We start from the raw sequence: 121896 nt of genomic DNA on the forward strand, positions 1-121896 counted from the left end.
TGAAAAATTGGGCCTTAGGCACTGGTGCTGGTGCCACAACACTGCAACCCCTCACAGAAACTCTAGTTGGAACGCAGAAACGAGCCCTGCTGCAAAGTATTGCATCAAAAATTGTAATTACACGCCCCTGTTAAACAGGGGGTGAAAAATTGGGCCTTAGGCACTGGTGGCGGCGCCCAGAACCAAAAATGTTTTTACAAGCTATCAGCGTGATCATTGAGGAGGAAGAGGATAATTACTCAGGATGGTCACTCAGCATCAGCATAGGCAGTCTTTGAAGGGATCTGAGATTTCAAAAAAAAATTATTCGGTTTCATCAGCATCAGGTGCTTGGTAGCTGGTGGTGATCCAAGACTGATTCATCTTTATGAAGGTCAGTCGATTGACCGAGTCGGTGGACAGATGCACCCTGTGATCGATTACAAAGCCTCCAGCAGCACTGAATGTGCGTTTGAAAGAACGCTGGATGCAGAACAGGCCAGTAGCTCAATTGCATACTGTGCAAGCTCTGGCCAGTGATCCATCCTCAAGACCCAGTAACCCAGAGGATTTTCGGTGGGAAAGGTGTCCAAATCAGATCTTTCCCCTAGGTATTCCTGCACCATGTAAAATAGACGCTGGCGATGGTTGCTGGAACCAATCATACCTTGGGGCTGCGGACTAAAAAATTGTCTGAACGCATCGGTCAGACGGCCACCTTCTCCACCGCTCTTTCTTTGACTGACCGAAGCCTCAGCAACACGTTGTCCAGAAACAGGAGTTTGTAACCTCCCAGTCTCTGGGAACGCGTTGCACAGACCTTTCTGCAAGGCCTCCTGAAGATGTTTCATCCTCTGTTCCCTCCGCGACGGCAAGATAAGGTCCGCAACCTTACCCTTGTAACATGGATCAAGGAGGGTTGCCAGCCAGTATTGGTCCTTCTTCTCCTTGATACCACGAATACGAGGATCCTTACGCAGGCTTTGCAGGATCAGGGAGGCCATGCAGCGTAGGTTTGCTGAGGCATTCAGTCCGGAGTCCTCTGGGTCACTAAGGAGGACATGGTCCACAGCCACCTCCTCCCAGCCACGTACAAGTCCATGTGTTTCTTGGGATTGATCCCTTAAAGACTGCTGCTGATGCTGAGTGCCAGGCTCCACCTCCATACTGACACAATCCTCCTCCTCCTCCTCCTCTTCCTGTGTGATCGCGGGCACGCAGGAACACTGTCTGGATAAAGGGGGCCTTGAGAGCTAAGGAAGTCCTCCTCTTCCTGCCTCTGTTCTGCCTCAAGTGCCCTGTCCATTATTCCATGCAGCGTGTGCTCCAACAGGTGGACAAGGGGGACAGTGATGCATGCACTGTCACTGCTCATCATCCTCGTGGCCTCCTCAAATGGTGACAGGACAGTGCATGCATCCCTGATCATGGCCCACTGATGTGGGGAAAAAAAAACAAGCTCCCCTGACCCTGTCCTGGTGCCATAGTCGCACAGGTACTCATTGATGGCCCCCTGCTGCGTGTGCAGCCGCTGCAGCATGGCCAACGTTGAGTTCCACCTGGTGGGCATGTCACAGATTAGTCGGTTCTTGGGCAGGTTAAACTCCTTTTGGAGGTCCGCCAGCCGAGCACTGGCATTATATGACCGGTGGAAATGCACACAGACTTCCCTGGCCTGCCTCAGGACATCCTGTAAGCCCGGGTACCTGCCCAAGAATCGCTGCACCACCAAGTTAAGGACGTGAGCCAAACAGGGTACATGGGTCATTTGTCCCTGTCGGAGGGCAGAGAGGAGGTTTGTGCCATTGTCGCAAACCACCATTCCTGCCTTAAATTGGCTTGGCGTCAACCACCTCTGAACCTGCCCCTGCAGAGCTGACAGAACCTCTGCCCCAGTGTGGCTCCTGTCCCCCAAGCACACCAGCTCAAGCACCGCATGGCATCTTTTGGCCTGCGTACTTACGTAGCCCCTTGAACGCCTACGGAGCACCGCTGGTTCCGAGGACAAATCACAGGAAGAAGCCATGGAGGAAGAAGAAGAGGAGGGGGTGGAGGAGAGAGGTGTGTCACAATCATTAGTAGTGGCATTTTGGAGGCGTGGTGGCGGAACAACCTCCAACACTACTGCACCTTGTCCTGCATCCTTCCAGGCTGCTAGCAGAGTCACCCAATGCACAGTGAAACTTAGGTAATGTCCCTGTTCATGCCTGCTGGACCATGAGTCAGTGGTAATATACACCTTACCCAGGGGCGGACTGACAACTCATGGGGCCCCCGGGCAATAGGAGATCCTGGGGCCCCCTGTCCCAGCTCATGTGTTCCCACCCACACTCAAGCCACACCCACACAAATCCCCACCTACATTTTGCACTGCCCACACTACATGCGTTCGTCACAGAATTACATTAAAGAAAGTGCAACAACGGTAACTTTCCAAAACTAAAGTGATTGTAAAGGCTAGTTTTTTTTTTTTTTTTTAAATAACAAACATGTCATACTTACCTTCACTGTGCAGCTCGTTTCGCACAGAGTGGCCACCAATGTAAGGAACATTCTTCCCACTGACCACCAATGTAAGGAACATTCTTCCCACTGACCACCAATGTAAGGAACATTCTTCCCACTGACCACCAATGTAAGGAACATTCTTCTCACTGACCACCAATGTAAGGAACATTCTTCTCACTGACCACCAATGTAAGGAACATTCTTCCCACTGACCACCAATGTAAGGAACATTCTTCTCACTGACCACCAATGTAAGGAACATTCTTCTCACTGACCACCAATGTAAGGAGCATTCTTCTCACTGACCACCAAAGTAAGGAACATTCTTCCCACTGATCACCAATGTAAGGAACATTCTTTTCACTGATCACTAATGTAAGGAACATTCTTCTCACTGACCACCAATGTAAGGAACATTCTTCTCACTGACCACCAATGTAAGGAACATTCTTCCCACTGATCACCAATGTAAGGAACATTCTTCCCACTGACCACCAATGTAAGGAACATTCTTCCCACTGACCACCAATGTAAGGAACATTCTTTTCACTGATCAATAATGTAAGGAACATTCTTCTCACTGACCACAAGTGTATAGAAACATTCTTCTCACTGACCACCAATGTAAGGAACATTCTTCTCACTGACCACCAATGTAAGGGGCATTCTTCCCACTATTTATTTAATCCATATTGTGCACTATATTTGGCTGCTTCTGCTTGGCACACACGCACAATCACAATCACGCACATGATGATGAAGTCATCATCATGTGCGATTGTGCGTGTTTGCCAGGCCTAAGTAGAAGCAAACAGCCAATCAAATATAGTGCTTAATATGGATTCAATAAATATGCATAGCCATAGATATCATAAATGACTACAGGAGATGACCAAAGACTGCAAATGCAACTACAGGAAATAACCAGAGACTGCGAATGCGACTACAGGAAATAACCAGAGACTGCGAATGCGACTACAGGAGATAACCAGAGACTGGGGATGCGACTACAGGAAATAACCAGACTGCGAATGCGACTACAGGAAATAACCAGAGACTGGGGATGCGACTACAGGAAATAACCAGACTGCGAATGCGACTACAGGAAATAACCAGACTGCGAATGCGACTACAGGAGACAACCAGAGACTGGGGATGCGACTACTGGAGATAACCAGAGACTGCGAATGCGACTACAGGAAATAACCAGACTGCGAATGCGACTACAGGAGATGACCAGACTGCGAATGCAACTACAGGAAATAACCAGAGACTGCGAATGCGACTACAGGAAATAACCAGACTGTGAATGCGACTACAGGAAATAACCAGACTGCAAATGCGACTACAGGAAATAACCAGAGACTGCGAATGCGACTACAGGAAATAACCAGACTGCGAATGCGACTACAGGAAATAACCAGAGACTGGGGATGTGACTACAGGAGATAACCAGACACTGCAAATGCGACTACAGGAAATGACCAGAGACTGGGGATGCGACTACAGGAGATAACCAGACTGCGAATGCGACTACAGGAAATAACCAGAGACTGTGAATGCAACTACAGGAAATAACCAGACTGCGAATGTGACTACAGGAAATAACCAGACTGCGAATGCGACTATAGGAGATGACCAGAGACTGGGGATGCGACTACAGGAGATAACCAGACTGCGAATGCGACTACAGGAGATAACCAGAGACTGCGAATGCGACTACAGGAAATAACCAGACTGCGAATGCGACTACAGGAAATAACCAGACTGCGAATGTGACTACAGGAGATAACCAGAGACTGCGAATGCGACTACAGGAGATGACCAGAGACTGGGAATGCGACTACAGGAAATGACCAGACTGCGAATGCGACTACAGGAAATAACCAGAGACTGGGGATGCGACTACAGGAAATGACCAGACTGCGAATGCGACTACAGGAAATGACCAGACTGCGAATGCGACTACAGGAGATAACCAGAGACTGGGGATGCGACTATACGAGATAACCAGGTAGCCAGTTTTAAAATTTAAACTTTCAGCAATGCACAGCTATACAGGGGGCTAAACAACATTTCCAGGGATGGTTTAGGGAAAAAAAGGGGTCTACAGGCCGTGTATATACAGTAGGCAGAAGGACCTACCTGACCAGTCGGGCTCACCTCCCGCTCTCAGAGGTCCAGGGGCGGAGCTCTCGTCGGTAGGGGGCGGAGCTCTCGTCGGTAGGGGGCGGAGCTCTCGTCGGTAGGGGCGGAGCTCTCGTCGGTAGGGGCGGTGATCTTTGTGGTCCAGAGCGGAGCTCTCAGAAGTGCAGGAGAGACGCTCTAATTAGGAACAGACTCAGACTACATGAGGAGGGGAGGGGCAGGGCAGGGTCAGAGGGTCAGTGGAGCTCCCTGCCCCGCCCTGCTGACAGAGCCTCTCTTTCTCTCCCTAAGCCGAGGTCTGCTCGGGCAGCGGGCTGGCTGCGGCGCCGGGAGCTGTTATAATCCGGGAGGACGGGTTTTCGTGCGGTGCGGCGGGCGGCTTTTTTCCGCTGCTGACTGAGCCGCTCATGGGGCCCCTCCTGACGTCGGGCCCTCGGTCGGCGACCGAGTGACCGAATGGTCAGTCCGCCCCTGGCCTTACCGCTGACCGCCCTGTCCAGCGAGGCATGGACATTGCCTTCCACATGCCGGTAGAGAGCCAGAATCGCCTTCCGTGAGAAAAAGTGGCGTTTGGGTACCTGCCACTGAGGAACCGCACATTCCACAAACTCATGGAAGGGGGCAGAGTCTACCAACTGAAAAGGCAGCAGTTGAAGTGCTAGCAATTTTGCCAAGCTAGCATTCAACCTCTGGGCATGTGGATGGCTAGGAGCAAACTTCTTTCGGTGGTGCAGCAGCTGGAGCAGGGAAATTTGCCTGGTACAATCTGACGTCGGTGTACCGAAAGCAGATTGCCCACAAGTACTTGGCTGTGACACTCCTAATTCTACACCTTCATTCCTCTCAATGCAGGTCTCAGAGAGGACTGAAGGTATAGTGGGGTTGGAGATCTCAGCTGATTTGGAGCAAGGAGAGGTCCTCTTTGTTCTTTGGTGTGGGTCTTTTAGATACGCTTGCCAACGAACTGCATGGCAGGTCAACATATGTCTGGTCAAGCATGTGGTGCCCAATATATATATATATATATATATATATATATATATATATATATATATATATATATATATATATATATATGTACTGATACTGCAGCTAGCAAAATCAACTGCCTGCCTGTAGTATGAGAACACCACCAACCTTCTACAGGTAGCTTTAGCTGAACACTGTGCAGAGCTCGCCAAAAAATAACTTGTAGCTTATTTAGCTGCCTGCGGTAGTGATAGAATCAGGAAAACACCACCAACCTTCTACAGGTAGCTTTAGGTGAACACTGTGCAGAGCTCGCACTACACTAACTTGTAGCTTATTTAGCTGCCTGCGGTAGTGATAGGATCAGGAAAACATCACCAACCTTCTACAGGTACAATGTGCAGAGGTCTCACTACACTAACTTGTAGTTTTCGCTGAACACTGTGAGGAGGACACACTACACCAACTTGTAGCTTTAGCTGAACACTATGAGGAGGACGCACTACACTAACTTGTAGCTTTAGCTGAACACTGTGCAGATGTCAGACTAAACTAACTTGTAGCTTTAGCTGAACACTGTGAGGAGGACGCACTACACTAACTTGTAGCTTTAGCTGAACACTGTGCAGAGGTCTCACTACACTAACTTGTAGTTTTAGCTGAACACTGTGAGGAGGACGCACTACACTAACTTGTAGCTTTAGCTGAACACTGTGCAGAGGTCTCACTACACCAACTTGTAGTTTTAACTGAACACTGTGAGGAGGACGCACTACACTAACTTGTAGCTTTAGCTGAACACTGTGCAGAGGTCTCACTACACTAACTTGTAGTTTTAGCTGAACACTGTAAGGAGGACGCACTACACTAACTTGTAGCTTTAGCTGAACACTGTGAGGAGGACGCACTACCCTAACTTGTAGCTTTAGCTGAACACTGTGCAGAGGTCACACTAAACTAACTTGTAGCTTTAACTGAACACCGTGAGGAGGGCGCACTACACTAACTGTAAATAGTCTAGCTGCCTGACTGTGGTACTAATAGGATCAAAAGAACACCAGCAATTTTCTTCAGGTAGCTGTAAATACTGTAACAAGACAAGCCTGCCTGTCAGTAGGAAGATAACAGGAACGGATCTAGCTAAACTGAATACAGTGTATATATATATATATATATATATATATATATATATATATATATATATATATATATATATATATATATATATATATATATATATATATATATGCATGCAACACCTGGGATGCATATATATACACAATACACTGTAAGTGCAGCTAACTCACTGACTGTCCTGCCTAATCTAGCTAACTCAAATTAAATGACACTGTCTCTCTCTCTCTCTAAGCACGCCGGAACACACTACACAGGGCCGCCGTGCAGGCGGCCTTATATAGTGTGGGGCGTGTTCTAAACCCCCTGAGCCATAATTGGCCAAAGCCACCCTGGCTTTGGCCAATTACAGCTCTCTCTACCGACGGCGCTGTGATTGGCCAAGCATGCGGGTCATTGTGCACGCTTGGCCAATCATCAGCCAGCAATGCACTGCGATGCCGCAGTGAATTATGGGCCGTGACGCGCCACACGAATTTGGCGCGAACGGCCCATATCGTTCGCAATTCGATGATTCCATGAGAGAAAGTCCCCCCACCCGTCTGACTGATTCCCGGCTCCCGCTGCCGCCTCCCGCACACTTGCAGCCCACGGCGGCCGGCTTTCTGTAGCGGCGCCGCGGTGTATTGGCGTGCTTGGCAGAGGATGGGGCGTGTATCTCACGCCCCCTACTCTCTGACAAGCACGCCCATACACCGCGGCGCCACTACAGAAAGCCGGCCGCCGTGGGCTGCAGGTGTGCAGGAGGAGGCAGCGGGAGCCGGGAATCAGTCAGACGGGTGGGGGGGCTTTCTCTCATGCGGGGGGGGGCGGCGTGTGTCACTCGCGCCCCCCATATGCAACAGGTGACAGGTGGAGCCTTAAGCTCCACCTACTCTCCCCTGCACTGCTTTCCTGCAGTGAATCTTCTCCTCGGCCCTGGGGCTGTGACGTCAGGAGGAGAGAGAGGAGCACAAGGGAAACCCCCAGGACAGCAGGTACAATGATTTAATAAAGTATATCAATGTTATGGGCACTGGCAGAATTTGATGGGCACAGTGGCAGCGTTCGATGGGCACAGTGGCAGCGTTCGATGGGCACAGTGGCTGCGTTTGAGGGCACAGTGGCTGCGTTTGAGGGCACAGTGGCTGCGTTTGAGGGCACAGTGGCTGCGTTTGATGGGCACAGTGGCTGCGTTTGATGGGCACAGTGGCTGCGTTTGATGGGCACAGTGGCTGCTTTTGATGGCACAATGGCTGCGTTTGATGGCACAGTGGCTGCGTTTGATGGCACAGTGGCTGCGTTTGATGGGGCACAGTGGCTGCAATTGATGGGCACAGTGGCTGCAATTGATGGGCACAGTGGCTGCGTTTGATGGGCACAATGGCTATGTTTGATGGCACAATGGCTACATTTGATGGGGCACAGTGGCTGCGTTTGATGGGGCACAGTGGCTGCGTTTGATGGGGCACAGTGGCTGCGTTTGATGGGCACAGTGGCTGCATTTGATAGCACAGTGGCTGCATTTGATGGGCACAGTGGCTGCGTTTGATGGCACAATGGCTGCGTTTGATGGCACAATGGCTGCGTTTGATGGCACAGTGGCTGCGTTTGATGGCACAATGGCTGCGTTTGATGGCACAATGGCTGCGTTTGATGGCACAGTGGCTGCGTTTGATGGCACAGTGGCTGCGTTTGATGGGGCACAGTGGCTGCAATTGATGGGCACAGTGGCTGCAATTGATGGGCACAGTGGCTGCGTTTGATGGGCACAATGGCTATGTTTGATGGCACAATGGCTACGTTTGATGGGGCACAGTGGCTGCGTTTGATGGGGCACAGTGGCTGCGTTTGATGGGGCACAGTGGCTGCGTTTGATGGGGCACAGTGGCTGCATTTGATAGCACAGTGGCTGCATTTGATGGGCACAGTGGCTGCGTTTGATGGGCACAGTGACTGCGTTTGATGGGCACAGTGGCTGCGTTTGATGGGCACAGTGGCTGCATTTGATGGGGCACAGTGGCTGCATTTGATGGGGCACAGTGGCTGCATTTGATGGGGCACAGTGGCTGCATTTGATGGCACAGTGGCTGCGTTTGATGGCACAGTGGCTGCGTTTGAGGGCACAGTGGCTGCGTTTGATGGGCACAGTGGCTGCATTTGATGGGCACAGTGGCTGCATTTGATGGGCACAGTGACTGCGTTTGATGGGCACAGTGACTGCGTTTGATGGGCACAGTGACTGCGTTTGATGGGGCACAGTGAGACCCCCCCCCGTGATAGCATTAAAACTCAGCAGCTAAAAATACTGTAGCTGCTGACTTTTAATATTAGGACACTTACCTGTCCAGGGATCCAGCGATGTCGACACCTCAGCCGATTTTCGGATTGGCTCTCGGGTTTTGCCACTATCATTCATGGTAAGGGAAACCGACCGGTTCCCTACTGCACATGTGCGAAGCGCGTTGCACTTTCTGAATGGCCCAGCGGAGGAAGGAGGAGGGGGGCAAACTTCAGAGGGGACAGCGCAGTCTCCCGGAAGTGGGGAAGGGTACCTGTCAGAAACAGGTACCCGTTCCCCTCTGAAAGGTGCCAAATGAGCCTAAAGAGGAAGGGGTGTTGTTTACAGATGATAGGGTGGGTCTTAAACAGGAAGGGGTGTGGCCTCGGCAGGATGGGGTGGGTCGTATTTAAATTAGGGGGGTGCATGCGTTTAGTCAGGCCTAGGGCAGCACAAAACCTAAATACACCACTGCCCCCAGCAAACTGCCCTCCACATTTTTGACTCATCAGTCCAGAGCACCTGTTGCCATTTTTTTGCACCCCAGTTCCATTGTTTTCCTGCATAGTTGAGATGCTTAGCCTTGTTTCCATGTTGGAGGTATGTTTTTTTTTTTTTTGCTGCAATTCTTCCATAAAGACCACTTCTGGCCAGACTTCTCCAGACAGTAGATGGTTGTACCTGGGTCTCACTGGTTTCTGCCAGTTCAGCTGATGGCACTGCTGGACATCTTCTGATGTGGAAGGGAAGTAAGCATGATGTGTCTTTCACCTGCTACATCAAGTTTCCTTGGCTGACCACTGCGTCTACAGTCCTCAACATTACCCGACCACTGCATCTAAGCTCCTCAACGTTACCCAACCACTGCGTCAGCGCTCCTCAATGTTGCCCATTTTTTTGTGCTTCTTCAAAAGAGATTGAACAGCACATCTTGAAACCCCAGCCTGTTTTGAAATCTTTGCCTGGGAGAGACTTTGCCTATGCAGTATAACTACCTCGTGTCTTGTTGCTGTGCTCAGCCTTGCCATGGTGTATGGCCTGTGACATGAAATTGTCTTCCACAACCTCACCTTAGTAGAGTTTGGCTGTTCCTCACCCCGGTTTAAGACTTCCTACACAGCTGTTTCTGTTTCAGTTTCAGTTAAGGACTGTGTTTCAACCTGCCTATGAAATGAATGATCATGATCACCTGTTTGGTATAATTGGTTAATCATCCACAAGACTCTAATCCTACAAAATTCCTGACTTTGTGCAAGTGTACAAAGTGTACAAGTGTAAGAAATTATGCCAAAGGGTAGTCACACCAAATATTGATTGGATTTAGCTTTTTTCTTCTGTTCATTCACTTTGCATTTTGTAAATTGATAAAAATAAACTATTAAAATATATATTTTTGAATGCATTCTTACTTTGCAGCATTTCTTCACACCTGCCTAAAACTTTTGCACAGTACAGTATATGTAGTATATATAAAAAAAAGAAAGAATTATACAAAGTTGTATGCCAGGAGTTGTACAAGCCGGACACAATGTCTAGGAAAGGCCAATGATGTATAGATAATACCTAGATAATACAGATCTGACTTAGGAATGAGTCAGACAGACTGTTATCGTCATGACCGCTGTTTCACCCATCTCTGACATTTGTCACGTTCGTTCTTTTATTTTTCTTCCGCCCTCACAGATCGTGTTTTCTAGCCAAGCTTTCTTTCCTATTTACTTTCTAAAGGAGGAGAGAAAATTTGGCATAAAAACCCCAAACAGAGCTTGGCCTTGTCACGTAGGACAGATCAGAGTGTTATTTGTAGTTACGTTTGTTGGAATCCCCATGTGGTCACTCAGGATGTGGACAGTGAGAAGAATGTCCTGCAAGAACCCACCGATACAAAGATAGAGATACACCAACAGATATAGGAATGATTCTATACGTACATCAAATAATTCTGCACGTACAGTGTAATATATACAGTACATGGATGCCTCTGTACAAATATAGAGATAATCCTATCTATACATCAATATTATATATAAAGCGGGATAAGTTTTAAACGCGTCACCATTTTTCTAGATACAGTAAATTCTATGAGTTTTTTTTGTATTTAGTGCGACCTGGGTGAACACGTTACATCCGGCACCTCATCCCATAAGAGCAAAAATAGTAAGAAAGTTTGGGGTGGGATTATAACGGTGCCAACAAATAATAATGGAAACAGAAAATATTTAAAACATGAAATTTATTTTAAACATGATTAAAACTGGATCAAATAAGACCATTATCCTTATACATCTCCATTTATGGTGATCACACTGAAAGGATTCCAATGAATCGGTAGTTAGAAGATAGTATTTTTCAATTGACCGGTGGTTACAAGATGGTGTGTGATCCCAACATGTTTCGTCAACATTGGCTTCTTCAGGGGCTTACAAGCCACCAAAAGGGTATGTAGAACCCAGCAGATCCCAGGGGGATCACCACTGAAGTCAACACCACTGCAGAGAGGGAGCACCATGTGGCCTCAGAGGACACATAACGACTGAGTTGGAAATAAATTGCAAAATATACACAGGAGGACGTCTGCAGGTAAAGTAGCTTGTTTCCAGAAAGGTGGATAAATATTGCTCACAAGCATAACAAAACGTTCCCAGGTTGCCCTCGATCTCTGGCTCTGCCTGGTGCTCCCTCTCCACAGTGGTGTTGACTTCAGTGCTGATCCCCCTGGGATCTGCTGGTTTCTACATAACCTTTTGGTGGCGTGTAATCCCCTGAAGAAGCCAATGTTAGCGAAACATGTTGGGAAAACACACCATCTTGCAACCACCGGTCAAAATACCATCTTGTCACTACCGATTAATTGGAATCGCCCCTTTTTAACAAATGAAACCACCAAGCTCCTCATTCACTTCCTTGTTATCTCTCGCCTTGACTATTGCAACTCCCTTCTCATTGGCCTGCCTCTCCATAGGCTATCCCCTCTTCATGAATGCTGCTGCCAGACTTATCCACCTTACCAACCGCTCAGCGTCTGCCAACCCTCTCCTCCAATCCCTACACTGGCTCCCAATCACCCAGCGAATTAAATTCAAAATACTAACCACAACATACAAAGCCATTCACAACTCTGCCCCGAGCTACATCACCAATCTTGTCTTCAAATATCACCCAAATCGTCCTCTCCGCTCTTCTCAAGACCTCCTACTCTCAAGCTCTCTTGTCTCCTCCTCCCATGCTCGTCTCCAGGATTTCTCCAGAGCCTCTCCCATCCTCTGGAACTCGCTACCTCCACCGGTCCGGCTATCCCCTACTCTTGCTACCTTCAGGCGATCCCTGAAAACTCATCTCTTCAGGGAAGCCTATCATGTCTCCAACTAATCTCCTACCACTTCGATCAGCTCATTCCCCACAGTTACAACCTTTTGTACCACCTGCCCCACCCTAATAGATTGTAAGCTCTTATGAGCAGGGCCCTCTTAATCCTCTTGTATGTTATTGTATTGTAACTGTATTTTCTCCCTTTTATATTGTAAAGCGCTGCCTAAACTGTTGGCGCTATATAAATCCTGTATTATAATAATAATCCTTTCAGTGTGATCACCATAAATGGAGATGTATAAGGATACATAATGGTTTTATTTGTTCCAATTTTAATCATGTTTAAAATAAATTTCACGCTTTAAATATTTTCTGTTTCTATTATTATTTGTTGGCACCGTTATAATCCCACCCCAAACTTTCTTCCTATTTTTATTTCTAGAGGTGCTTGTGACATGAAATGTTCACCACATGTCGGTAACAACCCATGCAATCCATACATACAAAAACACCAAAACAAATAAGTTCAGAAATTAAGTTATGTGTAATAAAATGGAATGACACAATGAAAAAGTATTGAACACACTAACTGAAATATATTTAATACTTGGTACAAAATCCTTTGTTGGTAATGACAGCTTCAAGACGCAGGCTTCTGTATGGAGAAACTAGCCGCATGCGTTGCTCAGGTGTGAATTTGGCCAATTCTTCCACACAAAAAGTCTTCAAATTTTGAAGGTTTCGTGGGCCTCTTCTATGAACTCTGATCTTTAGTTCTTTCCATAGATTTTCTTTTGGATTCAAAGCAGGTGATTGGCTGGGCTATTCTAGCAGCTTTATTTTCTTTCTTTGAAACCAATGGAGAGTTTCCTTGGCTTTGTGTTTGGGATCATTGTCTTGCTGGAATTTCCACCCTCGTTTCATCTTCATCATCCTGGTAGATGGCGGCAGATTTTTTCAACAATTGTCTTGGTACATTTTTCCATTCATCTGTCTTTCAGTGATACGAAGTTAGCCAGAACCGTATGCTGAAAAACAGCCCCATCCACACCATGATGTTCCCACCTCCAAGCTTCACTGTTGGTATGGGGGTGTTTTTGGGGTGATGTGCCATTTGACCTCCAAACATGGTGTGTGTTAAGGCATCCAAAGAGTTCAATTTTGGTCTCATCTGAGCAGACTATATTCTCCCAGTATTTCACAGGCTTGTCTAAATGTTGTGCAGCAAACGCTTAATTTTAAACAAAAGAATGCACAAGGATGGAAGTTACCATTAGAAGTATGTTGCATCAATGCAGTTCCTATCCCAATCTCAGAGGCGTCAACCTCCAGCAAAGGCCTAGAGCCTAGACTTGTGACTCTTAATTAAAGTGCTTCAACCCTGAGAGCAAATGGGTAGACAAGAGGCTAGACAGATGGACCCGACCCACTGCCTAGCAATGAGGACAGCACCCGAGGAAAGTACTTCCACCAGCCAGTGGAGGAGTGGGTATTGCACTACAGGGATGCTCTGGACAGGGAAGGGAGAGCAACCAGTCCCATGTACACCTGAGATCTGCTTCTCAGGTTTACTAAATGAAGGATGTTGGCATCACTACAATAGAATCTTCATTAGGGAAACATTGCTCCCAGCCTGTAAGACTATGGCCATGAAGTGAATTAACCCCTACCTTCCTTTTTCAGGAATGTATCTTTCACATGAGCTCACCAGACTAGCTTGGAATAAGAGTTTTTTTATATTTAGTACTGTAGATTTCACTTTTTTTTTTGTAGTGCAGTACATACGGACAGAAATGACACACTTCTTCCAGCTCTGGGCCAGAGAGCCTGGAAATGAAAACATTTACCAAGGTCCGTCAGTTGATTCTGATAAGGGTTGTTTGCTGTTGTAGGTGGCTCCACTGGGATTTTGGTGATCTGGAATTTATTGGGCCCCTGAAATTTAGGCAATGTGGCTGGATGGTGGATGGTAGGGTCAGAGTCCTAGCAGGTATTGCAGAGACGCACGAGAGGTAAAAAGTTCTCAAGGGCACATAGTGAGGTGTAATGGTTTCATCATCTGGGCTCAGTTCCAATTTACTGTCCATATATTCAAGTAAATGTTCAGTATGGATGGAGATCTGCTTAGTAGGGATAAAAAAAAGTTGAGTTTACACTTCCTGAAAATGTGAATTTTTTTGACAAAATTTTGGCATTTCAACTAGAAGACTTGGATCCAAAGGTAAAGACGAAATGAAGCTGTTTTGGAGGTTATTAAGAGTCCAATGGATTTTAATTGCCCCCCAAGGGTTACAAAAGCCTCAAAATGTGAAAAAAATTACATTTTCATATTTTCCATATACTTTTGCAAAAGCGGTAACTAGCAAAATAATTTTTAATACAGGCTGCATTCATTAACTTTAACCCCTCATCTCCTGCCAGCTTGGTCATTCTGCTGGGAGTACTCATTGAGTGCACTCTCATTACTAAAACATTGGCCGCCCAGTGATGCATATGTGTGATTAAAGCCCACCCTTTTGCTGCTGCACAGAGCATTATGGATTTTCTAAACAAGGAGAACAACACAAGCAGTCTATCCCTCTCCAGGTGGAAGTCTGTATGGCCATTATCTAAGCACAGAAGACAAGCAGAGTGTGCAGTCACTCATTCAGCTGTGTGTGTATATTTCAGCTAGAACTGTTGAGGGTTTTTTCCAGCAGAATAGCTGAAAATGAACCAGTAAACATGTAAAAAAGCCTTAAAGGGTAATTTCATCTTTTCACAAAAAGTGAAAAGGTGAACTAACTCCAAATATCCTGGCCACCCCTCTAGGATTTTGCTACATGTAGCAACCATGATCCCGCATGCTGTTGATGTAGTGGTCCATACACTAGAATACACAGCCCGCAATGGCAAGAGTTCATTGGTTAGCCCAGCCACGCAACCATGATGATCAATGAGAAGAGCATCTGAAGCTTCTTCTTTCATTACGGTGTCCCAGAAGATGCAGTCACGATGTGTTGCTGAGCTTGCCATTGCAAGCATTAGGATGGGATGCTCACTCCGGGGCTGTGTATTGTGGTGTATGGAATGCTACACTGGCAGCATGGGACTTTTCGACCGCTATGTGCAGCAGGGTCTGGAGGGGTGGCCAGGATATTTGGAGTTACCGGTAGTTCACGTTATAATTTTTCATGAAAAGGTGAACTTAGCCTTTAAAGTGGAAGTTCTGTCCAGTTAAATAGTTTTTGGACCGAACTAGCTACTTACAGTAAGCGTCACCATGTTCCTGTATTACTATGGGCATCTTCCTGTCTACCGCCAGAATTAAATCGAGCTGTCCTGAATGCTTCCCCACCATTCACAGAAGTCTTGTATATTTATCAATGAATATAAGGCTTCCTCTCCTTGGCCAAGGAGAAATTGTTGATGTCATCCACCCACCTCCTGGCCAATCAGAGGAAGTCTTTTAGTCATTGGTAAAAATACAAGTGTCAGGGTGTAAACCAGAAGAGAAATGTGCAAAGACCTAGCATATTTGCCAATATCCAATAAGGCTGTGTTTACTTGCGCAGGAATGCACGCAAATGTACAGTAAAGAACTGGACCGTGCTCGTGCACGTTGGTGCACGCTTGTATGCACTGGCACATGTCACGTGCAATAGTTCCTGGTGCCTTTTGGCCTTTATAAGGATGCTAGATGCACTTTGCTGATTGGTCCTCACCTCCCTGTATCCCATGTTCCTGTGTGCTCGGTATCTTTGGATTTCCTGTTACCGACCCAGCTGGCTTCTGGACTTGTCCTTGCTTCTCTCCATGCTCTGACCTCGGCTTGCTCCACGGACTTACTCTTATCTGTTTCTTGTGTATGACCCTGGCCTGCTCCCGACTACGCTCCTGTTTATGCTTCTGCCTGATTGACCATGGCTCTTGCTCCTGACTACATTTCCTGTCTAGCCCTGCCTCCTCTGATCTGCCTGCATGTTCCAGTGTGCCACCTGTACCCTTTGCTATCTCTGCCTGGCTCTGTCTCCTGAAGGGGCTTTGCCACCGTAGATCCATCCAGCCTCAGCACAGCAGGCAACCCATGCTTCTTTGAGCTCAGCATCACCTGTCGTCATCTCCAGGGGTGTTGTGCACTCAACCACAAGGGAAGCCCTCTCCTCACTTCGGCCTCAAGACCAGGTATGTGACAACAAGGCTTCCCTTGAATGGTGTAGGAGCACTCAGGCTTCATTCCGGCAGCAGACGGGAAGTCACCCATACTGCTGCCGAAACACAGCACCACTTAATGTATGTAGCAGTACATTGCAGGACACACAGTAGACTCATCAATGTGTAATAGAAATAGATCAATTGGGCCACTCTGGTCCAAACGATTCATTTGAAGTTACCCAAAAGCTGGAATTCTACTTTAAAAATATGTAATCTAGTAGTAGGTGAGGTTGAAAAAAGACACAAGTCCATCAAGTCCAACCTATAAGAGTGAGAGGCTTCAAAGTGCCTGTACTGAGCAGAGAAAACTGGGTATTCGATTTTCTCTTTATGTTATGTAATTTCCAGATCAGGTCCTTGAGTCAAAATGTTTAAAAGAGTCTTAGATGGGACAATTGATAGAAAAAAAGCCAAGGATAAATCCAAGGAAAACTCCAAGCTCACTTTCTGACCAGCCCGCGGACAACCAAAAGGCACCCTGGTATCTGTAGCCTTATCACTAGCTTGTGAGTGACTCCACAATAGAAGCAAATGCATTCTGATGGATAGAATAATAAATAATAAATAATAATAAAGGTACACTGAACACCCAGCACATAGCACAATGGCTACAAAGGTGTCAGTTGGTTGTCCGCAGGCTGGTCGGTAAGAGAGCTTGTAGTTTTCCTTGGATTTATCCTTGGACTTTTTTCTATCATATGTTGCCTTCCAATGCTGCTTGCTGCAATGACCAGTTTCTAGGTGGGGGCAGTGGATTCCTTTTTTGTAATAATGTTATATTGGTCAGGCAACCCACTGACACCTTTGCAGCCACCTTTGCACCCCTGTTTTTAACACATACTGTTAGACAGGCTAATTTGGTTGTCCGCGAGCTGGTCGGTAAGTGAGCTTGGAGTTTTTCTTGGATTTATCCTTGGCTTTTTTTCTGTCATGTGTTGACTTTCAATGCTGCTTGCTGCAATGGCCAGTTATAGGTGGGGGCAGTGGATTCCTTTTTAGAAAGATGGGACGAAGCCTTTAACCCAGAGTCCAGGTCTTGCTTGAGACCTGCAAAGTTTGGGTGCCGGTTTGCACAGCCCTTTTAACGAAAGACCTGGTCATTAGGAGACAGGTGTGGTCCACCCAAGAGACAGGTTTGCTCTGTTGAGGGTACAGGTGTGCTCCACCAAAAAGCCAGAAGGTCTCAGGGTAGGAGACAGAAGGGCTTGCCAGGAGATTTCCCTATCAAGAGGCCAGGTCATGGACCTCTGCAGCAGGGAGCTGTGGAGTGATATGCAGAGGACAGATGCAAGAGGTGCATGGACTGCATTTGATCACAGTAGGTACTGTAAACCGGTCTGAGGGATCAACCCTAAAGTTGAGGCCAGAGCAGCAGTGCAGCTAGAGAAAGGCAGAATATCATTTAATTTTCTGTTATGGTGGCAACATCTTTGTGGGCAAGTGTTCTGTGCTAAACTTTTTCTTTTGTTTAAATAAAAGTGGTCTGCAAACAGACTAAAACAGACTTCATGACTAGCATGGACTCACTGAAAACACTCAACACCACTGAGTTATTACCCCCAGAATATCACAATACGTTCCTTTTCAATGTAATTGGCTTTTTGACTTATATACATTTTCATTAATGAAAATGTTGCTTTTTTTCCTTTTTAAAAAAAAGAATGCATCTTCTAAAAATTTGTCTTGTCCAAAATTGACCACTGTTTATGTTTTTTTGCCCAGGTGCACGTAAGAACATATGAGAAATCCTGAACCGTGTTGGGAACCTGCATTGTTTTCGTCTCCCGTATGTCTCACCACAACATCATTGTTTCAAGGAGATGCAAATCCAGCAGAAAATTCCAGCTTATCTGCAGGGAGAATGGAAGCATCACGTAGAAAAGACGCAGGTCTCATTTCATCTCCGCTGCTCTCCCGGCCTGTCTGTCTCCAGCAGCTTGGACCAGGTTCTCAGTAGCCTCTGCCAACATCGAGCTGTTATTAACTAATTGCTATTACTTCCTGCAGGAAACATATTATTCGGAAGAAGAAGCATTCCGAATTGGAAGCAAGCCACGGTGCATAGACGCCACTATTGTCTGGAGGCGGACGGGACCATCATCCATGGTAGCTGCAAACAATGACAGAGGGGACAGAAATTCAAAAGGAGAGGGATACTGTGTTCTCTGTAAACATGGCTGGGCAGATCAACCCCCATGTACTGTAAATACACCATTTAAAGAAAATGATAGCGTTTCTGAAGATTAACTATTTCAAACTTTACACACATGATATTTTTTTAGTCAGATATATAGGAATTATTACATGTGGAAGAACAGGCAGGCTAAGCTCTGGAGCACATGTGTCAAACACAAGGCCCATGGGCTGAATCTGGCCCTCCAGGCCATTTCATGTGGCCCTTGCTCCCGGGGCTTTTTTTCAGCCGGAATGTGGAACTCTGTTCTACCACCTCTGGCTCTTGCCCTCCACTCACAACTGTCACTTTTAAACATGAAGGCCTTCTGTTTTTTTCAAGGACAGCTTTCCTGCACTCATGGCGGGGACATGTAGGTGCAGTGTGGGATGGGGCATCACGCGGTAAGCTGCACTGCAATCCCTATGTGTGCAGAACCAATGATCTCCCTACTGATAAGAGAGAGAGGTGAAGCCACCTACACTGCTGGGAGATACTGGAGCTGGGCCGGGTAGGTGACAGGAGAGGAAGCTTTTTTAGGAAGCGGGGGGTGGTACTGATGAGACCTTGGGAAGGGGGCAGAGGTCAGAGCCAAGGAGGGGTGGACATGAGATGTGGACAGTGTGCGAAAAAGAGCTGAACCCTGCACACTGTGCATAGCACACCCCTAAACCCGGCACCCTGTATGTAGTGCACTCCTCAACCCTGCATTCTCTACACAGCTCACTGGCTCTTCCAAGTAGTATTGGCCCTGGGAAGAAACAGTATAGGGAAAAGAGGCCAAAAGACATATGACCATTAGCATATCAAAGAGGTGCAGAGTGACATATGCCCCAGGAATCTATCCCGGGTGACCAGATTTTGTAGCATTACCTGGGACAGTTATGACTTTCGTAGGTCAAATTATATAAAGGCAATGCTGCATTTAATGCTGCACGCCAGGAGGATACAGTAGGGGAGACTTCCACTTGAGCAGAATCTCCCTAAGGGCATAATAGAAAGCAAAAACCACAAAAAGTTTAATGTACCAAACCAGTTCTGCACCATCCAGCACCCCTAGCAGCAGCACCTTGGGGTCCAAATTCACAGCTAGAATTATCATTAATAGCAACCAGGACAGAGGCCCAGAAGAGCTGGAGCTCAAGGTACGTCCAGACCAAAGCAAAGCTTAGGATATGATTTGTCTTTAAACCAACTATCCCCTGAGTGGCCCACAATTGAGGATCAGGCAGCATATTCAGATGAGGCAATGTAGGGTTAGCCCAAGGGGGTGTATGAGGAGAGAATGTGTTAGGCTCACAGTATTGTGCCCTCGCCTGCATCCAAATGGCAATGAAGGTCCTCACCAGACAAGTGAGTGCGGGTTGGGCACGAAGGCACCAGAAAATCAAGTTATTTAGAGATGTGTAGGAGCCCACAATAGCTGCCTCCAACGTGACCACAGGGTTATCCTTTGGCTGCGAGAGCCACCATTGTATTTTAATGGACGCTGCCACCCAGTAATACAACAAAAGTCTGGTGGGGAGAGACCACCTTGACAGAGGGAAAGTTTTACAGTCGATTTTGCCAACCGAGGGGTCTTCCCTGCCGAGACAAACAAACCAACAATGGCACTGGCACTTTAGTCAACTTGGAGGTCAACCAGTCACAACTGATGGAACCCTCAGCAACCTCTGGAGGAACCCATTGGGTGCCATAGAACCCTGGTTGAGAATGGCAGCTGTAAATGTTGCAAAAAAAAAAAAAACACTGAGCAAAAGCCATTATAATTTTTGCTCTTTTTTTAGCATGATGCTGTCATATAAAAGGGAAAGAGTGACGAGTTAGGGTTCCAATGTGGCCATAGACATGCATGCATGTTCCACCTGCTCTTAGGCACCGCCAGTGCCCCATGGGAGCATAGACAACACAGCTTGGCTTAGAAGAGTGTTTATGTCTATTAGAAAAGGGAGGTGGAAAGAGATGAGTGGCGCTGGCTGATGCGGTCGGCACCGCTGATTACCGGAGGGAACAATAGCAATCATTATGAGTTTCCTATCTGCTTGATTAATTGTTCTGCTAGTGAATGGCGGTTGGGTGCAAAAACAGGAGATTGAGAGACTGCCATGCCACGTTTATCTGCAGTTTCATTCAAAAAAGATGCAAACTCAACTAGACTGAACCTGATGATGGTTTTTGCAGCTATTTATTAGGAATAAACAAGAAAGAACATAAAAATAGATTGGAAAAAATGTTCATGAATTTGAAAACATGACAGAGGAATAAGCAAATATTATCAGTCCTTTCAATGTAGAACAGGAATGTAAATGTATATTAAAGAGTCAATTTATTAAAATAAGTAAGGATACTGTAAGTGCATTTGTACTAACTCTTAGTACAGCTACAATAACTATCACAAAATAAATATTTATTGAATATGTATTTATTTTACCCAATAATATAACTAATGTATGTTATTTACTATGAATATTAAGTTTAACATTAACTGTATATGTTAAAAAATAAAAAATACACAAAAAATAATTATTAATACAATAGTACTTGGCTTCAAGTTCCCAGTTCTTGGTCCCTGGCTCCTGGTCCCTGGATGGTTGGCCTCCCTCGCTGTTTTGTGCCTGCCTGCTTGCTGCAATAGAGCTGCAGGATAGAGACCACAGCTGTTGGATACTGTCTGCTGCTTACTACTGTGGAGCAACTATACCCCCTTTTTTTTTTTTTTTTGGCCAAATGGTCAGATTGGTTAAAGTTCCAGAACTGTTGAAGTAAGTAGCGGTGCGAAAAGTGTTACATCCTGAGGTATGTCTATGAATTCTATAAATAGTATAATATAACATTCTGGACTATTAATAAAGCACTGCAATTGAATACCAGCTATTGGAAAATTATTGGAATATTTTTGAACAGTTTTGAATAGTATTGAATTAAATATCCTACAGTTATAGTTGAAGACACAAGTGGGCAGCTACACTTGTTGTGCTGTGGCCCTTGATTAAGCCCAGATTTGGCCTAGAGCATGCGTTGCAGCCATTTTGCTACATACAGTGCCTTGCAAAAGTATTCACCCCCTTGGCATTTTTCGTGTTTTGTTGCCTCACAACCTGGAATTAACATGGATTGTTTGAAGATTTGCATCATTTAATTTACAAAACATGCCCACAACTTTGAAGATTTTTTTTTTTTATTGTGAAGCAAACAACAAATAGGACAAAATAACAGAAAAAGTCAACGTGCATAACTATTCACCCCCCTAAAACCAATACTTTGTAGAGCCACCTTTTGCGGCTATCACAGCTTCAAGTCACTTTCGATAAGTCTCTATGAGCTTGCCACATCTTACCACTGGGGTTTTTGCCAATTCCTCCTTGCAAAATTGCTCCAGCTCCTTCAAGTTGGATGGTTTGCGCTTGTGAACAGCAATCTTTAAGTCTGACCACAGATTTTCTATTGGATTGAGGTATTGGCTTTGACTAGGCCATCCTAACACATTTACATGTTTCCACTTAAACCACTCAAGTGTTGCTTTAGCAGTGTGTTTGGGGGCATTGTCCTGCTGGAAGGTAAACCTCCGTCCTAGCCTCAAATCACACACAGAGTGGTACAGGTTTTGCTCAAGAATATCCCTGTATTTAGCACCATCCATCTTTCCCTCAACCCCGACCAGTTTCCCAGTCCCGACTGCTGAAAAACATCCCCACAGCATGATGCTGCCACCATCATGTTCTTTGGGTGATGTGATGTGTTGGGTTTGCGCCATACATAGCATTTTCTTTGATGGCCAAAAAGTTAAATTTTAGTCTCATCAGACCAGAGCACCTTCCTCCATACATTTTGGGAGTCTCCCACATGCCTTTTCACCAAACTCAAAACGTGCCATTTTTGTTTTTTTGCTGAAAGTAATGGCCTTCTTTTGGCCACTCTGCCATAAAGCCCAACTCTATGGAGCGTACGGCTTATTGTGGTCCTATGTACAGATACTCCAGTCTCTGCTGTGGAAATCTGCAGCTCCTCCAGGGTTACCTTAGGTCTCTGTGCTGCCTCTCTGATTAATGACCTCCTTGCCCGGTCCGTGAGTTTTGGTGTGCGGCCGTCTCTTGGCAGGTTTGTTGTTGTGCCATGTTCCTTCCATTTGGTTATGATAGATTTGATGGTGCTCCTAGGGATCATCAAAGATTTGGATTTTTTTTATAACCTAACCCTGACTTGTACTTCTCAACAACATTGTCCCTTACTTGTTTGGAGAGTTCCTTGGTCTTCTTGGCAGTGTTTAGTTAGTGGTGCCTCTTGCTTAGGTATTGCAGCCTCTGGGGCCTTTCAAAAAGGTGTGTATATGTAATGACAGATCATGTGACACTTAGATTGCACACAGGTGGACATCATTTCACTAATTATGTGACTTCTGAAGGTAATTGGTTGCACAAGAGCTTTTTATGGGCTTCATAACAAAGGGGGGGAAACATACGCACATGCCAATTATCATTTTTTCTATTTCTGAAAAATAGTTTTATGTATATATTTTTCTAATTTAACTTCACCAACTTAGACTATTGTGTTCTGATCCATCACATATCATTCAGATTAAAAAACATTGAACTAAAGGCTGTAATGTAACAAAATAGGTAAAAAGCCAAGGGGGTGAATACTTTTGCAAGGTATTGTATATTTGGTAAACATTTGCCAGATACGTGTTTGGGTCCAGATCTCTTAGAAATCCTTTTTGCCAACCGGAGTTGAGTTATAGGGCTTTAGGGGAAGGAAAATTAAAAAAAAGAGAAAGAAAAACTGTCTATTGTATCTATTTTTTTTTCTTTTTGGGGCTGGGCATAGATGTCTCAACCTCCAGACTTGTTCAGTGACATCAAGTAAATCGATATTAGAGTCAACCTCTGCAGGAGTCATTTTTCCTACGAACAAAACAAAGAAAGCAAAGATAGCAAAAACAAAAGCAGGTATGGCTGCTATTTCTCAATCGTCTAATGACGTGTCAGCTACCTCTGTGGAGGATTCTTTTTCAGCTGCAGCCATTATGGAATGTAAAGAGACTCTTAAGGGGCAAATGAATCTTATAGCTTTGGATGTTTCTCAGATCCGCCAGGACCTGGATGGATTTAAAGATGGGGTCTCCAAGGTGGAAAATAGGGTCTCCACATTGGAAGACTCTACTAAATTGGACTCTAGAGAACTGCAGGCTCTACAGCTACAGGTCAAACGGTTGCAGGAGTGAGCCAACGATACTGAAAATCGTCTTAGAAGAAATAATGTCCGTATCTTGGGTTTACCGGAAAGGGCTGAAGGGACTAAACCTACTGAATTTTCTGAGCAATTATTAATCTCAGTTCTGGGCCTGGGCAGTGTACCACCCACCCTTGTGGTGGAGCGGGCACATAGGGTCCCACCAAAACCATCTAAACCTGGGGCCCCCCTTAGGCCTTTTCTGCTACGATTATTGAACTATCAAGATAGAGACAGGATTCTGGCAGCTGCCAGGGCTAAACAAGAAAAACCTTTTGAAAATACTAAGCTATTATTTTTTCCAGATTATTCTCAAGAAGTTCAGCAACGTCATAAATTTTGAGGTGAGGTATGTCTATGAATTCTATAAATAGTATAATATAACATTCTGGACTATTAATAAAGCACTGCAATTGAATACCAGCTATTGGAAAATTATTGGAATATTTTTGAACAGTTTTGAATAGTATTGAATTAAATATCCTACAGTTATAGTTGAAGACACAAGTGGGCAGCTACACTTGTTGTGCTGTGGCCCTTGATTAAGCCTAGATTAGGCCTAGAGCATGCGTTGCAGCCATTTTGCTACATACAGTGCCTTGCAAAAGTATTCACCCCCTTGGCATTTTTCGTGTTTTGTTGCCTCACAACCTGGAATTAACATGGATTGTTTGAAGATTTGCATCATTTAATTTACAAAACATGCCCACAACTTTGAAGATTTTTTTTTTTTATTGTGAAGCAAACAACAAATAGGACAAAATAACAGAAAAAGTCAACGTGCATAACTATTCACCCCCCTAAAACCAATACTTTGTAGAGCCACCTTTTGCGGCTATCACAGCTTCAAGTCACTTTCGATAAGTCTCTATGAGCTTGCCACATCTTACCACTGGGGTTTTTGCCAATTCCTCCTTGCAAAATTGCTCCAGCTCCTTCAAGTTGGATGGTTTGCGCTTGTGAACAGCAATCTTTAAGTCTGACCACAGATTTTCTATTGGATTGAGGTATTGGCTTTGACTAGGCCATCCTAACACATTTACATGTTTCCACTTAAACCACTCAAGTGTTGCTTTAGCAGTGTGTTTGGGGGCATTGTCCTGCTGGAAGGTAAACCTCCGTCCTAGCCTCAAATCACACACAGAGTGGTACAGGTTTTGCTCAAGAATATCCCTGTATTTAGCACCATCCATCTTTCCCTCAACCCCGACCAGTTTCCCAGTCCCGACTGCTGAAAAACATCCCCACAGCATGATGCTGCCACCATCATGTTCTTTGGGTGATGTGATGTGTTGGGTTTGCGCCATACATAGCATTTTCTTTGATGGCCAAAAAGTTAAATTTTAGTCTCATCAGACCAGAGCACCTTCCTCCATACATTTTGGGAGTCTCCCACATGCCTTTTCACCAAACTCAAAACGTGCCATTTTTGTTTTTTTGCTGAAAGTAATGGCCTTCTTTTGGCCACTCTGCCATAAAGCCCAACTCTATGGAGCGTACGGCTTATTGTGGTCCTATGTACAGATACTCCAGTCTCTGCTGTGGAAATCTGCAGCTCCTCCAGGGTTACCTTAGGTCTCTGTGCTGCCTCTCTGATTAATGACCTCCTTGCCCGGTCCGTGAGTTTTGGTGTGCGGCCGTCTCTTGGCAGGTTTGTTGTTGTGCCATGTTCCTTCCATTTGGTTATGATAGATTTGATGGTGCTCCTAGGGATCATCAAAGATTTGGATTTTTTTTATAACCTAACCCTGACTTGTACTTCTCAACAACATTGTCCCTTACTTGTTTGGAGAGTTCCTTGGTCTTCTTGGCAGTGTTTAGTTAGTGGTGCCTCTTGCTTAGGTATTGCAGCCTCTGGGGCCTTTCAAAAAGGTGTGTATATGTAATGACAGATCATGTGACACTTAGATTGCACACAGGTGGACATCATTTCACTAATTATGTGACTTCTGAAGGTAATTGGTTGCACAAGAGCTTTTTATGGGCTTCATAACAAAGGGGGGGAAACATACGCACATGCCAATTATCATTTTTTCTATTTCTGAAAAATAGTTTTATGTATATATTTTTCTAATTTAACTTCACCAACTTAGACTATTGTGTTCTGATCCATCACATATCATTCAGATTAAAAAACATTGAACTAAAGGCTGTAATGTAACAAAATAGGTAAAAAGCCAAGGGGGTGAATACTTTTGCAAGGTATTGTATATTTGGTAAACATTTGCTAGATACGTGTTTGGGTCCAGATCTCTTAGAAATCCTTTTTGCCAACCGGAGTTGAGTTATAGGGCTTTAGGGGAAGGAAAATTAAAAAAAAGAGAAAGAAAAACTGTCTATTGTATCTATTTTTTTTTCTTTTTGGGGCTGGGCATAGATGTCTCAACCTCCAGACTTGTTCAGTGACATCAAGTAAATCGATATTAGAGTCAACCTCTGCAGGAGTCATTTTTCCTACGAACAAAACAAAGAAAGCAAAGATAGCAAAAACAAAAGCAGGTATGGCTGCTATTTCTCAATCGTCTAATGACGTGTCAGCTACCTCTGTGGAGGATTCTTTTTCAGCTGCAGCCATTATGGAATGTAAAGAGACTCTTAAGGGGCAAATGAATTTTATAGCTTTGGATGTTTCTCAGATCCGCCAGGACCTGGATGGATTTAAAGATGGGGTCTCCAAGGTGGAAAATAGGGTCTCCACATTGGAAGACTCTACTAAATTGGACTCTAGAGAACTGCAGGCTCTACAGCTACAGGTCAAACGGTTGCAGGAGTGAGCCAACGATACTGAAAATCGTCTTAGAAGAAATAATGTCCGTATCTTGGGTTTACCGGAAAGGGCTGAAGGGACTAAACCTACTGAATTTTCTGAGCAATTATTAATCTCAGTTCTGGGCCTGGGCAGTGTACCACCCACCCTTGTGGTGGAGCGGGCACATAGGGTCCCACCAAAACCATCTAAACCTGGGGCCCCCCTTAGGCCTTTTCTGCTACGATTATTGAACTATCAAGATAGAGACAGGATTCTGGCAGCTGCCAGGGCTAAACAAGAAAAACCTTTTGAAAATACTAAGCTATTATTTTTTCCAGATTATTCTCAAGAAGTTCAGCAACGTCATAAATCTTACACGGAGATCCGTAAGATACTGCAAGAGAAGAGTATACAGTTCAGCCTTTTGTTTCCCCGCAGATTGCGTATTATAGATAGTGGACAAACGTTTTTCTTTGATACTCCGGCTGCTGCCTCCACTTGGTTGGATAGACGTTAAGTGATCTATTATCCTGTATTAGGAGCTAATACAGGATAATAGATCAAGAATATGTACTTCCTCGGACTTCTCCCTGTCACTCTTAGTACCAACTACAGCCCACCCCCCCCCCTTTTTTTTGTGTGTGTGTTTGTTATACATTTATGTGTGTTTTGTTTTTAGCATATAGGATAAGTAGATATATTTGCCTATTTTTGATAGTTTCTGGGATAAGGCCTTCTCCACGCCACCTTGCTTTTTTAGGGATGGCGTTGGAGAAAGGCAGGAAGGGCGTATTATTATTTTTGTTAATTGTTCATACACATTGTGTCTTTTTTTTATTTTTTGAAATTTTTTTTTCTAAATGCTTGCTGTCCTTAGAATTCCTTAGAATTCACCACTCTGCAATGTATTTTGCAATGTAATTCATTATTTAAGTATTATATTTCTTTACCTTTTTAGATGTCACGTGAACAAGAGGTGTTTTTCTATTCTTTCATGGAATGTTCATGGTCTTAACTCAAAATTTAAAAGAGCATTGTTATTTAGGTATTTGAAAAGTTATTTTCCACATATAGTACTACTTCAAGAAACTCATTTAACAGGGAGTAAGTTTTTGGCCCTTAAGAAGCCTTGGGTACAGAAGGCATATCATGCCGCATATTCCACATTTTCTAGGGTGGTTTCAATATTGATTAGGAGATCATTGCCATGTATAGTGAAGGATATATTTTCTGACCCCCGGGGTAAATATGTTTTAGCTGTGTTTCTTCTGTGTGTCAGAGATATGTAGTTGTTAGTGTGTATATACCACCCCCCTTTATGGGGACTCTTTATATAGTCTCATAGAAAAGATCTCTTTGTATGGTCCAGCTAAGTTATTGATAATGGCAGACTTTAGTGCTATACTCGATTCTGTTTTGGATAAACTACCCCCCCCCCCCCAAATATTTTTTGGGAGAACTCATTAATTGGGCCAAGATGGTAAATCTGGTAGAAGCCTGGCGATGGAAACATCCATCAACTAGAGCATACCCCTGTTTTTCAACTTCCTGTAAGACCGCCTCTCGCATAGATCTAGCGTTTGTTAATTTGGCGATATTAGCGGATATGGTAGATGTTAAATACTTGCTGAGTGGGTTATCTGACCATGCACTGCTTATGCTTACACTTCTCATGCATCATTTTCGCGATGCAGCACAATGGAGATTAGAAACTTACTGGATTTCACATCCAGATGTGGCTAATAAAATTACGTCCCTTTTAACAGAGTATTGGGAAATGAATACAGGGTTGTCTACTTCAGCAATAACATGGGATGCCTTTAAGGCTTACACAAGGGGGCAGTATATATCAGCTATTAAAGCGGTTAATAAGGCTCGGCAAGTAAGGAGTGATGCTTTGAAACTTATAGTGGAGGAAAAATCATGCCAATATGTTGCAGGTCCTTCAGTTAAATTTTAATGCTTTACTCAATGGCAAACAGGCACTACATTTGCATATGGCAGAGGTCACAAGGTTGGATTTATACCAAAATAAACAGAAGCTTTTTGAGCAGGGAGATGGTAACGGTAGTTTTTTAGCCATGATGGCTAAACATGAACAACCTAGTATTCCGATATCGGAAATAAGCACCGCTTCTGGGGATATGGTCTGTACACAGCCTAGAATTCTGGAGACTTTTCGGCAATTTTATCAGACACTGTATACATCTCAGTTGTCTTCTGATTTCCATCCAACAGAATTGGCAGCTTGGCTGGATTCAGTTGCACTGGCCTGGTTAACAGATAATGAGAGGGAGATGCTAGTACACTCAATAACATCGGAGGAGGTCCTTTCGGTCATCTGTTCCTTTCCATCGGGGAAGTCACTGGGGCCGGACGGCCTTCCTATTGAATTTTATAAGGCTCATGGAGAGCTTTTAGCCCCTGTACTGGCTTCTCTTTACCCTGATTGTCTAAGGGAAGGAGCTTTACCGGAATCAATAAATCATGCTCATATAGTTTTAATTCACAAGCACCCAAAAGATCCATCTTCTTGTGCTTCATATAGGCCCATTGCTCTTTTGATTGTAGATTTTAAGATTTTGACAAAGCTCATTTCCAGGTGATTACAACCTTTGTTGTCTAATATTATTGATTCAGATCAGACAGGGTTTATGTCTGGTAGGGCTGCTGATGTGAATTTAAGGAGATTATATACCAATATTCATGCCTCTCATCTTAATATAGGTTCTAGGGTTATTGTCTCCCTAGATATAGAGAAGACTTTTGATACTTTGGAGTGGCCCTTTTTGTGGGAGGTACTCCGCAGAATGGTCTTTCCAATAGTATTTATAAAATGGTTGCAGGTCTTATATAGAAATCCAACAGCTGCAGTGAAGATGGGGAGAGGATTGTCAACGGCTTTTTCACTGTTTAGAGGAACTCGGCAGGGCTGCCCTCTCTCTCCGACCCTCTTTACTATTGCTATGGAGCCTGTGGCAGAGGCTTTACGCACCTCCCCTAATATTAGGGGGTTGCGGATTGGTTGGTTGGAGGAGATGGTAGCCTTGTAGATGACCTTTTACTATTTTTAAATGATGCTGGACTCTCTCTCCAAGGGGCTTTGAAGATATTGGACTCTTTTTCAACAGTCACAGGGCTGAATGTAAATTGGAGCAAGTCCTTGCTGTTTCCAATAGATAGGAAGGCCCGTAGTACGGCTTCCAATGATATTCCATTGCAGTGGATGGAGAATTCAAGTACTTAGGAGTTGCAATTTCCCGTCAAGCTTCCGAATTTATTTATTTACACCTTTCAGTGGGCCTCCTACAACCCATACCCAATGGAGAGAGGCCCTGGACCCACCTATCTATGGATTTCATTGTGGAGTTACCCAACTCCCAGGGCAGCACAGTTATCCTTATGGTGGTTGACCAGTTCTCAAAAATGTGTCATTGTATTCCACTTAAGAAGTTGCCCACTTCTAAGGAAATGGCTTCCATTTTTGCTCTGGAGATCTTTCGTTTACATGGGCTACCCAAGGTGATTGTCTCGGACAGGGGTAGTCAGTTTGTGTCCCAGTTCTGGTGAGCTTTTTGTGCACAGTTGGGAATTCAGCTTGCTTTCTCCTCTGCATATCACCCGCAGACTAATGGGGCCGCAGAACGAGCTAATCAGTCCTTGGAGCAATTCCTAAGTTGCTATATTTCTGGCCATCATAACAACTGGTCAGACCTATTACCGTGGGCAGAGTTTGCTCACAATAGTGCCTTGAATTCTGCTTTCCGATTGTCTCTGTTTATGGCGAACTATGGTTTCCAACCTTCCATGTTGCCTGGCTCATTTGTTCTGCAGAGTATTCCTGCATTGGAGGAGCATCTCCGTGGTCTTCATTCTACTTGGGCACAAGTCCAGGAGGCTTTGCGACATGCTAATGATAGTTACAGACTCCATGCTGACCGCAGACACTTGCCTGCGCCTTCCTTCCAGGTTGGGGACAGGGTCTGGCTGTCATCTCGCAACCTCCGACTTACGGCCTTTCCGTATTTTTCTCAGGATTAACCGAGTGGCTTACGGGTTAGACCTTCCTTCTAATATGCATATCTCAAATGTATTTCATGTCTCCTTATTAAAACCTTTGGTCTGCAACCGCTTTACCACCTTGGTGCCTCGTCCTCACCCTGTACAGGTTGAGAAACATGAGGATTATGAAGTACAGTCCATTTTTTGACTCCCGTAGGTTCTGTGGGCGCATACAGTACCTAGTGCATTGGAAGGGGTACGGTCCAGAGGAACGCTCTTGGGTCTCATCCTCAGACGTACATGCCCCTGTCCTCCCCCGTGATTTCCATAGAAGTTTTCCCCTCAAGCCTGGTGGTTCTCTGAGGGGGGGAGGATCGTTGAGGAGGGGGTACTGTCAGGGCTGAGCTCAGCACTTCCTTCTCTGAGCTGGCCGCTCAGCTTTTGGCTAATTGCCAGCTCCTATCTCTCCACAGTTACTCACCTGTTGATGATATCCTGCTCATCAGTCCTGCCTTCTTAAGCTGTCCAGCCCAGAGGATCTCTGCCTTCGCCTTGGTCAACATCACAGAGACTATCTCCTGTGTTCCTGTTAAAGACTTGCTTGGCTGACATCCCTTCTGGCTCCAGATCCTGCTTGCTGTTCCACTACACTGATCCCTGACTTTCTGGCTTGGCTGACTATCCGTTCCGGTTACCGAACTTTGGCTATGTTTTGACTACATTTGTTCTATTTACTTTTATTATTAAACAAGTGTGATTTAACTGTACTTCTGTTTCCGTCTGATTCATGGTTTCGTATTCGTACTCTGTCTTACGAATACTGCTTGCAGGTTACCTGATGGAGTTAACCCCTAGGCAGAATTCTGTAGCTACTATTAACCAATGTTTAATGGAAGGAGTTTGCCGCCCAAGGCCAACTTCATTATTTATGGTAAATATGTCCTAAATCCTTCCAAACCCCCCCTTAAAGTGACTCTTGTTGTCAATTCCAAATCTTAAAATTAACCTCTCCCACATATTGAGGAGAACTCTGTAAATCACTTTCCACCAAAAAAGGGAATTATCCTGTTTCTAAACATTTTAAATGCCACAATATTGCACAAACTTAAGGGCCCCAACTGTCAAGAAGGGCAAGCCAGCAACCAAGATGACAGAAGAACACCTGTGTGCAGGTCTCCCGCAGGAAGAGTTGTTTGGCACACACACGTGCGCAGACTTGCATTAGGCGGTGATTTCAGTATTACCTGAAATTCATCCAGAATCTCATTAGAAGTTTTGATAGACCCCACAGTGAATCCTCACATATTCAGCATCCTGATCAACACTCACCCTAAGCAGTTATAATTCTGTAATGACTGATGGCAAGACAGCACTGAGGCTAACTGTTTGGTGCTCCGAGGTCCAGAGTTTGAATCCCACCAACTACACTGCTGTCTTCAAGGAGAATGTATCTTCCCACATTTCAAGGAGTATGTATCTTCCCACATTTGCATGAGTCTTCCCCAAGCAAACCAAACAGGTAGGTTTACTATCTAACTTCTGAATTAATGTTTGTAAGAGTATCGTAGATACATTCGATTGTGTGTTTGTGCTGTTGAAATGCATCCATTCCCCATGCACCTATGATATGCCATTAAAGTAAGGTAAAGACGGGATGGATGTTCTTCCGATACGCACAGCTACGCCACGCGACTAGGGCACAATTTCCTACCCCTCCTCTCCTACAATTAGACCCGTTGGAAGACCTGCTTTCTAGCAGTGACCTAACAAAGCCCCTGTCAGCTATATATACCACGCTGCTCCCTAGGGAGATACCCAAGATGGACAGGCTATGGAATGCCTGGAAATCAGATATTCCCACTTTGGAAAGGGAGGACTGGGAAACCTGTCTGGAACAAGGCCCCAAACTGGTAATATCAGCTGGAGATAAACTAACACAAATAAAATTTCTACACAGGATTTACTTTACGCCCGCGAGATTATCCAAAATATACCCTGATAGGGACTCACATTGCCCTAGATGTCGAACTCAGATAGGCACGTTTATACACATGTTCTGGGACTGTCCTGCATTGTCAAAGTTTTGGATGGGAGTGTATGATCATCTAAATGTTAGAATGGACCTATCTGTTCCAAAAACACCTGAGATAGCCCTTTTGGGAATACACGAGGATGAACACAGGACACATCATAGTAAAATTCTAATCTCAGTCCTCTTCTATTATGCTAAAAAGGAGATCCTCGCTGGCTGGACCTCGGCTAACCCTCCGACCCTTTCCTCCTGGGAAAAGAGAGTAAACTCTGCTCTGCCCCTCTACAGGCTGACTTATATTAGTCGGGGATGCTCTTGGAAGTTCGATAAGGTCTGGCTGCCATGGATTGGTGGATAATACTGTCCTTGATTTCTCTCAGTGGGGTGTTGGGTAACTGGCTTATGGGCGGGAGGGGATGAATGACCCTGCGATTATGCTGATATAATGGATGTAACCAAATTATTACACGCCTCCTTCTCTGGTCTAGCAGACGCCTCTCATGACTCCTTATCTATTGATGTAATGACAAGCCTGATAGGCATAGCAAGCATGATCAACAATCCAATACAAAATGTATTTATATAGCGGCGTTGGATACAGTACGTTAAATCTTATGTGAGTAAGAGTTTACCTATAGTCGATTATATGATCCGTTTTTTTTTTATGTTTTTTATCTACACATGTCCCGCTGTATGTACCTACTTTTTTTGTACTGCATTTTATACTTTTCAATAAAGCACTCCTGATTGTTAAAAAAAAAAAAAGTAAGGTAAAGACCACTCCAAAGGCTTACTCATGTACTGTGTCGTGGAGCAAGAAGCAGAATGTCTTTTGTGAACCAGAAGATTTTCCTCCACTGGATGTGAAATGCTCTGTGCCAGTTTACCTCTCTGCTACGGCTTCTTTTACTCAATGAGATTCACATTGTTTCATTCCTTAGAGTTCTGAGAGGGCACATGCTACCTTTTTCTTCCACCATTAAACAAATCATCATCTGAGCCTTCAATCTCAGGAATAATGTTTATTTCCTTCCTGTTAAGACACACTCTATCGGATATGTTAGTGCTTCATGGGTTTTCACCATCAAGCATCTGTTTCATAGATTTTCAAGGCTGCTGCCTGACCTTTTGTGCATATATTTAGGCTCTTACTAGGTGTTGCCCACCAATCGGTTGCATTGCTTTTGGACATGCAAGACATCTAAGACTAAGGCCCTGTGTCATGTAATGTACAACAGGATTTACCTGTAAAATCCTGAAGTACAGGTGCCTTCTCTCTGTTCTTACAAATCAAGTCAAGTCAAGTCAAGCTTCATTGTCATTCTACTACACGTGAGGACTTACGGTAGAACGAAATGTCGTATCTCACAGGGCCACAGTGCTACATACAAATTAAACATAATTATAAATAAATATACAAAGAATAAAAACACAGCGAAGAACTAAAAAAAGAAAAATAAACCTATACACATCTGGGGACTACGTAACTGTATACTGTATATTTCTAAAAGTCTTTGTAGCAGCAAGTGTTTTTAAAAGTGTCTAGTGCATATTCAAGAGTAAAAAAGGAGGGGAAGTGAGACGTTCCTGGTCACAATATATAGGTTGTAAAAGAGGTTTCAAAGAGGATTGGAGTTGAGGGCTCTCACAGCCTAGGGGAAAAAACTGTTGAGCAGTCTGACAGTCCTGGTTTTGATACTCCGGTACCTCCTACCTGATGGCAAGAGCTGGAAGAGACTGTGGGAGGGATGGGTAGGATCCATCACGATACTGGTAGCTTTGCTAGAGCATCATGTATGGAAAATGTCCAGGATGGAGGGGAGAGAGACACCAATAATCTTTTCAGCTGTCTTCACTAGACGCTGCAGGGTCTTGCGGTCAGCAGAACTGCAGTTCCCATACCAGACAATGATGCAGTTGGTCAGCACGCTTTCAATGGTTCCCCTATGGAATGCAGTAAGGATGGGTGGAGGGAGACTGGCATTTTTAAGGAGGCGGAGAAAATATAGGCGCTGTTGTACCTTCTTGGATAGTGACATAATGTTGGTTGTCCAGGTAAGATCCTCTGAGATGTGCACTCCCAGGAATTGAATACTGCCTACTCTCTCCACAGTCAAGCTGTCAATGGTCATTGGGGGTGATCAACAGAATTTCTGCTGAAATCCATCACAACCTCCTTTTGTTTTGCTTGCATTAAGGAACAGGTTGTTTGTACTACACCATTTAACCAGTTGTGCCACTTCCTCCCTGTAGAGTGTTTCATCATTAAAGATTGCTGTGAATTCATTCCTTATTGCTTGCTACTAAGCTGAGGCTTGCTAGGAATGAGAGGGGTTATGCTGGGGCTGTCCTTACAGCTTTTGTTTGTCAGTGTCCAGTCACCTGAAGGTAGCTGCATAAACCATCTGACTAGGACTAAAATTCTGTGACCTGTAATGTGCACCAAAAAAAAGATGTTTTTACAAGTACATCTAAAATCCTATTGTTATAAATGTAACCTTATCATGGCAGGAATTATGGAAACAGTATGACACCTAACTCTTTGAGGTTCATCTGTATGTTGGGTATACGTCACCACCCCCAATCTGACAGGTGTCCATTATTCAACTATTTTCTAGAAAAGCCTTTCTTAACCCTTTTCCCCAGAGGAACCATTGAAATAATTTTCAGGCCTCAGGGAACATCTGCTAAGATTAGTCTTTTGAAGTTCTTTGGGAAATTCCCCTTACTTTGGTGGTGGTAAATGAGAAAAATGCCCTGCCCTTACAAGGGTGGCCAGAATGAAACCCTTGCAGTCATGTTGCTGACTCTTCCAAGTGGCAGTGGACCTGGATTTATGCAGGAGCCATCAGATGGGAGATCAGATCAAGGGACCCCTATCTATCCCTGGAGGAACCCTGGGTGACAATGGCTGCTCTAGACTATTAACAATATGGCAATTTTTAACAGGACTCATTAAGGTTTTTTTTTTTTTGTAGATCCTATGATAAGTAGGGTTTGATGTTTCTGCATTCTTTTCTAGCTGATCTGCTTCGTGTCATTGTGTCATATGGTGGACCGTTCTTTTCTTTTGTCAGATGTGTTATCTTTCATGAATGCCTAGCACAGTCATGAGATTTAAATCCTACTTTTTTATTATTGACTTGTGAATTTTGAAAAAATGAGGGAGGCGCTATTTTATACGATTCCCCCTTTGCTCCACACAGTTTGGGGTTTGGCTGATCTCAATATTGTCACGGCTACCCCACTTAGCAGTTTTATAAACACCAGAACAGAAAATGTAAGCATGCTAACAATCACGTCTACAATGGCGAAGAATGAAGGGGAGAAGTATTCAGACTCCACATAGCACAATGGATGATTGACGGGACCGTGAACATGATGAGGCACGGCATAGAGAGCTACAAGTAGAAGATGGACAGCAGCAGGTGCCGTCACACCACAGCACATCGGACACATCTGGAGGCAATAAAAAACAGAATTTCTCACTTGGAGAAGACCTCCACTAGCAAATAGTTGTAATAAAAATGACAAGAAGATATACAATCCTATATATAGAAAAATGAAGTGTCTGTAGTCTGTGTTCCCCTCTTTTGTCACATACACTATATTACCAAAAGTATTGGGACGCCTGCCTTTACACGCACATGAACTTTAATGGTATCCCAGTCTTAGTCCGTAGGGTTCAATATTGAGTTGACCCACCCTTTGCAGCTATAACAGCTTCAACTCTTCTGGGAAGGCTGTCCACAAGATTTAGGAGTGTGCCTATGGGAATGTTTGACCATTCTTCCAGAGGCGCATTTGTGAGGTCAGGCACTGATGTTGGATGAGAAGGTCTGGCTCACAGTCTCCGCTCTAATTCATCCCAAAGGTGTTCTATCAGTTTGAGATCAGGAATCAGGCCAGTCAAGTTCCTCCACCCCAAACTCGGTCTTTCATGTCTTTATGGACTTTGTTTTGTGTACTAGTGCACAGTCCAGTCATGTTGGAACAGGAAGGGCCCATCCCCAAACTGTTCCCACAAAGTTGGGAGCATGAAATTGTTCAAAATGTCTTGGTATGTTGAGGCCTTAAGAGTTCCCTTCACTGGAACTAAGGGGCCAAGCCCAACCCCTGAAAAACAACCCAACACCATAATCCCCCCTCCACCAAATGATCTGGACCAGTGCACAAAGCAAGGTCTATAAAGACATGGATGAGCGAGTTTGGGGTGGAGGAACTTGACTGGCCTGCACAGAGTCCTGACCTCAACCCGATAGAACACCTTTGGGATGAATTAGAGTGGAGACTGCGAGCCAGTCCTTCTCGTCCAAGGTCAGTGCCTGACCTCACAAATGCGCTTCTGGAAGAATGGTCAAACATTCCCATAGACTCACTCCTAAACCTTGTGGACAGCCTTCCCAGAAGAGTTGAAGCTGTTATAGCTGCAAAGGGTGGGCCAACTCAATATTGAACAATATTGAACCCTACAGGCTAAGACTGGGATGCCATTAAAGAGTCCATGTCCGTGTGAAGGCAGGCGTCCCAATGCTTTTGGTAATATAGTGTGTGTGTGTGTGTATATATATATATATATATATATATATATATATATATATATATATATATATATAGGAGAAAAAGCCGACCGGCATAACACAAACGGAGCCCGTCCTCCCCATCCAATCACGTGGTGGCGTCACTACGAGCCTTCCTCCAGACGCGTTTCGTCATCAGCAGACGTTGTCAAGCGGCTTTTTTTCCTACATGCGATGTTTTTACTACATAACTGTAAGTGCAATACTATATTTTATTAAAACTATCTTGAACGTATTACACTATGGCCAGTTCTTTTTCTCTTCTGGGCTCTTTATTGAGAGAATGGATGCCATAGTCGTACTGAGTGATTCCCATCATCCGAGTCATCATTCCTGTTGTGGTCTTCTGCAAGCATAGAGGCCTGGGCAGGGTTAAAAGCCATCCGCCTTTAAAGCTTGCTGTCTGGTAAGCTTAATCTACAGCTACGGTGGTCGGGCACTTTACCTTTTTTGTGTGTGTACACTGTGGTGATTACAAGACTTCAAGTGCGTCCATTGGATATTCATATTTTCTGGACTTAATTTTATAATTTTTTAGCGCAGCTTCTTTATTTATTTTTGGACTTTTTGTGTTATCGCACTGCACGCTGTTGCTTTTTTATTGGTGTATTCAAGGACACACGTTACAGAGCCGTTTTTTTCTTTATACCCTGAAAGTACTTCTTGGACCTTGAAGAAGGGGACATACCCTGAAATACTCCTTGGACCGTGAAGAAGGGGACATACCCTGAAAGTACTGCTTGGACCTTGAAGAAGGGGACATACCCTGAAATACTCCTTGGACCGTGAAGAAGGGGACATACCCTGAAAGTACTGCTTGGACCTTGAAGAAGGGGACATACCATGAAGTACTCCTTGGACCGTGAAGAAGGGGACATACCCTGAAAGTACTGCTTGGAACTTGAAGAAGGGGACATACCCTGAAAGTACTGCTTGGAACTTGAAGAAGGGGGCATACCCTGAAAGTACTGCTTGCACCCTGAAGAAGGGGATATAGCCTGAAAGTACTGCTTGGACCTTGAAGAAAGGGACATACCCTGAAAGTACTGCTTGTACCTTGAAGAAAGGGACATACCCTGAAGTACTGCTTGGACCGTGCAGAAGGGGACATACCATGAAAGTATTGCTTGGACTTTGAAGAAGGGAACATACCCTGAAAGTATTGCTTGGAACTTGAAGAAGGGGGCATACCTTGAAAGTACTGCTTGGACTTCAAAGAATGGGACTTACCCTGACAGTACTGCTTGGACCTTGAAGAAGGGAACATACCCTGAAAGTACAGCTTGGACCTTAAAGAAGGGGACATACCCTGAAAGTACTGCTTGCACCTTGAAGAAGGGATATACCCTGAAAATACTGCTTGGACTTTGAAGAAGGGGACACACCCTAAAAGGACTGCTTGGACTTCGAAGAAGGGGACATGCCCTAAAAGGACTGCTTGGACTTCGAAGAAGGGAACATACCCTGAAAGTACTGCTTGGACCTTGAAGAAGGGGACATACCCTGAAGTACTCCTTGGACCGTGAAGAAGGGGACATACCCTGAAAGTACTGCTTGGAACTTGAAGAAGGGGGCATACCCTGAAAGTACTGCTTGGAACTTGAAGAAGGGGGCATACCCTGAAAGTACTGCTTGGAACTTGAAGAAGGGGGCATACCCTGAAAGTACTGCTTGGAACTTGAAGAAGGGGGCATACCCTGAAAGTACTGCTTGCACCCTGAAGAAGGGGATATACCCTGAAAGTACCGCTTGGACCTTGAAGAGAGGACATACCATGAAAGTACCGCTTGAGCCTTGAAGAAGGGGACATACCCTGAAAGTACTGCTTGTACCTTGAAGAAAGGGACATACCCTGAAGTACTGCTTGGACTGTGCAGAAGGGGACATACCTTGAAAGTACTGCTTGGCCTTTGAAGAAGAGGACATACCATGAAAGTATTGCTTGGACTTTGAAGAAAGGAACATACCCTGAAAGTATTGCTTGGAACTTGAAGATGGGGGCATACCCTGAACGTACTGCTTGGACTTCAAAGAAGGGGACATACCCTGACAGTACTGCTTGGACCTTAAAGAAGGGGACATACCCTGAAAGTACTGCTTGGACTTCAAAGAAGGGGACATACCCTGAAAGTACTGCTTTGACCTTGAAGAAGGGATATACCCTGAAAATACTGCTTGGACTTTGAAGAAGGGGACACACCCTAAAAGGACTGCTTGGACTTTGAAGAAGGGAACATACCCTAAAAGCACTGCTTGGACTTCGAAGAAGGGGACATACCCTGAAAGTACTGCTTGGACTTCAAAGAAGGGGACATACCCTGAAAGTACTGCTTGGACCTTGAAGAAGGGGACATACCCTGAAAGTACTGCTTGGACCTTGAAGAAGGGGATACACCCTGAAACTATTGCTTGGACTTTGAAGAAGGGGATATACCCTGAAAGTACTGTTTGGACCTTTGAAGATGGGGACATACCCTGAATGCTTGTCCTGACAAATTGTATGTTAATGCAAATAAAATAAAGTATCATGGGCAGTACTCAAATGTTTCTGGAATGGACCCAACTTTTGTTGCAAAATAATGGAAAAATACAATGACTTGGAAAATGTCAATGTAAAACTTTTAGTAAGTTTATCAATGAGTAGGTTCCATCTGGCCATACATTGCATCACTTGTATATGTTTATATAGAGTCCCGAGTCTCCTGGGGATGCTGACGTGATGTGATCTGCATTGTCTGCTTCCTCCGATATGGCTAAATCTTCTTTCCTCAGGAAATCCTCCCGTACAGACATATATGAATTGGAAAGGGATCCTAAATCACAGTCCCGCAGCACCTTTCTCCCAGTTCCAACTGCTGGTGAAATATTAACTGTGACTGTCTGTCCTCCACGCTGCATTCCCACTCCAGAGCCAGGGACCTGCACCTTCACTGATCGCCTCCGGCAACCCCATCCTCCCTTACTAGCCCGTGGCTTGGAATTATAAAATCTGCACCTTCGGGATTTTGCAACTGCCTTATAGTTTTGTGGAATACTTACCCCTTTGCTGGATTTAAAGGGATTCTGCACTTCTCCTTTGGCTTCTTTCCTGGATTGAGAGCGAAGCTCCGACTAATGCAATGGAAAATGCGGGTGCCTCATATTTGAAGATTTGGATATGGGTGTGACTGGTAGGTAATTATTAGTGTGTTTGTGCACGCCGCTGACACCTGGACCAATATATATCGGGCTGTCAGAATCCTCCCAGCCCTGGATCAAGTGATCTGCAGCCCCTTCCAAGTGCAGCTCTAAATATAGAGGGTAGTTTACTCTTGCATGGGTCTATGGCAAATTTATTTACTTTATTTTTAATGCTGGGAACCCGATTTAGGTGGGGGGGTGATGTGAGCATGGCTAGTGTGAAGATGACCCCCCATAAAACAGTAAGACCTGTAAAGCCAAGCCTTGCACCTCGAATCAGCCGGAGAGTGCCGTGATCACTTACACTGGTATGAGAGGGAAAGTTGTCTGTGCATGGAGATGCTACTGACACCGACCACATTCATGTTGGCGAACGGTCCGCATTATCGGTGTGCGGCGTGATGCTGATCGGTGTATACTCAGGACTATTATACAGTGCAGTTCTTTTCATTGGGGTTGATTTACTAAAACTGGAGAGTGCAAAATCTGGTGCAGCTGTGCATGGTAGCCAATCAGCTTCTGACTTCAGCTTGTTCAATTAAGCTTTGACAAAAAAATCTGGAAGCTGATTGGTTTCTATGCAGAGCTGCACCATATTTTGCATTCTCCAGTTTTAGTAATGCATATTGCATGTCTCTTTGTTTATACATATATATCACTAAAAATATAGTAAAAGAAAAAAAGAAAAATATACACATAAAAATAAACAAGTTAGTTTCCGCACTTATTTTAACTCTGTGCCAAAACTTTTTGAAGACCCCTCATACATGCCAGAACCTTATTCTTAATCAGGGGTTGGTATGGATGTGAAAGAGGACTCCATGCAAAAAAAAAGAAAGAAAATGTGCAGTGAGTTCCCACCCAAATTTCAGCTTGTTCCCTTGTTGATAAGGGCAAGGGCCACTTCTCCACAACCCTGGCCCAGGCGTTGAGGTCTGTAGGGGGGGGGTCTTTTCAGAATCTGTAAGTCCTCTTTAATAATAAAGGTACCCCAAGACACGGGCCACATCCCATTTGTAAGGGGTACAAAAAAAAAAGGTGCGGTGAGTTCCCACCCAAATTTCATACCGGAACCATTGGGTCTGGTATGGGTTTTAAGGGGCAACCCACTCAAATAAATACCCAAATCCATGGTAGACCCTTATCTGAGTATGCAGCAGGAACAAGTGTATAACCTCCAGCTCCTAAGCCATACCAGGCCACATGTCTTCAACAAAGTGGGGAGGGGGGTACTTTGCCAGGGGGAACTCCCTTGCAAACCAGCATGTTCCCTTGTTGATAAGAGCAAGGGCCTCTTCTCCACAACCCTGGCCCAGGAGTTGAGGTCTGCAGGTGGAGGTCTTTTCGGGAATCTGTAAGCCCTCTTTAATAATAAAGATACCCCAAGACAGGGGCCACATAAAAAAAGAAAAAAAATATAAATAGTAAACAATACTGTGAACCCAATTTAGGAGGGTGATTTAAGTAGGTCTAGTGTGAAGATGACCCCCCAGTAAAACAGTCTGACCCGTAAAGCCAAACCTTGCACCCCGTGTTAGCTGGAGAGTGCTGTGATCACTGGCACTGGTATTAGAGGGAAAATTGTCTGTGCACGGAGACATACTGACACTGACCACATTAACTGTTGTTGATCACTACCCATTATCGGTGTGTGGTGTGATGGTAATAGGTATTTACTTGGTATTGCTATACAATGCGGTGTGATTGGTGTATTCTTATAAAGCAGTGTTGGAAATTATCGGTATGTTCTCTGTACTTCTCATTGTATCATTGTGTAGAGCAGTAAGACCCCCCCCCTCTGGTTTGCAGGTATAGAGTTAAAGTTTTTTGTGGCGTCAGGAAACACGCTGTGCAGTGAAAATGGCATTTGCAGCTGGAAGGATCGGCTGGATAGAAGAAATCTCTTCCTCAGCTGTCTTTACCTTGAACTGCCAACAGAAGATTCACACGTAGAGCTGATAAAGTAAAGTCAGACAGAAGCAAGCAATCTGGGTCAATGACTTGTAAGGCATTGGAGCCAGAAGAAGATCCAATGGCAGATAGGCAACTTGCATTTTCAACACCTGTAGTCCCCATATTTCTCTCAGCGTGTCTCCTGTAATATTTTTTTCACCGATCCTTTTCAATAAGGACAAGGGCCTCTTTCCCAGCACCCGGCCCGGAGGTTGTGGGGGTCTGCAGGTAGGGGTCTTATCAGAAATGACGGCTCCCTACTACTTGCTTCTGTTTGTAAACGAAGTGTTGGGGATTCCCTTCATCTATACCAGATCCTTATCCTAAATGAGGCTCTGGTATAGATGTTAATGGGGACTCTATGAAAATAAATATGGTGTCGGGTTCCCTCTAAAAATACCCGCCAGAACCTTATTCTTGAAAAGATGCTAGCTTACAAAGCACTTAGAGAAGATATATTTATGTCAGATTTGGTTATCCAATCCTAAAGCCTCGAAGATTCTGAAACAGTGTTGAGTGTTAAGGCTCACATTTTATATTTTCACTTTTATATTTCACTTCTTGTAACTTTATAACCTGGTATGTCCCTTTTCCCTCTCTCCTTTTTCTTTTGCATAGTAGCTCCGATGAGGTACTAATCCAACATGTCCTATTTCTTTTTGGGTTTAACTGTATCTAAGATCTGTCCACAGCTTGTGGTGTGGCACCATCTGGGGTGGCAGGTCGTTCTATGGTTATCTATGGTATCATTTTGAATATACGAGGTTTGTCTAAAAAGTTCAGTAAATGGTCCGATATCTCAATGGCAACATAGGCCAGGTATGGTAAGGGGATGAGTTGTATGATGTTTTTCTGTATGGATGAAGACATTTATGATTGTGTATGGTTCTAATCGGTAATTTTGCATATAATCTTCTATACATTGTATCATTGCATATTGCATGTCTCTTTGTTCATATATCATGTCTCTTTATTCATATAGCAATAAAAATAGAGTGCTCGTTTCCGCACTTTTTTTGGAACTCTATTGCATATAAAAAAGAGCGGAAACTTTTTGAAGACCCGTTGTACATACCAGAACCTTATTCTTAATGAGAGTTTGGTAGGGATGTGAAAGGGGACTCCATGCAAAAAAAAAAAAAAAAAAAGTGCAGTGAGTTCCCAAATTCCATACCGGAACCATTTGGTCTGGTGTGGATTTTAAGAGGGAACCCACTCAAATAAATAAATGTGCCCCCCTCCAAATCCATACCAGACCTTCAGCTGGGCTTGCAGCAAGAACAAGCATACCCCCCCCCCCCAAGCCATTGAAGGTTGAAGGTTGTGGTAGGGGGGTACATTGCCAGTGGGACTTCTCTTGAAAAACACCTTCTTCCCTTATTAATAAGAACAAGGGCTTATTCTCCACAACCTGGCCCAGAAGTTGAGGTCTGCAGGTGGAGGTCTTTTCCGAACTTGGAAGCCACCTTTAATAATAAGGGGACCCCAATATACCGGCCCCATCCCATGTGACGTAAGGGGTATCCCTACTCAATAAAAAAATTGTAAATAGTAAATACAGACAGGCACAGCTTTGAAAAGTCCTTTGATAAAAAAAAAAAAAAAAACAACAACAAAAAAACAAAATGTCCCACCACAGTGTACATCCATCATCAATTACGTCGTCCAGCAATGCAGATATACATCAGTCATGATGAGCTGTCGACCTGCTGAAAGAAAAAAACCTGCCAACACACTTCTGATCCCGCCACTTCCCTCAAGCTGAATGACATCTCTGGTTCCCACCATTACAATTCTGATAGTAATGTCAGAGTGAAGCAAGAAACCTGGGTTAATGACTTTGTGTTTTAAAGTATTGAAGCCAGAAGAAAATCAAATGGCAGAAAGGCAACTTGCATTTTCGGAAGGAATTCAGCAGTGGTAGTCCCCATATTTCTTCCTGTAACATTTTTTCACCAAAGTTCTTTGTTCACTATTGCCCATGCTGCCCTAGTGATTCCATCACTAGTCATTATTTGCCAACCCAGTTGAAACATGAAGCTCAGGACACATAAAATCTTGGACCATGTTTTTTTCAGGCTTTAGAGCAGCCTTTATCAACTCTCTTTATCTAACTAGGGTTCCTCCTAAAGTTTCTAGGGGTTCCTTGAGCAGTGAGCAATGGTTAATTAACCTTCCACCTACAGCGGCCACCAAGCCGAATGGGGTACTTCCACATTGACCACTAACGTAAGAGGACATCATAATTTTTTAATTTCTTTATTATTACTGAAAATTATTTTGTTGTAAAGAGAAGGGAGACGGTACAAAATATGGGTGTCGAATACGCTAGGCATGCCAAATAGTTAATCTTTTGTTTTCTACAACTTAGTTGAAAGTTTAAACCATTTTAGATGGGGAGATCACCAAGACCAGAACATTTTTTCAAGGGTTCCTCAGAGGTACAAGGGTTGAGAAAGATTGCTTTAGGGTGTTAGGCATTAAAGGGAAGGGAGGTTAAGAGAGTTAAGCATGTACGTTAAGGGTTAGGTAAAGTACTAGGCTTAGGATGAAGTGAGAGAGTACAGTTAATTGTTAAAGGACACCTACTGTACACCTTTAGCGACGTTATTCTTAAACTCTTTACCCCACCCTTGTCAGTGTATCCCATATCCTAAAATACTTACCTTCCATGTTCTCCATTATGTGGCTATGCCAGGTGCTGCACAGCCTTTGCAGGAAAAAGTCCCAGCTGCGTCCAACTCCTTCTGTGCATGTGTGCTCTCTCAATTTATATACCTTTGACTTGTTAGTACTTATGATGACCCCCAGCTATCCAGAGGATTACTACAGTGCAGGGATTCAAAAGTGCAGTTCAAAGTTTCTAAATGTAAAAAATGCACCTACGGAAAAATAATCTCTTGACAGAAAACAATATTAGGGATACAATGTTGGCCAGCACTACAGAGGAAAAAGATTTGTGGGTACTTATTTCAGATGATTGCAAAAAGAGCAAACAGTGTAGCCATGCAGTGGGTAAAGCAAATAGAATTCTAGGATGTATTACTAGAGGGATTTCCAACAGGAGGAATAAGTTTTCCCTATATAGATCTTTAGTTAGACCTTATCTAGAACACCGTGTCCAGTTCTGGAGATCTCACTTACCAAAAAAAATTGATAAGATAGAACAAGTCCTAAATCCTCTATATAGACCTTTATATCACCAGATGGATCACCAGCAGGAGAAAGAAGGTCTTGATTTCTCTATAGATCTTTATATCACTAGAGAGAAGCACAGGGCAGCACAGTGGTGTAGTGGTTAGCACTCTCGCCTCGCAGCAATAGGGTCGCTGGTTAAAATGCCAACCACAAAACTACCTGCCTGGAGTTTGCATGTTCTCCCTGTGCCTGCGTGGGTTTCCTCCGGGTACTCCGGTTTCCTCCCACACTCCAAAGACATGCTGTTAGGTTTATTGGCTTCTGTCCAAAAATTGGCCCGGTGTATGGGTGTGAGTTGGGGACCTTGGATTGCAGACCCCTTGGGGGTGGGGACCGGTGTGGGTGTTGGTGGAGCGCTGTGTAGACTGATGGCGCTACATGGCTTAAATATATATAAAAAATAATAATATAGTGGATGGGCATCTTGATGGGATGCAGTGTGCGGAGATGGAGACAATTGTAGATGCTCACTCAGGTTGAACTGGATGGACTTTACATCACTAGAGGGATCACTGGCAGGAGGAAGGAGATCCTGAGTCCTCTATATAGATCTTTATAACACTCGAGGGATCGCCGGCAGGAGGAAGGAGGTCCTGAATCCTCTAAATAGATCTTTATATCACTATAGGGGTCACCAGCAGGAAGAAGGAGGTCCTGAATCCTCTAAATAGATCTTTATATCACTAGAGGGGTCACCAGCAGGAGGAGGAAGGCCCTGATTCCTCTATATAGATCTTTATATCAACAAAAGGGATCAACGGCAGGAGAAAGGAGGTCCTGATTGCTCTATATAGATCTCTATATCAACAAGAGGGATCGCCATCAGAAGGAAGGCCGTCCTCATTCCCCTACATAGAACTTTAGTGAGACCTCATTTAGAATACTGTGTCCAGTTCTGGAGATCATACTTATGTAGCAAGGTCCCAGGCTTCCTTTGGTCTGATATGAACCTCCAGGGCCAGAGACAGCTGACATCCTTCTGTATGAGTGGGTGCAGAGTAGTTAAGTTATTGGGCGCCAGACACTTCTTGAATGCAAAAGAAAGTTTCTCTTAACATCCTTTTTTTGAGGGAAAGAGGGTTAGGGCCAGGACACCCTTAGGTAGTTGCAATATTGATTGACTCCAAGACTTCAATAGGAGGACAGCAATGCAGGGAAAGGCATCCAGCAAGATGCCCCATCTGCATGTGCAGGAATGCTGTCTCCTATGGCAACAGTCTTTAACAGTTCCAAACACAAAGCTTAACAGTTCCTTCACTTTCACTACAATCTCTCCTTGTAGTTCTTTCATACACTGAGCTCCTGGTCTCTCACTAGACCCACTGATTCACTGTAACTGAATCTCTTGACCTCCTTCAATCTTAATGGTAGTATCTTCCTCAAGCATCACCCCCGCTTCTCTTCTGGGTCCCTAGCTTGGCACTCTAGATAGCTCTCAAGCTTCCCACGCTGGCCTGCTCGGTTCCTAGCTTGACACACAAGGCTGCTCTGCAAACGTCACCTCCGCTGGCTGGTTCCCTGGCTTGATTCCCACTGAAGTTTCCAGATTCTTCACCGTCCCCTGGTTGGTGAGAATACTGCTCCAGTACTTGCTTCAGTTACTCACTGTGGTCCCTGGTAATAAGGCAGATAGTCCCTTACTGGCAACAGCTTCCCCTCTACCTCCGACCACGTCAGGTTCTCCGGCCGACAGAACCGTCACTTCTGGTTGGACTGCAAGCCACAGTCCCAACCCTGTCCTACTTCTGGATAGGCCCTCAAACAGCCTAGCAGCCAGATGTGCCCGGGATAGGCCCAATCTCCGGCCTAGCAGCCTGGGCAGTACAACACACGTCCACCCAGACAGCTGTCTAGGTGGCACAAAACATAGATCACCGGGAGTCCATCCGAATATATAGGTTCTCCCAGTAGGCCAAGGGATTCAAGAATACCCCTGCCTATTGGCTGAGATACCCCATATACCCATAACCTGACCTTGGGTTGCCCTTCTCATATCTAGTACCACCAAGTAACCGGCCACCTAGTGATAGAAGAGAAAAGTGCCAAGGCCAAACTTAGGGAGAAATCAATAGATCTCTAGCAATCAAGCAGGATAACTACTCCTCGCAAGTAAATTTTTGAGGAGCAACCCTGCCTAAACTCCAGGGTGCTACACTTACAAGAAGATATTGATAATATAGAGCAAGTCCTAAATCCTCTATATAGACCTTTATATCACCAGAGGAGGAAGGAGGTCCTGATTCCCCTATATCATTGGAGGGATCCCCAGGAGAGAGAAGGAGGTCCTGAGCAGTGGTGGGACAAGGTCAATTAGTGCCCAGTTCGAAGATTCAAAATTGCGCCCCCCACCCCCGTCCCGGATGCAAGAATTACCCCAGCATTGGTGCCAATAAACTTCTGATCCCACTGCCTCCCTCGTGCCAAATTACATTTCCAGTCCCTACTGCTAAAATATCAACAAAGGAACATGGTCTCCTGGGGGCCGTCATTGACCAAATATCAACATGACCAATCATTGATCAACGATAACAAGGAAATCCTATGGGGTCTGGTATAGAATTTGCCTTTTTTTTTTTTTGCATGAGGTCCCCCTTAAAATTCATACCAAACCTGAAGGCCCTGGTGTGAACTACGGGGGTAGCCCCACACTGTTTTGTTTTTAAAAAACAGGCCTTGGCCACTTTGATGTGGGGCTGAAAGGACAGGTCAGAGTCTAGGATTACACCTAGCACCCTGGCATGATGGGAAGGAAGGGCATTTGTTCTATTGATCTTCATAGAAATGTTGGGGGAGGGAGCACCACTGGTCTTCGCGTACGGGGATGGTGGGCAAACAGGGGGGCCTGGGCACTAGGGTGAATCGGATGTGGGCAGAGAGTGTATCTCTCCCTCCCCCCATCTTTTGGCTGCTGCAGAGAAAGCCATACAGGGGATCGATTCCAGTAATTGCCCCCCCCCCCCCCGACAGCACCAATCACCCTCCCTATGCACCCTACCTTTCCCCCTGTTACCCAAGCCCCTCTGTGTGCTCCCCCTGTCCCCTCTCTCCTTCCCACTGGCAGCTGCAAGCACACAATAGGATCCTTAGGGGTGGAGAGTGGCGGAAGGGTCTGTTAAATATGTCATATTTACCAGCCCCCTTCCTTTCCTGAATGAACACAATGAGTGATCTGTACCAAGCACTCACTGTGTTCATGCATAACTGAAGCATAGTAAATTGTGTTTATTGGGAGAGGCTCTGTCAGGTTGGCTGTATGGAACCCCATGGTTTCTAAGCAGCCCTGAGCTTGGTTTTTGAACGAGTGAGTTTTAGGAAGTGGTGTGACATCCATAGTGTTACGTCAGTTAGTAAATTTGTGTTATGTAAGGAGACTAAAGGGGTGAGCCGAGGGGTAGAGTGATGGATTGGGTACATGGTAAGACATACTCCTGTGTCTATATTCTTACTCCACCATGTGCCTTTGGCTCTTTCCACCTTGTATCTGCCCCTCTCCTTTTTCCTCATTCTCCACTCTTCCTTGTCTCTCCTGGGCCAATGGGAGGTCAGAGTGCTTAAGATAAGAATGCAGTGATATTACATACCCAAGGAGGACACGTGTGGATCTTTCCATATTGCTGAGTAATTGTTTCTAAACTTAGGCTCATTTAGCTTCCTTCCCCTGACCCCTGCACCCTGTCCCAGCTGCACCGCACGTTTACACCAAGGCTACACGGTGCTGTGCACATCACACATTCCTGAGTCTGTGCAGCCTGGGATATTGTCATTTCCAAGGCACAGTGAAGAGGAATGAGTATGACTTTGCACCCAACATGTTACCTGCAAATGTTCCAATCTGAGTGCAATTTAGGAGGACAGCAGGAGTCTACTTTCCAAAACCCATACTGTACTCTTCTCCGATCAAATTTTTCTTCCAAGCCAGGATTGAATTGGATAGGAAACTTTGAGAACCATTGTTAGCACTGGCAATATTTTTTTTATTTTTTTTTTGTAATTTAGGGGCAGCGTCACAAGCAGGCATTTTCCATGATCACCAGACTACTACCAAAGAGAAGTACTGAGCAGGTAGGCTGCGCGCTATGTGTGTGTCCTAAGGTTTAACTTTCAGTTTCGACTACCTTTAGGAATCAGGTTAGAACACACAGTATGTATATATAGAGGGTGGTGATAAATGGGAAGTACTCAGAATGGTCAGGGGTGGGTAGTGGGGTTCCCCAGGGTTCTGTGCTGGGACCAATCCTATTTAATTTGTTCATAAACCACCTGGAGGATGGGATAAACAGTTCAATCTCTGTATTTGCAGACGATACTAAGCTAAGCAGGGCAATAACTTCTCCGCGAGACGTGGAAACCTTGCAAAAAGATCTGAACAAATTAATGGGGTGGGCAACTACATGGCAAATGAGGTTCAATGTAGAAAAATGTAAAATAATGCATTTGGGTGGCAAAAATATGAATGCAATCTATACACTGGGGGGAGAACCTCTGGGGGAATCTAGGATGGAAAAGGACCTGGGGGTCCTAGTAGATGATAGGCTCAGCAATGGCATGCAATGCCAAGCTGCTGCTAATAAAGCAAACAGAATATTGGCATGCATTAAAAGGGGGATCAACTCCAGAGATAAAACAATAATTCTCCCGCTCTACAAGACTCTGGTCTGGCCGCACCTGGAGTATGCTGTCCAGTTCTGGGCACCAGTCCTCAGGAGGGACGTACTGGAAATGGAGCGAGTACAAAGAAGGGCAACAAAGCTAATAAAGGGTCTGGAGGATCTTAGTTATGAGGAAAGGTTGCGAGCGCTGAACTTATTCTCTCTGGAGAAGAGACGCTTGAGAGGGGATATGATTTCAATTTACAAATACTGTACTGGTGACCCCACAATAGGGATAAAACTTTTTCACAGAAGAGAGTTTAATAAGACTCGTGGCCACTCATTAAAATTAGAAGAAAAGAGGTTTAACCTTAAAATACGTAGAGGGTTCTTTACTGTAAGAGCGGCAAGGATGTGGAATTCCCTTCCACAGGCGGTGGTCTCAGCGGGGAGCATTGATAGCTTCAAGAAACTATTAGATAATCACCTGAATGACCGCAACATACAGGGATATACAATGTAATACTGACATATAATCACACACATAGGTTGGACTTGATGGACTTGTGTCTATATATATATAGATATTTATATATCAAGGGCAGATCCAGAGTTTAATCTCGGGAGGGGCATTGCCAGAAAATACGATTTTTTGATTTTTTGCAGGCAATTTATCAGGGAAATAGCTGGTGTTGGAGCTTCAATTATCACGGCCCCATGGTTGTTATGGTGTCAGGATGTATCGCATTATTTCTATTATTACATTGTAATATAAAATGAAATAGTCACCATAATGCAGAATCAGTGGGAGCCCCGAGTGTGTCACTTGCCACGTCACCTGCCACACGTTGCGGATTGTCCACCTGTCTTGTCACCTGCCACACATTGCTGTTTGTCCACTTGCCACGTCACCTGCCACAAGTTGCAGATTGTCACTTGCCATCTCACCTGCCACAAGTTACGGTCTGTCATTTGCCACACGTTGCGGATTGTCCACTAGCCACGTCACCTGCCACACGTTGTTGATTGTACACTTGCCTTGTCACCTGCCACATGTTGCTGATTGTCACTTGCCATGTCACCTGCCACAAGTTACGGTCTGTCATTTGCCACACGTTGTAGATTGTCACTTGCCACGTCACTCTGCAGACTGCAAGGTGGAGAAGATGAAGGGAGGAGGTGGATGGAGCCAACACTCAGAGAAAGTAGAATGCTGGCGCTCTGCCACTGACAGTGGATGCTGGACATTTTAACTAGTCTGTCTAAACTGCAGCATTAACTGTTCCCCTATTTAAGGCTCCTGTCACATCGGCTCTGAGACTCACTGACTTCACTCGTCTGAGACTTGAGTCCGGCGTGATTTACTGACCTCACTCGTTGTTAGACGACAGGTGGCCCAGGCACTAGCAACGAGTGCAGGGAAGAGGCTCCACCCACCTCCTCCGGCTCCTGGTCAGTGTGGTGCAGCGGCTTAATAACATTAGACGAGTCTCTCTCTCGGCACCGCTGATCGGCTGATGTGAGAGAGAGACTCAGGCAGAGGCAAGTGACAACATGACATGTCAGTGTGATATTTTCGGGGGGGGGGGAATTGCCCTGTTGCCCCCCTCCTGGATCCGCCCCTGATATATATATATATATATATATATATATACATTGTGACATGGTCTAGAAAGAGGTTACGACCCATAATTCTCAACGAGACGGGTTGAGGGGCTTCAGGGAGCTTGTGACATAAAGAGGAAACTGGCTTTTCAGTTTCTTTCGTGTTTTCTTAGGTTAGTTTTGGGACCTGGAGCCTGGAGATTTCCAAGTGATCCGGGTAGGATGAAATCTCCAATCCTGGGTGCAGGTATTCAGAACAGCCAGCATACTAATTGGTCAGGTGTGTGCTGGGCTTTTAGTAATAACCTGACCATGCTTCTGAGCTCCACCCCGGCAGACAGGAGGTCTGGCCCAGGAGTCAGCATGGCTCCACGTGGGAGCCAGTGCAGCAAGATGCTGCTACCGTGTTTCCCCCCCGAAAATAAGACCGAGTCTTATATTTCTTTTGGCTAAAAAAATGCATTAGGGCTTATTTTCAGGGGATGTCTTATTTGTCCCCTGTCTTCTCTCCCTCCCTGTCAGCTCAGGAGTCAGCATCTCTGTAATCCCCAAAATAAACCCTAGTTAAAGTCCTTGTAAAATCATTTAATCCACTGTAAATGGATTATATAATGTCCAAGGTGGGTCTTTATGTAACATTGTAGAAAAAACAATTTATTTATTTATTTACAGTGCTGCTAGGCTTTCGCATGACCCGCCGGAGCTCTTCTTCCCCGCTCCAAGCACTGCTGAGAGAGATGCCGAGATCTCCGCTGATGTAAGCCCTGCTCCTAGCATTCCTGAGGGAGGGGCCTCTGCTGTCAGGCGGGAGGAGGAGAGCCCCGCCGGGTCACATGAGCGCCCAGCAGCGCTGTAAATAAGGTATTTTCTACAACAATGTTACATAAAGACACACACTGGACATTATATAATCCTTTTACAGCGTGGATTACATGATTTTACAAGGACTTTAACTAGGGCTTATTTTTGGGGTAGGGCTTATATTGCAGCCATCCTAGAAAATCGAGATAGGTCTTATTTTCAGGATAGGTTTTATTTTCGGGGGAAACGCGGTAGCTGTGTGCACCAAATTGGTTGGTGAACAGTCTGTAGGAGACAGACAAGGGCCTGGAGTGTAAGGTCAGAGCGGTATTACTGCAAGTGAAAGTCAAAAGGGCTGAATTTCGTTTATGTTGATGGGAAAAGGAATGCTGAAAACCCCTGTGAGGGAAACTAATGTTTTGTGTTTACTGAACTATCTTTTAATAAAAATGGGCAAACAAAAGACCTTAAAAAGAAGAAACAGCGAGTGGCGGTCTCCTTAATGCTCTACATTTGATGCTAGTTCTTACAACATACACACACACACGCACGCATTTGTGTTTGAGCTTTGCGGTGCACTCCTTAACGCAAAAGGCGGCGCACACCTATGGGTTAGAATACAGGTTATGGTTGGTGCCAAGGTTTTGCGTTAAGGTGAAGCTGGGATTATGCCCCGTACACAAGATCGGATTTTCCTACAACAAATGTTGGATGTGAGCTTGTTGGTGGAAAGTCCAACCATGTGTACGCTCCATCGAACATTTGTTGTCGGACTTTCCGCCAACAAATGTTGGCTAGCAGGTTCTCAAATTTTCCGCCAACAAAACTTTGTTGTCGGAATTTCCGATCTTGTGTACACAAGACCGTCGCACAAAAGTCCACGCATACTCAGAATCAAGCAGAAGGAGCCGCACTGACTATTGAACTTCCTTTTTCGTGGCTCATAATACGCATTGTACGTCACCGCGTTCCCATGTTCGAAATTGTTGGCCAACATTTGTGTGACCGTGTGCATGCTAGACAAGTTTGAGCCAACAAGCTTCGAACAAAAATCCACAGTTTTGTTGGCGGAAAGTCCGATCGTGCGTACAGGGCATCATGCCGCCTACAGATGATCGCACATTCCGACAACAAAATCCTGGATTTATTTCCGACGGACGTTTCTCTCAAATTTGTCTTGCAGACACACGGTCACACAAATCTTGTCGGAAATTCCAAACGTCAAGAAGGCGGTGACGTACAACACGTACGACGGGCCGAGAAAAATTAAGTTCTATAGCCAGTGCGGCTCTTCTGCTTGATTCCGAGCATGCGTGGAATTTTGTGCGTCGGAATTTACGGCAACGGATTTTGTTGTCGGAAAATTTGAGATCCAGGTCTGAGGTTCATGTTAACTGTTAGGTCAGGAAAGGTTAACTATCAGGTTAAGGGTTAGAGGGTTGTTTTCCTTTTATTGGTTGAACTAGATTGTCTTTTTTCAACCAGGCTATGTAACTACTGTATTTATTGGCGTATAACACTCACTTTTTCACCATGAAAATTGGGTGCAAATAGCGTGTGCGTGTTAGACGCCAATACTTCAATTTTAGCTGCCTCTGAGGGGACAGGGAATGGGCGGGATGAGCGCCATCAGATTACATACAGTGAGAAACTCCTGTTTACTTGGTGGCCTCTGTAATAGGAATTCCCGTCTCCTGGGCCGCCATTGGACCACTGTTCTGTCTATCATAGGAGATTCTCACTGTATGTAATCTGTCGGTGCTCGTCCCGCCCCCCTCCCTGTCCCCTCTAGGCTGCAGATGGGTATCGATCAGGCTGCACTGATGGCAATGGTGAGGCTGCTGCATTGATGTGGACTGGTGAGGCTGCATTGATGTGGACTGGTGAGGCTGCATTGATGTGGACTGGTGAGGCTGCATTGATGGCACTTGTGAGGCTGCAGATGGGCATTGATCAGGCTGCATTGATGGCAATGGTGAGGCTGCAGATGGGCACTGACCCTTATTTTGCTTCAAAGTTCCTTATTTAAAATTTAAGTTTTTTCCTGAAACTTCCCTCTTAAAATGAATGTGCGTGTTATACGCCTGTGCGTGTTATATGCCGATAAATACGGTATTTGTAGAGTTGGGTTGTATTTATCGCAAACAACTAAACGCGTACATGTAATACAAGAAATTGTATTTTTGTCAATCACTCCAAATATATACATAGCCCTGCCATATTTATGTCCCATATTTTCTCTATCGGAGTTAGGTAATTCGGGAAAGGTAATTTCCCCATTGGCTAGGCTAATGAAGGAAGTACAGAAGACATTTAAGGTCATCACTCTGCTCTCTACCCCTGACAGCATGGTTGTTATTAGCATGTTAGTGTAGCGGTAACCCCGTAGGGGCTGCTGAGTGATGTGGCCCACCTGTCACCCTGCCCAGCCCCGCATTTACTTCCAGACACTCCAAGACAATGAACGAGTCCTTCAGCTTTGTTTTTGTATTTTATTGAGGGATTAGAACTTGGATGGGGTTAAGGAATCCATGGGATGTCCAGAAAATGACTCTTGCATGGTATGGGACAATTCAGATATTCTCCTCCTGCACAACACTTGCTGCAGACTATCTCTCCTTCTCCAGCACAATTCTTCAGGCGCAGCTAGCACATGGGTTTAGCCAGGCCTTGGCAAAGTTCCTTATTACAGGCAGGGACTGCGGGCCCCTGTGGTGTAGCAAAAAGGCAGTTCTGGTGCTAGCTGCCCTCTTTGGTGGTTTGTCTGATCCCAGTCAGCCCATTGCAGACCCTGAAAGCCCTTCTGACTGCAGCGGCCCGACTTCACTGCCAGTAACATCACAGTCACTCCTGCTGGCTCTACATCCATCTTATGCCGCGTACACACGACCGGTTTTGCCGTCGGAATAAACTCCGAAGGTTTCTTCGACAGAACTCTGACGGAATTCCATTCAAGCAGTCTTGCCTATACACGGTAAAACCAAAGTCCGACCAAAGCCCAACCGTCCAGACCGAGGTGACGTACAGCACTTACGACGGGACTAGAAAAAGGAAGTTCAATAGCCAGTAGCCAATAGCTTCCGTCTCGTACTTGCTTCAGAGCATGCGTCGTTTTTGGTCCGTCGGAACAGCATACAGACGAGCGGTTTTCCTGATAGGAATTGGTTCCTTTGGAAATATTTAGAACAGGTTCCATTTCTAGGTCTGTCAGAATTTTCTAAAAAAAAAGTCAGATGAGGCTTACACACGATCGGAATAGGTGATGAAAAGCTTCTGTCTGACTTTTTCTGTCGGACATTCCGCTTATGTGTACGCGGCTTTAGACTGCACACTCCCAGTCCTCTCCGGCATGCCTCTCCCAGCTCTCTCGACTGTGCCTGCCACTCACCGACACCTGATGGATCCCTCCTGGAGACTTGCCTGGCAGTATTCCCCGCTGTCCTCTCCTGCTCCTGTTCAGGACACCCCTTGGGTTGTTGGGGTTCCTGTTCAGCTCCAAGTCCCTGGCCCAAAGTCACCCCCCCTCCCAGAGTGGGGGGCTCCCTCCAAGGCGCCTACAGCCTAACACTCCATCTCCAGTTCTTCCACCCGAACAACTCCTCCCCAGCTGGGCTGACTCCAGGTATTAAAGGAGGCCTGCCCCCTGCCAATCCAGGTTGGGGATCGGTCAAGGCTCCTTACAACATCCCAGGCAGCTCCACCTCTCTCCCCCACCTTCCTTCTAGAATCCTCTAGAAGCGGAAGGGAGGTAACCAAAGGATGAAACTAGCTGTGAGTCACCAGCCTACTCTAAGCCACTCCCAGCCACAGATCCAAACTTTCAGCTAGGCCTGCCTAAATTTACCTGCACTGACAAAAATCTCAACTCTAGCACCTACTTAAGTAGAGGGTAGTACCTTAGCATGGGGGAACTGCAAGCTGGATGTATACCACTGTTACTCATGGCCGTTCAGCACTCCCTCATGGCCGGAGGCCTTCACATACAAAAGGATAACATCCTTTACAACTGCCAGTTGACTGACTACAGAGACATTTTGAGAGACACAGCATTGAGCTCTTCTTCTTTCCACCAGCTCTTTCCATACTCTACACTAGGGCTGGGGAAAAAATCGATTAAAATCTTGAATCAAGTTGAGAGGTCAAATTCATTCAAAATTTAAGCAAATCGACTTCTTTAGATTTTTTTTTTTCACTTCGCCGGTTCTGAGGAGCTGCGGGCAGGAGTTTTTAGGCGAGGCCGCGGCTTCGGCCTAGTCCGCGAGGCCGGACGTCGCGGACTAGGCCGAAGCTGCGACCTCGCCTAAAAACTCCTGCCCGCAGCTCCTCAGGACTGGCGCGGTGTCCATAAAAAAAAAAAAAAAACTCGATTTGAATCGTGAATCGAGTTTTTTTAAAGAAAATCGCAGATTTTTTTTTTTTTTTTTTAGCAAATCGCCCAGCTCTACTCTACACTTGACCATATTCAACCCACAGGCAAAGAGAGGAGCCACCGCACATACTTCACAAGGCCTTGCACACTGTGGTTCTAAGCTTAGTCCCTAGGAGGGTTCTGTTCCGCAGTGGGCCCTAAGATAGCGGCCCAACCTCTTGGCAGAATAAATTATAAACCTACACAGGAGGGGCAGCGGGGGGGGGGGGGGTCGGTGTGACATTTACTGGAACCAATCTTCGTTATTTTTCTTCTGTGGCAGCTGAATGCCAGTGAGAGGGAGCAGAGGAGAAGCCGCCTTTCAACTGCCACAGGAGGGTAATACAGGGGATCGGTTCCAGTAAATTCCGTCCCCCACCGCCCCTTCTGTCCAGGTTTCCGGGGTCAGCAAGGAAGGATTTATTTTTTTCATATTTGCTGGAAGTTCGGCTTTCATTTTAACTTTTGTACACTAAATGATGATAGTCGAGGTAAGCTACATTCACCTGTTTTCGTTCTGTAGATGTAAACACCCCATGTCAGACATCTTCGTGACTTCCTCGTTTCAAATTAATGTCAGGAGCAGCATGGGACATCACAAGCCTAAATCACGGGCTATGTTCCTGGCACTCGTTGTAAATGAAGAGGTCCATGGATAAGCAGTGAACAGTGAACATTACAGGACAGGTGTAGTTGACTGTGACTTACTGCTACTAACTATACCGTGACCTTAGTAAGTCAGGACCTTGACAAACCTACTCACAAGAGAGAGAGAAGATTTCGGGCCAATTCAGTTCTGTCTGTTCTTGTGCGTTTCATGCATTATTGTGCGTAGCGTGAAGACATCCGATTAATTTTAAAAGGGCTGCCAACACACAAGAATGGACCAAAAAAACGGATATGCAGCATTTTTTTTTTAATCTCTATGTAATGCACCAAAAAGCATGTGTGTCAGGGCTGCATTGCCTTGGTGCATTGGGGTGCCATTCAAAATGAAAGACACCACAATGTGTTAATGCATGCAACATGCATTGCCGCAACATGTGCATTGCCTCGTCGCATTGGCAAAGGTGTGTTTGGGCCAATAAATGTCATCAGAGTTGCATATTGTTGCTTATTATTTAACAATATGCAAATGCTGAAAAATAAAGACAGTACAGTTTTTGCACTGCTGCATTTAGAATTACTTCACAGCAGTTGAAAAAAAAATCAATCGGCGCAATTCCTTACTGAGGAAGTCAGTGCCCTGACGACACGCGTCTAGGGGGTGGAGCTTACGCACTGATATCACACCACGGCCATCTCGAAAAGTGGATGTTTGCCATGCCTTGCAGTTTGCACATGCTGATTGTGCTTCACTTGTAAGTGTATTCATTTACCTTTTTACTATTAAATCCTTTGGAAATGGAGAGCACTAGATGTTACCTTTCTTTTACACATAACATTCATTGGGCAAGGCGATCCGTGTTCTTGGAACCCTATTGAGGAGCCATTCTGGAAATGCAGCGTACATTCTCTTCTTTAATGGGATAATAATGAAGCTGCTTTGCTGGTGACACTGATGAAGTTCTGCCAAACGTATTTTCAAAGGCATTTTTTTTATAGTGATATCAAGAATAATATTATTATGCTTTATTTTAATTTTTTTGGGGGCAAGTTACCACAACACCATTATCCCGTAGTTTTTAAGATCAAAGATACAACTATGTTGGTGTCCCTTGTCAATTTTACATTGTATTTTCTTAAATGTAACTGCCGACTCCCAAACTGTCATTTGAAGTAAAACACATAGCCAAGTATTATTCTCCACAATTTTTTTTTATTGTGCATTAAAAAAAGGAAAACAAATAAAATTAGACATGCTATCTGCCAATAGAACTTAACCAAAAAGTGCATTCTATGCATCCAAAAATATAGAAAATATAACATTATTTAACCAAAAAATAAAATAAAAGCCTCATGCATGTGTCCTGCTTCTTAATATAGGGGGTCAACAATGCCAAGAGTTGGTGAAAGCAGGGGTCCGTCATCCAGAGATAATTCCGAAAAACATCTGGATTATTCTCCTGGAGCTCCCGCAGCAAAGGCATATGACATAATTGGTCACCAATAATAAAGCAACCCATTTTTGGTCCAAGAACTCCTCCTCCTCCTGTTCCTGGACTGGACTTGGGTCAAAGCAATAACTCCAAGACCAATAATAAATAACACGTTATCTCCTCCGATTCCGCAACATGTCTGGTTGACGAACGGCCGTTCAGAAATGAACTGAAAAGCACGAAATGAAAAGCGCTAAATGAAAAGCGCAAATCAACACGCACCAAACTTCTACTAACACGAAATTAGCAGAAAGAGCCCAAAGGGTGGCGCTAAAGAGCTGAAAAACCACATAGTACATCACTACGTTCGTGTTTGTTGGCCGACCAATTCCTTGCCGTTTGTATGCAAGACAAAATCCAGGCACACACCTTCGGACAAAAGTCCACAGAGGTTTTTGTCTGTGGAAAATCCGATCGTGTGTATGAGGCTTAACATAGAAGTAAGGGATGACAAGCTCATGGAAGATGAAATCTCCGAGGAGAACGTTGGAGACCGATCTAGGAGATTTCACCTTCCATGAGCTTGTCATCTCTTACTTCTATGTAAGTGTTGGATAACATATTATTGTACACATTAAACCTTGCACTCAGAGGTGCTTTTCTGCTTTTTTTCCAAACTCATCTCAAAGGTATTGTTAGAGAATTCTAATTCCCCATACATACGGTTGGATTTTCCGTCGGGAAATGTTGGATGTGAGCTTGTTGGCTGAAAGTCCGACCGTGTGTATGCTCCATCGAACATTTGTTGTTGGACTTTCCACCAACAAATGTTGGCTAGCAGGTTCTTAAATTTTCCGCCAACAAAACTTTGTTGTCGGAATTTCCGATCGTGTGTACACAAGTCTGTCGCACAAAAATTCACGCATGCTCGGAGTCAAGTACGAGCCGGCAGCGCTCGGTCTTGTAAAACTAGCGTTCATAATGCAGATATCACATGACTACTGAACTTCCTCTTTATCGGCTCGTCGTACGTCTTGTACGTCACCACGTTCCCACGTTCGGAATTGTTGGCCAACATTTGTGTGGCCGTGTGTATGCAAGATAAGTTGGAGCCAACAACCTTCGAGCAAAAGTCCACGGTTTTGTTGTCGGAAAGTTCGATCGTGAGTACGGGGCATAAGAGTTGCTGTCCTACATCTTGTTTTCGGTGGTTCCGGACCTCTTCCATAAGAGTTTATTTTCCTGCATCAATTCAAAGAGACGCCATGTAAAAATATCAAAGTTCTCTACAGTGTTGCTGAACGAGCAATTTCCTAAACTTCAAGTGTATACTGAAAGGTTCAATATCTCTATTTTAAACAACACTCTTACTAGCTGACCTGGTGTTAAGATGATACAATAAATCAGAAGTATTCCGTCCATTTTGTCTTCTCTCCAGCATCACCCTTCAGGAATTCCTTAAAAACCCATCACTGCTTTTACTGGCACCCTCACCTAGCCCGCGTCGTGTGTTTACACAGTGGCAGCCCTGAAGGCACCGCGCCAGAGGATGTAAAGTCCTTGAGGATTAAAAATAGCAGTCTGGCTATTTATGAGCTGCACTTGTTAAGTGCCCTTGGGTGGATGCCATCTGGCCACGGGCCAACTGCTGATTATACAGTACAACTCAAAATATTGGAAGCATAATGAGCAAAAAAAAAACCACTCCATTAATAACAAGTGCTCTTCTCATCTTCTTGTAGTCCTCTTATGGAAGACGAATTGGGAGCCTTTATCCTTGTGTGTTAATATGCTGTTATGATATTATGACTTTTATAGCCTCGATAAGGCCAAGAATAAACTAAAGTGGCTGCAAACTCGAACCTAATGACAATTAGTTTGCTCTTTGCACTGGGTGTGATAAACCATCGCCGTCTTTTTTTTTTCAAGTACTTGTTTTCACTTGCTTTTCTTGACAAATCAGGAATCCCTACAAGAATCGGGATATTTTCTACAAATCGGGAATCTTCTACCTACAACTTTTAAGTAAGGGAGAGTTATAACCCCCATCCGTTTATTTATTTTTTGCCATCTCTTTCCCATTGGGGAGATTCACCTTTACTTCCTGTCCCATAGCCAAAACAGGAAGTGAGCGATAATCCCCGCAAATTAATTGGAAAATGTAGCCTTTGTTACTTTTCTAGGGATAACCCAAAATTTGTGGTTTTCTTTACTTTCACTTTCGATGCTAATGATAAACAGTACAGATAGAGAGGTTGAATCTCCCTAATGGGGGGCACAGACAGCTATAAAAACATAATAGGTGTTCTAATTCCTCTCCACTCTATCCAAAACTGCTAAAAGAAAAAAAAATAGTTTTGCCTTTTGGTTACACTTTAACTTCCTTAGACCAATGGTCTACTTCCTCTGGAGATAACTGGAAGCACAAAGGAATATGTCAGAAATTGTACAAATACATCCAATTAAAGAGATATTAAAGCCTTGTTTTTCTTTTTTTTTAAATAACAAACATATTATACTTACCTGCTCTGTGTAATGGTTTTGCACAGAGCAGCCCGGATCTGCCTCTTCTCAGGTCCCACGCTGGCGCTCCCGACCCCTCCCTCTTGCCAGGTGCTCCCATAGCAAGCAGCTTGCTTTGGGGGTACCCAAGCAGGCGCACTTCCGACCCGCCGCTCTGTGTGTCTATTCACACACGGAGCCACGGCTTGGCCCTGCCCCCTCCATCTCCTGATTGGCTCACTGTCTGTGATTGACAGCAGGTTAAGCATAGAATGCATGAAGGTAAAATAAAAACCTTGTGCCTTTACAACCACTTTAATAGAAGCCAAAAAAATGTAATTTCAATGCTGGCAATCATCTCAGTAAATAATGCTTATCTTAACACAAGTCTATCTACAACAGGGATGTCAAACTCAATGTTATGACGGGCTACATCAGCATTATGATTGCCCTCAAAGGACCGGTTGTATCTGTAAGACTATATAAATTTATCCAGGGCTCTTTTTTTTCACAAGAAAAGAGGTGCAGAAACTCAACCACCCCAGGGTTGAGTGTTGAGGAGTGCACTACACACAGAGTGCAGGGTTGGGGAGTGCACTACACACAGAGTGCAGAGTTGAGGAGTGCGCTACACACAGAGAACAGAGTTGAGGAGTTCGCTACACACAGAGAACAGAGTTGAGGAGTTCGCTATACACAGAGTTCAGGGCTGAGGAGTGTGCTACACACAGAGAACAGAGTTGAGGAGTTCGCTACACGCAGAGTTCAGGGTTGAGGAGTGTGCTACACACACAGTGCAGGGTTAAGGAGTGCGCTACATACAGAGTGCAGGGTTGAGGAGTGTGCTACACACAGATTGCAGGGTTGAGGAGTGCGCTACACACAGAGTTCAGGGTTGTGGAGTGCGCTACACACAGAATGCAGGGTTGAGAAGTGCCACATACAGAGTGCAAGGTTTAGGGGTTTGCTATGCACAGTGTGCAGGGCTCAGCTCTCTTTCACAGGATGTCCACATCTAATTTTCACCCCTCCTTGGCTCTGACCTCTGCACCACTATTCCTCATCTCTCACCTCTGCATACATCTCCTTCAACAGGCCTCATCTCTACCCCCCCCCCAAAAAAGCTTCCTCTCCTTTTACCTACCCAGCCCGGCTCCAGTACCTCCTGGCAGTGTGGGCAGTGTAGTCTCTCTCTCATCTGTAGGAAGATCTTTGTTCAGAATCTATGCACTCGAGCACAGATGAGGATCACAGTTCAGCTTACCATGAGTTGCCCCATCCCACACTGCACCTGCACTTCCTTTCTCCCCACTGTGAGTACAGGGCAGGCAGGGATCTTTGAGAGCTGGCAAGAGGAAAGCTGTCCTTATAAACACAGAAGGCTTCTGTGTTTATAAGTGACAGTGGAAAGCGAGAGCAGAGGACAAGAACCGAAAGTGTCAGTTCTACAACGTTCCTGCTGAAAAAAAGCCCTGGGTGTGAGGGCCACATGAAATGGCCTGCAGGTCTGGATTTGGCCCGCAGGCCTTGTGATCCAAACTGAATTTACAAGTGCTGCTCAAGGCTCCACCGGGTCCTCCTATGTAGCAACTGCTTGGAGTACAGACAAGGACAGAGCTCGTCCCATCTCCAGACAGCTAATGGAAAAGGGAAAAGTCTTGGAAGTCGCACATCTCTGCAAAACTCTGTTTGAAGGTGTATGACAGTCTCAGCCTGGGCTTGTGACCTGGTTGGAGCCCAGACTGAAGCTGTCATACACCTTCTTACGGGGTTTTGCAGAGATGTGCAACTTCCAAGACTTCTCTGTGGGCCTTGTGTTTGACACATGTTATCTACAACCTCCAAAGTAGTTGCTCCCAGGGGTTTGGAACGTGAGGGGGGGGGGGGCTGCAGGGACCCAGGAGAAGCAAATCTCCAACCTAAAGTTGATTCTTTACACCTAATTAAGGGGTAAGTGGTTACGGCTTTTCCACCCGCTATATATTAAAGCACCTGTGGTTTGCTGATTTATGTCCCTTGTGGTAGGAGTAGATTTAATATAACAAGAGCTAAAACAGAAAACCTTGTTCTAGTCTTAACTTACAGTAAGTAACTCAAAGCAGTAGCACGGAAAATTGAAGTACTAAAAATCTTAATATTAAAGATCTTATTCCGAGCACAGCATGTCATGCCTGGAGCAGCGGTTCATGGGTGAGTACCTCTGCTGCCCATCGAATGCTGGTTTTCCAGCAGGTTTTCTAACGACCAGCTTCTGTTAAAAGAAGGGGCTACACGTGAATTTAAATTTGGCCAGTTCCTACTGAACTGGCTGAATTTTGATCAATGTATGGCAAGCTTTAGATGAATTCCAGACCTCCTCTTCATCACAGAAAGGGAGCCTCCAGCAGCGTGGCTGACAGCATGGTCATCCCTCTAGAGTCACCTCTGGTAATGACCCTGGTCAACTAACAAACTGTGTTCACTGCGCGTATTTCTGGATCTGTTCCTGGCCTGTAAGCGCTGTGTCATGGAGAATTATCCTGCTGGAAAAGCTGTCCTCTGACATTCACACAGCTGCCATGAAACAATGCTTCTTATCAGCATGGATATTTAAATAACCTGACATTTAATCGTGGGAAAACATTTTGATTGGGTGACATATCCCAGCTTTGTTTCAATTTTTTGGCAATCACCCAAACCTTAGTTGTCTGTGAGAATTTGTGTTACAACGCTGTAGTAAATCTATAGGTGGACAACCAAATTATGTAAAGACCTAGCAATATATGAAAACAGGGCTTTTTACAGCAGGAACTAGAGGGAAATCAGTTCCACCACCTCTGGATCAGGTCTTCTGCTCCCTGCTCACCACTATCACTTCATAACACTGAAGTCCAGCTTCTGTGTTTACAAGTGATAGCTCATCTCCCAGTAGCTCCCACAAGTCAGATCTCCTGCACAGATCCCACTGAGTGCCGGACAGGGACCAGGGAGATACAGAACGGGTGCCCAGGGTTCACCGCTGTCATGGGCAGGAGAGGGTGAATGGTAGGCTGCACCCTCTGTGGTCTCAATTTTTTCCCTGGTGACCAGTTGTTGATGCTCCTACTGCATGATCTTCCTTGCAAGTCACTGTAGTACAGTATAGTATGCTGGGAGGTACTACAGCCGGATAGGTGCCTCAGCTTAATATTGCAACAAAGGTAAGACATATGATAGATGGTGGAGCTTTTAAGGAGGGGGGAGAAGATGAGGGCAGTGGAGGGAGGGGGTTGTATGCAGAGGGAAGAGCTACTATTTGATGCCATTTGGCAGGTATGTGTGTGTGTTGGGCATGGTTGAGTTCCTGCACCTATTCTCTGAGAAAAAAAGCCCTGTATAAAAATAATATTTGTTTGGATAAAGAGGGGGGTGGATTAGAAACCCCTCACACCCAGTTGGATTTGACATTGGTCACCTGGACAGGAAATGAGGAAAAGTCTTCCTGGTGGTGGGAAAGAGAGCAACAGAGCTCCCAACCATCCCTGATTTTGAGGGACTGTCCCTAATTTGGAACAAGGTCCCTCTGTCCCTCTTTCCTCCTCATGTCTCCCTCATTTTGGTCTGATCCATATAGTTGTATGTAAAATGCACTTTTTATCTTTCAAAAAGTGTTTCTCAGTGCTAAACTTTTCATCCAATTTCTAATATGCTGTATTTGTATATGGCAAAAGCCAATATAAAGGAATGGTAGTGGTAAAAAAATAGCACTTCTGGGTTTAACTAATCTTTTTTTTTTTATTGTATAATTCTCCAAGAGGGGAGCGTGACAGGGGGTGTGTCCTATACCTACATACTTTTGCTAATAGGTGTCCCTAGTTGCCATCTCAAAAAGTTTGGAGGTATGGAGCAATATCTGGAAGACGTTAAATCTGTGCTGGAACTCTGGATTTATCCGATTGGTGAAGGAAAGTATTTGGGCTGGCAAAGTCCAAGGTGTAACTTTATTCCAATATGCATTAGGTTAGAGGATGGATCCAACGTGTTTTGGGAGCCTCACAATTGCCTTCCTTCATCAAGGCTATAAAAATAATATATACATGAATCCTGATGTGAAATATATACATTTACTGAAATCAAGATTGTGAAAGATATACAATATAATTCCACAGTTGCAATTTACAGAGTGATTAATAAAAAAAATGTAACCAAACAATTAATAAGCAGTTGGCTAGCCAGTAGTCTATTCATTTTCCTACCATTTTAAGAAAATGGAGGGAGGTAGGCAGGGCCATGGTCAAACCCCATTTTATAGACCAAACAAATAAAGCAAGGGTGCCAAAAAGCCATATACTTCTCCATTGTATCAGAAGTTCTTGCTTTTTTTTCCCCTCATGTAACATTATCTGTGTGACTCTAGACTTGACCTCAGTTGCCGAAAGAGTAGGGGATTTCCAGGCTTTAGTGAGTGTTTGCTTTGCCGTTGTGAGAACATAACTTAGAAGCTTAAATTGAACTTTGTATAAGCCGGGGGCTTTACACTTAGATGGGCGATTTTAGGGGAAATTCGGGGAAAAATCTTGGCCGATAAATCTAGTAGGGAAGAAAAAATATCAGACCAAAAAAGACTGAGCCACTGGGCAGGTCCACCAAGCATGGTAAAAATTCCCAATTTGTTCACATCCTTGAAAGTGCAAGGTAGAATAGCCAGGTACATCTTGAGCAACTCTAACTAAATTAAATATTTTTATATTTTACATCAGTTTTTTATGTTTGTATACGTTTTTTTGTTGTTGTATTATTATAACTCTAAAATGTGTTGGCTCCATCCTTTCTATTTGTAATATATTATTCCTTGACCATTCATTCTTGGTGTGGTGCTTTATTCTCAGATCCATTCAGCAACAAACTCTCAACAGAGGTTCTTAACCCTCCCCAGTCAGTTTTCAGGACAAACTTTTAGGGGTTTACCCCCCTTCTTCTTGTTAGCTGCTACCAGACTCGTCCACCTTACCAACCGCTCAGTGTCCTCTACCCCTATCTGCCAATCCCTCCACTGGCCTCTGATTGCCCAATTAATAAAATTCAAAATACTAACAACAACATACAAAGCCATTTATAACTCTGCCCCCAGCTACATCATCAATCTTGGCTCAATATATCATCCAAACCATGCTCTCTGCTTCTCCCAAGACCTACTGCTGTTTAGTTCCCTTGTCTCTTCCTCCCATATTTGCTTCCTCTCCCATGCTCTGGAACTCCCTACCCCAATCAGTCATATAGTTACATAGTAGGTAATGTTGAATAAAGACAATAGTCAATCCAGTTCAACCTGTGTAGGTGTTTGTGTGTCAGTGTCTATAATTATTACCCATATCCCTGTATGTTGTGATCTTTAAGATGCACATCCAAGAGTGTTTTAAAAATGTCAATACTCCCACCGATTTTGGAAGAGATTTCCACATCCTTATCGCCCTGACAGTGAAAAACCCCCTACTCAGCTTAAGGTTAAACTGCTTCTTTTCCAATCTCATTGTGTGGCCCTGTGTCCTCGTACACCCCCCTGAGACTGAATAGTTTTTTCCTATGTTGGGATTACCATTGAGGTATTTGTAAATCGCTATCCTGTCCCCTCTCAAGTGTCGTTTCTCCAGAGAGAATACATTTAATACTTGAAGTCGTTCCTCGTAACTAAGATCCTCTAGTCCCTTTATTAGTTTTGTTGCCCTTCTCTGGACTCTCTCCAGTTCCAGCACATCCCTTCTGAGGACTGCTGACCAGAACTGGACGAAATACTCTAGATGAGGCCTAACTAGCGTTTTATAAAGTGGCAGGATTATAGTTTTATCTCTGGAGTATATCCCTTTTTTATGCATGCTAAAATTCTCCCGCCGTTGGTAGCTACAGCTTGACATTGCATGCCATTCTGAGGACTGAGGTCTGTCATCTTACTAGGACCCCCAGATCTTTCTCCATCCTTGATTCCCCCAGAGGTTCTCCCCCTAGTGAGTAGTTTGCATTTATGTTTTTTGCCCCCAAGTGCACTATTTTACAATTCTCCACATTAAACTTCATTTGCCATGTAGTTGCCCACTCCATTATTTTGTTCAGGTCTTTCTGTAAAATTTCTATATCCTGATGAAGGTTATTGCCCTGCTTATTTTTGTGTTGTCCACAAAAACTAAGATTGAGCTTATATCCCGTCCTCTATATCATGTATGAATAAATTAAACAGAATTGTTCCTACTCTGTCCACCCTTAGGGGATCCCTGAAAACTCATCTCTTCAAGGAAGCCTATCTCGGCTCCACCATACAACTGGATCTTTTATTTCTCCTATCAGCTCATCCCTCACGTTATATTTTATACCACTTGTCTCTCCCTATTATATTGTAAGCTCTCATGAGCAGGGCCCTCCTAACCCTCTTGCATTGAATTGTATTGTAACTATAATGCCTCCCTTTATATTGTAAAGTGCCGATATCGGCACTATATAAATGCTGTATTATAATAGTACTCTTTCTAAATCCTGCTGTAAAAAGTAATTTCCATCTGGTCATGGAGCAATGGGAGATCTTGGCCTAGCTTATGATTTTTTATGAAACCCCCTCTGGAATTCATTTACCATTGTGTGAAATATGGATACACCCCAAGGGAGCATACCCCATCCTATAAAATAGGATATAGATTTCTTGCACAGACCAATCATGGAACTTAACTTCTAATGCCCTGTACAAACGACCGGTTTTCCCGTCGGAATAAACTCTGAAGGTTTTTCTGACAGGGGTCCGACGGAATTCCGCTCAAGCTGTCCTGCATGCACACGGTCACACCAAATTCCGACCGTCCAGAACGCGGTGATGTACAACAGGTATGACGGGGCTAGAAAATGGAAGTTCAATAGCCAGTAGCCAATAGCTTCCATCTCGTACTTCCTTCAGAGCATGCGTTGTTTTTGGTACGTCGGAACAGCATACAGACGATCAGTTTTCTCGATAGGAATTGGTTCCGTCAGAAAAATTTAGAACATGTTCTCTTTCTAGGTCCGTCAGAATTTTCAACGTAAAAAGTCCGATAGGGCATACACACGATTGGACTATACGATGAAAAGCTCCCGTCTGACTTTTTCTGTCGGACATTCCGCTCGTGTGTACACGGCATAAGAGTTGGATGCCCAAAGTATGATTAAACCGTATGGAGCCATGTTTCAAAATTGCCAATAATTTTGTAGGTTGAAATTCGGTGAAAGGATGACGCATCCCGCCATAGAACATTTGTTTACCATTGCTCAGTTTTGTATCACTCACACAGCTTGTTTTTGATCACTGGCCTTGGATATAAGTGTTTTTCAAAAGGCAGCCCCCGCCATAAATTCCAGCTTTGAGAAGTTTGTGACGTGTAGTTTTTTTCATCATACTTTGTGACGGAATTGCTGATTCAGTTCTGTTTTGGAGTTTGTACCTTCATGGAATTTAACAGTTATCTTGTGAAGCCTCTGTGTTTGTTCCCATCAGTGAGATTTTTATTGCAAACACTGTCCCTTTTAGTAGATATAGATAGAGCTGATGCTGTGATCATTTGTGAGACTTTTGCCCAACTATACACATTCCAATAGTATGCAGTTTTCTTGAAGAACCAACAATTGTTTAATCACTTGCTCAAGTCTTGACAAAAACAAGGAAGCAATAATAAAAAAAAAGCCAGGATGATTATCTTGCAATACTATACCAAGGTATTCTAACTTAAGCTGGCCATACTTGGATCACAATTCTGTTGGTTCAGCAGGAACCAGACGCATTTTGAACCATGTATGGGCATTTCTGTTCATGTAAGGTCAATCTATCGATCACAGAGGAACACAGAGGAACTCTTGAAATAACTTTCCGGTCTCAGGGAACACCTGATAAAAATGACTATATTTACAACTCACAATACATTAGTGTGATGGTCAGTGGGAGGAATGCTCCTTACACTTGTGGTCATTGGGAAGAATCCCCCCCCCCCCCTTAAAGATAGATAAAAGATCAATGATGTCAGTGGGAACTTATCTGAGAAGCAGACATTGCTCAAGGAACCCCTCGCAACCTCTGTAGGAACCCTCAAGGAACCCCTAGAAACCTCTGAAGGAACCCTCAAGGAACCCCTAGAAACCTCTGAAGGAACCCTAGTTGAGAAACCCTGGTTTAGGCTATAATATCCATTTGGATTCAGTGTTCTTTATGTATAAACAATTGACTTGTGATATGTATGGTGCATCATCAGATATGTTCTGTTTCTTTTGCCCCTGAAAAAGAGACACTTGAAATTTGTTGAAATCCTTACAAACATTGTATCTATGTTGAGGTCCATTTGTGGACTATTGTGTTAATTTTATGTGTTTACACTAAGAATTTATATTTATGAGAGATTGGATTGCTTTACAGTCAGCCTATGTTTTTATCTTGTCTTAACAGTATTACAATAAAATGTTGTCTTTTTTTATTTGGTTTGAATTTAGTTGGTGCCTAGAAATCCTGCGTGCTAACTATATATTGCTTACTTGTTTTTAAATAGGATATTGGCACTTTTTTTTCGGTTTCAAGTGACACATAACTTTCCATACTTCAGGCAGAAACTGCAAACAGTTGCTCTGGGGTAGCCATTTCTGAACCAAACCCTTGTGGGGGGGGGGTCAGGAAAGACTAGAAACAGTTGCTCTGGGGCATCCGTTTGTGGACCAAACTGTTGGGGGAGGGATCAGGAAAGACTGGAGTCAGTTGATGTGGGGTAGCTATTTCTGGACCAAACCCTTGGGGGGGGATGGGTGCCAAGAGAGACTGAAAACAGTTGCTCTGGGGTAGCCCTTTCTTGACCAGACCCTTGGGGGGGGGTCAGGAAAGACTGGAAACAGTTGCTCTGCGGAAGCCATTTCTGAACCAAACCCTTGGGGGGGGGGGGGGGTGGAGGGGAAAGACTGAAAGCAGTTGCTCTGGGGCAGCCATTTGTGGACCCAACCCTTGGGAGGGGGTCAGGAAAGACTGGAAACAGTTGATCTGGGGTAGCTTATTTTGGACCAAACCCTTGGATGGAGGGGTCAGGAAACACCGGAAACAGTTGCTCTGGGGTAGCCGTTTCTGGACCAAACCCTTGGGGGGGAGTCAGGGTCAAGGAAGACTGGAAACAGTTGCTCTGTGGTAGTAATTTCTGGACCAAAAGCTTGGGGCAGGGAGGGGTCAGGAAAGACTGGAAACAGCTGCTCTGGGGTAGCTGTTTCTGGACCAAACTCTTTAGGGGGGGGGTCAGGGAGCAACTGTAAACAGTTGCCCTGGGAGTCTGGAAACAATTGCCCTAGGATTGCCACCTCGGGACCAAAGCTATCGGTATTATAAGAAGTGTTGCATTTGATGGACATCGGCCTTCTTAAAAACTCAAAGTGTTGACCCACTGCTTTTATAGATAATGCATACATTAACTAGTAGTCAATAGGATCCAAGGCACTGCACTCAGCCAGTGCTGGAGCAAAGTCGTCCAGTTCAAAGATGCCAAACTATGCTCCCCCCCCACTCGACATGGGCACCTTTGATCATCTTATGCATCTGGGATCTATGATACTAGCACTACAGTGCCACTTCTGATTGTATGATAGATGCAAAGTGCATAAAATGTTGGGCGGCTGGCCGATGCCCCCAGAGTGCTGGTATCTGGTGTGGGCTACACCCTCCTAAGTACACCACTGGTGCAGACAATGAACCTGACCAACAGAGACGTCACTGCCCCTCTGCTTGGGTTCCTCCAGTCGGGTAGGGCAGCAGGAATGGAAAGGGTGAGGCAGTGCCCCCCCCAATGTATAAAGACACTACATCTAGGGCAGTTTCCCCTCCTGCCCCCCTGCACTCCATCACAGATAGCTATAACCACACAGCTCAGGATTGGGCGCTGGCTCACCAGTAGTTCACTCTCCACCTTAAGTTCAATGGCAGTAAAAAGAAAGGCGGTTGCACTCCAAACTGGAAAGCTATGATTGAAGAATGAATGAACGGTTCAGTGCAAGACGGACCACCTGAGCTCTGTTCTTTCACACGTTTCACTCACAATGAGCCTTTTTTGTGCAGTTGGTGAATCTACTAATAAGCTCATCGTGTGTAAAACTGGTAGTCAGCTTGATAGGACTCACCTTGGCATGCTTGTATTTGTGATTTAGTTAATTCAATTATCTAATCTTTATGAGATGTTTCCATAATTGCGTCCACCTCCTCTAGATACCATTTGAAGTGGTTTTCTCAGTTTTATTTGTCTGTATGAACTATTACACAGCAGATTTCCCTTCAAAGCTTTGGAAGAGAATAGCTGGGGCTATAATTATCCTACAAGAGGATATGGCCGCATGTCTCACTATGCATTCTTCACTAAATATATTAGTGTAAATATGTGAGGCGGATGCTGTGATCTTACTTGTGCCTGCATGAAAGGTCAGGTGTTGTCACATGGATTGTCATAAATCTTTGCACGTTTGTCTGTTGAGCATGATACTGCATTTCTTAAAGTGAAACCATACTATATTTTCACAGTTGGAGTCATCATTTTACCGTTTTCCATCAATCTGAATATAAATTTAATATTTTTACCTGTTTAAAAGATTAGAACATTTTGAGCGGACTTTACCGGTACCAGAAAAGGAACACTACATAATTTTACAAAATTCTTTTTAATACAAATATATTACAAAAATAGATTCTAAAAATTAGTACAAGAGAAAAGCAAGAAGATTGAAGCTCTCATTGATATAACTACATAATGTACAGTATATATCGTATTGAATCCCTATTATTGCTGGGTCAAAAAGGTCGACGTTTCACTTTATGCTTCCTCAGGACTTTATTTCCTTGACTGTAAACAGGGGGATTCTGTGTAGAATAGAAAAGAAGGGAAACATCATGTTCCAAATTGGATGAGAAATGCAGCATAACATTTATTAATATAGTCCCGATATGTAGTATAGAGAACAGTGTACTAGCAGTGCCACTCACAAATCAGAGAGAGCCCTCATATATGTAACATGCCATGTGCTATCCAGAAGCGGTTAGATCAGCGATATCATCCCTAGATCAATCAGCCAATAGACCAGAAGGCCCCATTCTAAAAGGGACAAGAGGAAAATCAGCCTCTAAAAAAATATAAGCATAATAATTACTAACTTCCAACCATAGACATAGTAATACACTACTTACTGGGCAGAAAACCCCCAGAGTAACTACACCGAATATAGGTCAACCGCCAGTACACAATATCATTCAATCTGGCTTGAACAACGGGCTTATGTTGTGTAAACAACCAATGGGAATGAACACTGGAATCCTCAGATGGCTGGAACAGGAACGCCCGGCTATCCTCGAGGTGGTGAGTAACTATGTAGGTGTATCTCATGATGGACGGTGATCAGATGTCCGCAGTAAATAGAATTAAAGGGGGAGAACAAAAAGGGCCACATAGTCTAATTCCATTTGGGTACACAATAAAATTTAATGAAGTTAGAAAACTTATATTTAGCAGATTAAAAACAGCGCTTTTTCTAAAAACAAATGGCGGAAGTGGAGTCCCTTCTGACGTGTTTCGTCTCCAAGGACATCGTCTGGGGTGTCCCTCCACTGCAGCCCTCCAGATATTTATAGAGAATATATCCCCATACATGAGAGCCAAGCCCCCTTTGTGTTTCCAATGATATTAATGTTACTTCCGGTTAGAAAAGATGGCATTCCACGCCTCGATCTGGACCATTTGTTATGTGTTCCAGGCCTGCTAATAATGTTACTTCCGGTCTGGAAAGATGGCCGACTGGCGTGCGTTTCATGCCTCGGTCTGAACCCTGAATGGAGTGTTCCAAGCCTTCGATGTGGCAAAAATCAGCCAATAGTGACCAAGTATGTCCTAAGCCTCGATGTGAGAGGTTGATGATATGATGTACCTCATCAAGCAACCTCGCCGGGAGGCGCATGATCGCGTGATGAAGTTATGCGCCCCAACGGCGCAACAGTCTTGCGTTTCATGTGACAGGAGACTAACTCCGCCTAGCCGGCCAGAGAGTTTTACATGCCACGCTGATGTCTCACACCTGGAAGGATGTGTAGAGATACCTATTGTAAACAAGGGTTGATAACATTTAATACAAGTGTAAAATAGCTTAGTGGCATTTATAAAAAATAGCCGCTTGTTATTAAGTGAAGTCCACATTTGGGAACCCATGGATTATGTGGGAACATAAACAGTAAAAAGTGGAATGAAAATTCCCTAAACAATACCAAAAAACAAAAAGGACACATGAGCTTCTGAAAACAACAGTGGGGCTCAATCTGTATAAAACTAATAACACTATGAATTGCGAATCGTAAAAATTATATATTTATCACAGTGGAAATCTAAGAAAATTGATATATATAATTAGACCTTCCACGTAATTCCATTGGGCACAAATAAATGTGTCCAATGGACAATGAATAGATGGCAGAGGTAGAATATGCAACAACGCTAAAAAGGAAAAAATGTTTAAGTATACACACGTGAAGTGGACCCTCATGTGGGGTCATATACGGATAACCAAAATACAGTAAAGTGAATGAGAACAAGAAAAAGAGAGAGAACTACCAAACTAAACAAAATAAATAAAATTATTAAAAAACAAAGAACCCAAGTAATCTATGTTTCTTAAGCTTTAATAATGAAGGAGTTGATGTCTAGTTCAACGTTCAGGCCGAACGGAGAATAAGACTGCAACTTGTAGATCCAGAAGGTTTCGAATCTGGAAACACCCCTGGTCATAGCCCCCCCCCTCCAGGGGGGGATGTACCTGTCGATCACCACAAACTGTTCCTTTAAGATTGCGATTATGATGTATTATGATGTATTATTTGTAATGTCTAGGTACGGTGTGTTTGGTGTCACCATTTTTGATCAATGCCATGTGCTCGGCAACCCTGACTGAGAAGGAACGGATCGTATGGCCTACATATTGTTTCCCGCATGGGCAGGTAATCCGGTATACAACATAACTGGTGGTACACGTACAGAACTGTTTGATGGAATATTTTTTGTTGGTAACAGAGATGTAAAGTCGGCAGTTTTGTGTCCCACACCAGGATTGTGCTGACACACAATACATTTTCTGCATGAGAAAAAAACATTCAATTCATGGAAAAAAGACTGGCGAACAGGGTGCCATCTTTCCAAACTGGAAGTAACATTATTAGCAGGCCTGGAACACATACCAAATGGTCCAGATCGAGGCGTGGAACGCACGCCGGTCGGCCACCTTTTCTAACCAGAAGTAACATTAATATCATTGGAAACACAAAGGGGGCTTGGCTCTCATGTATGGGGACATATTCTCTATAAATATCTGGAGGGCTGCAGTGGAGGGACACCCCAGATGATGTCATTGGAGACGAAATGCATCGGAAAGGACTCCCCTGCCGCCATTTGTTTTTAGAAAAAGTGCTGTTTTTAACCTGCTAAATATAAGTTTTCTAACTTCATTAAATTTTATTTTGTACCCAAACATAATTACGCTATGTGGCCCTTTTTGTTCTTCCCCTTTGATTCTATTTACTGCATCTACGGACATCTGATCACCGTCCCTCATGAGATACACCTACATAGTTACTCACCACCTCGAGGATAGCCGGGCATTCCTGTTCCAGCCATCTGAGGATTCCAGTGTTCATTCCCACTGGTTGTTTACACAACACAAGCCCGTTTGACTCACAGAGCATACGCTCTTGTGGGTTCAAACAATCTGGTAAGCCTCCCAGTTTTCGGTGGTGGTACTTTTCACTTCAGTTACATATCCTGTTCACTGTTGGGATATTCACACTGAGTTTTGAACATATTTTTATTTCATATGGAATTCTGAACCACACTTCGAACATTGTTCACTTGAACTTTTTCTTTGGATATTCATCACTCGTTATAGTGTTTAATATTTTTGTACATGTCTCTTTAATTTCCAGTGGTGATTATTTGGGTTTATTACCCTTTGTTCGATACATGTGTTAAGTCACGTTTTTCATAAGCGCTACACTATTTGTTTTCCTTTGTATTGCTATTTATCCAATTTGCTGTGTTAGCTGCTATTTTTTTAAGGCAGTGCAAAATTACTTGTTACACCATCAGTAGAGCAAAGGACTATATGTCACAGGGGGAGGGGGGTGTCAGAACGGCACACACTGGGGGGGGTTGGGAGGGCATACACGGGGGGATCAGGAGGGCATACACGGGAATGAACAGGAGGGCATACACTGGGGGGGAATCAGTGGGACATACACTGGGGGGGATCAGGAGGGCATACACGGGGGGGGATCAGGAGAGCATACACTGGGGGGATCAGGAGGGCATACACTGGGGGGAATCAGGACGGCATACACTGGGGGGGATCAGGAGGGCATACACTGGGGGGGATCAAGAGGGCGTACACTGGGGGGATCAGGAGGGCATACACTAGGGGGATCAGGAGGGAATACACTGGGGGGATCAGGAGGGCATACACTGGGGGGGGGAATCAGGATGGCATACACTGGGGGGGATCAGGAGGGCATACACTGGGGGGGATCAGGACGGCATACACTGGGGGGATCAGGACGGCATACATCAGGGGGCAGTCATAATGCTTTAAGGAGTTCAATTTCTCACTGGTCTACATGAAAAGAAGATGCAATCCCATTTGTCAGCTAACAGCACCTCTATGCTAAGCTGCAGTAACTTAGCAGACTAAGTATAGAGGTGCCTATAAACTAATCCACAATGTTCTGCTAGCAGAGATCACCTCCAGGAACATACACTCGGCTCCCTCTGATCAGCTGCTCACACCTACCACTTCCAGACGAGCATGATCTCGTGGGAAAAGGCACATCCCCATCACACCCACTTAAGCAGAAGCCTGCAGGAGAGAGGCTGAAACACTGCTGGGGGAGGTACAGGGGGTGGAGAGTGCAGTCCCGAGGTTTCCGAGCAGTAATTCATGCTTAGAAGGGCTGCGAGTTGTCCTGACAGCGGCTCTGGTTACCCAGGGCTCGCTTGGCCTTGGAGTCTGTAATATTTGCTGGGGGGGGAGCAATTGCCCCGTTGCCCCCCCGGATCCGCCCCTGGCACCCGGCTGTGGAGATAAATTCCCGAACCTGGCCCACCAAAAAACTAAAGAACCAGGATAGGCTTTCACTCCTACCGTCCTGACTGGGACAGCACCTATCTGGCTATTTCAACCTGCTTACATATATATGTAAAAAACTATTTTTGAGTGCACTAGAATGCAAAGCAATCAGCATTTTGCTACCTGTAGAGTCTGAGCTGTACTTCAGGTCCACTATGATTATACTTTGCCTTTGACCTTTAATTACTATACATTGGGTGCATTGATCACTGTCAGTAAAAAAAAAGAAAAGAAAAGAAGAGCATTGAACCCTTTAGATTTCATCATCAAAAAAAGAGCATCTCAGTTCATAGACGCCAGAGTTCAGAGTTCATTCCAGCTTTGTCTTATCTTCCTTCAGGAACCTCTGAACTTTAAGGCTTTCTAGGAATTATTGGGATGCAACGTGGGACTATTAATGGTTAAACATTGTACCTTTAGGAAAGGACAAGCAAAATCCAATAGCCGCAGTCCTCAGAAAGTTTCCTGATATCCCTCTACACAATATGGCTTTCATATTCATGTATATTTATGAGATCCAGTTACAAAGAGTAAAACAATGGCATTTTTTGTAGTATTTTACCCAATTCTGCTACAACGTTTTCCTCAAAGTTCTGCCTGTGTGTAAAACTGCTGTAGGATTTTTTCTGCATAACATGAAAAACATAAGCCATCAATTTATATTTAATTTTACAAATTCATGAAACATTTCCACCATTTTTTTTTTTATTAATATTTTTACTAACCAAAAGCAGGCGTAAATCTGAGGTTTGTTGGTGCAGGAATTGGGGCGATCTCAGGTGTGAAGGTGCACAAAGTGAATTTGATCTGAGGTATGAAGAGGAAGGAATTGGGATAATCTGAGGTGTGAAGATGAAGGAATTGGGATAATCTGAGGTGTGAAGATGAAGGAATTGGGGTGATCTGAGGTGTGAAGAGGAAGGAATTGGGGTGATCTGAGGCGGTACGGGTACATTGTACCCCTACCATTTCACAAAACAGTGTCAAAAATTGTAAAAAAGACAGGAGACACTTTGGGACAAGTCCTTTATTAAAAAATAAAAAAGTCCAGCGATGTAAATCCATCTCACGCCACCTGACGGACCGAAAAAAGAAAAAGAAAAAAAAAGCCGCAACAGCTCCGCCTTCATGGGAGGCTCCCGCCGAGTGACACTTCTTCTCGTGACAGCTGTTATATAGCTGAGGTCTGGGCCACTCGGTGATGTAAACGGGTGACCCCCCTCTTGCGCCACGTGACGTCAGAGGAAGGCGGGGCCGCCCGTTTACGTCACCAAGTGGCCCCGCCCTCAGCTTTTTAACAGCTGTCATCGAGAAGAAGCGTCACTCGCTGGGAACCTCTCATGGAGGAGGAACTGTTGTGGCTTTTCTTTTACTTTTTTCGGTGCGTCGGGCGACGTGAGTTGGATTTACATCGCGGGACATTTAAATTTTTTTATAAAGGATTTGTCCCAAAGTGTCTCCTGTATTTTTTACCATTTTTGACACTTTTTTTGTGAAATGGTAGGGGTACAATGTACTCGTTACCAATTCACATGGGGGGGCCGGGATCTGGGGGACCCCTTGTTAAAGGGGACTTCCAGATTCCGATAAGCCCCCGCCCGCAGACCCCCACAACCACTGGGCAAAGGTTGTGGGGATGAGGCCCTTGTCCCCATCAACATGGGGACAAGATGCTTTGGGGGGCTACTCCAAAGCACCCTCCCCATGTTGAGGGCATGTGGCCTGGTACGGTTCAGGAGGGGGCGCTCTCTTGTCCCCCCCTCTTTTCCTGCGGCCTGCCAGGTTGTGTGCTCGGATAAGGGTCTGGTATGGATTTTGGGGGGGACCCCTATGACATTTTTTTTATTTTGGCACAGGGTTCCCCTTAAAATCCATACCAGACCTGAAGGGCCTGGTATGGATTTTGGGGGGACCCACACACATTTAAAAAAAAAAAAATTGGCTCGGGGTTCCCCTTAATATTCATACCAGACCCAAAGGGCCTGGTAATGGACTAGGGGGGGAACCCATGCCGTTTTTTTCAATGAGTTTTATCGATATTGCCGAAACCCGACAGTTCATTACAGCCGCGATCAGTTTTAAATTACTTTTTTTCCTTTAGAAATGTCCTTTGTTCTAAACACAGGAAAAATGCGCCACTTTACAGGCATACTATAGACACCCCCTGGCACGATATTTAAAGAAATATTTCATTTTTATTGTTTCCCTTTAAGCACTATTAAAATCACTGCTCCCGAAAAAACGTATGTTTTTAAAACTTTTTTTGCATTGATCCATGTCCCCTGGGGCAGGACCCGGGTCACCAAACACCTTTTCTGACAATAAATTGCATATAAGCCTTTAAAATTAGCACTTTTGATTTTTCACGTTCGTGTCATATAGACTTTAACGGTGTTCTTCCAAATTTTTTGCCTGTTCGCAAGTTCTGGTGTGAACCAAACCGGGGGGGGGGGCTCTCATCCTTAGGTGTGAAGGTGCAGAAATTGGGACTGATCTTTGGTGTCCATGTGCAGATATTGAGGTTGATCAGGGATGTGATGGTAAAGGAATTGGGGTGATCTAAGTTGTGAAGAGGAAGGAATTGGGGTGATCTGAGGTGGAAGGCGCACAAAATGGACTTGATCTGAGGTGTGAGGAGGCAGAAATTGGGACTGATCTTTGGTGTCAATGTTCAGAAATTGAGGTTGATCTAAGGTGTGAAGATGCAGGAATTAAAGGGGTTGTAAAGGTAAACATTTTTTCACCTTAATGCATTCTATGCATTAAGGTGAAAAAACTTCTGACAATACCGCCGCCCCCAGCCCCCCCGTTTTACTTACCTGACGCCTCGAAAGTCAGCTTCACGTTCCCGACATCTATTCCTCCGCTCACCCTGGCCGCTGATTGGCTACAGTGGATGGATTGGAAGCAGCGCAGCCATTGGCTCGCGCTGCTGTTAATCACATCCAATGACGCGGCGCGCTGGGGGGGCGGGGCCGAGTGATACAGTGAGCGGCTATAGCCGCCGGCTGTATCACGGGAGCACGCCCGCAAGCACTAACCACCATGCGAGGGAGCTCGCATTAAGGTGGTTAATGCTTGCGGGGAGGAGCTGAAACAGCCGCCGAGGGACCCCAGAAGACCAGGTTCGGGGCCACTCTGTGCAGAACGAGCTGCACAGTGAAGGTAAGTATAACATGTTTGTTATTTAAAAAAAAAAAAAAATTTACCTTTACAACCCCTTTAAGGTTCACTTTATAAGAGTGCAGTGCTGAATCATTAAATATAAACAAATATCAAAAATCATTAAATCAAACAACATATAAAGTGCATAATTAAATGTCCATGCAATAAAGTGCAAAAAAGTCCATATTAAAACAGTGAAAATTTCACAAATGGATGTTGATTGCCAGACCACCAACGAATCACCTCACTCGTGCTCCCCCCAATGAGTATAGGGTCACCTCTGGGAGTGCAACTATGGTTGCCACTTCATCTCTTTAAACCCGAACACCTATGAATGACACAGCTTCTGTGGCTGATTAAGGTGGTAATTAAACTCACTTGGTGCCTTATCTGCATTTAATTAGCCTCAGAACCTGTGTCATTTAAAGGTGCTCGGGTTTAAAGGGATGAGGTGGCAACTCTAAGTGCACCCCCCTCCCCCAACTAAGCAGGGTTAGAAAATGCCTGTGAGCCACCCCAGGACTCAGCGAGATATCCAACACAGCTGGCTCCTCAACTTCTCCCAAGATCTCCTCCTCAGGATGTCAGCAGCAGAGAATATGCAGAGAAAAAGACTCCAATAGTGCTTGAATTGTTTAAAACACTTTAACATGCATTCATTAAAATATACAGGGTACTCACAATATGCAGATGCTTCCAGTGCACCACGCTAATACGGACAAGGGTTTAAAATGCAACATAGAGCCGCACATCCAAAATCTCGATCAGCTCCTCAAATTGCTATGGAGTCCGAGTGCCTTCACCATCTTAGCCAACCCCCCCAAAGGGGAGTCAGCGGTGCACTCTTACATATTGTTTTTTGTGCACATGTATATGGGAATGTGATCAGTGCTAGCAGCTGGTCTTTTGAATACGTTTCACATACACACACACTGTGTTTCTAGTACATATATAATTTGTTTTGTTTTTTGAGTAGCTCACAAGACTCTATCGCATAGGAATTAAGCTTGATCCGAGGTGTGAAGATGAAGGAATTTGGGTGATCTGAGGCATTAAGAGGAAGGAATTGGGGTGATCTGAGGTGCGAAGGTGCAGAAATTAGACTGATCAGAGGTGTGAAGGTGCAGGAATTGGAGTTGATAAGAGGTGTAAAGGTTCAGGAATTGGGGTAATCTGAGGTGTAAAGGTTCAGGAATTGGGGTGATCTGAGATGTAAAGGTGCAGGAATTGGGGTGATCTGAGGTGTAAAGGTGCAGGAATTGGGGTGATCTGAGGTGTAAAGGTGCAGGAATTGGGGTGATCTGAGGTGTAAAGGTTCAGGAATTGGGGTAATCGGAGGTGTAAAGGTTCAGGAATTGGGGTGATCTGAGGTGTAAAGGTGCAGGAATTGGGGTGATCTGAGGTGTAAAGGTGCAGGAACTGGGGTGATCTGAGGTGTAAAGGTGCAGGATTGGGGTAATCGAAAGTGTAAAGGTTCAGGAATTGGGGTAATCTGAGTTGTAAAGGTGCAGGAATTGGGGTAATCTGAGGTGTAAAGGTGCAGGAATTGGGGTGATTTGAGGTGTAAAGGTGCAGGAATTGGGGTGATCTGAGGTGTAAAGGTACAGGAATTGGGGTGATCTGAGGTGTAAAGGTTCAGGAATTGGGGTGATCTGAGTTGTAAAGGTGCAGGAATTGGGGTGATCTGAGGTGTAAAGGTGCAGGATTGGGGTAATCGGAGGTGTAAAGGTTCAGGAATTGGGGTGATTTGAGGTGTAAAGGTGCAGGATTGGGGTAATCGGAGGTGTAAAGGTTCAGGAATTGGGGTAATCTGAGGTGTAAAGGTTCAGGAATTGGGGTGATCTGAGATGTAAAGGTGCAGGAATTGGGGTGATCTGAGGTGTAAAGGTGCAGGAATTGGGGTGATCTGAGGTGTAAAGGTGCAGGAATTGGGGTGATCTGAGGTGTAAAGGTTCAGGAATTGGGGTAATCGGAGGTGTAAAGGTTCAGGAATTGGGGTGATCTGAGGTGTAAAGGTGCAGGAATTGGGGTGATCTGAGGTGTAAAGGTGCAGGAACTGGGGTGATCTGAGGTGTAAAGGTGCAGGATTGGGGTAATCGAAAGTGTAAAGGTTCAGGAATTGGGGTAATCTGAGTTGTAAAGGTGCAGGAATTGGGGTAATCTGAGGTGTAAAGGTGCAGGAATTGGGATGATTTGAGGTGTAAAGGTGCAGGAATTGGGGTGATCTGAGGTGTAAAGGTACAGGAATTGGGGTGATCTGAGGTGTAAAGGTTCAGGAATTGGGGTGATCTGAGTTGTAAAGGTGCAGGAATTGGGGTGATCTGAGGTGTAAAGGTGCAGGATTGGGGTAATCGGAGGTGTAAAGGTTCAGGAATTGGGGTGATTTGAGGTGTAAAGGTGCAGGATTGGGGTAATCGGAGGTGTAAAGGTTCAGGAATTGGGGTAATCTGAGGTGTAAAGGTGCAGGAATCGGGGTGATCTGAGGTGTAAAGGTGCAGGAATTGGGGTAATCGGAGGTGTAAAGGTTCAGGAATTGGGGTGATTTGAGGTGTAAAGGTGCAGGATTGGGGTAATCTGAGGTGTAAAGGTTCAGAAATTGGGGTAATCTGAGGTGTAAAGGTGCAGGAATCGGGGTGATCTGAGGTGTAAAGGTGCAGGAATTGGGGTGATCTGAGGTGTAAAGGTGCAGAAAATGGTGTAATCAGAGGTGTAAAGGTTCAGGAATTGGGGTGATCTGAGGTGTAAAGGTGCAGGAATTTAGGCTGATCTAAAGTATGAAGGTACAGGAAATTGGGTGATCTGAGGAGTGAAAGTGCAGGAATTGAGGCTGATCTGAGGTGTGAAGGTGAAAGAATTGGGTTGACCCAGGATGAGAAGGTGTAGGAATTGGGGTGATTTCGGGTGAGAAGGTACAGGAAATGGGCTGATCTGAAGTGTAGAGGTTCAGGAATTGGAGTCGGTTGGAGGTTTAAAGGTGAAGAAAGTAGGATGATCTAGGGTGAGAAGGTACAGGTATTGGAGCTGATCAGAGTTGTGAAGGTGAAGCAATTACGAGGGGGACTCAGGGTGAGAAGGTATAGGAATTGGGGGGATTTCGGGTGAGAAGGTACAGGAAATTGACTGATCGGAGGTGTGAAGGTGAAGGAATTAGGGTGATCAAGGGTGAGAAGGTGAAGAAATTGAGTTGATCTGAAGTGTAGAGGTTCAGGAATTGGAGCTGATCGGAGGAATGAAGGTGAAGAAAGTAGGATGATCTAGGGTGAGAAGGTGCAGGTATTGGAGGTGATCAGAGGTGTGAAGGTGAAGGAATTGGGGTGACCCAGGGTGAGAAGGTGTAGGAATTGGGTTGATCTAAGGTGTAAAGGAGCAGGAATTGGAGCTGATCGGAGGTGTGAGGGTGAAGGAATTGGGTTGATCTGAGGTGTAAAGGAGCAGGAATTGGAGCTAATCGGAGGTGTGAAGGTGAAGGAATTGGGTTGATCTGAGGTGTAGAGGTGCAGGAATCGGAGCTGATCCGAGGTGTGAAGGTAAAGGAATTGGGGCGATCTGGGCTGAGAAAGTACAGGAATTGGGGTGATCTGAGGTTTATAACATGGTGTTTACTGGCATGCTGGTTATCTGATCCTTATATATTGTGGAAAAGGTTACTGATCTCTATTCTAAGCTGTTAGGAAACCAGTTGAAATGAACTTTAAAATCTTTGAGAATGAATTACTTCACATTATATAGCTATATAGGTCAGAAAAAGGCAAATTTTTCTACTCTGATCAGTGTTAGTTTGAAAAAAATAGTGTTACTGTTGATAAAAAGTATAAATGTTATTCTCCTATTTGTCCCATTTATAATGGCACCAAGGCCCGCTAACACTGCACGTTCTCGCTTGCATGTTGTGCATAGGGCAGCCCATTTACGTCATCGGGCTGCCCTATGTGTGATTGCCACTCCAAAGAAGCTCGGGGACCAAATTTTGCCCTTGAGCCAGAAGCGATTTAACATTTATAGTTTGTTGCGATTCTCACGCATTTGTCCCCCGACAATCGCAGCAACTTTGTGCCTCCTTCCAAATTGCCTATATGTGAATGGGGCCTAAAATTTGGTTCTGGTACACAGCATTAAAAAGTTTTTTTTTACAAATGATGTAAAGGCTTCTTTCTTAGTTGATAAACAAAATGGAAAAAAAGGAAAACATTTAAATATTAATGGTTAGATAAACAGATATAAAAATAAAAAGAAATCAACAGGAAAGATAATAGTTAAGGTGAGAAGGGGAAGAAGGATGTAATTAGGACCGATTAGGGTCAACTAAGAGTTAATCAGGGGCTAAATAGAAGCACATTTTATTAAACGTAACACTTTTACTTATCAGGTCACTTTAACATCATATGCAGATGGAAGCTCATCCCTTTGATCTACAGATGAATGAAACAATGTTACTTTGTATATTACTTTGTATCTCTCTATCTCCTGTCTGAACAATGTTTATAAACAATGCTACTTTGTATCTCTCGATCTCCTGTCTGAACAACATTTATAAACAATGTTATTTTGTATCTTTCTATCTCCTGTCTGATCAATGTTTATAAACAATGTTACTTTGTATCTCTCTATTTCCTGTCTGAATAATTTTTATAAACGCTGTGGCTTGTCAGTTTTATTGATAGCAGCAACTGCTACAAAAAACACTGTAAGGGCCTGTGCTGACGGTTTTTTTTTTTTTCATAAAGGGGGTTTGCATTCCCATACAAGTCTATGGGAGTACAAAACCATGACCAATGCAGGCCGGAAAGAGTTCAACCGCACCTTGGAAGAAGGTCAAAAGTAGGTCAGAATAAGGTTAACTGCACATCAGAAGGTTAACTGCAGGTCAGAATGTGGTCAATTGCATGCCGTAAGGCGGTCAACTGTATGTCAGAAAGAGGTCAACTGCACATCAGAGAAAGGTCAAAAGTAGGTCAGAAGAAGGTCAACTGCACATTATAAGGTCAACTGCAGGTCAGAATGTCATCAAGTGCATGTCAGAAGAAGGTCAACTTCATGTCAGAAGGAGGTCAACTGCACATCAGAAGGTCAACAGCAGGTCAGAATGTGGTCAATTGCATGTCATAAGGAGGTCAACTGCATGTCAGAAGGAGGTCAACTGCACATTAGAAGGTCAACTGCAGGTCAGAATGTGGTCAATTGCATGTCATCAGAAGGTCAACTGCAGGTCAAAATGTCATCAAGTGCATGTCAGAATGAGGTCAACTGCACATCAGAAAGTCAACTGCAGGTCAGAATGTGGTCAATTGCATGTCAGAAGGAGGTCAACTGCATGTCAAAAGGAGGTCAATTGCACATCAGAATGTGGTCAATTGCATGCTGGAAGAAAGTCAACTGCACATCAGAAAGTCATCTGCATGTCAGAAGGAGGTCAACTGCACATCAGAAGAAGATCAAGTGAATGTCATAAGGAACTCAACTGCTGGTCAGAAGTCTGTGACCTGCAGGTCAGAAGGAAGTCAACTGCTGGTCAGCAGAAGGCTAAATGCTGGTCAGAATTTTGTCTATTGTACATAAAAAGGAGGTCAACTGCAGGTCAGAAGGTTGCCAACTGCAAGTCAAAAGAAGGTCAACTGCACATCACAAGGAGGTCAACTGCAGATCAGATGGAGTTCAACTGCATGTCAATGAATTCTAAATGATCACAGAAGCACCTCAAACTGATGTCAAATTGATGACATGGACACAAACCCAAAGCCCATCAACACAGGCCCTTACGCTACAGATGTCAGAAAGTCCACTCATTTTGCTCAGATTCTAAATCTAAGGGCTCATTTAGACTTGCGGTTGAAGGGGGCATGAAAAACGTGCAGTTGGGATGGTGGGCAGTAAACAAATGCAGAAAGCTCTTCAAAGGTATAGCAGTTTAGCCTTATGCCCTGTACACACGATAGGATTTTCCGACAACAAATGTTGGATGTGAGCTTGTTGTCGGAAAGCCCGACCGTGTGTATGCTCCATAGAACATTTGTTGGCGGAATTTCCACCAACAAATGTTTGAGAGCAGGTTCTCAAATTTTCCGACAACAAAACTTGTTGTTGGAAATTCTGATCATGTGTACATAAGTCCAACGCACAAAAGTCCACGCATGGTCGGAATCAAGCAGAAGAGCCACACTGGCTATTGAACTTCACTTTTCTTGGCTCATCGTACGTGTTGTACGTCACCGCGTTCTTGATGTTTGCAATTTCCGGCAACATTTGTGTGACCGTGTGTATGCAAGCCAAGTTTGAGCCAACATCCTTCGCAAAAAAATCAACGGTTTTGTTGTTGGAAAATCCTATCGTATGTACAGGGCATTAGTCTGTCCATAACTTTCTTATTTTCCATTACTTTCTGCCCAATCATACAAAGATTAAACAAATGTATGTGATAATTGCAAGCAACTGATATCAGACTGATTTTCTACTAGAACTAAAAAAACATTCTTGCCAGATTACCACTAAAAAGTCATGTTGCCCTCATGAACGCTTGCAAAGAGTGGTGGGCAGTTACAAGCACCTACAGTACATTCGGTACAGCAAAAGACCTCCAGAAAAATGGAACAGTGACAATATATCACTTCAATTCATATGTTTTTTTTTTTTTTTTTTTACATCTTATTACTTTGCTTAAATCTTTATATAAAACATTGCAGACAGACTCAGGATTATAAAATAAATTATCCTGGAATTGTAGCTCTAGAACTTAGAAAGCCCCATGAAAATCTAGACATTGTATGGCTCCTCATACAGAATGAAGTTTGCTGCTGACACTATGCAGACCACCTCTGAGGGTTCAGCTTGACTTGCTTCTGCCGGCCTGCCGGCTGCAGGATTGATTGTTGCTGGATGCCAGTTGGACTGTTTTGATGCCTTGCTGGTGAGTGCAACAAGGGAACGTTACTGTTTTATAATGTGTGAATACTTTTTACTTTATGTGGCTTTAGTTCATACTGTCTGTAAAACCTATGGGTTTAGGTCATATGGTTCTTCTACACTTAAGGCACGTGGCTTTATAAATTGGGCACTGTTTGGTTTGTGCATTGATTGCAGTTATTAGCTTCTGGCATAGGTGTCTGCAAACCCTCCTTTATGGGCAGGGCAGAGATGAACACACAAAATGGAGAACATGACAAGCTCCAGGACTGTTGCACATACAAACGAAGTGACCTACCACTCCATGAAGTATAACACAGAAGCAAGTCATAGTATAGTTAGCTGGGCACTTGCCTTAGGGAAGCTGTGTCAAACTCAATTTCAGTGCTGGCTGCATCGGCTTTATGGTTGCCCTCAAAGGGCCGGTTGTATCTGTAAGACTATACATTTATTCGTGGCTTTTTTCCTCAAAAAATAGGTGCAGGAACTCAACATCGCCCCCTCCCCCCGTGCTGAAATGCATCGAACAGTGGGTGTGACCAAATTACAGTGGGAAGATCCTAAAGGGGCAATAAATACTAAGAGTATGTTATGTGTGGAATGCGCTATGTACAGAGTGCAGTTTCAGGGGTGCCCTGTGCACAGGGTGCAGAGTTCAGGGGTGCACTACATACAGAGTTCAGAGGTGTGCTGTGTACAGAGTTCAGGGTTGAGGAGTTGAGGAGTGTGAAAACTCAATTTCAGTGCTGGCTGCATCGGCTTTATGGTTGCCCTCAAAGGGCCGGTTGTATCTGTAAGACTATACATTTATTCGTGGCTTTTTTCCTCAAAAAATAGGTGCAGGAACTCAACATCGCCCCCTCCCCCCGTGCTGAAATGCATCGAACAGTGGGTGTGACCAAATTACAGTGGGAAGATCCTAAAGGGGCAATAAATACTAAGAGTATGTTATGTGTGGAATGCGCTATGTACAGAGTGCAGTTTCAGGGGTGCCCTGTGCACAGGGTGCAGAGTTCAGGGGTGCACTACATACAGAGTTCAGAGGTGTGCTGTGTACAGAGTTCAGGGTTGAGGAGTTGAGGAGTGTGAAAACTCAATTTCAGTGCTGGCTGCATCGGCTTTATGGTTGCCCTCAAAGGGCCGGTTGTATCTGTAAGACTATAAATTTATTCGTGGCTTTTTTCCTCAAAAAATAGGTGCAGGAACTCAACATCGCCCTCCCCCCGTGCTGAAATGCATCGAACAGTGGGTGTGGCCAAATTACAGTGGGAAGATCCTAAAGGGGCAATAAATACTAAGAGTATATTATGTGTGGGATGCGCTATGTACAGAGTGCAGTTTCAGGGGTGCCCTGTGCACAGGGTGCAGAGTTCAGGGGTGCACTACGTACAGAGTTCAGAGGTGTGCTGTGTACAGTTTTCAGGGTTGAGGAGTGTGCTACATACAGAGTTCAGGGTTTAGGGATGTGCTATGCACAGTGTGCAGGGTTCAGCTCTCTTTCACAGGAATGTCAACATATTACTTCCACCCCTCCTTAGCTCTGACCTCTGCACCACTCTCCCTCATCCCCCACCCCCCACCTCTGCAAACATCTCCTTCTACAGCCCCCCCCCCCACGAAATCTTCCTCTTATCTCATCTACCTGGCAGGGCTCTAGTACCTCCCAGCAGACTTCACCTCTCTCATCTGTAGGGAGAGCCTTGGTCACAGTGCACCTTTGTCAGAAACCATGAATCAGACTGAGACAGAAGTACAGTTAAATCTCACTTGTTTAATAATAATAAAAAAGGTAAACAGAGTAAACGTAGTCAAAACATAGCCAGAGTTCAGGAACCGGAACGGATAGCCAGACAAGCCAAAACGTCAGGCAGCCAGAGATAAGCGTAGTAGAACAGCAAGCAGGATCTGGAGCCAGAAGGAATGTCAGCCAAGCAAATCTTTAACAGGAACACAGGAGAGCATCTCTAGAGATGTGACCAAGGCGAAGGCAGAGATCATCTGGGCTGGACGGCTTAAGTGGGCAGGACTGATGAGCAGGATATCATCAACAGGTGAGTCTCTGTGGAGAGATAGGAGCTGGCAATTAGCAATTAGCTGACAGCTGAGCGGCCAGCTTTGAGAAGGAAGGGCTGAGCCCAGCCCTGACAAGCTTACCATGTGATGCCCCATCCCACACCGCACTTGCATTTCCCTTCTCCCGGCATGAGTGCTGGGCAAGCAGGAATCTGTGAGAGTCGCCGAAAGGAAAGCTGCCCTTGAAAACACAGAAGGCTTTTGTGTTTACAAGTGACAGTGGTGAGCGGAGTGCGAGAACCATTCTGCCACGTTTCAGCTGAAAAAAGCCCTGAGTGCGATGGCCACATGAAATGGCCTACAGGGCCGGATTCAGCATGCGGGCCTTGTGTTTGACACACATGCTTTAGAGCAGTGATGGTGAACCTTGGAACCCCAGATTTTTTGGAACTACATTTCCCATGATGCTCATGCACTCTGCAGCATCATGGGAAATGTGGTTCCAAAACATCTGCGATGCCAAGGTTCGCCACCACTGCCCCTACAGCATCTAAAGAATTCACTGAAGCATTTTTTTGTGAAATAAGGTGAAATGTGTTTTCTTGCTCATTGTACACTCCCAGGACACTGACCAAGCTATCACAAACAGTTCCCGCTCAAGGCTTCTAATCAGAGACCAGCGGAATGGCACCTGATCATCTGACCATCATTGCCATGATGATACTAAATGCAGCATTCAAACATTTATTGTATGATAAAAACAAAAAGGCAACTTACATGAAGTCAGTTTGTGAAGAAATGTAGAGCATAACAAATCAGAACATCCAGGGAACTCTGTTGCAGAGGCATCCAGTCCAGGGATTGTGCAACACTGCCACCATCTGGGTCAGACACTGGGGGATATCCTCAGGGTATGGCTACGCATGTCAAGGCATTCCCGCCTCGTTGTCAAGCCTATGGCTTGATAAAGAGGCAGTAAGGCCTAGAAATGGATTTGACATCATTCATTGGGTTCCTCTGAAGTCTTCACCCCACCGGGAAGTGCCCTGAGCTCCCTATGCATACCCAGATAACGGCAGTGCTGTACAATCCCTGCACTGGACACCTCTGCTACAGGGTTCCTTGGATGTTCTGATTTCTTATGCCCTGCATGCCTTCAAAAACTTAATTCATGTGAGTTGCCACTTTTTTTTTAATCATGCAGAAAATATTTTAATGCTGCGTTTAGATGGCGCCCTCCACTGTGTGTGTTTTTATGTCTCGATTCAAAGATTTCTTCCGTCTCTCTGGAGGAGTTGCATCTTATGAAGGGAAGCTTACTGGAGTCAACCCCTGACATACCTGGTAAAGACTGATGTAGTGGTTATGCATCCCAGTGTTTTTTCTTTGCTATAAAGAGGTTAACCATACACTACTTATGCCATTAAGGCATTTCTTTTTCATGGTTATTCAGGCACTACCTTTTATAGTCTGTTTTCCAACTGTACACCTGCATTGTTACCCTGTCACAGGTACCAACACACATTACATAGTCATGGTCCACCATTGTCATATTCAGGAAGCCTGCCCTAAGAATTGCCATGCAGCCATCACTGGAGTGCATCTTCATTTGCTGCTGTCACACAAACAGTGCATTACTGTGCATCATGTTTATGTGTGTTATAACCTATATTATGGTGTGAAGGAGGGTAAAAGAATTTGGAAAAAATGTTTCTCAAATTATGCTACCCAGGACTAAGTTCTTTCTCAAGCTCCTCCCACCATAAAGAAGAATTGATGTTTCCTGGTTCGATCTTTATACTACCTTAGGGAAAATCCTTTCTTCAGCCCCTTTCTCTTATTGAAATTATTGGATGATTCTGGGTTTGATCTTTATGAATTATGGTCCCTTGTGTGTCCGTCCATTGAAAGTAAAGGATGATATCCAATTCTGTCTTTGTGAATTATGACATCTTGGGAGAAGTCCTTTCTCCAGCCCCTCCACCATTAAAATGAATAGCCGATAGTTGGATCTTCATAAAGTATGCTACCTTTGGGGAAGTCCTTTCTACAGCTTTCCCTCAGTTAAAAGTAATGGATGATTCCAAGTTTGATCTCTGTGAATTATGTTCCCTTTAAGGAAGTCCTTTATCCATCCCCTCTCATTAAAAGTAACGGATGCTTCCTACTTTGAGCTCTACAAATTATACTCCCTTTGAGGAAGTCCTTTCTACAGCCCCTCTCCCCATTAAAAGTAATAGATGCTCCCTAGTTTAAACTCTATGAATTATGCTCTCTTTGTGGAAGTCCTTTCTCCTTCCCCTCTCTTCTCCCCATTAAAAGTAATAGATGCTTCCTAGTTTGAACTCTACGAATTATGCTCCCCTTGAAGAAGTCCTTTCTACAGCCCCTCTCCCCATTAAAAGTAATAGATGCTCCCTTGTTTGATCTCTATGAAGTATGCTCTCTTTGGGGAAGTCCTTTCTCCTTCCCCTCTCTTCTCCCCATATAAAAGTAATAGATGCTTCCTAGTTTGAACTCTATGAATTATGCTCCCTTTGGGGAAGTCCTTTCTACAGCCCCTCCCTCTGTTAAAAGTAATGGATGAATCCTGGTTTTTATCTTCATGAATTATGATGGGAAAGTCCTGTTCCCAGCCCCTCCCCCATTGAAATGAAAGTAACAGATGATTCCTGCTTAGATCTTTAGGAATTATGCTGTCTTGGAGGAAGTAATTTCTCCGGTCCTCCCCTCCATTAAAATTAATGGATGATTACTGCTTTGATCTTTATGGATTATGCTTGCTTGGGAAGTCCTTTCTTCATCCCCTCTTCCCATTAAAAGTGATGGATGATTCCTGGTTTTATCTTTTTTTTTTTTTTTATAATTGACAATTTTTATTAAGTTTCAATGTATACAATACAATTGTTGAAAATAACATTGCATATGAAAAAACAAAAAAAAGGGGTAATGAAAGCATAGTATTCATAACAGACTTCTCTAGAAAAAGCAGAGCGGACCGTAGAAATCTAGACTGACATATGAAAATTGCTTAGCCCATTCTTCCAGAAGAGGAGGAAAGAAAAGAGAGAGAAGAGAAAAGAAAGAAAAGGGAAGTGAGAAAGGTATAGAAAGGGCCCAGATATTAGGGTGCGTCTCTCCTGGGCTCCCGGTGTTTACAGTGTTCAAGGTGGGGGGGTCTCATGGAATCGTGGGGGGTTCTAGTCGCCTGTGCCATGGCTTCCATGTCGCTGTGTGTCTGTCTACTCTATCTGTAAGTCTGGCTGTCATGGATTCCTTAATCTTCCTGGTTTTATCTTTATGAATTATGCTCCCTTGGGGGAAGTCCTTTCTCCATCCTATCCTTCTATTGAAAGTAATGGACAATCCTGATATGACCTCTATAAATTATGCTACCTTTGAGGAAGTCACTAGGCCCTCCCTCCATTGAAAGTAGTGGGCCATTCAGTGTTTGACTTATATATATTATGCTGCCATAAGGGAAGTGATTTCTCCAGTCCCTCCCTCCATTAAAAGTAATTGATGATTCCTGGTTTGGTCTATGTGAATTATGCTTCCTTGGGGGAAGTCCTTTCTCTAGCTCCTCCCTCCATTTAAAGTAACGGGTGATCCCTGGTTTGGTCATTATGAATTATGCTCCCTTGGGGGAAGATCTTTCTCCATCCCCTTAGTCTACTAAAAGTGATGGATGATTCCTGGTATGAGCTTTATAAATTATGCTACCATTAATACCTTTAGGGAAGTCCTTTCTTTAGGCCCTCCCTCCATTGAAAGTAATTGACCATTCTGTGTTTGAAGTGTATATATTATGCCACCATAAGTGAAGTGCTTTCTCCAGCCCCTCCCCCCATTAAAAGATGATTCCTGGTTTTGCCTTTATGAATTTTGCTTCCTTGGGGGTAGGATCTTTCTCCATCCCTCCCTTTATTGAAAGTGATAGATGATTCCTGGTATGATCTTTAAAAATGATGCTACCTTTGGAGAAAACCTTCCTTCAGACCCTCCCTCCGTTAAAAGTAATGAACCATTGTGTGTTTGATATCTATATATTATGCTGCCATAAGTGCTTTCTCCAACTCCCTCCCTCCATTAAAAGTAACTGGTTTGGTCTTTCTAATTTATGATCTCTTGGGGGAAGTCCTACTCCAGCCCTCCCCCACCACCCTCCATTGAAAGTAATTGGTAATTCCTGGTTTGGTCTTTTACTGTATAAATTGGGATGCCTTAGGAGAAGTCATCTCTCCAGCACCTCCCTCAATTAAAAGGTAACATATGATTCCTGGTTTGATCTTTATAAATTATGCTTCCTTGGGGGAAGTGCTACTCCAACGCCGCCCCTCCCCCCCGATTAAAAGTAATTGATGATTCCTGGGTTGGTCTTTACTATAAATTATGACGTCTTAGGAAAAGTTCTGTTTCTCTAGCACCTCTCTTCGTTAAAGGTAACAGGTGATTCCTGGTTTGATCTTTATAAATTATGCTTCCTTGGGGGAAGTCCTTTCTCCAGCCGCTCTCACCATTTAAATTAATGGGTGATCCCTGGTTTGATATTTACTGTATGAATTATGATGCCTTAGGTAAATATCTTCCTTCAGCCCGCTATCTATGGATAATAATTGATTCCTGTTTGGTGTTTGTGAACTGATAAAAAAAAGGTATTTAAACTTGATTTGGCTGGATATTAGGATATAATAGGAACCGATTCCAGCCTGGTATACACGGGACATCTCCAGGGTAACTCCCATGCGGTCTGTGTTCTGTCTTCCAGGTTTACTTATCCTGCTACAAATGTTGCTGGTTAATGTGAAGCTTGTTACTCCTCAGAGGGTCTGCGACAGAAAAGTTCTGGACAGTTATATCAGAAATGCTGTGGATGAGGCTAAAGTGATGGTGAGTTACCGGCAAGGTAATGTGAAAATAACGGCATTAGAACGCTCTAGCTTTCTTTTCAGATACATTTTAAAGTAGAATGAAACCGATCACCAAATTGTATGTAAGCATTAAAGAGACGCGGCCACCTTGCCTGTACAGCATTCCCCTGCTGTCACAAGCTGGTATGAAGGAGCATGTGACCTCCTTCCTGTGACAATGCTTGAACCTATCAGCCAGTCCCTAGGCCCGAGCGCTGTCACATGACAGAGAGAGTGATGCCACCGCTCCTCCTGGTCACTGGCAATGGGGATTTCAGTTCCATTTGAGATGGAGGAGCAAGGAGATGAATATAAGGGGGGTGGCAAGGTGGGCAAGCTGACTCTTTAACATGCTAAATTGTATCTAAAGCCAAAGCTTTTTTGTTGTGGATGAAATGGGAAAGGAATAGAACCTCTGTCAGGTGTACATTGCAAATAAGTCTGAAATTTATAAGCAAGACCGAAATGTTGGTGCACAGATATAAGTCAATTTGTTACAAAAGCCAAATCATTTAGGGGCTTTGCTCCACCTCCTTCATCAGGGCTGGAATGTAATATGGGAGATAACAAGTAACAAAAAGAAATATTTTTGTGCACATTGAAAGCTATGATACTAAAGTCGAACACCAGTAACTCTTGTTGATCCCATAATGCATATACAGTAGTTCACAAAAGTAAGTACACTCCTCACATTTTTGTAAATATTTTATTATATCTTTTCATGTGACAACACTGAAGAAATGACACTTTGCTACAATGTAAAGTAGTGAGTGTACAGCTTGTATAACAGTGTAAATTTGCTGTCCCCTCAAAATAACTCAACACACAGCCATTAATGTCTAAACCGCTGTCAACAAAAGTGAGTACACCCCTAAGTGAAAATGTCCAAATTGGGCCCAAAGTGTCAATATTTTGTGTGGCCACCATTATTTTCCAGCACTGCCTTAACCCTCTTGGGCATGGAGTTCACCAGAGCTTCACAGGTTGCCCCTGGAGTCCTCTTCCACTCCTCCATGATGACATCACGGAACTGGTGGATGTTAGAGACCTTGCGCTCCTCCACCTTCCGTTTGAGGATGCCCCACAGATGCTTAATAGGGTTTAGGTCTGGAGACATGCTTGGCCAGTCCATCACCTTTATCCTCAGCTTCTTTAGCAAGGCAGTGGTCGTCTTGAAGGTGTTGTTTGAGGTCATTATCATGTTGAAATACTGCCCTTCGGCCCAGTCTCTGAAGGGAGGGGATCATGCTCTGCTTCAGTATGTCACAGTACATGTTGGCATTTATGGTTCCCTCAATTAACTGTAGCTCCCCAGTGTCGGCAGCACTCATGCAACCAGTGTTACCAAACCCCCCCCCAAGTGAAATTTATTGGCAAGATGCGTAAAAATTACAAACGACACCCATTTTTTACTGGCACTTCAAAAAAGTACCTAAAATGGCTGTTTTTGGTGCTAAACTGTGCAACTTTTAATATTTAAACTATAAACATGTAGCTAGTGCAATTAGCAATATGTTTAAGTTAAACAAAAGTCAAAAACCAAATGTCTCTATTTACATGAAGGTCATGTTAATATAACAGCCAGCACATAGTTCCCCATTACAGTGCAAGGGAGAACTCTGCGGACCCTGATGTAAAGGACAATGCCACAGATCATGATCTAAGGGGGAACTCTGATGTAAAGAGGGGGGCTCTGCGCTCCCATTTACATCAGAGTTCCCACTTACATCAGGGTTTGCAGCAATGTCCTTTACATCAGGGTCCGCAGAGTTCTCCCTTGCACTATAAGTGGGAATCCTGCAGACTTTGATGTAAAGGGGAACATTGGGAACTCTAATGATGGAGGGGGACTCTGGTGACCAGAGATTACCTTCCGCAGAGTGAATACATTAAGGTAAGGAGGGGGTTACTGAAATAAGGGTTAACCTTTATTTCAGTGCCCCCTTACATTATTGGGTTCACTCCCCCCCTTACATCAGTGACCCCCCCAGACTGACCTCCTCACAGGTGCACCATGCAGGGCTCAGTCAGGCAACTCCAGCTTGGCCGCTCTGGTTTTATCCAATAGTCTCCGCTACACAGTCCACACACATCTGACTTCTCTTGTGATCCCCAATCTGGCGGCGCTTCCACTCTTGACTCCTCTCCAGGCTCCCCCTCAGAGACTGCAGACATGATAAAAGATGAGATGATCAGAGACTGCAGACATGGTACAGGTGATGGTCAGAGATTGCAGACATGCTACAGGATATGGTCATGCGGACATGCTATAAGAGATGGTCATGTGGACATGAGATGGTCATGCAGACATGAGATGGTCATGCGGATAGGATACAGGAGATGGTCATGTGGACAGGAGATGGTCATGTGGACAGGAGATGGTCATGCGGACAGGAGATGGTCGTGCGGACAGGAGATGGTCGTGCGGACAGGAGATGGTCATGCGGACAGGAGGTGGTCATGCGGACAAGCAGTGACATCTCCAGCTTTCATATTTAGGGGGGGCACATGGGAGGACAGGGACAAAAGTAGGGGGGCAACTATAAAATGCATATATATATATATATAGATATATATATATATATCTATATATATATATATATATAGATATATATATATATATCTATATATATATATAGAGAGAGAGAGAGATATATAGATAGATATATAATTATATACTGGGGCCCTTTACTATGACCCCACAACGGCCCTTTCACATGTTCTGCAGTGAGCTCCCTTCCTACTGTATTGGGGCCCCCCAGGGTGGCAGAAAACAAGATATATATGTCACCAGCATACCAATAAAATATAAGGATCCAAAGCAGTGGGAGAACTATCAGGGTTGCAAAGGTTGTCTTGCCTCCGGGTCCTGGTGTTCTGCCACTGTGGGGTTCCCCAGCCTCCTCTTGCTGTCCTGCCCCTGCTATTGACAGCTCTGGTCTGGCATCTCTTGGAATTTACAGGCTGGTTCTCCTGTCCTAAGGATGTGAGAAATCAGTCTGTTTTTTCAGTAACTGAGAGTCCTGGTGGAGTCCTTCCTGCAACTCGCTCTTCTCCCTGCCAATGAGGATGCAGGGGAAGGAGCAGATCGGGCGGCCGTGGTTGTGTGAGCGCTCGCATTATGCAGTGTCAGCAAGCAGAGGGAGGGGGGAGGAATCACCCGCAGGAGCTGACTGGGGACTCTCTCCCTCTTAGACATACATTTTTTTTTTAATTGGGGGGGCACATGGTGGGGCACAGCATAATGTTGGGGGGTCAGGGCCCCCTCTGGCCCCCCCTAGGGACGCCATTGCGGACAAGATACAGGAGATATCAGAGAGACAGCAGACAGAGATTGCATACAATGATTTTGTACAATCTCACCACTGCCATTTTTGTCTGGAAACTGCTGCCTGTGCCTGTCTTTGTGGCAGCCAGTCAAGCAATGGATGGATGTTGCAGCCAGGCCAGGGGACAGGGTCCAGTGGTGGGACTCAGTTCAAAACAAGTTGGCTTGTAACTATGCATGCACAGCTGCTTCACGCCACTCACTAACCAGGGGGCTGCAGCCAGGGCAGGGTGCTCAATGCTGGTCAGTTGCACTGGTCAGGGGGACCTACGTGTCCAACCAGGGGGTCGGCCCGGCTGGGTCTGCAGCGCCCTGTGCTGTCCATCTCTCGCGGTGCTGCTGTTGTCTCCGCCTCAATGCACTTTCAATGTCCACTGCCACTCTGTCTTCCTGCTCGGCTCCTGGCATTTTAGGCGGCTTGCGCGGTATGACATCATCATCCGGCGCAAGCGGCGTAGGGCGGGCTTATGATCGTATTGTCTCGGGGATTTCCGAACTCCGGAGATGGCGCTGCACATGCGCAGTTCTCATCTGAGCCTGTCGCAGCCATTTTTACTGGCACCGTTCGTCTTCCAAGGACATTTACGGGCACCGGAAAAGTGCCCTGTTTTTACGAGTTGCCCGTAAATCTACAGGCGGTTGGCAACACTGCATGCAACCCCAAACCATGAAACTTCCACCACCATGCTTGACTGTAGGCAAAACACACTTGTCTTTGTACTCCTCACCTGGTTGCCACCACACACGCTTGTCACCATCTGAACCAAATAAGTTTATCTTGGTCTCATCAGACCACAGGACATGGTTCCAGTAATCCATGTCCTTAGTCTGCTTGTCTTCAGCAAACTGTTTGCGGGCTTTCTTGTGCATCATCTTTAGAAGAGGCTTCCTTCTGGGATGACAGCCATGCAGACCAATTTGATGCAGTGTGCGGCGTATGGTCTGAGCACTGACAGGCTGAACCCCCACCCCCTCAACCTTTGCAGCAACTTCTTTGGTCGACCATGGCGAGGCCTGTTCTGAGTGGAACCTGTCCTGTTAAACTGCTGTATGGTCTTGGCCTCTGAGCTGGAGCTCATTTTCTGGGTCTTGGCAATCTTCTTATAGCCTAGGCCATCTTTATGTAGAGCAACAATTCTTTTTTCAGATCCTCAGAGAGTTCTTTGCCATGAGGTGCTATGTTGAACATCCAGTGACCAGTATGAGAGAGTGAGAGTGATAACACCAAATTTAACACACCTGCTCCCCATTCACACCTGAGACCTTGTAACACTAACAAGTGACATGACACCCGGGAGGGAAAATGGCTAATTGGGCTCAATTTGGACATTTTCACTTAGGGGTGTACTCACTTTTGTTGCCAGTGGTTTAGACATTAATGGCTGTGTGTTGAGTTATTTTGAGGGAACACCAAATTTACACTGTTATACAAGCTGTACACTCACTAGTTTACATTGTAGCAAAGTGTCATTTCTTCAGTGTCTTCAGTGTTGTCACATGAAAAGATATAATAAAATATTTACAAAAATGTGAGGGGTGTACTCACTTTTGTGAGATACTGTATGTGGCAGCAGGGCAGGTTAGCCCCAAGGTCCACATGCTGCACATATACATCAGTGGACACTGAGGTTTCTGTGCTGAGAGTGACAGCTAATCACAGTGATCACGTGATCGCGAAGTCTGTCCCGCCTTCTAGCATTTCAGGGGCTGCCAGGAGGCAGAAGGAATGGGTTAAAGACAAATACTAAATAAAGTAATGATAATTGTCTTTTAATATTATAATTATAAAGCAATTATAATTACATTGTCAATGAAAATAATAGAGTTTATAACAAGAATATAATATACATTATATGAAATGAAATAAACGTAGATGTAATAGAAGAGTAGATAATAAGAGAAGAGAAATCCAATATTTGGGGTGCCCGCCCTTTGCCTTCAAACCAGCCTCAGTTCTTCAGGGTAGACTTGCACACAGTTTTTGAAGGAACTCGGCAGGTAGGTTGTTCCAAACATCTTGGAGGACTAAGCACAGATCTTCTGTGGATTTAGGCTGCCTCAAATGCTTCTGTCTCTTCATGTAATCCCAGACAGACTCCATGATGGTGAGATCAGGGCTCTGTGGGGGCCAAACCATTACTTCCAGGACTCTTTACACCGAAGATAGTTCTTAATGTGGAGTTCCACCCAAAAATGGAACTTCCACTTTTTGGATTCCTCCCCCCGTCCGGTGTCACATTTGGCACCTTTCAGGGGGAGCAGATACCTGTCTAATACAGGTATTTACTCCCACTTCCTGGCATAGATCACTGCGGTGCTTGTGGTGATCTATGCCACTTCCGGCGCTTACACTGTCCTCCCCCGTTGTATTCTGGGAGACACAGAACACAGCAGGGACTCGCGCATGCGCAGTAGGGAACCAGGAAGTGAAGCCGCACGGCTTCACTTCCTTATTCCCTTACCGAGGATGGCGGCAGCAGCAGCCGAGAGCCGACAGACGGATGGGCTTCGGCTGCCGACATCGCGGGCTCCCTGGACAGGTAAGTGTCCATTTATCCAAAAGTCAGCAGCTGCAGTATTTGTAGCTCCCGGCTTTTAATATTTTTTTTTCAGTGGACCTCCGCTTTAACGACATTGGCTGTATGTTTGGGGTGGTTGTCCTGCTGCACAATAAATTTGGGGCCAATCACACACCTCCCTGATGGTATGGAATGATGGATAAGTATCTGTCTGTATTTCTCAGCATTAGGGACACCAGAGGCGGACCAACAACTCATGGGGGCCCGGGCAATAGGAGATCATGAGGCCTTCTGTGTCCACACTCAAGCCACAGCCACACCAAGCCCCACCTACATAGGAATAGGAGAGAAAGAGAGAGATGGGAAAGTAGGAGAGAGATGGAGGAAGGGGCGAGAGGGAGGGGGAAAGAGGGAGGGGAGAAGGGGGGAGAGAGAGAGGCAGAGAGAAAGGGGGGTGAGAGGGAGAGAAAGGGTTGAAAGAGAGAGGGGGTGAGGGGGAGGGGGAATAAAAGAGGGTGGTGGGGCGGGATTATAGAGAAAGAGAGCATAAGAGAGGGGAGGTGAGAGAGAGAGGAGGGGTGAGAGAGAGGGGAGTGAGAGGGGTGGTGAGAGAGAGAGGAGGGGTGAGAGAGAGGGGAGTGAGAGGGGTGGTGAGAGAGAGAGGAGGGGTGAGAGAGAGGGGAGTGAGAGGGGTGGTGAGAGAGAGGGGAGTGAGAGGGGTGGTGAGAGAGAGAGGAGGGGTGAGAGAGAGGGGAGTGAGAGGGGTGGTGAGAGAGAGAGGAGGGGTGAGAGAGAGGGGAGTGAGAGGGGTGGTGAGAGAGAGAGGAGGGGGTGAGAGAGAGGGGAGTGAGAGGGGTGGTGAGAGAGAGAGGAGGGGGTGAGAGAGAGGGGAGTGAGAGGGGTGGTGAGAGAGAGAGGAGGGGGTGAAAGAGAGGGGAGTGAGAGGGGTGGTGAGAGAGAGAGGAGGGGTGAGAGAGAGGGGAGTGAGAGGGGTGGTGAGAGAGAGAGGAGGGGTGAGAGAGAGGGGAGTGAGAGGGGTGGTGAGAGAGAGAGGAGGCGGTGAGAGAGAGGGGAGTGAGAGGGGTGGTGAGAGAGAGAGGAGGGGTGAGAGAGAGGGGAGTGAGAGGGGTGGTGAGAGAGAGAGGAGGGGTGAGAGAGAGGGGAGAGGGGTGGTGAGAGAGAGAGGAGGGGTGAGAGAGAGGGGAGTGAGAGGGGTGGTGGGAGAGAGAGGAGGGGTGAGAGAGAGGGGAGTGAGAGGGGTGGTGAGAGAGAGAGGTGGTAAGAGGGGGAGAGAGAGGAAGGGCGTTAGGGAGGGGGAGAGAAAGGGGGGTGAGAAAGAGAGGGGGGGTGAGAGAGAGAGGGGGGTGAGAGAAGGGGGTGGGAGAGAGAGGGGGAGTGATAGAAGTGGTGAGAGGGGGTGAGAGAGAGAGGGGGGACGAGGGGGTGAGAGAGAGAAAGGGGGTTAGGGAGAGGGGAGAAAAAAGAAAGGGGAGATAAGAAAGAAAGGGGGGTGAGAGAGAGAGAGGGGGTGAGATAGAGTGGGAGGATGAGGGGGGAGAGATAGGGGGTGAGAAAGGGAGAGGGAGTGAGAGGGAGGGGGGAATAACCTATCCCCCCATACCACACCAGGAGACCCCCCCAATAAAATTACACCTGTATAATGTTCTACAACTTTCAGATGCCTGTAATTAGCCACGGTGAAAGAGTCAGTGGCTTGTCATGTCATCTAACATCACAGACTCCTCTCACTCTTCTCAGCTCCATCACTAGCTGCATGTAACAAGACACGACAGCCCAGGGCCCCGACCCACTCTGCCACTACTTCACAGGTAAGCTACCTACAGCATCAGTTTGAGTACCTCTTCTGCTCCCCTCACCATCCCTGGCAGTCCTCTGCTTGTCCTGCCTCTTTATCTGCTCCCATCTTGGACTCCCCTCACCCTCCTGCCAGGCCCAGCTCCGAGCCGCATTCCTGTCTGAATAATGTTTCTGGGTTTCAGGCGGACACATTATTCAGACAGCCCCTTTATGATACGTGGAGGCTCTCATAATGCCCCCTACTGACCTCAGGCACTGCCCAAGTGGTCAGTCCACCCCTGGAGGACACCATTGATTGTGACCACATCTCCTATTTGCAGAAATGCAACCCCAAACTTGCAAGGAACCTCCACCATGCTTTACTTTTGATTCATCAGTCGCACCTCCTGCCTTTTTTCTGTACCCCAGTTCCTATGTTTTCCTGCACAGTTGAATCGCTTAGCCTTGTCTCCACGTTGGTGGTATGGCTTTTTTGGCCGTAGTTCTTCCCTGAAGACCACTTCTGGCCAGACTTCTCCAGGCAGTAGATGGTTGTAACTGGGTCCCACTGGTTTCTGTGTATTTCATGTGCTGCATTACGTTTCCTTGGCCGGCCACTGTGTCTATTGTCCTCAACATTTCCCGTTTCTTTGTGCTTCTTCAAAAGAGTTTGAACAGCACATCTTGAAACCCCAGTCTGCTTGGACATCTTTGCCCGGGAGAGACCTTGCTGATGCAGAATAACTACCTTGTGTCTTGTTGCTGAGCTCAGCCTTGCCATGGTGTATGACTTGTGACATGAAACTTCTCTTCTTCGTCTTTCACAACCTCACCTAAGTAGTAGATTTTGGTCATTCCTCACCCAGTGTTAAGCCTCCTATACTGCTGTTTCTGCTTCATGAAATTGATGATCATTAGCACCTGCTTGGTATAATCTTTTTAATAATACACTGGACTCTAATCCTACAAAATCAAAGTCTATGTGCAAGTGTAAGAACTGGTGCTGGTTTAAAGTCAAAGGGTAGTCGTACCAAATATTGATTTGATTTAGAATTGTCTTCTGTTCACTCAATTTTCCTTTTTTGTAAATTTATAAAAAAAGAAACAATTAAAATATACATTTTTGAAAGCATTCTTACTTTACAGCATTTCTTCACGCCTACCTAAAACTTTTTTGCGCAGTGCTATATACACTGTATTGTCAAAAGTATTGGGACACCTGTCTTTACACGCACATGAACTTTAATGGCATCCCAGTCTTCGTCTGTAGGGTTCAATATTGAGTTGGCCCTTCTTTTGCAGCTATAACAGCTTCAACTCTTCTGGGAAGGCCGTCCACAAGGTTTAGGAGTGTGTCTATGGGAATGTTTGACCATTCTTCCAGAAGCGCATTTGTGAGGTCAGGCACTGATATTGAATGAGAAGGCCTGACTCACAGTCTCCACTCTAATTCATCCCAAAAGTGTTCTATCGGTTTGAGGTCAGGACTTTGTGCAGGCCAGTCAAGTTCCTCCACCCCAAACTCACTCATCCATGTCTTTACGGACTTTGCTTTGTACACTGGTGAGCAGTCATGTTGGAACAGGAAGGGGCCATCCCCAAACTGTTCCCACAATGTTGGGAGCATGAAATTGTCCAAAATGTCTTGGTATGCTGACGCCTTAAGAGTTCCCTTCACTGGAACTAAGGGGCCAAGCCCAACCCCTGAAAAACAACCCCACACCATAATCGCCCCCTCCACCAAATGATTTGGACCAATGCACAAAGCAAGGTCCATAAAGACATGGATGAGCGAGTTTGGGGTGGAGGAACTTGACTGGCCTTCACAGAGTCCTGACCTCAACCTGATAGAACACCTTTGGGATGAATTAGAGTGGAGACTGCGAGCCAGGCCTTCTTGTCCAAGGTCAGTGCCTGACCTCGCAAATGGGCTTCTGGAAGAAGGGTCAAACATTCCCATAGACACACTCCTAAACCTTGTGGACAGCCTTCCCAGAAGAGTTGAAGCTGTTATAGCTGCAAAGGGTGGGCCAACTCAATATTGAACCCTACGTACGAAGACTGGGATGCCATGAAATTTCATGTGCGTGTAAAGGCGGGTGTCCCAATACTTTTGACAATATAGTGTCAAAAGTGGGCATGGCTATGCATTTTGAGGCAGCAGGCTTGAGAAAGAGACGTTGCTCCCTCGAAACACACAGACACGCCCCCTCCATGACCTCTGGCATCTGAAGCCATTGGACATGGTTCCCAAGCTGTCAGACTGGCTCCTGAGCTGATGTATTTACTCTTTTTTGAGCTTGTGCATCTCCTAACACTGGTGGTGTAACTCCCATCAGCTTCAGACGACCTAGGTCTTCATGGATGATGACTTTTAAGCTTGATATGTGCTTTTATTCCTACTTCATGTGAGAGGCTAATTTCATTTGCATTTTTTTACTAATAAATCACTTAATCTGCTATACTTAGAAGCGCCCTCCTATGTCTTCTTTACATCACTACAGATATTCCTGCTTTCTGCTGGGGAGCTGCACTAAGTCATTTGAGGCCAGCTGATATACCTTATTTGGCATCCATTTATTGCACTTTTATTGTTATATATTTTTTGCACTTAAGCACTTTTGTTTTTATGCATTAATCCATTACTTGGTGTTTTGAATTGTCTGGCTATGGCACTGCTCAGTAGAATTGATTAGTTTGTGTTCTACAATTTTATTTCATGTCTGCTCAGACTCTGCTTTCTACTTAACTGCTTCAGCCCCGGAAGATTTTACCCCCTTCCTGACCAGGGCATTTTTTGCGATTCGGCACTGCGTCGCTTTAACTGACAATTGAGCGGTCGTGCGACGTGGCTCCCAAACAAAATTGACATCTTTTTTTCCCCACAAATAGAGCTTTCTTTTGGTGGTATTTGATCACCTCTGCGATTTTTTATTTTTTGCGCTGTAAACAAAAAAAGAGCGTCAATGTTTTTTAAAAAAGCAATATTTTTTACTTTTTGCTATAGTAAATATCCCCCGAAAATATATAAAAAACACATTTTTTCCTCAGTTTAGGCCGATACGTATTCTTCTACATATTTTTGGTAAATAAGCGTATATTGATTGGTTTGCGCAAAAGTTATAGCGTCCACAAAATAGGGTACAGTTTTTTGGCACTTTTATTATAATTTTTTTTTTTAGTAGTAATGGCGGCGATCTGCGATTTTTATCGTGACTGCGACATTGGGGCGGACACATTGGACAATTTTGACACTATTTTGGGACCATTGTCATTTATACAGCGATCAGTGCTATAAAATTGCAGTGATTACTGTATAAATGTCACTGGCAGGGAAGGGGTTAAACACTAGGGGGCGATCAAGGGGTTAAGTGTGTCCTAGGGAGTGATTCTAACTGTGGGGGGGGGGGCGTGACAGCGATCACTGCTACCGATGACAGGGAGCAGTGATCTCTTAGTTAGTGCTTGCCTGCTAACCCCTCCAATTAAAAGGGGGCGTTCAGGTACGCCCATTTGCCCACCGCTGCCATTGTGCCGATGTATAAGAAGCCCAGCAGTTGTGGAAGGAAAGAAAATCGCTCGATCGCTCAACTGTGTTGGTGGGGGAGTCACAGCCTTATTGTGTTCTGTTGGTGGGGAGCCTTCCCGACTGGCATAACACATTGATCTAATCAACGCTAATTAACTCCTTCCTCCCCCTTTTCCCCTAAAATTATTATTTTATTTTTATTTATTTTTTTGCTGACTTTCACTTTTTTTACCATTAATATATATGTATATACTGTATAGATAGATCTATCTATCTATCTATCTATATACATATATATATATATATATATATATATATATATATATATATATATATATAATATATATATATATATAGGTATACTGTGTTTGTATATATATATATATATATATATATATATATATATATATATAAATACTCAAATACATATATATATATATATATATATATATATATATATATATATATATATATATATATACACACACACACACATATATATATATATATCTATATATAGATATATATCTATATATATCTATATATAGATATATATAGATAGATTTATATATATAAATCTATCTATATATATCTATATATAGATATATATAGATTTATGTTTGAAAACGTGCAAAATTGAAAAAAAAAGCCTTTTTATGCTTTTAAAGTTAATGGCAATTTATTCATTTCTCACTTCCTAATTTTTTTTTTTGTGAAATGTTTTGTTTTATTTTAATAGATTTCTCAAGAAAATGTTCCTTGCGTTTTCATTGGATCATTAGTAGCATTATTTTGTAAAAAAAAAACAACAAAAAAAATCTGCAACATTAAAAAAAAAAAACATCAACTGATTCGTAATTAACTTTGGCAAAGATTGTGCCAAAGTATAACTTTAGTGTTGTAAAAAATGGTAGATATCACTAATTTATACTAATGGTAACATAAGTTGTTTTTGCAAAAAAAAAAAAAAAAAAAAACAGTAGGGGGTGAGAAGAGCAATTTGCAATGACTGAACAATGAGTGTGCTCAGCAGCTGCAAAGACAAAATATCAAACTGCACCACTTTCAATTCACTGTTATAGGCTCATCCTTGTTCTCCTATATAGAATGTTCCATGTCAGTTCCCCGAGGACATCCTCTTACCAGAGCCAAGTATGAACGCAGAATGGCGGAAGCTGCAGGTAGGAATCCCCGACCAGATTGTTAGGATCCTTTTTTTTATAATACTGTATGTGCATACAATCCATATCATTCTAATTGTTATATATCTTAGGTTTGCACTTTATTTATTTATACTGTATATAAAATATATAATATTAATAATATATAATTATATAATATATTTATTTATTTGTGTATATTTTAAATAAATTAGTATTTTTAATCAGTATATATACAATACCGAAAAAAATATTACATTTTTTTGTTAGCAGATGTGAAGCCCCAGTTTACTCTTTACATTTTTACTGGACTAATCTTAACTGCTTTACTGATAAAAGCCTGTTGTTTGCAGAGTTTAGTGACTGTGACTGGAACTCACACTCTTGCAGAGAGTCAAATTACCGCAGGGAAATCTCACCACTGGGAAGGGGCAAAGATACAATTGTTGTGATAAGGACATAGAAATCTCACTATGGGGGGGGACGACCAACTACTGCGGGTTAATCTCATCATTGTGGGAGGGGTGGAGACACAAACTACTACAAGGAAGTCTCAATATTGTGGCAGTGGCAAAAACAGTGCTGGGACAAGGTCTCCAGTGCCCAAGGTGAAAATGGCAAACTGTGCCCCCCCCCCGCCCATGTTTATTACAAATGAGTCAGTGTCTTTTCAAGACAGTATTTAACATATAAATCAAATTGTCCCGGCTCTGATAGTAACCTCAAACATTGATACCAGTGGACACAATAATAACCCTCAGCATTGGTCACAGTTTGTGTAATATTAACCACCAACATCGGTGCCAGTTTCCTAAATAATAACCCCCAGCATTGGTGCCAGTTTCTGCAAAAATAACCCCCAGCATCGGTGCTAGTTTCTGAAGTACTAATCCCCAGCATTGGTGCCAGATTCCACAAGAACAGCTCCCAGCATTGGTGACAGTTTCCACAATAACAACCCCCAGCATTAGTGCCAGTTTCCACAATAACAACCCCCAGCACTAGTGGCAGTTTCCACAATAACAACCCCCAGCATTGGTGCCAGATTCCACAATAATAACCCCCAGCATTGGTGCCAGTTTCTTCAATAATAACCATCAGCATTGGTGCTAGTTTCTGAAGTACTAACCCCCAGCATTGGTGCCAGATTCCACAAGAACAACTCCCAGCATTGGTACCAGTTTCCACAATAACAACCCCCAGCATTGGTGCCAGATTCCACAATAACAACCACTAGCATTGGTGCCAGTTCCTGCAATAATAACTCCCAGCATTGGTGCCAAATTCCACAATAACAACCCCCAGCAATGGTGCCAGTTTCTGCAATACTAACCTCCAGCATTGGTGCCAGTTTTTACAATAACAACCCCCAGCATTGGTGCCAGTTTACACCATAACAACCACCAGCATTGGTGGCAGTTTCCACAATAACAACCACCAGCACTGGTGCCAGATTCCACAATAACAACCACTAGCATTGGTGCCAGTTTCTGCAATAATAACCCCCAGCATTGGTGCCAGTTCCTGCAATAATAACTCCCAGCATTGGTGCCAAATTCCACAATAACAACCCCCAGCAATGGTGCCAGTTTCTGCAATACTAACCCCCAGCATTGGTGCCAGTTTTTACCATAACAACCCCCCGGCATTGGTGCCAGTTTTTACAATAACAACCCCCAGCATTGGTGCCAGTTTACACAATAACAACCACCAGCACTGGTGGCAGTTTCCACAATAACAACCACCAGCACTGGTGCCAGATTCCACAATAACAACCACCAGCATTGGTGCTAGTTTCTACAATAATAACCTCCAGAATTTGTGCCAGTTCCTGTAATAACAACTCCCAGCATTGCTGCCAGTTTCCACAATCTATAAACCCAGCATTAGTGCCTATTTCTGTATTACTAACCTGTAGCATCAGTGCCAGTATCCACACTAATAACCCCCAACATCAGTGCCAGTTTCTGCAATAATAACCCCAGAATAGATGCCAGTTTTAGCAATAATAACCCCCAGCATTGGTGCCAGATTCCACAATAACAAACCCCAATTTGGTGCCAGTTTCCGCAATAATAACCCCCAGAATTGGTGTCAGTTTCCACAATAACAACCCCCAGCATTGGTGCCAGTTTTTACAATAACAACCCCTGGCATTTGTGCCAGTTTTTACAATAGCAACCCCCAGCATTGGTGCCAGTTTACACAATAACAACCACCAGCACTAGTGGCAGTTTCCACGATAACAACCACCAGCACTGGTGCCAGATTCCACAATAACAACCACCAGCATTGGTGCCAGTTTCTGCAATAATAACCTCCAGCATTGGTGCCAGTTCCTGTAATAATAACTCCCAGCATTGGTGCCAGATTCCACAATAGCAACCCCCAGCAATGGTGCCAGTTTCTGCAGTACTAACCCCCAGCATAGGTGCCAGTTTCCACAATAATAACCCCCAGCATTGGTGCCAGACTCCATAATAACAACTCCCAGCATTGCTGCCAATTTCCACAATCTATAAACCCAGCATTGGTGCCTATTTCTGTATTACTAACCTGTAGCATCAGTGCCAGTATCCACAATAATAACCCACAACATCGGTGCCAGTTTCTGCAATAATAACCCCCAGAATAGATGCCAGTTTTAGCAATAATAACCCCCAGCATTGGTGCCAGATTCAACAATAACAACCCCCAATTTGGTGCCAGTTTCCGCAATAATAACCCCCAGTAATGGTGCCAGATTCCACAATAACAACTTCCAGCATTGGTGCCAATTTCCACAATAACAACCCCCAGCATTGGTGCCAGTATCCACAAAAATAACCCCAGCATTGTTACCAATTTCTGTAATAATAACCTGTAGCATTGGTGCCAGTTTCTGCAAAAATAAGTCCCAGCATTGATGCCAGTTTCCGCAATAATAATTCTCGACATTGGTGCCAGTTTCCGCAATACTAACCCCTCAGCATTCTGGCCAGTTTCTGAAATAACGCCCAGCATTGGTGCCAGTTTGTGCAATGATAACATCTAAATTGGTGGTCAGTAGTTTTATGTTATTTAACCCCCCGCCCCTCTAGTCTCTTAACCTTCTTGCGTTGAAGGTCAGTGGCGGTGCTGTTTAAAATACCCCTCCCTGTTAGTGGTCAGTGGCAGTGGTTCTGGATACTTAACGGCATTACTAACTCACAGACTCACTTCACCTGCACCCCCCCTTCTTTGAATCGTTGTGCCTGGGGGGCCCTTCTGTTTACCCCTTGGCTGAGTCCTGGGGCAGAGACAAAAACTATAACAGGGAAATCTCACCATTGTGGGAGGGGCAGAGACACAATCTACTGCAAGAAAATCTCCCTGAGACAAGGTCATCTAGTGCCCATGGTGAAAATGGCAAACTGTGCCCAGCTCAGCATCTTTTCAAGATACGAAAATATTAAAAATATAAATCAAATTGTCCCGGCACTAATAGTAGTCCGCAAGCTCTTTTATGCCTTACCAAATCTGAATCCCTTAGTAGGGAGTAGTTGACCTTTAATCTTATATTTATTTATATTGGCTACTAATAATTTGGTACAGTAATAATTGTAAAATGATAAATAATACAGAATAACACAGAAGCAACTCCTGAATATACCACCCCAGCCAGACACAACTGCTGTTTGGAAGAGTGACGCATATTAGGGCGCTGACCTCATAAGAACGTTGCAAAAAGATGATTGGTGCTATTGGGTTAATCAGCACTTCCTTCGATGACAATGACACGGTGACAGGAAGGCATCTGACGTAACCACTTCAAAGTCAATCGGATAATCGCAAACAGCTCCCAGTTTGAACTTTCAAGAAAACAATCCTTCAAAACCAGTAATAACATAATAACTAATTTGGGCGCTTATTAAAGTCACGAAGCATGTATCAAAGGAAAAACTGTGGTAGTGTTTCTGGATTTCTTTTTCCTTCTTCTTCTTGTAAAATGATATCATTTTACACCTGTAGATATCTCAGCAGTGGGATGAAGTTCAGGAAGGATTTTCCTTACTCACCAGTGCTGCCCCGAAGATTACAAAGTTCATCTCAGAATGTAAATCGGACATCTCACTCCAGAACTTCTCCATTAAAGTGCGGAACATGAAGAACATCCTGGACAGAACCAACACGAAGGTCAGATATGTTTCTTAACCACAGACTAAATCTGGTACCCATGTTCATCCTTCTACTGGTGGACTGATGACAAAGTAGTTACATAGGATAGAAAAATAAAACACATCCATGAAGTTCAACCAAAACAAAAAACCCTCTTGTATCCTCAAACCTTCTCCTGATCAATAGAAAGGCATAAACTGTTAGTGGACAAGGAAGTAGATGCTTCATGATCCTGAAAAGTAATTGGATAACTTCCATTGACTTGGAACACCCATTTGGACTCCTGTTTCCTGGTTTGAGCCTTCAACGGCATTTATAAACAGTGTTCAGGTAGGAGATAGAGAGATACAAAGTAGCATTGCTTATAGACGTTGATCAGGCAGGAGATAGAGGCATACAAAGTAACATTGTTTATAAACATTGATCAGACGAGAGATAGAAGTATACAAAGTAACATTGTTTATAAACATTGATCAGACGGGAGTAGAGAGATACAAAGTAACATTGTTTATAAACATTGATCAGACGTGAGATAAAGATACAAAGTAGCATTGTTTATAAACATTGATCAGATAGGAGGTAGAGAGATACAAAGTAACATTGTTTATAAACTAGACATGTGCGATTAGTTTAGTACGAAACGAAAATTCGTATGAATTTCCGTAAATTCATACATTCGGGAGGATCCGAAATATGAATTGCTATGCTTCCGAATTTTGTACGAAATTTCGTTTAGGAATTTCGGATCCAAATTCCTAACGAACTTTCGTAATTGTTACGAAAAGTTAACAAACCTAAAAGTTAAAAACCCAGGAAGTCAGCACAGCACAGAGATGTAGGAAGCCCCTCATAATGATAAATTCATCATAGCGAACATTCGTAATTGTTACATTGAAACATTAACGAACCTAATGAAAATTCGTATTTCGGATGAATTTAAATTGAATTTGGGACACGAATTACGAAATACGAATTAATTCTAAAACGGAAAGGAACGAAACGAAACAAATTTATTGATGGCGCTCATGTCTATTATAAACATTGATCAGACAGGAGATAGAGAGATACAAAGTAACATTGTTTATAAACAATGATCAGAAAGGAGATGGAGAGATACAAAGTAACATTGTTTATAAACATTGATCAGACAGGAGATAGAGAGATACAAAGTAACATTGTTTATAAACATTGATCAGAAAGGAGATCGAGAGATACAAAGTAACATTGTTTATAAACATTGATCAGACTGGAGTAGAGAGATACAAATTAATATTGTTTATAAACATTGATCAGACGGGAGTAGAGAGATACAAAGTAACATTGTTTATAAACATTGATCAGACAGGATATAGAGAGATACAAAGTAACATTGTTTATAAACATTGATCAGACTGGAGTAGAGAGATACAAATTAATATTGTTTATAAACATTGATCAGACGGGAGTAGAGAGATACAAAGTAACATTGTTTATAAACATTGATCAGACGGGAGATAAAGATACAAAGTAACATTGTTTATAAACATTGATCAGACAGGAGATAGAGAGATACAAAGTAACATTGTTTATAAACTAGACATGTGCGATTAGTTTAGTACGAAACGAAAATTCGTATGAATTTCCGTAAATTCATACATTCTGGAGGATCCGAAATACGAATTGCTATGCTTTTTTTGTACGAAATTTCGTTTAGGAATTTCGGATCCAAATTCCTAACGAACTTTCGTAATTGTTACGAAAAGTTAACAAACCTAAAAGTTAAAAACCCAGGAAGTCAGCACAGCACAGAGATGTAGGAAGCCCCTCATAATGATAAATTCATCATAGCGAACATTCGTAATTGTTACATTGAAACATTAACGAACCTAATGAAAATTCGTATTTCGTATGAATTTAAATTGAATTTGGGACACGAATTACGAAATACGAATTAATTCTAAAACGGAAAGGAACGAAACGAAACAAATTTATTGACGGCGCTCATGTCTATTATAAACATTGATCAGACATGAGATAGAGGGATACAAAGTAACATTGTTTATAAACAATGATCAGAAAGGAGATCGAGAGATACAAAGTAACATTGTTTATAAACATTGATCAGACAGGAGATCGAGAGATACAAAGTAACATTGTTTATAAACATTGATCAGAAAGGAGATCGAGAGATACAAAGTAACATTGTTTATAAACAATGATCAGACAGGAGATAGAGATACAAAGTTGCACATTGTTACTCTTGTAGTGTATCTACTCTGTTTGAATTATCTGCAGATCAAGGGAATGGATTTCCATCTGCATATCATGTCAGTAAAGTAACCTGTAAAGGCTTTTAACCACTTCAGCCCCGGAAGGATTTGCCCGCTTAATGACCAGGCCATTTTTTGCTATGCGGCACTGCGTTGCTTTAACTGACAATTGCGCAGTTGTGCGACGTTGTACCCAAACAAAATTAATGTCCTTTTTTCCCCCCACAAATACAGCTTTCTTTTGGTGGTATTTGATCACCTCTGTGGTTTTTATTGTTTGCGCTATAAGCAAAAAAAGACTGACAATTTTGAAAAAAAAAAAAATATAACTTTTTGCTATAATAAATATCCCAAATTTAAAAAAAAAAAAAAAAAAAAAAAAAAAACAAATGTTTTCATCACTTTAGGCCAATATGTATTCTTCTACATATTTTTGATAAAAAAAAATGCAATAAGTGTATGTTGCCAACCTGCAGTATAACGAGAGCGGATGGTCGGCTCGTGGTAAAGTGTCACCTATAGATCGTTCATTGTACCCTAGTTTATCGCCATTACACAGGCGTGCTTAATTTTAACATGTGATATGATGGGCATCTATTTACTTGGCGCAACATCATTTTTTACATTTTGTAAACAACTTTTGGTATCGTATTGTGTTTTGTGTGCACTAAAATTCAAAAAAGTGCATTCCTGTGTGATTCGTGGTGTAACCCAACCCTTATGCCCTGTACACACGGTCGGACATTGATCGGGCATTCCGACAACAAAATCCTAGGATTTTTTCCGACGGATGTTGGCTCAAACTTGTCTTGCACACACACGGTCACACAAAGTTGTCAGAAAATCCGATCATTCTGAACGCGGTGATGTAAAACACGTATGTTGGGACTATAAACGGGGCAGTAGCCAATAGCTTTCATCTCTTTATTTATTCTGAGCATGCGTGGCCCTTTGTGCGTCGGATTTGTGTACACACGATCGGAAATTCCGACAACGGGTTTTGTTGTCGGAAAATTTTATAGCCTGCTCTCAAACTTTGTGTGTCGGAAAATCCAATGGAAAATGTGTGATGGAGCCCACACACAGTCGGAATTTCCGACAACAAGTTGGAAAATCCGACCGTGTGATTTGGAACCTCTGATCAACAGAGACAAAAACAACAATAATAACAATGACATTTAGTGAAAAAGCAGAGGTTTGGGGTTTGGAACAATAAAACAGCAAGTCTTTCTATGTATGCTGGATATCCTGTGACCTGGACTGCTGACCCTTCATAGACATATGGAAAACTCTTCATTGTATTCCATCCCTAGAGGACTTCACATGGTCCTAGCAAATGGGATTCAGGGGTATAATACTGCACATACAATTCTATAATAAGAATATAGGAAGATATCATGGAGGAAAGTGATAGAATTATTAGAAGATCTCCAATGGGATACAGATGGAAAAAACAAAAGTGATTTTAACCATTCCATACTCAATCCAAAAACTAAAGAGGTTTTGACTTTAGATACACTTTAAAAGTAATGAGTAATGGGTAGGGAGTTTCTTTCTCTTTCTCTCTTTCTTATTTCCTTTCTTTTTTCTTTTTCTCTCTTTCTTTCTCTCTCTCCTCTTTCTCTCTTTCTTTTTTTTCCTTCTTTCATTCTCTTTCTTTTTTTCCTTTTTTCTCTTTCTTTCTCTCGTTCTTTTTTCCCCTTTATTTTTTTTCTCTCTCTCTCTTTTCTTCTTTTTTTCTCCTTTCTTTCTTTTTTTTCCTTTTTCTTTCTCTTTCTTTCTCAATTTCTTTTTTTCCCTTCTTTCTTTTTCCTTCTCTCTCTCTTTCTTTCCTTCTTTTTTCCTTTATCTCTCTTTTTTTCCTTTCTTTCTATCTTTCTCTTCTTTTTTTCATTCTTTCTTTTTTCCTTCTTTCTCTTTCTCTTTTTTGCCTTTCTTTCTTTTTTCTCTTTCTCACTTTCTCTTTCTCTTTCCTACTTTCTTTTTCCTTCTTTCTTTCTCTTTCTTTCTCTCTTTCTTTTTCCCCCTTTATTTTATCTTTCTCTCTCTCTTACCTTCCTTTCTTTCTTTCTTTCTTTCTTTCTTTCTTTCTTTCTTTCTTTCTTTCTTTCTTTCTTTCTTTCTTTCTTTCTTTCTTCTTTCTTTCTTTCTTTCTTTCTTTCTTTCTTTCTTTCTTTCTTTCTTTTTCCCTTTTTCTTTCTCTTTTTTTCTCTCTTTCTTTTTTCCCTTCTTTCTTTTTCCTTCTTTCTCTCTTTTTTCCCCCTTCTTTCTTTCTATCTTTCTCTTTTTTTATATTCTTTCTTTTTTCCTTCTTTCTTTCATTCCTTTTTTCTTTTTTGCTTCCTTCTTTCTCTCTTTCTTTGTTTCCTTTCTTTTGTTCTTTTTTTTCTCTTTCTCGCTTTCTCTTTCTCTCTCTCTTTCCTTCTTTCTTTCTTTTTTCCTTCTTCTTTCTTTCTCTTTCTTTTTTTTTCTTCTTTCTTTCTCTTTTTTTTATTCTTTTTTCTTCTCTCTTTCTCTCTTTCCTTCTTTCTCTCTCTCTTTCTTTTTTTCTCCTTTTTATCTTTCTTTCTTTCCTCTTTCTTGTTCTCTCTCTTTCCTTCTTTCACTCTCTCTTTCTTTTTTCCTTCTTTCTTTCTCTTTCTTTCTCTTTTTCCCCCTTTATTTTTTCTTTCTCTCTCTTTCTCTGTCTTTTTTCCTTCTTTATTTTTTATTCTTTTCCTTTTTTCTCCTTCTCTTTTTCTTTCTTTCTCTCTTTGTTATTTTTCTTTCTTTCTTTTTTCCTTCTCTCTCTCTTTCTTTCTTTTTTCCTTCTTTCTTTCTCTTTGTTTTTTCCTTCTTTCTTTCTCACTTTTAAAAAAAAATTCCTTCTTTCTCTTTTAACTCTCTTTCTTTCTTTTTTTCCTTCTTTCTTTCTCTCTTTCTCTTTTTTCATTCTTTCTTTTTTCCTTCTCTTTCTCTTAGCTTCTTTTTCCCTTCTTTTTCTCTCTTTATTTTTTCCTTCTTTCTTTCTTTCTCACTTTTTTTAATTCCTTCTTTCGCTTTCTTTCTCTCTTTCTTTTTTTTCTTCTTTCTTTCTCTATTCTTCTTTTTTCATTCTTTTTCCTTTTGTCTTTCTCTCGTTTCTTCTTTCTCTCTCTCTCTCTCTCTCTCTCTCTCTCTCTCTCTCTCTCTCTCTCTGTCTTTCTTTTTCTTTCTTTCTTTCTTTCTTTCTTTCTTTCTTTCTTTCTTTCTTTCTTTCTTTCTTTCTTTCTTTCTTTCTTTCTTTCTTTCTTTCTTTCTTTCTTTCTGTCTTTCCTTTTTCTCTCTCTCTTTCTTTCCTTCTTTCACTCTCTCTTTCTTTCCTTCTTTTACTCTCTCTTTCTTTTTTCCTTCTTTCTTTCTCTGTTTCTTTTTCCCCCTTTATTTTTTTCTCTCTCTCTTTCTCTGTCTTTTTTCCTTCTTTATTTCTTTTTTTTTTTCCTTTTTTCTCTTTCTCTTTTTTTTCTTTCTCTCTTTGTTTTTTTTCCTTTCTTTTTTCCTTCTCTCTCTCTTTCCTTCTTTTTTCTTCTTTTTTTCTCTTTATTTTTTCCTTTCTTTCTTTCTTTCTTTCTTTCTTTCTTTCTTTCTTTCTTTCTTTCTTTCTTTCTTTCTTTCTTTCTTTCTTTCTTTCTTTCTTTCTTTCTTTCTTTCTTTCTTTTTCCCTTTTTCTTTCTCTTTTTTTCTCTCTTTCTTTTTTCCCTTCTTTCTTTTTCCTTCTTTCTCTCTTTTTTCCCCCTTCTTTCTTTCTATCTTTCTCTTTTTTTATATTCTTTCTTTTTTCCTTCTTTCTTTCATTCCTTTTTTCTTTTTTGCTTCCTTCTTTCTCTCTTTCTTTGTTTCCTTTCTTTTGTTCTTTTTTTTCTCTTTCTCGCTTTCTCTTTCTCTCTCTCTTTCCTTCTTTCTTTCTTTTTTCCTTCTTCTTTCTTTCTCTTTCTTTTTTTTTTCTTCTTTCTTTCTCTTTTTTTTATTCTTTTTTCTTCTCTCTTTCTCTCTTTCCTTCTTTCTCTCTCTCTTTCTTTTTTTCTCCTTTTTATCTTTCTTTCTTTCCTCTTTCTTGTTCTCTCTCTTTCCTTCTTTCACTCTCTCTTTCTTTTTTCCTTCTTTCTTTCTCTTTCTTTCTCTTTTTCCCCCTTTATTTTTTCTTTCTCTCTCTTTCTCTGTCTTTTTTCCTTCTTTATTTTTTATTCTTTTCCTTTTTTCTCCTTCTCTTTTTCTTTCTTTCTCTCTTTGTTATTTTTCTTTCTTTCTTTTTTCCTTCTCTCTCTCTTTCTTTCTTTTTTCCTTCTTTCTTTCTCTTTGTTTTTTCCTTCTTTCTTTCTCACTTTTAAAAAAAAATTCCTTCTTTCTCTTTTAACTCTCTTTCTTTCTTTTTTTCCTTCTTTCTTTCTCTCTTTCTCTTTTTTCATTCTTTCTTTTTTCCTTCTCTTTCTCTTAGCTTCTTTTTCCCTTCTTTTTCTCTCTTTATTTTTTCCTTCTTTCTTTCTTTCTCACTTTTTTTAATTCCTTCTTTCGCTTTCTTTCTCTCTTTCTTTTTTTTCTTCTTTCTTTCTCTATTCTTCTTTTTTCATTCTTTTTCCTTTTGTCTTTCTCTCGTTTCTTCTTTCTCTCTCTCTCTCTCTCTCTCTCTCTCTCTCTATCTCTCTCTCTCTCTCTCTCTCTCTGTCTTTCTTTCTTTCTTTCTTTCTTTCTTTCTTTCTTTCTTTCTTTCTTTCTTTCTTTCTTTCTTTCTTTCTTTCTTTCTTTCTTTCTTTCTTTCTTTCTTTCTTTCTTTCTGTCTTTCCTTTTTCTCTCTCTCTTTCTTTCCTTCTTTCACTCTCTCTTTCTTTCCTTCTTTTACTCTCTCTTTCTTTTTTCCTTCTTTCTTTCTCTGTTTCTTTTTCCCCCTTTATTTTTTTCTCTCTCTCTTTCTCTGTCTTTTTTCCTTCTTTATTTCTTTTTTTTTCCTTTTTTCTCTTTCTCTTTTTTTCTTTCTCTCTTTGTTTTTTTTCCTTTCTTTTTTCCTTCTCTCTCTCTTTCCTTCTTTTTTCCTTCTTTTTTCTCTTTATTTTTTCCTTTCTTTCTTTCTTTCTTTCTTTCCTTTCTTTCTTTCTTTCTTTCTTTCTTTCTTTCTTTCTTTCTTTCTTACTTTTTAAAAAAAAATTCCTTCTTTCTCTTTTTACTCTCTTTCTTTTTTGTTTTTCCTTCTTTCTTTCTCTCTTTCTCTTCTTTTCATTCTTACTTTTTTCCTTCTCTCTCTCTCTCTTTCTCTCTTTCCTTCTTTCTTTCTTGTTTCCTTCTTTCTCTCTCTCTATCTTTCTTTTTCTTTCTCTGTTTCTTTCCCTACAATTTACACAGCACTATATTGTACGTTCATATTGGTCTCTGCCCTCAAGGTCCCTGACAGTGCGGAAATTGTCAGAATACACTAGTGCAGCAGGAGGGATTCCCTACACTATGTTGATGAGGGAATTAAGCATTTTTCTTTTCTCCAAACTGAAAGAAAGAAAATAGAATATTCTATGGCCAGCCTTAATGGAGGATCAGTTGGAGGTAGACAGTCTTCAAAACAAGCAGCTACTGCTGTGTTGCCTTTTTAGCAAACTCAGTGCGCTCTACAAAACCAGTGCCATTGAGACACGAGTTCCGCCGGCCACCGACGATCGCCGTAAAGAGGGGCAGAACGGGGATGTAAACAAGGCGGATTCCTGTTCTGACAGGGGAGGAGAGAGAGAGATCAGCTGTTCCTAGCGATCAGGAACAGCGATCTCTCTCTACTCCCAGTCAGTCCGTCCCCCATACAGTTAGAAACACCTCCATAGGCAACACCTAACCCCTTGATCGCCCCCTAGTGTTACCCCCTTCCCTGTCAGTGCCATTTATACAGTGATCAGTGCATTTTTATAGCATTGGTGTCACTGATCACCAAAAAGTGTCACTTAGGGTCAGATTTGTCCGCCGCAATGTCGCAGTCCCGCTAAAAAACGCAGATTCCCCGTCATTACTAGTAAAAACAAAAAAAAATTATAAAAAGTCCCTAAATCTTTCCCCTATTTTGTAGACGCTTTAACTTTTGTGTAAACCAATCAATACGGTATACAGTGGAACCTTGGTTTATGAGTAACGTGGTTAACGAGCGTTTTGAAAGACGAGCAACTTTTTTTTTTAATTCTGACTCAAGCTAATGTGGTGTGCAGTACCGCATTTGGACAGAGGTGCAGGGGTGCCGGGGACACTCGGAACTATTCGGAAATACTCATAAACACTAAAATAAATACTCAGAAATACTCCATTCTCGAGTGTTTCCAAACCTTTCCGAGGCTTTCCGAGTTCAGCTGAGCTGTCCCTGAGTATTTCCGAGGCTCTCCGGCGCACCCCCCCCAACCTCTGGTCACATGCGGTATTGCATGTAATAGAAGTCAATGCGGAACGAATTATCTTCGTTTCCATTGACTTCTATGGGGAAACTCGCTTTGATATGCGAGTGCTTTGGATTATGAGCATTCTTCTGGAACGAATTATGCTCGTAATCCATGGTTCCACTGTATGCTTATTGCGATTTTTTTTTTTTACCAAAAATATGTAGCAGAACACATATTGGCCTAAACTGATGAATACATTTGTTTTTTATATATATATATATATTTTGGACATGTATTATAGCAGAAAGTTCAAAATATTGTGTTTTTTTTTTTTTCAAAATTGTCACTCTTTTTTTTTTTTTGTTTATAGCACAAAAAACTAAAAATCGCAGACAAAAAGAAAGCTGTATTTGTGGGAAATAAAAGGACATCAATTTTGTTTGGGTACAACGTCACACCACCGCGCAATTGTCAGTTAAAGCGACGCAGTGCCAAATCGCAAAAAATGGCCTAGTCATGAAGGGGGGGGGGGGATTCTTCTGGGGCTGAAGTGGTTAAATACGATTTTAAAAATTTGCATTTTTTTTTTTTTTACTACTATTGACCAAAAACCATTAAAGTTTTCTTTTAAAAATTGAGCTTGGGTAAAGCTTAAGTTTAGTTAAATCTTTTTTTTTTTTTAATTTGCGTCAGGGATGGTACTTACACGAAATTAAAAAAAGTAAGGATTTAGTCAGTCATTATAAATGGCCCCCTATAAGGGACATGCTAAACATGCTTGTCAAGACTGAACAATAGGTCACTATAATAAGATTTCCTGGTGAGAATTGCAGAGTCACACTAAGCCTGGCTTGCCATTCATGAAGCCCCATCCTGTCTTCTATCCCTTTGTCACATATTTTAGGAATTGTGTACAGAATAGAACATCCCTTTCACCTCTATTATTAGCAGAGAGCTCCTGTATTATCTATGTCACAGTATACAAGGGCCACACTTCTTTCTTCTATTATATACAGTATATACAACTGCAATTATATTCTTTCTAATGCTTAAAGCGACCCCCATTTTCTATACAAAAGTAAGTGAAACAAGCCAAAGAACCTGGCAGTTTAATGTAAGGACTATCAGGCCTCCTTTCACTTACCACCAATGAAAGAGCTACATTCATTCCACTGACCCCCAATGATGGGACTACATTCCTTACATCGACCACCAATGATGAGGCTGCACTTACATAGTTACATAGTTAGTCAGGTTGAAAAAAGACACAAATCCATCCAGTTCAACCTTACCACCTTACCACCTCACTTACCACCAGTGAAAGGGCTACATTCCTTCCACTGCCCATGAATGATGAGGCTACATTTCTTCCACTGCCCACCAATGATGGAGCTACATTTCTTCCACTAACCAATGATGGGGCTTTATTCCTCCCTTTACCACCAATGCTGGGGCTACATTCCTCCCATGGGCCGCATATGATGGAGCTACATTTGTAACCGTGACCATCAATGATGGAGTTACCTTCCCACCTCTGACCATCAGTGACCATCAATGATGGGGCTACATTCCTCTCCTTTACCACTGATGGCTTGGATGCATTACTCCTAAAGACCTCTGGCACTGGGGCTTTTTTTACCCTCAATGACCACTGGGTATCAGGGTAGTTTTTACTTACATTGAGTACCTATGTCAGGGTATTTTTTTAGTACACTGACCACAGCCTGCCCCCCCCCCCCCCCCAACAGTCTGACAGACAGTGAACGGTCCCTTTGATTAGAAAGTGTGGGGACCCCAGTTTCAAATGTACTTGTTCTGAGTCAGCAATTTAGAAGGAAATAGAAACTAAACCTCAGAGTGGAAACCAGAATACTAGCATTTTAGGAGATCATCAATGGTGGCTTCCATAGATCTTTTATGACTAGTTTTAGGGGAATGCTTCCTAATGAGAACACGGCAATAAAAACCTGGCATGGGTTCCAAACCCTCACCTATTTTATCAGACGTAGACTGGCTACTTAAAAGAAATTATTGAAAGCTTGGTTTTGAGTGAGAAATAATATATATTCTTTTTTGTTTTTACCATTAGGTCGAAACAGAAAATACGGATAGAGAATCAAAGACTTTTGCCGCAAGGACTTTACAACAATTCTACAGTGTTTACAAGAACTTTTTACAAGGAAAATATAGGACTGTTGTTCTTTCCATTTGCAGCAATGTTAAGCTCAGATGATGGGCTACATGGACAAACAGCCGCATCCTCTCTCACCATTACTTCACTCCACACCGCCAGGACAAGGACTCTATGGACATGACTTGTGTTTTTTAGTGTTTTATTATTCACAGCTGAAAACAAGGTAAAAAAAGGTATGAAGATAGTTTATATTTGATATTAAGTTAAGAACGTAAATATTTCTATATATTTATCTTTTCTGGGTTAAATAAATATATTTTTCTCGTGCCTCATGGTGTATTTCAAAGATGAAATTCAAACGTGGCAAATGCTTGGCGACTGGTGGGTTCATTTTTAGGAATGAGAACAAGTGGAGTCTCCAACTCCAAAATCAAAATGTAAAAGGATTTCCGCGCTCACAGACTGGAAGCAGGTTTGCAGCCTCCCCTCACACACCCCCAAAAAGGGGTGAGATATAGTATTGAGAGCTTATAGATAGGGACGAGTGGCGCTACCTGTATTGAATATCAAACCACGTGCTCGTGTATAAATATATAAAGGGTGTGTGCCCAATAGGTTAATAACCGTGCTACTGTATTTAAAAAACAGTGCCTCCTAATCCTGGGATATAAATGGTTAATCTTCCACCCAAATGTGAATTAATCAAGTAAATAATATACTAAATAAACAATAAAACCATAAACATCCCCTCTAATGGGTGGAGGAGAATAGATATCTATGAATTACTAGGTCCAAATTATCCTCTTATAATGATAACTGTGCATTAATAACATTGCATCCTAACCACCATTATTTCATAAAACTCCCTGTGCTCTCACCCGTATGACTGAGTAGGTGAAGAGTGTAATCAATCCAATACTATCACATTTAGAAAAGTGCAATGTTAGTGAATTATTAAAAAATATTTTGAAAAAATAACACCTATAAAAATATAAAGATTAAAAAACAAAATAAAAATGAAAATTATCAGGA

The 121896-nt window shown here is 43.5% G+C and overlaps 1 protein-coding gene across 1 annotated transcript; it reads left to right on the forward strand.

Annotated features, from left to right (window-relative positions):
• Positions 1-40060: 40060 nt before the first annotated feature.
• EPO (erythropoietin) lies at positions 40061-121191 on the forward strand. Its single transcript, XM_073624332.1, has 5 exons — positions 40061-40436; positions 93514-93635; positions 105935-106009; positions 109979-110143; positions 120820-121191. Exons 1-5 carry the CDS (start codon positions 40424-40426, stop codon positions 120961-120963), a joined length of 519 nt encoding a protein of 172 aa, XP_073480433.1. The 5' UTR covers positions 40061-40423; the 3' UTR covers positions 120964-121191.
• The last annotated feature ends 705 nt before the right edge of the window (positions 121192-121896 follow it).

The sequence above is a fragment of the Aquarana catesbeiana genome, linkage group LG03, assembly GCF_042186555.1.
Source record: "Aquarana catesbeiana isolate 2022-GZ linkage group LG03, ASM4218655v1, whole genome shotgun sequence".
NCBI lineage: Eukaryota > Metazoa > Chordata > Amphibia > Anura > Ranidae > Aquarana > Aquarana catesbeiana.

What these genes read in the sequence shown, in the direction of transcription:
- EPO (XM_073624332.1), top strand. An exon ending in TGGATGAGGCTAAAGTGATG is followed by an intron (nt 93,636 to 105,934) that starts GTGAGTTACCGG and finishes TCTCCTATATAG; the next exon opens with AATGTTCCATGTCAGTTCCC. An exon ending in TGGACAGAACCAACACGAAG is followed by an intron (nt 110,144 to 120,819) that starts GTCAGATATGTT and finishes TTTTACCATTAG; the next exon opens with GTCGAAACAGAAAATACGGA.